This window comes from Ailuropoda melanoleuca, chromosome 13, assembly GCF_002007445.2.
Source record: "Ailuropoda melanoleuca isolate Jingjing chromosome 13, ASM200744v2, whole genome shotgun sequence".
Classification (NCBI taxonomy): domain Eukaryota; kingdom Metazoa; phylum Chordata; class Mammalia; order Carnivora; family Ursidae; genus Ailuropoda; species Ailuropoda melanoleuca.
The window spans coordinates 23,589,051-23,714,900 of record NC_048230.1 but is presented as its reverse complement, the minus strand read 5'-3'; the positions used below and the strand labels follow the sequence as shown (position 1 = coordinate 23,714,900).

General features: G+C 46.8%; 5 protein-coding genes and 5 non-coding genes across 14 annotated transcripts in view; 8 read left to right on the top strand and 2 right to left on the bottom strand.

The window, feature by feature from the left end:
* Window positions 1-13,816: 13,816 nt before the first annotated feature.
* Window positions 13,817-37,578, top strand: FBXO47 (F-box protein 47). 4 transcript variants are annotated; one of them, XM_034641319.1, is made up of 11 exons: window positions 13,817-13,992; window positions 16,417-16,626; window positions 17,135-17,227; window positions 19,880-19,956; window positions 21,758-21,835; window positions 23,798-23,906; window positions 27,971-28,147; window positions 29,692-29,838; window positions 30,502-30,644; window positions 33,768-33,927; window positions 34,595-37,578. In XM_034641319.1, the coding sequence occupies exons 2-11, from the start codon at window positions 16,443-16,445 to the stop codon at window positions 34,705-34,707; spliced, it is 1,281 nt and encodes a 426-aa protein (XP_034497210.1). In that variant the 5' UTR covers window positions 13,817-13,992; window positions 16,417-16,442; the 3' UTR covers window positions 34,708-37,578. The 4 variants fall into 4 exon arrangements, with proteins under 4 accessions (XP_034497210.1, XP_002916849.1, XP_034497211.1 ...); XM_002916803.4 differs by having other exon boundaries at window positions 17,057-17,227; XM_034641317.1 differs by lacking the exon at window positions 13,817-13,992 and adding an exon at window positions 14,009-14,350 and having other exon boundaries at window positions 17,057-17,227.
* Window positions 37,579-45,078: 7,500 nt separating this feature from the next.
* LASP1 (LIM and SH3 protein 1) lies at window positions 45,079-82,684 on the bottom strand. Of its 2 annotated transcripts, XM_002916804.4 has the most exons (7): window positions 82,448-82,684; window positions 75,663-75,757; window positions 66,464-66,548; window positions 59,219-59,326; window positions 50,934-51,054; window positions 50,481-50,584; window positions 45,079-47,994 (listed from the first exon to the last, which is right to left on the bottom strand). In XM_002916804.4, exons 1-7 carry the CDS (start codon window positions 82,514-82,516, stop codon window positions 47,821-47,823), a joined length of 756 nt encoding a protein of 251 aa, XP_002916850.1. In that variant the 5' UTR covers window positions 82,517-82,684; the 3' UTR covers window positions 45,079-47,820. The 2 variants fall into 2 exon arrangements, with proteins under 2 accessions (XP_002916850.1, XP_011220099.1); XM_011221797.2 differs by lacking the exons at window positions 66,464-66,548; window positions 82,448-82,684 and having other exon boundaries at window positions 75,663-75,743.
* A 705-nt stretch (window positions 82,685-83,389) lies between these two features.
* TRNAC-GCA lies at window positions 83,390-83,461 on the top strand. Its single transcript has one exon. It is a non-coding gene; the product is annotated as a tRNA-Cys (tRNA).
* Window positions 83,462-85,157: 1,696 nt separating this feature from the next.
* TRNAC-GCA lies at window positions 85,158-85,229 on the bottom strand. The gene has a single exon. It is a non-coding gene; the product is annotated as a tRNA-Cys (tRNA).
* A 3,721-nt stretch (window positions 85,230-88,950) lies between these two features.
* TRNAC-GCA lies at window positions 88,951-89,022 on the top strand. Its single transcript has one exon. It is a non-coding gene; the product is annotated as a tRNA-Cys (tRNA).
* Window positions 89,023-94,860: 5,838 nt separating this feature from the next.
* RPL23 (ribosomal protein L23) lies at window positions 94,861-99,887 on the top strand. The gene is given in 5 exon segments (NM_001304923.1): window positions 94,861-94,888; window positions 95,472-95,555; window positions 95,847-95,975; window positions 99,573-99,686; window positions 99,788-99,887. Coding segments are annotated over 5 exon segments (423 nt in total). The 5' UTR covers window positions 94,861-94,875; the 3' UTR covers window positions 99,871-99,887.
* Window positions 95,586-95,720, top strand: LOC117795836. The gene has a single exon (XR_004619990.1). It is a non-coding gene; the product is annotated as a small nucleolar RNA SNORA21 (small nucleolar RNA).
* A 2,636-nt stretch (window positions 99,888-102,523) lies between the features above and the next one.
* On the top strand, window positions 102,524-106,169 carry C13H17orf98 (chromosome 13 C17orf98 homolog). Its single transcript, XM_019797050.2, has 3 exons — window positions 102,524-103,245; window positions 104,947-105,046; window positions 105,916-106,169. The coding sequence occupies exons 1-3, from the start codon at window positions 103,039-103,041 to the stop codon at window positions 106,071-106,073; spliced, it is 465 nt and encodes a 154-aa protein (XP_019652609.1). The 5' UTR covers window positions 102,524-103,038; the 3' UTR covers window positions 106,074-106,169.
* Window positions 106,170-106,945: 776 nt separating this feature from the next.
* Window positions 106,946-107,017, top strand: TRNAC-GCA. Its single transcript has one exon. It is a non-coding gene; the product is annotated as a tRNA-Cys (tRNA).
* Window positions 107,018-117,878: 10,861 nt separating this feature from the next.
* Window positions 117,879-125,850, top strand: part of CWC25 (CWC25 spliceosome associated protein homolog) — a 22,756-nt gene continuing 14,784 nt past the window's right edge. Inside the window, exons 1-2 of the mRNA XM_002916807.4 lie at window positions 117,879-118,202; window positions 120,869-121,041. Of these exons, the coding sequence (XP_002916853.2) occupies window positions 118,185-118,202; window positions 120,869-121,041 (191 nt within the window). The 5' untranslated portion in view covers window positions 117,879-118,184. The remainder of the gene's footprint in view (window positions 118,203-120,868; window positions 121,042-125,850) is intronic.

Genomic DNA, 125,850 nt, shown 5'->3' with positions numbered 1-125,850 from the left:
TAAAAAAAAAAAAAAAAAAAAACCTTTCAAAAAGCTGTCAGAGTAGAGAAAAACCCTGCTCTATACAGTGTGTTAAAAAAACCCACCTAGACCATAAGGATACAGAAAGATTGAAATCAAAAGAATGGGAAAGACACACTAAGCAAATGCTAAATTTTAAAAAGCTGATATAACTATGTAAGTACCAGACAAAATGTACTTGAAAGCAAAAAAAAAAAAAACATCATTAGGTAAAAATATGATTAGATCACTATACATATCATGATAAAAAATACATTGCAAAAACTGACTAGACGTGGAGGCTGAAAATCTATCATGATAATGGGAATAATACCACCCTTCAGGGACCAATAAACCAAGCAGGCAAAAAAAAAAAAATCAGTAAAGTATTTATGAAATTTGAACAACACAATCACCAAGCTTAATTTAATGGACATATGGAGAACAATGCCAAAGCAACAGTGCCAAACCGTATAAGGACAGTGTGGGCAAAGAATATCATATACCAAGTTCACTCGCAAATATAGATGCAAATATGATAAGTAAACTATTAACAAACTGAATTCAGCAGTGTTTAAAAAGATAATAGGTTATCACCATTGGATTTATCCCAGGAATGCCTTACAGATTTAATATTAAGAAATCAGTTAATTATTCATTTTTTAGGTGTAATAATATATTGTGTTTTTTTTTAAAGATTTTATTTATGTGACAGAGAGACAGCCAGCGAGAGAGGGAACACAGCAGGGGAGTGGGAGAGGAAGAAGCAGGCTCCCAGGGGAGGAGCCCGATGTGGGACTCGATCCCAGAACGCCGGGATTACGCCCTGAGCTGAAGGCAGACGCTTAATGACTGTGCTACCCAGGTGCCCCTATATTGTGTTTTTGTAGGAAAATATCCTTACACATAGGAGCTGCATGCTGAAGTATTTCATGGGTGGTGTGTAATGATATCTGCAGGTTACTTTCAAATGGTTAAGGAAAAAAAAAAATATATATATATATAAACATATATAAAATTTATACATATGTATCTATATGGAGATAGGTATATATATTTTGCATAATTAAAGCAAAAATAATAAAATGTTAACAATTTTTGTACCTAAGTCATAGGTACGTGTGTGTTCATTGTACTATTCTGTCAACTTTTATGTACATAGGAAATTATTCATAATAAAAAATTATGAAAAAAGAAAAATAAGTAATGAAATTTACCGCATTAATTGAGTAAGGGAAAAAGTCTTTGACAAAATTGAACATCCATTAATGATTTTTAAAAAGAAAAAGTATTAGCAAACATAATGGTGGTATATAAAAATCATTTCCTTTAAGACTGGAAACAAGACAAAAATGGCTGATTTTCTGTATGGTACTGGAGACCAGCAGAGTAAAGGCAAGTATAAACATTGGAATGAAAGAAACAACACTGTCATTATTCATAGATAATAGAATTATTTACTTGACTATCTCAAAGAATTTACAGATACAGTTACAAGAATTAATAAGAGAATTTAGCAAGCAAGCATTAGATACAAAAATCCATAAATGAAAATCAAGTGCATTCTATATACCATCTACTGGTAGAAATCGTACTTTTATTTCTTTAAAAAGATTTATTTACTTATTTGAGAGAGAGAGAGGACGAGCACAGGGGTGGGGAGAAGGGGTAGAGGGAGACAACCTCAAGCAGACTCCCTGCTGAGCACTGAGCCCAATGCAGGGCTCTATCTCATGACCCTGAGATCATGACCTGAGACCAAGAGTCAGATGCTTAACCAACTGAGCCACCCAGGTGCCCCAAAATTATACTTTTAAAAGAGATATCATTTGGGGCACCTGAGTGGTTCAGATGGTTGGGCATCTGCCTTCAGCTCAGGTCATGATCTCAGGGTCCTGGGATCCAGCCCCAGGTCAGGCTCCCTGCTCGGCAGGGAGCCTGCTTCTCCCTCTGCCTGCCGCTCCCCCTGCTTGTGCTCTCTCTCTCTCTGCCAAATAAATAAAATCTTTTTAAAAAAAGAGAGATCATTTATAATAAAACAAATAATATGAAATACCTAGGAATAAATCTAACAAAAGATGTGCCAGACTTCTATGGAGGAAAACTATAAAATTGTATTAAGAGATATTAAAGAATACTAAAATAAATAAAACGCTATACGATGCTCATAGACTGTGAGACTCTCAATTGCAAAAATACCATCTCCTCAAATTGACCTATGAATTCCATGCAATCCCCCTTCGACAGATTAATTATTAAGTCTTTAAAAAGAAAGAAATTCTGACACATACTACAACGTGGATGAACCTTGGAGACTTTATGCTAAATTAAGTCAGTCAGTCACAAAAGGCCGAATATGATTCCACTTACGTGAGGAACCTATGGTGGTCAAGTTCATAGAGAAGGAAAGTAGAATGGTGGTTGCCAGGAGCTGAGGGGAGAAGGAAGTGGAGAATTAGTGTTTAATGGGGACAGAGTTTCAGTTGAGAAGGCGAAGCAGTTCTGGAGATGAGTAATGGTGAAGGTCGCACAACTGCGTGGATGTACTCAATGCAACATACACTTAGAAATGGTTAAAATAGTAAATGCTATGTATATTTTGCCACAAGAAAAATGGTTAATACAAAATTCCAGATAATATTCATCTTTGGGGTAAAAATAGGAGATATAGGGGCGCCTGGGTGGCACAGCGGTTAAGCGTCTGCCTTCAGCTCAGGGCGTGATCCCGGCGTTATGGGATCGAGCCCCACATCAGGCTCTTCTGCTATGAGCCTGCTTCTTCCTCTCCCACTCCCCCTGCTTGTGTTCTCTCTCTCGCTGGCTGTCTCTATCTCTCTGTTGAATAAATAAATAAAATCTTAAAAAAAAAAAAAAGTTTAAAAAAAAAAATAGGAGATACAGTTGGAGACGTACACACATGTCTTCTGGGACATGATAATGTTCTTTCTTGGCCTGGAAAGAGATTCCCCAGTATTCATTTTATTGTTGTTTTTAAAAGTAAACATATATTCCCATGCACGATTTTGTATGCACGCCACATTTCTTTTAAAATTTTAAGTACATATAAACCCACGCTAAAACAATAATGAAAAGCGAGGAGATATATAAGCACAAATTCAGGATGATGGTTACCTCTGAGGGGAGAGAGAAGGAAGGGGACCTAGAAGGGGATCCCAGAGAACTTTAGAGGTCATGCCGATTTTTTTCCTAAAACTGAGTGGTGGGATGGACACCGGAGTCCTTACATCGTGATTCTTTACTCCTTACATGTATTTTGCAAATATTCGTTTTTATTTATTCAATAGTTAATAAATGTAATTTTTAAAGAAAAACTTAACATATGTGTATATTTTTAAAGTTCAGCTTTATGGGGCACCTGGGTGGCTCAGTGGGTTAAGCATCTGCCTTCAGCTAGGGTCATGACCCCAGGGTCTTGGGATCGAGTCCCGCGTCAGGCTCCCTCTGCTTCTCCCCCTGCTTGTGCTCTCTCATTCTCTCTCTCTGTCAAATAAATGAATAAAATCTTAAAAATAAAATAAAGTTTGGCTTTATTTGTGAATCTGGCATGTGTTAAACACCGAGGCCAGCTACTTGTCTAGGCTACTTCTTCCCGAATACCTTTGTGATGCCATTGGATGACCGCCATGGTCTGAACAAGCACTTGTGATGTGATGAACGGACAATGTCAGAGCCGAACAAACAATCACTCTCCTTTCTGCAGCTGGTTAAAAGGAGAATGTGCCCTCCTTTGGGCTGTATTAAAGTTCGGCCGCAGCTCCTCCAGTTCCTTACAGGGTAGAAATCGGGCCACCATGTCCCTTGGCTGCATGCCGCCCATGAGCGTCCTCCTCTCCTTTTTCCCAACATCAACAAAGAAACAATACGGAAAATACCAGCGCATAACAGATCCTGTCACATATGACAAAGGAAACGTTTTTCTAGGATAAAGTACCAAGGATCTCTATTCTATCAGAGTCGAATATAAGACTAGAGTAGAATAGGGGCGCCTGGGTGGCACAGCGGTTAAGCGTCTGCCTTCGGCTCAGGGCGTGATCCCAGCGTTGTGGGATCGAGCCACATCAGGCTCTTCCGCTATGAGCCTGCTTCTTCCTCTCCCACTCCCCTGCTGTGTTCCCTCTCTCACTGGCTGTCTCTATCTCTGTCGAATGAATAAATAAATAAAATCTTTAAAAAAAAAAAAAAAAAAAAGACTAGAGTAGAATAATATATAATAGAGTAGGGCTTATCATGGGGGGCCGGCGGGCCCTTGGGCTGAGCCCTCGCAGTCACAAAAGACCTCAAACTTAGATCTTTGACCTCATCTCCAAATGAGATTACAATACAGTCACAAAGACGCACAGAAAAGATGAAAACATTTGTTATGCACTTTTCAGTGTATGTCTCCATACCAGGCCGCCCTTCCTGTAGGTGTCCTGAGAATTAATAGTGGTTACGAGTCCTATCTCTACCTTGCGACCAGAAGTTATAGGGCAAACTGGTTTTTGTTTGGAATTCTAATTTATTAAACGTAAGTATTGAAAAGTTGAGCCCAAATTTTATAACACTGCTTTAGCATTTCTCCATTTTGTAATAAATCAGGAGACTTTAAAACTTAGGGATGCCAGGGGCACCTGGGTGGCACAGCGGTTAAGCGCCTGCCTTCGGCTCAGGGCGTGATCCTGGCGTTATGGGATCGAGCCCCACATCAGGCTCCTCTGCTATGAGCCTGCTTCTTCCTCTCCCACTCCCCCTGCTTGTGTTCCCTCTCTCGCTGGCTGTCTCTATCTCTGTCGAATAAATAAATAAAATCTTTAAAAAAAAAAAAAGAAAACTTAGGGATGCCAGACTTAGCAAGGGAAAACACAGAACACCCAGTTAAAATTTAAGTTCAGATAAATAACAAGTAATGTTTTTAGTATGAGTATGTGGCATGCAAAATGAGGGACATACACTTTTTAAAAAAGTGTTTATTGTTTATCTGAAATTAGAATTTAATTGGGTGTCCTGTATTTTATCTGGCAGCCCTAGTAATGACGTACTCAGTCTTTCCATCTCTGTGTACCCTGGCGTGGGTGGAAAAAGCAAGTAACATTCATTGAGTGTCTGCTATGGATCAGCCAAGTACATTATAAGTGAGATCTCCTTTAAACCTTGCCACAGTCCTATGGCACAACCCTATATTGTCACTCCTCAGTCCTATGACACAGTCCTATCGTATTACTTCATTTTACAAGTAAACACAAAGCTTGAGTAATTTACTTGAGGTGAGACAGCAGACCTGGGATGGATGAAGAATCAAATTCAAGTTTGCTTCCCCAATCTGTCCTTTCTCCCTCTCGGTGCACTTTCTACCAGAAGGCTTTCACGTGGCTTTTTAAAAGATTTTAATCAAAAAGAGATAGAGTTCTCTTGCCATTCGCAACGACATGGATGGAGCTAGAGAGTATAAGGCTAAGCAAAATTAGTCAGACAGAGAAAGACAAATACCATATGATTTCACTCATATGTGGCATTTAAGAAACAAAACAAACAAAGGAAAAAAATGAGAGTCAAAGCAAGAAACAGACTTCTAATCACAGACAACAATCTGATGGTTACCAGAGGGGAGGTGGGGGGGGGACGGGTTAAATGGGTGACAGAAATTAAGGAATGTGCTTGGGATGAGCACAGGGTGATGTATAAAAGTGTTGATTTGCTATATTGTACACCTGAAACTAATATAACACTGTAAACTAACTGGAATTAAAATAAAAACTTAGAAAAAGAGAGAGAGTTCTGGAAATACTCCAAAGGCTTTTTGATCAAAACTTAATATTTTGTGTGAAATATTTTATTATATCTAATCAAATGTGCTTGCATGGCATGGAATGTAATTATAAATGAAACCTGCATAGCCTGGTATGTTTCAAGGAATTTTAATGAAGAGTTTTGCCTTAGGAAGGTCAGATAATCTCTCTGAAGCTCGCTTTCCTCATCTCTGAAAAGAAGGTGTTTTGTGACAACTAAAGTGCTTTCCAGTCCTCTACCTTTGGGATTTCCACACCTCATTGCCGGGAATTGGGCGGGAGGGGGATTAAAATCTTATACGGCTCTCTGCTGCCACCTGCTGGAAAAATTACAGCGCCCATTTCTGCTTGAAATGCGCTACGTTCAGAAACCAGCCAGTACCCTTGATCCTGAGGCTTGTTTACTTAGTAATTTCAGTCAATTAATGAGAATTATAGTTTTCTGAGTTTTCCCAGTTTCAGTGTTTTCAATTTGTAAAACATTCCAAGTGAGTCAAGCCTGAACGCTGACCATCTGGAAATTAATTTTTTAGCAGGTTTTCCCACAGGGATGTATTTTTTATACTTGTCCAGTGTTTTGCAATGACTGTCCTGCCAAATCTACTCACGTGGAATTTGTTTTAATACTTGCCGTTAGTAAAAACAAAACAAAAAATTGCTGTTAATGTTGCATTCATGAGGTCTCATCAAAAGCATTTAATAGAACAGAAAAAATATTTTTCTTAAATATCTTTTAAAGATTTCTGAAACATTTAATTTTCTGCTTCAGGAAGACAAAGATACAGTTCTCACCTACTTTCCCACAAGCACATACAACTCGGAATACATGTACATATTTTTTTAAAATCTGACTGTTTAATATCTGGAGTCTAGTTTGGGTTGTTTTTTTAAGACTTTATTTATTTGACAGAGAGAGCACAAGTAAGGGGATCATGAGAGGGAGAAGCAGGCTCCCCACTGAGCAGGAAGCCAGATGCGGGGCTTGATCCCAGGACCCTGAGCTCATGACCCAAGCAGAACGCAGATGGCTAACCAACTGAGCCACCCAGGCATCCCTGGAGTCTAGTTTTTTAAACTGGAAAAAAAATCCCTAAATTAAAGGCTGAGTTGTATGTTCACTATACCGGAATTAAAATAAAAAACTTAAAAAACTAAAGGCTCAGTGCTGGCCTTAAAATTTTTTTTTACACATAGACTATTTTTTAGAGCAGTTTTGGGTTCCCAGCAAAACTGAGAGGAAGTTACAGAAATTTTCCATATGCCCGTGCCCCGCCCCCCCACAGCACAGCCTCCCCCCCCACATCAGTGTCCCCCACCAGAGTGGTACGCTTGTTAAAACTGATGAACTTAACAGCTACATCATCGTCACCCAAAGTCCACAGTTCGCATGAGGGTTCACTCTTGGTGTTGTACCTTCCATGGGTTTTGACAAATGTATCGTGACATGCATCCACCATTACAGTATCATACCAAATATTTTCAGTACCCTAAAAATCCTCTGCATTCTACCTCTTCAATCCTCCCCCCTCCCCAGCCCTTGGCAATCCCTGGTCCTTTCACTGTCTCCATAGTTTTGCCTTTTCCACAGGTTACGTCATGGGAATCCTACAATACGCTGCCTTTTCAGACTGCCTTCTTTCACTTGGTAACATGCATTTAAGTTTCCTCCATGTCTTTTCATGGCTTGATAGCTCATTTCTTGTTAGCCCTGAAGAATATTGCATTGACTGGATGTACCGCAGTTCGTTCATCTGCTCACCTACTGAAAGACATCTCGGTTGCCTGCAAGTCTGGGCAGCTATGAATCAAGCTGCTATAAGCCTCCGTGTGCAGGTTCGTGTGTGACATAAGCTCTCAACTCCTTCGGGTAAATACCAAGGAGCATGATTCGGGGATCATCTGGTAAGAATATATTCAGTGTTGTAAGACATCACCAAACTACTTTCCAGAATGGCTGTACCATTTTGCATTCCCACCAGCAATAAATCACAGTTCCTGTTGCTCCACGCACACGCTCATCAGCATCTGGTGTTGTCAGAGTTTGGGGTTCGGACCATTCTACTAGGTGTGCCCTGGGAGGGTCGGTCAAGTCTGCAATTCCTTGATGGCAACGTGATGATGTGAAGCATCTTTTCATGTGCTTACTCGCTCTTTGTGTATCTTCTTCCATGAGGTATCTGTGTGGGTCTTTTCCTCATTGTTTAATTGGGTTGTTAATTTTCTTAGAGTGGCGATTTAGAAGTTCTTTGTATATTTGGGATAAAAGTCCCTGATAAGCTATGTCTTTTGCAAGTATTTGCTCCCCAGTCTGTGGTTCATTGGCCTTAATTTTTAAAACAAAACCACGTTCCAGAATTCCCATCATAACGCTAAAAGGGCAGTCCGAATAATTCAATCATAAAATATAAAATACAGGACTAAATATATTGCCAGTTGGGGTTGAGTCAGCTTCAGAGGGTGGGAGCCAACAGCCAGGCCCTTCATATCTGAATCCACATTATCTCAGGGCTTGGTTGTGTAACTGCCAGGAGCCTGATGCAATCTGAAGGGCAATAAAATCAGAATCCTACTCCTTTCTAAAAATGAACCTTGGGGAGGGCTTCTTTTGAAAGAAGATCAGGAAAAGATTTGGGGAAAAAGAGGTAAGGCCCACTAATGGCTGTGCTATGTGTTCCTTCTGCCTCGTGACTTCCCAGCAGAACTATCAACAGGCTTAGATATTTGAATACATTTATTTGTTACCATCTTTCAGTTTAGAATGATACTCATTAAAACATCCAAAACCGCTTTCCAACCCTTCCGTTGATGGTACTGTACTATACAACAGTGCGTATTGTTAATATTTTTTCTGATAAAACAAATAACCCTGGTTCCATACACAGCGCTGGGAGAACCCAGAAATGCACAAAAGAAACAAGAACTTAGCTAAATCTTTCATATCACCATGCAAAAATAACTACTGCCAACATATTAATGATGTCATTCCTTCCACTGTTTTATACACTTAGAGACACATTTTTCCTTCAAAAATAGTATTACGCGGTACATATGACTTTATAGTTGATTTGTTAACATATACTTTTCTAGGCAAAATTTGACATGACTCCAATGTGATTCCTCAAACTGTCTTCAGGCCAGGATGCTGAAGTTGAAAACCTTGGGAAAGACGTCTAATTCCTTGGACCTTGGTGTCCTTGTCTGAAAAGTGAAGAATTTCTTGCCGTTCTCCTGCCAAAGCCTATTTGGGATGATATTTTATCACTATGTCACATCCTGAGGACTCTATGTAACAGTCCCTAGCTCCACACACCCACAGTTTATACAGAGTTTTATTTTTTGTTAGTATATATTTTCAACTGCCCTATGCAAATCATTTGAATCTGCCTTATTATTTTTTGTTAGCAATTTCTGTGATTCAGCTGACTAGTCTTTAAAATTAAAAAGTAAAAATAAAATATCCATCTTTTTAGTAAAAAAAGGTGACAAAAGAGAAACTAAAGAGTCCATCATTGGGCTTTACTCTTGATGTGTAAAGAAATAAATGCACGAAAGTAGAGGATGAAAATCACTATATTTCAACTCAATTCAGACAATTATGATTTAGCAAGGAAAAAAAGGTAAGAAACTTAGGGACCAAAATAAAGCAACATCAACAGAACACAACAAATATCTCAGAAGGATGGAATAGGATTTGGAAACTCTAAGGAAATCCAACTAGAAAGGAAATGACTTTGTCTAAAGAAAGGAAGTTAGAGATGGCTTTAATTACATTCAATTATATAAAAGTCATAAGCCAATTGTGTGTCTTCTCTATCAAGAACCAACAGGAAATTGGTTTAGGCTGTTGTTAGATTAATTTATACATAACAAACTATTGATAAAGGGATGGAAAAGAAGGCAAAATGTACCAAAAATGGAAAATGTGCTAACCTTTTGTACAGGGACTGCTGTTACACCCTGATATCTGCTCTTTCCTTTTTTTTTTTCTTTTTTCCTTTAAGAGAGTTTTGGGGGGTAGAGGCAGAGGAAGAAGAGAGAGAAAATTTCCAGTAGATGCCATGCCCAGGGCCCTGAGATCATGACCTGAGTGGAAACCAAGAGTCCAACACATAACGGACTGACCCCTGCTCTTCCCTTCTTATATAGTAATAGAATCCCCTATTTTTCAGTTGGGCACAGGGCCCTATGAAATATTTTCCAGTTAAGAGTGACTATGTAATTAAGTTCTGGCTAAATCCATGTCAAGGAGAGTCTTTAAAGGTCAAAGAGAGGGCGCCTGGGTGGCTCAATCAGTTAAGCGTCTGACTGTTGGCTTCCGTTCAGGTCCTAAGCCCCGTGTCAGGCTCTGTGCTCAGTGGGGAGTCTGCTTCTCTCCCTCTCCCTCCACTCCTCTCCACACTTGTAGGTGCTCTCTCTCTCTCAAATAAATAAACTTTAAAAAATAACGAAAAAATAAAGGGTCAGAAAGAAGTCTCTTCTTCCCTTTTCTTCCTTCCTGCAGGCTGAAACGTGAATATGATACTTTGAGTTCAAACCGCCATCTTGGGCCATGAGGTGGCAGCCACAGGGTGAGGACGGAAAGCAGGAAGATAGAAAAAGCCTGGATTCCAGATGATTGCCAGGCTGCCACACCAGCCCTGATTGCTTACCTCTAGACCTTGTTCATGTGAGAAAAACAAATTTTATCTTGCTTAAGCTACAGTAATTGGGAGTTCTCTATCACTTGCAGCCTAACCTAATTTTAAGTGATATTACTCTTACAACCAGAAATTAACTTTAAAAACTTTATCCTCAGATGAATATACAAACTGCTCCTTGCAGCATTAAGTAGCAAAATATTGAAAACAATCTGATGATGTGGAACCAATTACACAAAGTTGTATGATATATCTTTATAGTGACATACTGTGTAACTAGTAAAAAGAACGATATAGATTTATATTTTTACCAGGAAAGATCCCATCAGGAAGGAAATGTACCAAAGTGTCATCAGTAGTTATCACCGGGTAGAAAGATTAGGTTGATTTTGGCGGTGGGGGGTGGGGTGGGGGAAGAGGTGGAACTTGACATTTTGCAGTGAACATTGATTTCTTGTAGGAATTCTGAATTAATATTTTTTTAAAAGATTTTATTTATTTATTCGACAGAGAGAGAGACAGCCAGCGAGAGAGGGAACACAAGCAGGGGGAGTGGGAGAGGAAGAAGCAGGCTCCCAGCGGAAGAGCCTGATGTGGGGCTCGATCCCATAACGCCGGGATCACGCCCTGAGCCAAAGGCAGACGCTCAACCGCTGTGCCACCCAGGCGCCCCCTGAATTAATATTTTTAAGAAGAAAACCAGCATATTGTTTTAACTTATAAAGATCTGTGGAATTTCCTTCCCTAAAGTCTTAACGGAATGTTACAGGTAACCAGCTGTTTTTGAATAATTTAGGCCAGCTTTCCCCCTACTCTGAAATTTAGGGATGAAGATATAATTTTATCACACAGTATCAGTCAAAGGTAAAGGGGATGATATTCAAGACTTTCGTGACATACTAGTGAGATGCTCATTTTCTTAAATAAAAATAATTGCAACAGATCTCCCTGCCCACACGTGGCACATCTGGGAGTCTCCTTGGGAAAGAACAGAATGCATGTTAGTCCAGGTCACGTGCTTGTGACCTGTAGCCACTAGAAGGCAGAAACCAGACCTACCCTGCAGTTATCACTGGGCTTGGCAGAAAGTAGGCTTGGATCAAATATAACAAATGAATGAACAAGTAGAGGGAAAGAGATAATACAGAACACTGAAGGAATGGCAGAGATATAAGTGTGGCTGGCAAGACAAAGTCACTGTATGTTCTTGAGATGGGAAATGACAACGTGGACCCAAAGTACTTCTCCCTCAACTGGACTGCCAATCCCGTGGACACCAGTAGTACTCATCTAAAACACACCCTGTGGAACTCAGTGGCACTCAGCCCTATTGACCATGCCTCATTCTTGAAGGACTCCATTTCCAGTCTCCATGACTCCATTCTCTCCTGGCTTTACTCTATCAGAGGTGCCTTTTCAAATTCCTCTAAGAACTTGTCCTACTTTTCCCAATCTTCGAATGTCCATAAATGTATATCTCCAGCCCAGAGTTTTTCTTCCAACCTCCAGATTTATAAATTCAACTACTTTCTTGATAGCTCTACTTGGACGTTTCCTAGACACATCAAATTTATCCTAGACACATCAAATTTACTATCTGCAAAATTAAACTCTTCACTTTCTGCTAGAAACACTCCTCCCCACTTGCATATCTCAGTAAATGCGATTAACATTCACCCACTCATTAAAATCAGAAGGCTGGGAATCATTCATATCTTCTTCCTTTCTCTCCCACCAATGTCTAATCTAGCAGCAAATTCTGTTACTTCTATGCCCAAAATATATCTCAAACCTATCTCTCCAGGGCCACTACTCTAGTCAAGCATCAACACCCTAACAGATCTCCCCTCTTCTATTTCTACCAGCCTCATTTATTTTCCACATAAAAGCCAGAGAAATCTTTCAATGATATAAATCAGTTTCTATCACTCTCTGCTTAAAACTCCTCCATGACTTTCCATGACACTCTGAATAAAATGTAAACTGCTCACCACTCAGAATCTTTGTATCCGTTAGGTACTCCTGGCCCACTGCGCAGGGGCTGAGATCTTCATGAACCATAGATCCTCGTGACTATAAAAAATGTTTGAGATGGGGAAAAAAAGAATATCTCCAAAAAACTACAAAGTCAAAATTAATCAATGTTTGTGACTACATAATATAACAATAGGTCAACTAATCCTAAATGTAAAGTTAATCATTATGTAGTCATTTATGTTTTTTATTTTAATGAAGGATGTGGGCTATAATGTGGAGTGGGTCCCCCAAAACAAGAGTATATGGCACCTACAAGGGTTCTAAAATGAGCCTCTTTTAAGGCCTTTATATAAGGTCCTGCATACCCCATCTGTACCTAACTCTCCATGGTCTCCATGATGCTACTCTCCTACTTATTCACTAAACTCAGCCAAGCAAGCCTTACAAATTCCTACAATGTACCAAAATCTTTCCTGCTGTTCCCTTTGCCCCAAGCCTTTTCCCTAACTGGTTCCTTCTCCTCCACTAGTTCTCAAATTAAGTGTAACCTCCTTAAAGGGACCTTCCCGATCAGTCCATTTAAAGTAGGCACCCCCCAATACCATCTTATTTTCTGTTGCCTTATGCCCTCCATAACACTGTTTATGCTATCTTTCCCATTAGACTAATAAGCTCCCATTAAGGCAGGAAAATATATGTGTCTTGTTGTCTGTTGTATCCTTAGGGCCTACTCCAGTAGCTGGCCCAGAGCAGGCTTTAATAAATAGCTACTGAATGAATGAATAAATGAATGAGAACTTCATCTTCAAGGGAAAAGGGCCAAGCTAGTTAAGCTCTCTCTTGGACTCCATCTTGGGAGGCTGGAGGCACAAATCCTCGTCTGATTCTAGGCACCCAGATAGGTTTAAAAAGGAATGTTCGGAGGTTTCCTCCATCAAGTTTTGATGAAAGCTCTTGTAACTTACCCTACTGGGGTGGGGGCAGGGGGAACAAAAATTGGGCTGAAAACTCGGTTGAAGAGAAAGGAAGTGGTTTGCAGCAGATGCCTGGCGCGCCAGGTTGGGGCTCTTCCTTTGCACCTCCCCTCCCCCAGACTCTAACGGCTCCACCCCTTCCTGTCTTCAGCTTGGAGCAAAGGGTCGAAGCTTTAGCCTCGGCTTGGGCTCCGAGGACCTCACTGTCGTTAATTATTCATGGTGTAGGAGGGCACTATGGGTGCCGAGGCTCTTACTATTCATGAGAAGGCGGGGTCTCCTTCCGGAGGGGGTTCCTGAAAGGGTTCTAAAATATTCATGAGGGAGGAGGGCACTATGGGAGCCGGGGGGCGGTGTCTTGCTATTCATGAGGGGGCGGGGCTTCCTTCCCGCTGGGGCTCCTGGGAGGATTCTAAAATATTCTTGAAGCCACGGGGGCGCCTGGGAGGCGGGAACGCCGCTTGGCAGCCGACCGGAGCTGGACCCGGCCTCTACCCGGCGGGAAAACCTTGAGGAGATATTTTCTTTTTTACATTAAGAAATTTGAGGATGGTGGGGCAGAACAACTAAATCCCATTTGCCTGTGATTTCTTAATCGGAAAACTGTCAAAATCTGTGGTAAAAAGACATTTTTTTCCCCAGTACTTTCTTGAGATAGTTTTATCTTTTTATGGACTGAAGGGGGTAAAAAATGCATCACCATGTGGTTTGATTCTTATATCGGCCAGTTTCTGCTTTATGGCCTCCCAAATTTACCTCTCTTGGAGGTGTTTGGCGCCAATACCCGAGCAGATGTGGTGGGTCTCTTCTAAGGATTTTCTTAGGTTAAAACAAAATAGAAATCGCGGTAAATTGCTGTTGGACGGTTTTCTCTGAAAGGGGGGGGAAAGTTCAGCCGAGAAGGCCCTCAAAGCCTTTCACCGTCAACGAGTGGGGTGGAACGGAGACATGGAAACATTTTATTACTATTATTTTGGTCAGTGATTCTCATTCTCTTGGGGGGGGGGGCGGGAGAAACCCGGGAATAGCTGGGGATTACACCGTCAGGATTTTCAGAAAAGCCGGCATTCCCCACCAAAGCCTCCAGGTCTGAGTGAGGAAAATAAGAAATTTTGAGAGGAGACCTCAGTGTTCAAAGAATGGGTCCGTTGCGTTTTAATCCTCAGAGGTTTAAATATACACACTCAGTGGTTGACAGGCTGAAGTCCCCTGGGTCCCAGGTGTCAGTGAGTCTCTGAAGAGCCCATAGGCCCCACCCGAGTCTCACGTCACACGTTCCTCAGAGACAGGACAAATCCTACGCCAGATTTATCGTTTTATTACAATGAAAATGCTTTAAAGTGCCTACCGTGAAAAGTTAAAAACAACCTCATGGATTAAATAAATCATTCTTCCATTTGGTGGATTTAAATGCAGCCTTTAAAATACATATACTTGTAGAAGTATCCATTGGCATGGAAAAAAACTAGTTTTAATTACCATTACAGTTGAAAAAAGCAGATTACAAAATAGTATGAACAGTGATCTTTTTTGTTAGAATATATATATTCTATATATAGTTATATATATTCTATATATAGTTATATGTGGTCAGAGAGAGAGAGAGAGTTCTCTAATGATCTAAACCGAAGTGTTTATAAGTGAATTTAATGGTTTTTTGTTTGTTTTGCTGCATTTTGTAAACTTTTTGACAGTGCAATATGTTACTTGTGTAATTTTATTGATTATTTTAAAATAGCTTCTAATTTAAGTGCTGGTGGAATGCTAAAGCAAAGTGCTATGGTATGGTTTTAAAGGAGGTTCACAGTGTGTTTTTCACATTTAGGAACTAAATTTCTTGGCCATGTTTTTGAATGTATAACTGATTTTAAGTTGATATGTAACCTTTTAGATGAATAAGCACCAATGTGATTTTAGCAAGTTTGTGACAAAAGGAGAAAATGCATTTGTGTCAGATGTGTTTGTAACTCTTTGATGAAATGTCTTAGTTGTAACTTCAGAAACAGGGAGCCTTAGATTGGAGTTGTAGTTATGTACGTGTACATGTATATACACAAAAGACAATGTTTTCTGAATTGGAGCCATAGTGACACAAAGTCACTACCTATTATGAATATTTTTTTTAAGAATTATTTTTTGGTGTAAGTAAATTATCAGTGATTTTAATAAGTTCTGTCTAAGGAATGTTCATTTCGAAATCAAGTTGTATAGCCCCTTCTTAAGACTTAGAAGTAACCAAAAGTGGAATTAGGAAGAAAATCATTGTTCATTTATTTATTCTAGTCTTATTAATTTTACAAGACTTTAATTTCAGTGTTTATTTGTGTTATACAGCCCATAACTGGTAATAGTAATGTAATCTTCTTAATCTGTTAGAACTAGTAAATTTTAAATGCTCTAAACTTAGAATTTCTATTTATCTCTTTATTTTTACTGTTTCCAGCAAAGAAAATGTCAGTACTCAGTTTTAAAGAAATAGAAAAACTTTACTACAAAATTTTAAAGCTACATTGATATTTTGATTTTTTTTCAGAATGTAAAGGTTGTAAAAGCATCATACTAATTGACAGATATTGAATGTTTTCAATTTGTTGTATTGTTTTTTTGTGTCAAATCTTTTACTTTTTAAAGATTTTGCCTATTTTCTTAGACTATATCTCATCCAAATACATGTCTCTTATTCTACTAAAATTATTTATCTAGAATATTTGGCTAAGAGGGAAAAGACTTTTAAACATTTTGTATCATGTGAAATGAATAAATACACTCTTATTGGTGGGAACTCCATAAATTGGACATTATATTAAAAGTTTTGTAAATAGAGGGGCGCCTGGTTGACTGAGTCACTAGAGCATGTGACTCTTGATCTTGGGGTCGTAAGTTTGAGCCCCATGATGAGGGGTAGAGATCACTTAAAAAAAAGTTTTGTAAATAGATAGACAGCTATTGCCCATCAAAGTATCAACTTACCTATTTTAAAAAACAGCTCTCTGTTGCTATAATTTCCTTTCTTTGTCTTTTGTATTTTAATTTTCTAACCAGGATAAATTCATGAGATAAGAAAAAGGATGGCATCTAGAGTAAATACCAGTTTCACTCTGATTCCCAACCAGAAATATAGACGTAGTAATCGTCGATCCAGCAGCTATTTTTCCAACACCCTTGGCTCAGATTCTCAGCCCTTATCAACGCTTGGAAATTTTAAAGCCTTGCCATTGGAAATATTCCAAATAATCTTAAGATATTTGTCAGGTGAGGCCTGGAAACTGTGAGTAGGCTATATAGACACTCGATTTTTTTTTTCCCCCACGAGAACTAGTTTGTTATCTTAGGCCCTGCTAGAATGTTAATGGTATTTACATTATGTTTATTTTCTAAAGTTTTGTCATTGTTAGGTAAGGGGTACAATGAAGAAAGTATGACATTCAAACTATTTAAAGCATGTCTCTAATTATAACAACATGATAACTTGACTGTTACATCCCTAAGTATTTCCAATTCATTGAGCAGGAGATTTAAAACAATTTTAAGATTTTCCCCCTTTTCCCCACTTTTGAATATATTTTATTATTTAGTCTTATCAAAAATGAACTAACTTATAAGCTAATAGATTGTACTAATAATGATGTTCTTGTAATTAGGCTATTTATATATATACATGTATATATATTTCTTTTGGTAGTGAAGGATATCAGCATGCTAAGCATGGTGTCCAAAACAGTCAGCCAGCACATTATTAATTACATCTCAACCTCTTCAGGAAGCAAAAGACTTTTACTACAGGATTTTCATAACCTTGAGCTGCCTAGCAAGAGACAAGACTCTGCCATACTGGAACATTACAGATCTCTAGGTAATTTATGTAATGAGAATTGTAACAAGTAAAGAACTACACTTAATTAAGGGGATTTTATTAAACAATTCTGTAAGGCCTGTGGGATATTTCTTAAAATATGCCTATTTCTATGATGCTTTTATTCTTCAGTGTGAGGACTTTCCCATAATAGTCCCTTATACTTTTCTTTAAAGATGAGAGAATGCACTTTAAAGTATCAGTCCTTGTGATTTCATGTGCATACAATGTTACCTTTGCTTATTGTCTAGGTGATTTACCAGTGAAATTGATGTATTTTCTATGCTTTACTTCCTGTGGATCTAATGAGTTTTATGTCTAAACTTCTTTTCTCTATTAACCATAATCTAGTCCTGAAAATAGAAAAGAAATGTAAACATATTATTGTGGAAGATCACTTATTCTCTTATTAGAAACACAATGTGTTTTTTTTAAGTACTCCACACATTTCCTAATAAATCATTATGCTATAATAAATTAACCTTATTAAAGGAAATTCCATATAATCTCTTCCCTTGGTTTATAATCATCTGTCTTTCACCCTATTCATTGATGTGCTGAAATAAAATTCTTATTCTGTGTGGAAATAAAATTCTAATTTTGACTTGACTAGTGATACCAGTTGGATTATGAAACTACCTTATAATTAACCAAAGGATGGCAATAAAACCAAAAATTAAGGTGTTTTCAATTTTTAAATAAAGACATAATAGTTAAGATAAATGATTATTATCTTTTAGTAGCCCAAGGATGCCTAGCTTTAAGATAATAAAATAAGACTATATACATGTGTAAATACATAAAAGTATATTTGATAAGTATATTTAATAAGATTAAATGAAAGGTATATAATCTGATTACAGTGTTATTAGTTTCAGTATTTGTGATTAGACTTAGTAAAGCCTGTAACAGAATATAGCAATGACTTTTTGCTATGTCATTGTAAATATCTTTTTTCAAACATCCTTAGTTGCAGAATAAGTGGTACAGTAAAAGAGCTTATTTTTTGGTTTTGATCTGAAAGAATTTTTTTTTCTCCCTGACCAAGACTCAGTTGCTTAAAGAGGCAAAAAAGCATTAAGATAATTATATGGATAATTCAGTGAAAAATACAAATATGTATTGATCTTAATAGCCAGTTTTTAAAAACAGTTTTATTCATGTAATGATTTCAGCCTTCCATTTAGTTTTGGTGCAGACGCCTGACTTATGACTGATTCTTTAGGTAAATGTTTGATGTACTTACCATCTTCCCATGTTGCCATTCCTATCTGATCTGTTCTTGTTTTCAGACATTAAAATAACATTTTCAGAATTCTGTGCTCTGAAGATTATAAATTTTAATTTGCTTCTTCATACAAGACAGAGCAGATGGCCAGTGTGAAAAGAACATTACATCTGACTCTATTTTAGTGGGAAGAAATTTTAAAAGTTGGTCTCTAAAGGGTATAGCAGAGCACCTGTGTTAAAAAAATAAATAAGTCAGCCAGTATTGGTTTTTATGGTAAATTGCAATCCTTAAAAATAGGAGTTTTACATTAGAAAAAGCAACCAGCATGCAATTATAGCTTACACTTCCCCAGCTATGATCTGCCATGGGACTGGATGCCAAAACATGAAAGGAAAGGAACTCAGCTTAAAAACCAAACACTGAAAATGTCTTTTTATGTACAAAAATAAGGAGGGTTTATATTTCAAACTCAGTTCTGGTCATGTGTTGTCCAAACATAGCAACTTCTAAAAATAAATTGGATTCCCATAGATTCTACAGAATTATATAAAGCAGCTCTCATATATGTTTAAATGCAGAGAAGATAAAAATGGAGAAATTCATGATATTCAGGTATTTATTTTCCTACCGTATATCTTATTTTTAGTATAAGGACAACATTGTCCTTATAGGAATGTTAATAATGTATTGCCATTTTAGGAAAACAGAACACATAAAGTTAGAGGGAATAAATCATACACTTCTGTCACTGTAGTTCAAGTTACATATCTCACTGGGAAACTGAAGGCTTTTTTTTCTTTTTTAAAATATCTGAACACAAAATTCTATACATTCTTAACATGTATGCCCCATAAAAGGATATCTTTGAAGGGAGAAATGGATATTTCATCCAAACTGGATACTTTCCGTGAGCGAAAATAACTTCTAACCTCTGAAATTTTAAGTACTTATGATTTTAAAAAATTTTTATATGGAGAAAGGAATACAAAATCTCTTTTCTCATTCTTTCCATGTTTGACATTAATAACTCTTAAAGCATTTTCCTTTGTGAACATGAGGTTAATTTCAAGAAATATTGGAATCTGTTTTCTATAGAATAAAGATACAATTGTGTTAGTGTATCTTTGTGTCTGTTGTATCTTTTTTAATCTTAATACTTTCTATATCTGTCTTATAATACCAATTTCATCATCCTTGTAAGATTTTATACCACTTAGTGGACATCACAGTTACTTGGTAAGCACCATATATTGTGTTTGGTACCCTTACTCCCAGACTTCCTCTTCAGAACTGTATCAGCTCACAGTCCACTGTGATTTACCATACTTGACTTTCAAGGAAATGTTATGCTGTGCTTTATAGGTACTCTTACATTAATTGTATTGTCGTCATTTTTTTCGTGCGTCTCTTTATGTTCTCAGGCTTGCTATTTAAAAGATGTACGTTGCTGCTACCCACAAGGGAAAGACTGAAGTACATTCACAAGATACTGGCAGAAGTAAGATAACACTTCTCAATTGGTTCACAATCTTGATTTCTAGTAAAGATATTTGTTATTAGTGTCTTATATTTATTTTAGATCCATCTTCAATTAGTAGAATTTCATGAATTAGTACTAATAATTGATTGCTGATAATCTAATACTATACCAAGTACCCAGAGATTATAAAATACCAAAATGTAGTAGTCTTTTACTTATCATAAAACAATTTTTATGTATAACTAAGAATATCATTCAAGTTTATTAGATTTATCAGAGTATAAAAGTATTTTTATCCTACATGAGAATCTTGAGACTGTTTTAAAGTGGTGATTTCGATATTTTATTAAAGTGAAATAATTTCTGAATTTTAATCTTACTGTTTATAAATGTATGAAAATATAGGAAAGTATTTTTAATATTAAAATAACAAAACTTTTGGGGGTGCCTGGGTGGCTCAGTTGGTTAAGCGTCCGACTCTTGGTTTCACCTCAGGTCGTGATCTCAGGGTCATGGGATTGAGCCCTGTATCAGGCTCAGCACTTAACAGGGAGTCTGCTTGAGATTCTCTCTCCCTCTCCTTCTGCCCCTAGGTCCCCATGCACACATAACTCTCTCTAAAATAAATAAGTAAATCTTTTAAAAAGTTTTTAAAATAGGGGCGCCTGGGTGGCACAGCGGTTAAGCGTCTGCCTTCGGCTCAGGGCGTAATCCCGGCGTTATGGGATCGAGCCCCACATCAGGCCTCTGCTATGAGCCTGCCTCTTCCTCTCCCACTCCCCCCTGCTTGTGTTCCCTCTCTCGCTGGCTGTCTCTATCTCTGCCGAATAAATAAATAAAATCTTTAAAAAAAAAAAGTTTTTAAAATAAAATAACAAAACTTTTATGATAATTTATGACCTAAATGTGTATCCATGTATTTCAGCATAATTTCTGTATAAGATTGGAGTTTCACTATATATAAACTCAAACATACATCCAGCACTGATGGTTCATTTCTGCACTCAGTGGTATGCAAACTGTTTCTGATGCATTAGCTTTTTTTCACGTCATTATTTGCACTGAGTTCAGGTCTATGTTATTACAGCAGCTTCTCAGATGATCTTTCTGCCATCTATTTCTTTACTTCCCAAGACATTCTGTATGCTGAATCAAGGTTATTCCTCAAGAATCCCTTCCATTGAGTTAATTTTCTCACTTAAAAATCTTTCAATGGCTACTCAGTTTCAGCAAGATAAGATCCAAAGTCCATAGCTGGTATTTTTTTTTTAGGGCTCTTCCTGACAATGCAACCTTACTCCCTACTACATTGAGCCCAGTTAAGCATGTCATATCTTTCTTCCCACATAAAGTTTTTTATTCCTAGCACTATACAATTTTGTCCTTATTGTTTCCCTCACCTATCTTTCCTATCTTCTCCATTCCTTATATTTGAATCCTACTTTAAGACAATGCTTCTTTCACATGCTTCAGAAGCTGTTTTGTTCATTCCCAAATTTATCTTGTTTTTGCTTTCACAGTGTCTGATATAATGTATATTTAGTCATTTTAACATTTATGTATATTCTAACCTGAATTATCAAAATAATTTCACGTGCATGTACTTTATTCTTCTAAATAAATTATGAACTTCTTGAAGACAGAGATTCTGTTTTATACTTCTTTGTGATCTCACCTATGTAACACAATGCTAATTAGTTATTTAGCATTTATTTTCAATTAATACTGAAAAATTCCTGCATATATCCATTAAATTTGAATGTCCAATCATTGTACAGTTCCATTGAAAAAGAGGAATTAATAGTTGTTCTCTTTACAGGTTTCCTGTTTTAAATTCAATGGCTGTGCAGCTCCTATCCAGTGTGTAGGATTACCATGTTATGGCATGTTTTTACAGGTACGTTTTTTTTTTTAATGAAAGAGGAAAAGGCATGTTTTTTGAAGTGTTAACAAGTAGAGCATGTAGTCTACCTTTCCATAAGTTAATAAAAATAATAGTAATCTAAAAGAGAACAAAATAAAATTACAAAGATTTGAGGAAGTGTTAATCTAATAGTGTGTTTGCCACCTCAGATTTTTTTCTTGAGTTTCTCAACAGGAAGAACATTTAACATTTATTTGCTCTATACCAATATTCTTGAAATATCCAGCCAATTGTAAAGACTAGAAATCTTGTGGGGTGCGGTGTGTGCATGTGTATGTGTGTGTGTGTGTAGTGAATTTTTAGTTTTGGCCTAGTTATTTAAAATGTGATTTTAGAAGTGAAGAAAAATCGTAACTTTGGGAGATGATAGATGTGTTAACTAACTTTATTGTGGTAAGTGTTTTGCAATATATACATATAGAAAATCACTACATTGTACACCTTTAAGTTACACAATATTACATGTCAATTATATCTCAATTACACTGATAAAGAAATCAACTACATGATTTTTTAAAGTTTTTGACTAATCTTTTATTATAAACAAAGAAGATAATACTATTGTTTAATGTTATTCAATATTAATGATACATATTAATCTATTACATTGTTCTAAGCAGTTTAAATGTACAGTTTACCCTTGAAGAACATGGGTTTGAACTGTCCAGGTCCACTTATACATAGATTTTTTCAATAAATACAGTACAGTACTGTAAATGTATTACCTCATCCTTATGATTTTCTTTTTTTATGATTTTATTAAAGCATTTTCTTTTCTCTCACTTTATTGTAAGCGTACAGTAGACAATACATATAACATACAAAATATATGTCAATTGACTATGTTATTGAAAGGCTTGCAGTCAACAGTAGGGTATTAATAGTTAAGTTTTGGGTAAGCCAAAAGCTATATGCAGATTTTTGACTGTGGGGGGGTGTGGGGGGGTGTCAGCGCCCCAACCCCTATCTTGTTCAAGGATCAACTGTAATAACTTATTTAAAACTTAACCTTACAAAGTTTACAACAATATTGCTCTATATGCCAGCCTGCCAGCCACCATCTGCATGCCCAGATTCCAGTAGCCTAGGCCCTCCTACCATCCCTCTTCTAAGACAGATTTTTGATTTTGGGGGAGGAAGGACAGGTAATAGAAACACATACATTTATATAAAATTCAAAAGGTACAAACAAGTTAAAAGTAAGTCTTCCATCAAGGCACCACCAAGTTGCCGTTAATAGAAGTAACCATTAACAATTTCTTCTATGTCCTTCCACAGAGAATGAGATTAATTCTTAAACTACTAAAATCCAGTTCAACTGTTTTAAGAAAAATTTATATGATTAATCAACCTTTTCAAAATCTAACTTTAGTGGCATACCATTTGAATTTCCTTTTCATATATGTTTAACTGTACATTCTGGTTGGCTCAAAGATAATTATTAAACTTTGTCCTAACAAAAATTTTTTCTCATTCACATCAGAATGTCATTAATAAATACTCATAATTGTCACATTAAAATGAGATCATTATCATTTGTAAGCAATATCATAAATGATAACTAGAGGAAGTCAAAGGGATTCTGTTGAAAACTAAACCACAGTATGGTGGTGAGTCAGATATCAAATGTTGTGTTCTAGGATTTTGGCCTTTGTTGCTTTACCCATACAGTCAGAGCTCAGGATTCAGTACCATTCGAGAGTTCTCTGAAAGGATACTCCTCCCTTTACAACCAGAAAAGAAACTGGATTTTGGAGCATTTTAGGATTTGTTTATGTAAATTCTCTTATTAATTTGAACATTCCATAATGGATAAAAATTGCACATTACCTCAATCATGTGCTACAGCAGTTATGCTCATAAGCTAGCAATGACTTACATTTTGATTTGATGGTCTGAATATCTGCAATGTTTCCTTTATTTTATTATTCTCAGACCTTAACAGCAGGTTGGGATGAACTCGAGTGCCATCGTGTATATAACTTCTTATGTGAGCTGACTAATCTCTCCCGCAAGATGCAGACTATTGTCTGCAGCAAACCAGGTAAAAAATCTATAATTCACAGATAATATTATACAGATATTAAAGTAGAAAAAAAAAGCAGAACTCAAAAGTATATTTAAAAGAAAATCATGACATCCATATGTAGTAAAAGGACAAAGAAATGTAAAGGGATGATAAATACTGAATTAGAGTGTGAGGCAAATATGGCATATGATTAGAGAAAGAAGTATTCAGAAGGCTCAACTATATTAATAATATTTTATTAATTAAGACTGGAAAGTGTTCATTATAGTGTTCTTTAAACCTTTATATATATATATGAAATATTTCATATTTTTAAAATCCTATAATCTAGCAGTTTCACCCTGAGATACTCCCACAGTGTGCGTAAGGAGACCTGTATAAGAATGAACATTACAGCGTGTAACCATGAAAAACCGCAAACCATCTAAATGCCCATCGTCAGGAGAATGGATAAATGAATTAAGTATCTATACAGTTAAAACCATTGTAGTTAAAGTAAATGAACTAAACCCACATGTGTTAATGTGGCTAAATCTCAAAATGTAAGTTGAGAAAAAAGTAACCAAAGGATATTTTCAATATGATACAATTTATATACAGATTAGATACATGTAAAATAATTCTATGTATTCTTTATGATAACATACATATATTAAAAAATATAAAAACATAGTTGGGAGATGTGATAGTTAAGTTTATATGTCAACTTGGCTGGGCCACAGTACCCAGATATTTGGTCAAACATTATTCTAGATGTTTCTCTGAAGTTATTTCTTAGATGAGATTAACATTTAAATCAGTAGACTTTAAGTAAAGCAGATTACCCTCCATAATGTGGGTAGGTCTCATCAATCACTTGAAGGCCTTAAAAAAGGCTGACCTCCCAAGCAAGAACAAATTCTACCAGAAGACTGCCTTTAGACTTGAACTGAAACTTCTCTGGTCTCTAGTCTACCGGCATAACCTGCAGATTTTGGGTTGCCAGACCTTCACAATCCCGTGAGCTAATTCCTCAAAATAAATTCTCCTCCATGTATATATACATATCATGTTTATTCTGTTTTTCCGGAGAACCCTGACTAGTACAAAAGGGCCAAAACCCAAACTCAGGATGGTGATTACCTCTGAGGATGAAGGGGGAGAGGATGGGGAGTGATACACAAGAAGCTGTTAACCGTACCTATGTTTTATTTATTTTTTAAAAATCTGAAGCAGGGGTGTCTGGGTGGTTCGGTCGGTTAAGCGTCTGCCTTCGGCTCAGCTCATGATCCCAGGGTCCTGGGATAGAGTCCCACACCCGGCTCCTTGCTCAGCGGGCAGTCTGCTTCTCCCGCTGCCTGCTCTGCCTGCCGTTCCCCCTGCTTGGGGCTCTCTTTCTCTCTGACAAATAAATAAATAAAAATCTTAAAGATAGATAGATAGATAGATAGATAGATAGATAGATAGATAGATAGATAGATAGATAGACAGATAGATAGATAGATAGATAACTGAAGCAAACATAGCAAAAAGTAAAGCTTTGACAAAGCTAAGTGACCGGTACATAGTATTTGCTGTAGCATCCCTGCTTTTCTGACAGCTTGAGATATTTCATTTTGAAATAAGTTACAGATGAAAAAGGCAGATTAGAAACCCAAGGAAACAATAACAAAATTAATTTATCGTGTCCTTGCCTGGATCAAAAACTTTTATTGGCTCCCCGACATCATCAAAATAAAATCCGAACTGTTTATACCGGCCTTCACATTCTAATCCCAATCTACTTTTTTAAATTTACTCCCCACTATTCTCTGTATCTGTTTGTCTTTGTCACTTTCCTCACTGTCTCACACATCTCTTACACATTTCTACCTCATATCTTTTATTCATTCTTTCGCTCTCTCTCTCTTTTTTTTTTCTCCTAAAGTATCATCTCTCCTTACAGACTTCCTCTGTAAAGCCTTTCCTAATCCTGTGTTACTTGGCTTAATACATCAGGGTGTACTTACTTCATATGGCCTTAGATTGTTGGTGGACTTTCTATTTACTCTTGTCTTATCTACAAGTAAGTAGAACATAAATGGTATAAAAATGTAAAATGGTGCCACCACTATGGAAAACAATTTGACCATTTCTCCAAAAGCTAAACATAGAATTATCATATGGCCAAGCAATTCCACTCCTAGGATTTCCTAAGGGAACTGAGAGCTGGGACTTGGAAAGATACTTATATGGCAATGTTCACCACAGCGTTATTCGCAATAGCCAAAAAGTAGGAAGAACCCAAGTGTTCATCAACAGAGGAACGGATAAACAAAATGTGGTCTCTTCACACAATGGAATATTTTTCAGCCATAAAAAGGAATGAAGTTTTGATGCATGCTAAAATGGATGAACTTGGAAAACATGCTAAGTGAAATAAGTCAGACACAAAAGGACAAATATTGTGATTCCACTTAACTGAGGTACCTCAAACAGGCAAATTCATAAAAACAGAAAGCAGAGTTGAGGATATCAGGAACTGGGGGCAAAAGGAAATGGGGAGTTATTGCTTAATGGTTATACAGTTTCTGTTTGAAGTGATAAAGAGTTTTGGAAATAAATAGTTGTGATGGTTGAACAGCATTGTGAATGTAAGTGATGCCACTGTACTGTACACTTTAAAAATGGTTAAGATGGCAAACTTTGTGTTATACATATATATATATATGTATGTATAAAATATAAATAAATATATTTTTACCACAAGTTTTAAAAATTAATACTATAGGGGCGCCTGGGTGGCACAACGGTTAAGCGTCTGCCTTCAGCTCAGGGCGTGATCCCGGCATTACAGGATCGAGCCCCACATCAGGCTCCTCTGCTGTGAGCCTGCTTCTTCCTCTCCCACTCCCCCTGCTTGTGTTCCCTCTCTTGCTGGCTGTCTCTATCTCTGTCGAATAAATAAATAAAATCTTTATTAAAAAAATATAAATAAATAAATAAAAATTAATACTATAATAGATTTTTTAAAGTTTATTTATTTGAGTAATCTCACACCTAACATGGGGCATGAACCCACAACTTCAACTTTAAGAGTGGCATCCTCTTCCAAAGGAGCCAGCCAGACACCCCAATAATATTATAGATTGTAAACTATTGAATTATACACTTTAAATGAGTGAATTATTTGGTATGTGAATTATATATATTTCAATAAGTCTGTTTAAACAAACAAACCCAAGATACCACTTCATACCCACTAGGACAACTAGAATAAAAAAGTCAGGTAACAAGCATTGGTGAGAATATGGAGAAATTGGAACCTTTGTACATTGCTGGTCAGGATGTAAGATGGTGTAGCCGCTTTGGAAAGCAGTCTGGCAGTTCCTCAAATGACTAAACTTAGAGTTACTATATGACCCAGAAATTCCACTCCTAGGTATATCTGCAAGAGAAATGAAAACATATGTCCACACAGAAACTGGCGCACAAATGTTAATAGCAGCATTATTTATGATAGTCAAAAGGTGTATACAACCCAAATGTCCCTCAGCGGGTGAACGGATAAACAAAATGAGGTTTATCTATGCAATGGAATATTATTTGGCCATGAAAATGAAGAAAGTACTGGTAGATGCCATAACATGGATGAAACTTGAAATAGTGCTAAGTCAAAAAAGCCAGTCACAAAAGACCACATGCTATATGATTTCATTCGTATGAAGTCCAGAAAAAGGAAATCTTTAGAGACAGAGGGTAGATTCTTGGTTGCTTAAGTCTAGGGGTGGTAAAGAATGGAGGGATGGGGAGTGATAGCTAAAAGAACAGGATTTCTTTTTGAGGTGATGAAAATGTTCTCAAATTGACTTGGTGCTGGCTGTACCTATCTGTGGATATACTCAAACCACAGAAATGTATGATATGTAAAGTACATCTCAATAAAATTATTTAAAGAATAGTCCCTTGATAATCTAAAATTTTTACAGAGAAAAATGAAATAAAACTTTCGGTACAAAGTATATTACGGATGTCTATCACTGACCAAATCCTCTGTGTGCACATCCAATATGCGCATCAGCCTTTCTAGGAAGATGCTTTACAATTCTTTTGTCTTTTAGGAAGTGCCCGAAAACTGGAGTTAAGGATCAGACTGTTCTGTAGGAATGTCCTGCTTGATCACTGGACACATCGAAGTGATTCTGCTTTTTGGTTGACACGTATATTAAAACCATGGCCAATGGTGAATCAGGCAAGATTATTGTATATCATCTTCGGACCCATATCTCCTCAAGATGGTGAGCATCCATTTTTTAGGGATGTATGTTACAAAACGTTAATTACTGCTACTTTCGGAAGCATACCTTTCTTTTTGTACCTGCTCAGTTTCCTCATTCCTAATGACTAAACTGTGTTTCATGATTTCATAGAGGTACCCTACATTAGCTTATGCATAACTTAAGCTCCAAGACTGCAGGCCATTACCAAATATATTCCCATCATCTCTGGTATACCTAAAAATCACTACTTTTCATTTCTAAACATTACCTTACCTCAAGATTATGTTTGCTGCTGGAAGGGAATAGTGTCTGTAAACCATAGTAGTAGTTGAAATTGATGTTTTACTTAATTTTGGGTGCATAATATGATGATTTGCATTTTTTTGCCTTTCTAATTAAGTTTTGCTTAGGTTAATGTTAAAATTAGCATGCAGTTCTTTGGTTCACATTGCCTATGTCAGGAGGTAACCAGTTTAAAGTAGCAGCAGGAAGCCGATCTGGGATTAAATTTTGTTGTGTGTAATTTACAAAGAGAATTGGTCATAGGTAAAGATTCAAAAATTGACTGGATTACTGTGTTTTGATATATTTAATGTTTGGAAGATACTCAAATATAGCGTGCTCTCTTTTTGGAAGGATATCAGTAGATTTCATATGATTTTAGTAAGATTACATTAATTGTTTATTATAATTTTTTTAAAGATTTTATTTATTTATTTGAGAAACAGAGAGACAGCTAGCGAAAGAGGGAACACAAGCAGGGGGAGTGGGAGAGGAAGAAGCAGGCTCCCAGAGGAAGAGCCCGACGTGGGGCTCGATCCCAGAACCCTGGGATCACGCCCCGAGCTGAAGGCAGACACTTAATGACTGAGCTACCCAGGTGCCCCTTATTATAATTTTTTAAAAGATTTTGTTTATTTATTTGACAGAGAGAAAGCACAAGCAGGGGGAGAGGGAGAGGGAGAAGGAGGCTCCCCACTGAGCAGAGAGTCTGATCATGACCTGACCCAAACGAAGGCAGCCACTTAACAGACTGAGCCACCCAGGCACCCCTATTATAATTTTTGTTACAGGGGTAGTATTATCTTTGAACTAGAAGCACTATTCTGCTTGGCGAAACTACTTTTTCTTTATCTCACATAGCAATTGTTGCTAAACTTCATCACATCAGTCAGAGACATTCATACTTATACTGTTATCAAAATTGACTTTTCATTATGAAAGTAGCATATATAAGCAATGGGATTCTTTTTTTTTTTTTTTAAGATTTTATTTATTTATTTGACAGAGATAGAGACAGCCAGCGAGAGAGGGAACAGAAGCAGGGGGAGTGGGAGAGGAAGAAGCAGGCTCATAGCGGAGGAGCCTGATGTGGGGCTCGATCCCATAACGCCGGGATCACGCCCTGAGCCGAAGGCAGACGCTTAACCGCTGTGCCACCCAGGCGCCCCCAGCAATGGGATTCTATAATGCAATCCAATTTCCTTTTTAAACAATCCATGAAGTCTTTATCACAAAGCCAACTATTCTGTCATAGCCTAGTTTCTGTTTCAATTATCCAGGACAGGTGGTTTGGCAGAAAATGATAGAAGGACCTACAGATGAATCCAGTCTGAGAGGTTTGGCTGATGCTATTAAATTACTGTATGACACAGGCACCAAAGAGTGGACAGCAGATGGTGTTATCAGTCTTGTAGATGAACTATCAGGTAAAAATACGTATTTGCCACACAGAGTAGTAGAAATGTATTCTTAGAATACAGTTATAAAATTGTTGTAAGGATATTCTACAGGTGACAAATGAATTGCCTATTCTAAATCACTAAATGTTCTAAAATATTTAAAGAGTTTGGCATTATGTTTGAAGAGAATGCATATAATCACCTTCCTTTCCTCCAGTTGCCGATAAATATATATTTATTATTATTATTATTTGAAAGTTTCATAATGTAATTAGCTCAGTTACTCCCATTGCAAATTCTCACAGCCCCTAGGTTGCATAAGAAGAAGGCCCTCTCCTGTTGGCACGGAAGGAAAACAGTTTTTTCTGTTCCTGAGGAATTCTTTAGATGCTAAAGTTTATAGGATTTCTTTCCTTACACAGAATTAGACCATCTTGCCTTTTGATCTATGTGTGGGAGAAATGCTTTGACTGTATTGCTAGGACATTTGTAAAAGCCACTATAACTTGGCAATAATCTCTGTCTCTGGTTGAATGCAGTAATTGCAAAACTAAAGCACTTTTTCTGTGCTTTTCCCTTGGCTCTAGTTGTATTTCCAATAAGGTAATATAATGTTGCGTGTATTTAATGATGTTTACTAGAGCTACTATGTAATTTCTCACTAAATAACTGTTCTTCCTCTAATAAAAGTGGTTCCCCGTGAGTGGCTTCTAGAGAATGTTGCACGTCTCCTAATCCTAAGTGGGAGCAACATCTGTTTCACTTTCATGGCTAGTAAAGCTGTGAATGGACGGGCCATTGAATTGGCAAAGCTGATAGTCTTTTTGGCTTTGGTAAGTAAAAAACAAGTTTTTCTCTAGCAAGTTGTTTAACATTATAGTTGACCTAGGGAGCTGCCCTGAAGGAACTGAAATATGTTCAAAACGTTTTGAAAGAAGTATTTAAACATTTTAGGTATACCTTAAAATTTTTAAATATATATAATATAATATCATATTTGGAATCATTCCCTATATTAACCTCTCCCCACTTAATGTCCATTTTTCATTATACAGCTCTGCCGAGTTATATCCTTTTTTAAAAATTCCATTTAAAAACAGTTTTTATCATTTGCTTCAAAATAATCTTTGGGCAGCAGGGAGAGGATGTGAAAGTAAATGGTAGTAGAGAGGAGACAAGATTGGTAATTGCTGAAACTAGGGAATGGATATTGGAGGCTCATTATTCTATTATCTCTACTTTTGTATACTTAAAATGTTTTTCAAAATAAAACATTAGGGGTGCCTTAGTGGCTGAGTCAGTTAAGAGGCTGCCTTCGGCTCAGGTCATGATCCTGGGGTCCTGGGATCGAGCCTTGCATTGGGCTCCCTGCTCAGCAGGGAGCCTGCTTCTCCCTCTCCCTCTGTCTCCCAGCTTGTGCTCTCACTCTCTCTCTGTCAAATAAATAAAATCTTTTAAAAAAAAATCATTAAAGGGGCCCCTGGGTGGCTCAGTCGGTTGTGTCCGACTCCTGATTTTGGCTCAGGTCAGGATCTCAGGGTCGTGAGACTGAGCCCGGCGTCAGGGTCTGCGCTGGATGTAGAGCCTGCTTAAGATTCTCTCTCTCCCTCTCCCTCTGCCCTGCCACTCCACTCTCTCTCTCTCAAAAAAAATAAATAATAAATAATAAATAAAACATTAAAATATATTTAATATTCATTCATTTAAAACAAATTGACTGTTTTACTATTGGCTATACACTGTGTGAGATTCCAAGACTATGGAAATTAGTAGAACAAATCTCCGACCAAAAGCTGCTTAAGGTCGTTTAAGATCTATCAAGGTATATATCAATAAATTCAGTGTGATAAGTACAAAAATATATGTACAAAAAGATACAAACAGAGGTAGCAGAGAGGAGCCAATATTGGCTGGATATAGCACAGACAGGGCTTCTCCAGCCCCAGTAGAAATAGGTTTTTAAAAATGAATAGGAGGAGTTTGCCAGGAGATGAGGGTGTGTGTGTGTGTGTGCGCAAATTATTCAAGCATGTACCTGCTTATGTTACATAGAAATCTCATTGATTTGGCTACCATCACAGATGCCACCCCAACCAGTGCCTCAAAAGCACTAGAACAGTCTTCCAGGTGACCGTTGTGAGGAATGGTTGATGTAATCCATTTCCTATGGAATGGAGACAAGACTCTACCAACTCAACTGCTTAAAACATGAATGAAACCTCTGTGTCTCTTCTTAAAATGTGAAACTGTGAAAAAGCTACTAAATTAACTATATTCTCAATGTAAATATTTATTTTAGTAATTAAGCAGATTGCCTCAGAGAGAGAGAGAGAGAGAGAGATGGAACCACATGGCTATATCCGCAGGACCGTAAGCAGCTCAGTATTGTTTCTGGAGTAGAAAGTGCCCAGGAGGAGGAGGTGAGGAAGGGAGATAGGAAGGGAGAGGCTGGGTAAGGAAGGGCTTTGTCAACCATTCTGTGGGGCTTGAGCGTATCTTCTAACAGGGAGCTGCTGAAAAGTTTTAGGAAGGTGAGAGACATGATCAGTTTTCAGTTTTTGGAAGGTTACTTTGGCAGCACTATGGCAAGTAGGATGAAGAGGAAGTCATCCTAGAAAGCCTCTGATAAACATCTCAATGCTGGATCATTAATTTTCTCTAAGTGGCCTCAGATTTGTCTTCTCTTTATCTTCATTTTCTACTAGTGTTCCTAAGCCATTTTATGTGTGGGGTAAATCATCTCCCGGAAGAGATTGAGAGGTCTTTGACATCCAGGGCTAGGTGACTTACTTCTTTCATAGTACCTGGAACAGTGCCTTACACATAATACATAGTCAACAAATCTTTCCTGTCAGTTTTACCTGATAACTAAATGTGACACTACCATATGCTTTCTTTTCTTTTCTTTTTTTTTTTTTTTAAAGATTTTATTTACTTATTTGACAGACAGCGAGAGAGGGAACACAACCAGGGGGAGTGGAAGGGGGAGAAGCAGGGTCCCACTGCACAGGGAGCCCAACACGGAGCTTGATCTCAGGACCCTGGGATCATGAACTGAGCCGAAGGCAGCCGCTTAACGACTGAGCCACCCAGGCGCCCCATATGGTTTATTTTCATGCTGTATATTATTTGGCTACGTGAATTAAGTTGGTCATTTAGAATGTTAGTAAAGAAACATTTTTTCCTTTTGGCCAGCTTTATTAACATGTAATCTTTAAATATTTTATCTTTTATTTTTTAAAGATTTTATTTATTTATTTGAGAGAGTGCGCAAGAGAGGAGAGAGAGCACGAGCGGGTGGGGGGTGGGAGGAGAGGGAGAGAGAGAGGGAGAAGCAGACTCCCTGCTGAGCAGAGACCCCAGACTCAGGGCTCGATCCCAGGGTCCTGGGATCATGACCCAGGCCAAAGGCAGATGCCCAACCGACTGAGCCACCTAGGCGTCCCTAAATATTTTATCTTTTAAATAATAGATAAATATTCCCCACAACTCTCAAGGTGGAGAATTGATAAGACCATAGTTCTCTTGCCTATTAAAATTGCCTGTTTGTCACCCTTATTGTATTACTGGAAAATAGAGGCCCTGTCTTTATGGCTTAACCATTGTATCTCCAGCTCTTAGCATCTGCTCAATAAATAATAACTGAATGAATGAGCAGAAGTCTTATTTATGATATGTTTAATAATCATTTGCAGTATTAGTTCTTATATTAATAATATGCTGTGATAATCTTGGACAAAGCTTTTATTTACATTACACTTTTTTTCCACTAAAATTGTACCTTTTGGAAGGAAAGGAGAATTAAATGTAAGAGCGTTTCTCACTAATAAACTCAAGATGATGTCATGTGTAATAAATTATGTAAAGTCATAAACCATCATTGTCAATACCATTTTCAAATTCTACAGTTTTCTTCACATGAAGCTTTACCGTTACTCTTTTTATATCTAAATCAGGTGTGTGAGAAAGAACTATACTGCATGGATTGGGCAGTTAAAATGATGCAAAAAGTCTGTAAAGTCTTTAGCAGTGCCATGGAAAGAAATAACTTCCTGCAGAATGTGGCAAATGCGTTTGCATGTGTTATAATGGAAATGCTTCAGTCAGTTATGTCCGGTGAGTGAGTGTGCGTGTAGACGGTGCACAGGTGTGACTAGCATGCGTTCTAGTCTCCACTTAAAACAGAGCTAATTCGCGTACACTTTTATTTCTAAACCAAGAATAGAAGAAGCAGACATTTTTTGTTTATTTTTCCACGAGATATATTTAGCTGTTGGTTTAGATACTTTTTAAATCTCATATGGATTTTCATGGAAAACCTAAAGTTGAAGAGTCTGCTCTGAAAGGAACTTATTTCAGTTTTGCACAGCAAAATGTTCACTTGCTCACTTACCAACTATCCTAATCATCGTAATAATGCCTATATCGTTTAGTTTCAACACATAGTATTGTATAGTTTTATTAGGTAGCCAACATGATAATCAGCCCTATTTTACAGATGAGAAAATTAAGGCTTAGAGAAATTACTTGACTTGCCCAAGGTCATAGAGTTAGAGGCAGTAAAGCATGGACCAGCATCCTTTTCTTCTGGCTTCTTATTCAGTGCTCTTATATAGTTCCCTGATTCGGCAGTTAATGTCTGACTTAGTAAAGATCACTAACTAGTCTTCTGTTACCTATTATTAGGGAAAATTGGAACATCTTATTCCAAATAAATCATATATTTAAAATTTTAACTGTCATTTTCTTTCCCCTACTGTCCATTCCTGTGTGTGGCATACAGGAGACCATGATGAAGACGACAGAAGCTTTTTGAATTTGTTCCATCTTGTGCACGCTCAGGCAAACTTCCATAAGGAGGTCTTGTATTTGACCATGAATACTCTTTCTACCTAAATACTCAGAAAGCCTTACATTTAGAGACTACCTCACTGAACAAACAATTGGAAGAGTGCGACTTTTCCAAACTCAAAGAATAGCTAGCATCCATGGGACTTTTTATCACCTCAGTACCCTAAGAATTCCACAGCTGCACAGAATTTTAGAAGCAACTGCTTGCACCATTATTAATATAAAAATTACTGGCATACCCAAGAGTGTATTGAGATTTCTCTGGAAAACAAGCTGTGCCTCTCCAGATTTTGGTAAACCTAACACCCAACTAAATAGAGCATTAGTGTCCAAGAATCAGGGGTCAACCTGTATATGTGGATGTTTGAAACAAGGGAAAATTCTGTTTTGTAGGTAGAGCCGACTCAAATTCACTAAATGGCTTGTATCTGTTCACTTTGCTTAGGCTGTGTAGACGTAACCTAGAATGCTTTATAAAGATCTGCAATATGATGCTTTAGAATGTGTGGATATAAATCACATTTTTTTACCACCTTTTTGGCATATGATTACAAAGAATGTTATATTTTGTTGATGTTTTACATGAACTAACATATCAAAAGCTAAAGGAAGTATGTGTATATACCTATTCATACATATATAAGTACGTCTGGATATCTATATACATACACACACACATACACATTTCCTCCTTTAAGACAAAAGTCTAGAAACAGAGGAAAGTATATGTTGTCTTAATACAATTAAGTCATCTTTTATTACTTCCTGGAGATTAGAGTAAAATGTCACAAATAAGGGAGAATATAAAATGAAAGAAAGTACCCATTCTGCTGCCAGAACAATCTTCACAAATAATTTGCACTTCTTCCTAAAGCTTTCATCCCTTTCTTAAAGAGTGGGGCTCCAAGGAACCTGGAAGCAGCGTGCATGGTGAGGGCAGCCCTGAGAGAGTGGGGTTTCCCTCCAGTAAATGGATTCCAAAAAGCTCCAGGACTATTCATTCTGACTAGCATTTACCCACCGCTTTTCCTATTAAAATAGAAATGAATAGTGTCTCACGGGGCTGAAATCATGCTGGGGCCCTCTTGGATCTCCCATTTTCTTTTCCTTGGGTTTGATCATTTTATTTCTGCTGAAGACATACCCACCCCCACTGGACTTCTCAGAGGCTGGCTTTCTTTTCCTAAGCTCTTGACTTCACTCACCTCTGCAGCTGAGGAAGGAAAGGAACACAAGAAAATATAGAAATCCCTCACAGAAGTGGGGTGTAAATTGTGGGAAATTCTCAAGTGTTTGGTAAGAGGGACTCAGAGGTTTAATAGGATTGAGGAAGAGTGCAAATTTTGGGAAAAAAATGTAAAGTGTGATAACAAGATTTTACTATATTTCAGTAACAAAAGCACTTACCTACATTTTTGAAATGTCAGAAATTAACTACCTTTCCCTGATGAATTGTCCAACTATAATTTCATTGGTTGCAGGAATTTTTTTCTCTAGAGTTTAGTATTTGTATTTTCATGCAGAAACAAAGTTCTTGCTTTTCTCCTGGTTTCATTTTCTTCCTCTCATTTTAAGAATTCACCCACAGTTAAATTATAAAGATTAAAAATTGGCAGATACCAGAATACAAAACAATACCTTGATTTTAGCCTTTTCTTCCCCCTCTCTCACTCTTTTTCCTGTACATGCTTTGGAGAGCCTAATCCATTTACTTATCAAAACACTGGTGATTCCAAGTTGACAGTATCCCCATTAGATTATATGGGAGCGGGAGAAAAGTAGAGGAAAAAGTAAAAATTTTAGTATAAACTGAATATTTTTAGTATTTAACTCAATAGATATTAAGTTTCATTCTCTTAGAGAAAGAAATTTGGCTTTGTGAAGTTTCCTTGAATTATCCAAGTCCCCACAGTGGTTTACAAAAGAAGCATGGTTTAACTTAACACATTTTTGACCCAGATTTTGAATCTCCTTATACACTTGAACTGACATGACTGCTACTATAAAATTTTTTAAACATATTGTTATATTATCCTAGATAATTGTGAGATTATTATCTTACCCTCCGCCAAAATTTGGAACATAAAAAAATCGAATTCATTCTTTGGGTGCAGTAGATAAATGATATCATCTTGCTACCAATAAAAAGTAAACTGACAAGTTCTTCATTCAGTTATCAATAGACAAAAATAACACTGAAACCAAACTTGCAATTTCCTCAGTTCAGCCGCTCGAGGTTTGTTTGGTTTTTTTTGCCAAATACATTTGTCATCAGGAATAAAGTGTGATTTCAAATGTTTAAGTGGGAGATTAACTTGCAAAAACACATATTGTTATTGCTGGTATCGATGTTTAAGTGACAGTATGGGCACTCATAGTACCACCAGAAAAGGAGTATTGGCAAAATGCATAGCCTAAAATTACTAGGAGATTGTCCACTTCTAACTGACTTTAGAACAGTCATAACATAACAACATGAGCTGCTAACAGGTCAAATAATTTATCCTATATCTTTTCCTAAATTAGAAGATTGACCTGGTGTAGCTCTTTTTTGCTTTTTGATAATGATTCCCTCGGTCTCCTTTGACTTTCATTTGAGGCTGATTTTTACTTCTACTAGGAAGCAAGCCCCATGACACATCATTATAGTTACCTTACCGCTGTTTCTAAACACACACACACACACCACACACACACAATACTAATAAACTAAGGACATTTCTTTGCTTAGAAACTAAAGTTTATATCTTGTGATGAATACTCTGTACCTTAAGAAACCATGGAACATCTATCCTTAACACTTTTTAAAATAATTCTTTCTCATGCCTTTTTTTTTTTTTAAAGATTTTATTTATTTATTTGACAGAGATAGAGACAGCCAGTGAGAGAGGGAACACAAGCGGGGAGTGGGAGAGGAAGAAGCAGGCTCATAGCGGAGGAGCCTGATGTGGGGCTCGATCCCACAACACTGGGATCAGGCCGAGCTGAAGGCAGACGCTTAACCGCTGTGTCACCCAGGCGCTCCTCTCATGCCTTTCTGATCCCTCAACTTCTTTATCAGATTCCCAATGCAGGCAGTAAATTACAATATTCAGGAAGTGGTTTAATCATTCCAGAAGTTGAAGTGGTTGCTTATCAGGCTGCTCTCCATGGTGTGAACAATAGACACATTATTTCACATTTTTCCCATCCTTTGATGTCTTAGTTCATGCTTCCAGTTCTTCCGATAAGAACAAAGATTTTATTGCCAGGCTAGTCATCAACCGTAAGTGGAGATTAGAGCAGGCATGAGGTGTGCGGGAAAAGATGCCACGGGAAGAACCATCTTATGGTAATTAAAAACAAACCTTTACCTCTTTGTGTGATTATTACTCGAGAGTTCATCTCTTTAAGTGAATAGTACTCGATTCTATGATTACAGATTTCTTTTCAACTCCACTAGCAGGTAGCAGTGAAACCTGTAAGAAATCAGGTTATGGACATATGCTCCTTGGTTTGTTGAAACATCACTCAGATAGGAAAGATGACCTGAAAGACAGCTGTATTGGATAGTCTTCTCTAGGTTAAAATAAAAAGTGCTGAAGTACCAAAAACACTATTTTTTTTCATCAAGAGAACAAATATAATTCCAGAAAATTCTTCAAATAACCAGAGACTTAAAAAAAAAAAATTTAGTTGAGCCCTCAAAAGGCTCTCTTATAGATGTGTACAAAACTGAAAAATATGCATTGTTATTTTTAAAGTATTGTATTTATGGTAAAATGTCCTTGATACCTAAATATTTGCTAAATTTTATTTAATTTGTTATTTATTCATATTAATAAAAGTTAAATTAGAAACATTCTAACTTGTATAGAGTTTGTTATTATGTAAGCCATAGAGCATAATTCCTTTATTTCTTATGGTGGAACTTATTTTTATTTAAGCTGTTAGTTATAGCTCTAACATGATCAAAACACAAAGCATCTTAATATAATATTGCCATTAACTACATATCTATATATATATTTATGCTTAGTATTACAGTATATAAGCTAATTACTTAGATAATTTCATTTACTAGCAACAGCTCATAAATTGAACAATAACCTATAAGTAGAACAGTGTTCTATACTATCCTGCTATTTAATTCAGAGACCGGATTCCCAAGCAATTAATGTTCCAAATACTACAATTATCATAGTTTAACATCAGTTTCAAAAAACAAAATATGTAATTAAGTATTGTGGATTACCTGCAATTTCCCATGACCACAAGATCTGTTTTTCTAAGAACAAAGAAGTTCTTAAATATGTCTAAATGTATCTGCCTTAGCATGTTTGAGTTCATAATGGAAGTTGTGTCAATGGCTTTTTCTGTTTCCTCTTTTATATATGACTTTGGTTTTTTATTTAAAGTAGATGGGAGCAAAACTAACTTAGAAGAGGTCATTCTAGGTTTAGCAAATATCTGGAGTGTGGTAAAAGCCAAAGCATGTAATTTACAAAGATAGTCTTCCATTCCACCTATGCTTAATCTTTTATTAAGGGAAATTCACTTTTTTTGAGTAATTTAAAATTAAAATGATACTTTTAAGGGATTTGAACTCTGAATAATGCTAATTTTAAGCCTTTTAAAAGCAAACACATTTTCCAAAATTTAATAAATCATGTCATGTCAAGTTGCAAACTCAGAAAGTTTGGATTTGATTCTGTATACCCAGAACAATGAGTCTTAGGTGGCTCAAAATTTAGTAACATTTATCTTTCCATTATTTAACCGTTTCCCAAAATATATCCTCTTTCTCCTGAAATAAAATATATCGCTTTCCCATACAAATCTCTATTTTTGTCAAGAAAGCAGGAATTAGTGTAATGCCACATTAATTTTTTCTAAGCAACCTACAATTATTTAGAGATGTTTTTACTGCATTGATGTGGGCCAAGTATAATACTCACTCTATAGGACAGGATTGCCTTATGACAGATTTGTAAAACTTATACAAAACTTCATATTACAGAAGTGACTTTTTTCAGTGTTTTATTATGTATGAGGATGGCAATATATGCCAGTATACAAATAGTTTAAATGTGAAATTTTGAAAATGTATCTAAATGATGAACACCGTAAAACTCTATTATAAACTGGCATATTATAGCATGAATATAGGTGCAAAGTCCAAAATTTCTTCTAAAACTTAATCACTTATTTTTTTAAAACCATAATATTTCACAAGTAATATGGACACTCTTCTATGTCCTTCCACCTTCCATCGCACCCAATACCAGTGATATGTATCAAAGGGGTAAGACTGAAACTGGCTGCTTGTTTTCACTGGATTGTTTAGTGGTTTCAGCTACGCGTGTATACAGGCTAAAGAGCCTTGACCTCATAAAAGACTTCAGAGCGAGCTTGGTTAGGGACTAAAACTTGAAGATCCATACCACTCTAATTAACTGGGTAACTTGGACCCCTTCAAAACACTGACCCTCGCCTTGAAGTAGAAGAAATTTCAGTTTGAAACACGAAGTTATGCCAAAGAGTCAGAGGAATGTTTTAGTGGGAACTGTCATGTCTAGGACTCCCCAGATAACTGAAGATCATCCCCAAATAGTACTAATGTTCAGACCCATGCCTCTACATTAGCGTATCTGTCAGATCACCTCTTTCCGTTACATACCCCCACGTAGTATTGCTCACGTTAATATTCCCCAAACAGCTTAGCAAATTGTCACTGCTACATGTTTGGAGTAAATAAATAGTGTCATTTTCTCCTCACAGTGTGGTTGGTGGTGCCAAAAAAAAAAGTTTTGCAGTTGAGTTTTCATTATAAAATGTCACGTGGAGAGAGCAAAAAAGCAAATTACCAGTAAATGCATCCTAGAATTGTAGAATTTTAAAATGGAAAGGGGAATTTTAAAATTAAAACCAATTTAAAATTTCATAAATAATAACATAATTAATAAGTAACAATTTTCTAGTCCAGCCCCTTTGTTTGTCAGAATAAACAGACGACCTGCAGGTTAAATGACTTATTGAAGGTCATTCATTTGTTGCCAAGACAATGCTTTTAGAGCAGGGTTTTTTCATGGCCAGAATTTTAAAATGCAAGTTTTCCATTTTAATTGGATCATATATTGTAGTGCCTTCATTTTACTTCTTTTTAAGACATGGAAATTGAAAACAATATTATAAATAAAAACTATAAGTTAATCTTTCTCCTTGTTTACTTTAAAGCGAGAAAGGAAAATCAAATGTAGAACAATTATGATGGACTTTTCAAAGGAATAGGTACCACAGACTTGGGACCCACGTCTACTCTGGATTCCACAATATATGCTTTGGGAGTAGGAGATTTTTTCCCCCCAAACAACAAGTAAGATGAGGTATAGCTACCCTCTTTCAATAATTTATAATTCAACCAGTCACAAAGAATGAGGACTATATAACCATTTCTCTCTTGAACTGAGAAGCTGGGGCACAAGTGGTATGGAGTGGGGAAAAAAAGATGATAAATCTTAAAAATTCAAACGACAAGTTCCTTCTGGCTGGGGAGCGAAACAAGGGCTACCACATGAGCTCACACCGCGGTCTGTAGAGACAGTGATAAAGTGACCACTTCGTAGATAGACCATGTGCCCTTGAACTTACACGGGCCCCCTGCGTGTGAGAGGGAAAGGAAAGAACATAGCTGAGCATCCTATGTTGCATTTACACCTAAAGAAAGGCTGTCAAGACGAGTATCTGAGCAGCTCTCCATGGTAACTCTAAGGAGCCTGCGTTCCGGCCCTGTGTGCTCAGCACCGTGTCTCGACAGCTCGAGCGCGCACAGCATCGGCCAGCCTTGCCCACGCACTCCCGAGGTCCCAGCGGACGGCCTCCGCCTCGGAGCTCCAAAAGCCCCTTGCCCGACGGTGGTTAACCATATCCGGAAGGCTCTGGAAGAGGTCTGCTGGGCAGCAGGACTGTCGCTGCTGATAAGAGGCCTCTGGTTGGACTGCAGACCGGGAGCTGTGGGAAACCCAGAAACAAGGCTCAGACGGGACTCGCGGGGACGCTATCAGCAACCCCGTGTTGGCCGCGGACTGACGAATTCGTTCCTCTCTCCACGCCACCAAACCCCGCAGCAGGGAAAGGACGGACGGCTCCCCCAGACCCCGCTCCCCAGTCCATTTCATTAGCTACTTCGTCTTCAAGTGAAAACGAGTCACTCATTAATTAATGCAGCTATGGAAGCATCATTGCAAACCACTCTGCTGACATATAAAGACATGTTTCACCTTTAATTACCAGGGCGGGGGGGGGGGGAGAACAACTTGGGGCCGGGGCACCTAACNCTAACTTGAAGGAAAAAAACTAGGAAAGAATAGCCCCTCCCCCCAAGCACACCACTCCCCCCCCCATTCTATCTAAAAATCCTTGGCACTGTGGGTTTTATGTTTCATCGTAAAAAATCGTTATTTTTAAATTAGGTCTCCAAGAAAGAAGCTGGCCTTTCTTATTCTTTGCAGAGTGGTCTGAGAAAGGCTATAGGAATGCCTCTGAGGGGAAAAAAAATAGGATAACAAGATCTCTTGCAGTTTTGTTTTTGAATCAATACCCGAAATAATGACCAGAAGCAAATATCCACCGGTGCGTCCACAAAGCAGGAATCTCGGCCCGTCACCTTCATCCTGAGCTGTCCCGAGGGCTCCCCGCCGCAGCCGCAGCCACTAGAGCAGGTAGATAATGTAGGACAGAATGACCAGGCCTATGATGGCAAAGAACATCAGGATGAAAATATCCAGCATTATGGAGTCCTTAGCTGAGGAAGCCTCCGGATGCCGGGCGGACGGGAGCTGCGAGCGCACCGGTTGCAGCCAGCGGAAGCAATGGCTCCCTCTTCCCTCCACGGCTCGGTCCTTTCCCTTCCCCCTCCCGGGCCCGAGACTAAGGGATGCTGCGGCTCCATCAGCAGCCTACTCCCCCCCACTCCCCCCCGGCCAACCAATCACGAAGCCCGGGAGCTGGTAACCAAGGCACGGCTCGATTTAGACCCGGCAGAAGTAATGAGGCTCCATTTCTCCCCAGGAACCCCATCCCATCCCTTTGTAGCTAAATGGAGCCTGCGTGATAGGGACGTAGGAGGAATCCGAGCTCTATCCCGATGCCTGAGGCATGAATCCTCCTGACTGCCTGCCTTCTGCCTTTGTCCTTTGACGCAACGGTGGCAAATGATCTCAGAAAAATAACGGTTGGGAGTTGGCTGGGCCATGGGCGGTTGTAAAGGTCATATTACGGAGGGACAGAGACGGAGGTCTCATGGGAGTCCCCACTGGCCTCTCTGGGGTTGGAGCGAACCCTGGTGGGCTTCCTGTCCTGGGCCAGAACTGCACACTGGCTGTAATGTCAACTTCCCTGCAAGTCTTTTCTAGATGAGGCTCCGAGCTGGTCAGGAACCTGCCTGATGTTTCGTTGGAAGTGGGGGAGACCAAGATAGAGCACTAGGCTTACACACTCTGGAGCCCGTATTCTTCTCTCGCCCCCCGACTGGCCCACCTTTTTGTCTGAAAGGGCCCTCGGCCCTCCCTGCACTGCTCGAGTCCCTCCATGTACAGTGGGAATGCCAGAGTCTCTCCTCCAGAGAGTCCCTTGTCTCTGTGGTCATGACCCGCATTCTTGCTCTCTTCTGTGTCCTCTTCAGAGAACCCAGGACAGTGTTCTATCCAGAGAGGGCACTATCGAACTCCCAGGCCCGTCCCTGTGCAGGGACAGTGTCCAGATATACAAATTCAAGGGACGCCTTCTGAGGGGAAAGGAGAATTAATGTTTTATTTTTTAAACTGGGTGATGGCTACTCAGTTGTCTTGAGTTGCTTTTATGCCTTTTTATGTCTTCATTACTCAATGTTCAATTAAAAATACTCCCTGTGACATCTCTGAGGCCTCGTGTCCTCCGTTCCACCCTCAGTAGTTCTTTTGAACGCCCTGGGGGAGGAGGTGTGAGGGCACGAGTGACCCCCTTCCACAGGCTAGGCGGCGGGAACTGAGGCCCCTTCTAGAAGGGGGTCTAGAAACTGCTCCCATTGGCCCATGCCCCGAGGTTTCTGTGAGCGGGGAGTGGAGTCGCAGCCCGGCTTCCCTCCCAAGCAGACTGCCCCCTCCAATTGCCTCCGGTGAATGAAGCCTCCTGGGGGGGTATGGCTGCCGCTCAGCAGACAAAAGGGGGCAGGCCAACAGGAGGCAAGATTTGCCAACTCATTCCCTTCTGCTGGGAAAATATTAGGCGGCCTGCTCCTTTGGAGAGGAAGTGGGTGTCCATCCGGACTGTCTTTAATGATCCCACCCCAGCCTCCCACGCTCCCTACACCGCTCAGACCCTGCAGGCCCGCCTCTTTCCTTCTCCACATTACCCAGGCTCTGGGAGGGCCCCTTTCCTCTCCCCCGCAATCAGAGTGCCTCCCCCCTGCTGAGCCCCCAGTGGGCAAGGCCGCTCTCCACAAAGCGGGTGGATGGGAGACTGACAGGTGGCACTGACCTGGGAGGGAAGGCTCCAGATTCCTTCCCTACCACTGTCCCCTTCCCAACCCCGCAGAAGAGGGGAGGCCACCCGGCCTTTGAATGGAGGTCAGACCCAGGGCTCCTGGAGCAAAGGACAGAGCAGGGGGGCAGATACAAAGATGTGAAGTGCAAAGGGCAGGGGCGCAGGGCCCACCATGGCAAGGCAGCACGGCGTGAGGTGTGACCGTCACACGGCGGGTCCTGAGACCTCGGGCCCTGCCACTGGCTGTGCAACTTCTATCAAATCACGGCCTCCCTGGGTCTCAGAACCCCGTTCGTGAGATACCCGAGGCGGTAGTGACTCGGCTGAGTACTGCTTTGGGCTGATAAGATGGCTTCATTCCCCCTCTTATCCCACCCAGACTGTCCATCATTTCATTCCTCACACAGCGCCAAGCTCTTCCTGGGCGCCAGGCAGCGGCGGAGGGCTGAACGTGCCCCCTGGGCCGAGCTCCCGCATCAGTGCAAGACGATCTGTTGAGCAGCGACGTGCCCGGCCCAGGACAGGCACTGGGGATTTAGAGGACCTGCACCCACTACCTGCCCTGCGAGGGCCCTGGCTAACGGGACAACAGGTGCCTCACTAAGCAAGTCAGACAGAAGAGGGAAATACAGGAGCTCAGGGAAGTTTCTGGGAGTGTCACCAAGCTGGGCAGCGAGGGGCAGCCAGGAGCAGACCCGCAGGAAGAATTCTCCATGAGAAGTAGGTGCCAAGTCCCCATCGCACTGCCGCTCCAGGCTGACAGCTTTCAAACTGGTCATTCTCTCCCTGAAGGGCAGCAAGGGTCTCGGAAGGGGGCTGGGCTAATGCCCCCCAAACCCGTGGCGCGTGAACACAGACACACACGTGTGAGCGCACACACACACAGAGCACTTCAGAGCCAGAGAGAAAACCAAGTCCACAGGTAAAAATTATACTTTTATTATTTGAGTCACCTGGAGAAAGAATCACTTGTGGTCCAAGTCAAACGTTGAGAATCCTAACAGGCCAGAAAGAGTTGATCTCAAGCACAAGCCCACGAGGGAGGGACCGGAACAGACCAAGAAAAGACAACCACCCCATATAAAAAGATGAATGGACGGCTTCACACACACACACACACACGGATGAAATGTTTGGACAGAGGCAAATTTCACATGGTCATTTGTTTCTTTTTAAATACAGGTTCGCGGGGTGGAATTTTTTTTTCCCAGCTATTAAAAAAAAAAAAAAAAAGGCCCAAAGTGCATATGTGAGAGGAAAAAGGCAGAAATGAAGCAATAAAGTCGTTTTCCCTGGAGGGACATGAGGAAGAAAATAGGAAGCAGTGTGACAGAATTCACTTTTCTCACCATTGGGCTTCTTGCATTTTCTTATTGGTCCGCTAACGTTATATTCACATTCTAGCTTTGATGCATCTTCTTTCCTGGGATTAGATTGGCCAAAGACCTTTGTGAACTGTACGAAAAGGCCAGGGACTTGGCCCAGCCCTCGGTTCTGTGCTCTTGTAGGGATGGTTGGTTCTGGAAAGGAGCAAGGACTCCTAGCAGCCCCCTGGGTCCCTCAGCACCAGTGTGACACAGTCCCTCTCTCTGGGGGTGTGTAAGAAAAGATCCCCTATTTTTAGGACGGGAGGAGCAGAGGGGCTGGCAGCAAGATTCCAGTGGCTGGCCTGCCTTGTTTTGGAAAGAAAACGAAGCGAAGGGAAAACAGGCCGCTTCTTGCTCCTGTAGGCTTTCCTGCCACCTCTCCCCATGCTCCCAGCACAGGTCCTCCAACAGGATGCGTCTCTGACCGTTGGTCCCCAAATCCAAGTTGTGCTTTGAGATCAAGAGGGAAGGTAATGGACTACTGCCTCCCCCAAAGCTCCCCAAACTGCTTCCTCTCTTCCTCCCTCATCCCCCAAATCGTCCAACATAAAAACCCTCCACCTGCCTTCACCTCGGCAGGGGCCAGAGGAAGAGAGACAGGTCGGGCAAGGCTCTCCCCACTCCAACAGTCATTTCTTCAACCTTCTGATCTGGGGGAAATATTCCGAGGTCAACCCCCAAGCAGTGACAACCTGATTGTTGAAATTTGCCTGCAGGGCCCTCCCTCCCCTGAAGGGACAAGGAGGCAAAGATGTCAACCCTGGAGCCTGAGGTGAAGACAAGATGGAGAGGCCCAGAGGGGTGTTGAGAGAGCCCGGAGATGAATAAAGCCAAGCAAGGGTCGTCACAGCCGCCAGTGAGCAAGAGAAGGGACTTGGAAATAGCACCATCTTTCCCTTCCTCGTCCCGGGGTCTGTGCTTCCAGTTTTGAAGCTCTGGAACCTTCTCCTGCTTCAAGAGGGCCTAAGGTTAGCGAGGGGGAGGTCAGGGGACAGGGGCCGGGAAGGCACCCCCTCCTCTGCAGCCCAGGACACAGACTTGGGGGGAAAGAAGAGGCCTAGAGCCACGACGCCTGCCCCCCCCTCACCCCAGCAAGCTGCGGGCCCCATCAGCCCCACTGACCCCACAACCACCCCCCTCACCTTGGCACGGCACACTAGAAAGGAGGTGGGTGGGCTTCTGCCATTTGGCAATTGAAGGAAAGGAGGAATTTTCACACCAAAGAAACCACAAGGAAACTTCTCTCCCCTGGGGGCCCCCCCCAGAGACTCCCGCGGGCCTGGACTCTGACTTCCCCGCCGCTGGCCTCTCACAGATCCAGACGCGCTCTTCCCCCACATGCGGAGTTCTGGAGACACAGAAGGTCCTGTGGCTCTGCACAGTTCCAGTCCACTTGGCTTTGGGCCAAGGAGGGGCGGCCGTGGGAGGCCCAAGACATCTTCCCATGGGAAGGAGGGGGGTGTGGCCCACCTAGCCCAGAGCTTGGGGGGGGCGGCTGGCTCCCGGTGCAGGAGCCAGCCAGGGCGCCCGGAGACTGCGGGGAGGAAGAAGGAAAAGGGCTGCCGGAGAGAACACCCCGTTCCCCTCCTTCCTGCAGCTGTCCCTAAAAGTGAGAGAGGCGAGCACTTGACCCAAGCCGAGCTTCCTGGGGAGCTCCTCGCCCACCACCGCTCTGCGTGGGCAGGAGAGCGAAATCACAGTGTGAGAAGGAACACATGTGGGGAGGGACGAATGAATCCCAAAGCGGGGACTCTACCCTCCTCTGTGGTCCTTGAGAGTGGGAGAGGGTGGCGAGGGGACCCCTCCAAGGGCCAGGAGCCCCGTCTTTGAGAAGCAGAGGCAAAGCCCAGCCCAGGGGCCAGGCTGGTGGGGTCCCACTCCGGGAATGTACGGAGCCCCTCCCCTGGGAGTCCTGGAAAGTTTGGGTGTGTGAGGAGGGCAGGAAGGTCTGAGGGGGCAGAAAAGAGAGAAGGCAGAGGCCTGGGAGCCAAAGGGTCTCCAATTCCAGACCAGCTCCCCGGGGCCTCAGCCTCCCCCAGAGAGGTCCACACCTATTCCGTCCAGAGAGAAAACCAAGAAGTTGGTCAAGGGAAAACCTGCCAGAGAAGAGCCCGCGAAAGTGGCAGAACAAGGCTTCAGTTGGCAAAAGAAGCTGGAGGAGGGTGGGAATAAACAAGCTGTCGCGGATTGAAAAGAACAGAGACACGGAAGGGTGGACGGGTCCGCCCAGGACAGATGCGATGCGGTGGAATGCACTGAAGACGGACGGGGGCGGGGCAGGGCCGGGGGCTCAGATGGCCTCCACGTAGTTGGCCGGCAGCATCCCCGTGTCGCCGGTGCGCTCCACGGTCCCGTACATCCAGCCGTCATCGATCTGCTGCACGTTGACAATGGTGTCCCCGTCCTGGAAGGAGACTTCGTCCTCGTCCGCGGCGCTGTAGTCATACACAGCGCGGTACCGCTTCTGCAGGGGTGGGGACGCCGTCAGCCCGGGGCTGGCCCGTCTATCAACCCTACAGGACCGGGGGCCAGAGCCCGGACCAGCACAGAACCCAGGCCGGGAGACTGGGAAGGCTCCGCCGTGAATTTTCTCACCTCCGGGTCTCACTGTCTGAGACCCATCACCCTATCCCCCATTATCTGGCATCTGGGAAGAGCCAGGCCCAGGACAGGACGGAGATTGCCACAGCTCTGCCCCACCTCCTGCAACAGGAATGCAGCAGGTCCGTGAATACGAGGCTCGGTGGTGTTTTAAAGACGTCTTCTGGGGAGAAAAATCTCCAGGGGACACAAGAGGTTCCACCCTCCAACCTCAGCCAAAATCGTAAGCTTAAGCCCCTGGCCTGGGAAAGGCCCAGTGAAAGCAGCTGCAGTCCAGCTGCGGTCTTGGAAGTGGGCGAGATTCTAACGTCCTTGCTGCCCTTTACATGCACCTGACTCTGGGGGTCAGCTGAGCCTTCATGGCCCCCCAGCCCGGGCCCTGGGATCTGTGTGCCGATGGGTCCAGGACTGGAGGGGCCTCTCAGGGACCTCCCAGACCTGCCCCCGTGTTTCCAGTCTGCTGGGACCCCTGCTCAGCCCTGCCGTTTCTGTCCTCCCATCTGTTCATCGACTGTGATCTCAGGGGGAAGTTGCCAAACTGCAGATCTGGTCATGTTACTCCCTGGCTTTAAATCCTTCAGCAGTGTCCCACCTTCTCTAGCACCAAACTTTTTTTTTTTTTTTTAAGATTTTATTTTTAAGTAATCTCTATAATCTCTAACACAGACCCCGAAATCAGGAGTCATGTGCTCCACTGACCGAGCCAGCCAGCACCAACTTGCAAACTTTCTTCCAAGCAGCAGAAACCAGCTCTATCAGCCCCAAAGCTCTGTGTGGGATAAGAGGTCACACCCGGCCCCCAGAAGTGACCTTGTCTCTTATCACCAACTCTACCTCTATCTCTTCCGCTGAATTGCCGCCAGCATTCTGCAGCAGCCCCTCCCTCGTCTCCCTGCTTCCGCCCTCAACCTTCTGCTGCCTCTTCTCACAGAGCCGCCAGAGCCTTTAAAAACAGAAATCAAAACCTCTCACTCTGCATAGCTCGCCAATCACAAAGGCCTTCCTGTGGCCTACAAGTCCCTGCATGATCTGACCTTATCTCCTACCCTCTTCCCCTCTCACCGCCTTGGCCTTCCTGCTGGCCCCAGGGCCTTTGCAGTTGCTCCGCTCCCTGAACCACACTGAGGACTTTGCTGCTCTCCCTCCCATCACCCTGCTGTCTTTTTCTCTCCAGCCTGTGCCACTATCCGACCTTACATTATACACCTTCTTATGTACTGCCTTCTTATTGGTCTCCCTGACTGAAATATAAGCTCCAAGATGGCAGGAAGGTGGTCTTTTATTCAGAGCCAAACCCCTCATGTCCAAAACAGGTTTAGTGAGTATTTGAAGGACTGGCTGGTCCATCTGGAATTTTATCCTACAGATGACTTCCCGGTCCTGCCCAGCACCCCACACGGCACCGACACTCCCTTGTTTACTCCCTTGTGCCCACAGCATGAGGCTCGAGGAGGACACGTATGCCAGGCTACTTTACTTCTCTAAGTATTGGCTCTCCAGTTCCTCCACAAGCTACTTCTGATTCCCAGGAACCGGACACAGAGGAGCTGAGCACGGCCAGGAGCTCAGGCTGGGTGGCTCAGCAGGATTTATAGACCGGGGACTTCCACTCTAAGGACGGCAAGCCTGATCCTGCCCCATTTCCAACTCTGCTCATCGCCGACCTGGCAGCATCGATGACTGCCCGCTCTGTGACTGGCTCAGAGCCGCTGAACCAGGAAGACACTGCCCTGCCCGCACAGAGCTTCAAATCCACAGGGGACACAGACAGAAGTTAACACACAGAACAGTTCTGAGTTGGGAAAAGTGCTCTGAAGGGAACCCGTGGGGAGGAGCGACAGAGATGTCAGGGGAGACCCCCCTGACATGGGGGCAGGGGTTGGGGAAGGACTGCTCAGAGGCAGGGGCAATCGGAGATCTGAAGGACATGGGAGGCGGGGGTCATCTCATGAAGAGTGGGGAGCGGGGCCAAGGTCTGGAAGGCCCCAGGCAGGAAGGTGCTTCCTGTGCTCCTGGGGAGCTGGAGTCAGGAAATTGAGCAGAGGGAGGTGACTTGTGCAAAGTCCATGGGAGCTGGAACGTGGGGCCCCAACCCCAGCCCGGGCCTCAGTGCGCTAACCACACTGCCTCTGCTCAGAGGCTGAGGTCCCTATCACCTGCAGAGAACAACAGAAGCTGGGGTCAAAGGTCAGGGGAAGCCAAGCCTCCTGGCTGGGTTTCTAAGGAGAATCTAGGAGCTGCGACCACGAGGCCTTCCCTCGGCCCATCCACCTAGGCCTCCTCAGGCTTCCAGACCCCCCATCCTACCTCCCGGCTCCAGGACCTCTCCCTCTGGCCAGAGCTACTCACCCCGCCCCCGCCCGGGGCACTGCGCGGTATGGAGACCGGGGCCGCAGGTTCCTTGCAGCCACCATAGGACTGTGCCACCTGCTGCTGCTGGGGCTGCTGGTAAACTGCAAGAGGGGGAGACGGCTCAGAAACTGTCTTGCCAAACCCAATCCCTCCCGGAGCCCCCGACCGTCCCGCATGGAGCCCTTATCAGGCGTTTCCACCCCCCAACCTTGCTCAGGCCCCACTTCTCAAAGGCTCATCTGTCCATGCGTGCACATCTGCTGGTGTTGCATACTCTCCAACAGGGGCTGTCTCTCCGCCAGCATGCTGGGAGCCGGCACCGACCCTGACCGCGCTGCTCATGCCCCCGCCGGGCTGGGGCGTGTGCACACAAAGGTTCTCTCCAACCGCCTCCCCATCCCACCACCGGCCCGCTCCCCGGCCCTCCACCCCCACAGGCCTCACGCTCACCCGGGGCGCTGGTCGGGATGTGGTGGGGCGGCTGCTCCTGGGCATCTCGGCGCTCGGGCTCCATGCCCTCGCCCCCGCTGGAGCCCATGCGGCTCTTCTCAAACTCCTCATGGTATTTTATCTGCAGCGGCAGAAAGTGCTGGGTGAAGGACTCACAGCAAAGCAACCAATGATCCCTTCCTGGGGCCACTTACGGTCTCCCAGGAGAGGAGAGACTCCGTGAGGGCTACAGGCTAAGGGGACCAGATTGGGGGAGGCACACCAGCTGTGTACCCTTGGATTAACCTTGCTGGGCCTCAGGTTCCACCTCTGTAAAATGGGACAGCAGTGTCCACCTCCAGGACTGCCGGAGGATGATGAGAACGCCTGCTCCCGGAGTAGCTGCTGTGCACCAGGCGCTGTGCTGGGCTTTCTACCTCACAGGCTCATGTTCGCCTGTCGGCACCTGGGGGGTAGGACAGTCCCCATCTAACAGACAAGAAGGAAACGAAGGCACTGACCAGCGAAGCGAGCTGCCCCGGGTCATGCAGATTCCAGGGCCCATGCACTTAAGTTAGTCATGAGGCAGTTCGGCCTCGGTGGGCATGACCTCACAGAGCTCTGCTGAGGAGCCCAGGCTGGAGGACAAGAAATGCAAGGTCCTTCCTCCTCATCGAGGCAGGGAGGCGAGCAAAGCCCACCCTGTTCTCTGGAGCAGAAGGAACCAGGGATTCTGTGCCCCAAGGCCCAACGGGAGCTGTCGCAAGCCCAGGGCAGTCCCTTTTGGCCATCCCCTCCCACTTTCTCGGCTGCCTTCTCTCCCACTCCTTGGTGTTTGCTTTGCAAGGAGGGCAAGAGTTAACACTTGTCCAGGCAGGGCTTACACTGAGCAGCTGGGCTAAAGGTCTGCGGGTGTGGCCGATGAGAACACAGGGCTCGCTTCCACTGGCGAAATGACACTCACTGCAGCCTGGGCTGGGAGGACAGGCAGGGCGGCGGCAATGCCTCACTTAGGGGTCTGGCTCAGCACCAGCCCCTCCCTTCCTTGCCCCTTCCCTTCAGGCCCCAGCAGGGATCCACCCCCAAATGGCAAGACGGGCTGAGCGCCATTCCTCAGGCGGAGGCAGCCAGCCCTGGCCAGGCTGAGAATCTACGGGATCCCTCAACTCCTACCCAGAAAGGCATCTAGGAGTGAAGTTTTCAGACAGGGGCCAGTGCCCTGCTCTGAGATTCCAAAGACAAGAGCAAAAGGCGAGTGTCCCCGAACCCCACTCCCTCAGTGACCCCTGTCCACTGGTGGTGGGGGGGTGGTAAGGACAGGGGCCACCCCTCCTGAGGCCTTCAGGCTCACAAGGCAACTACCCTTCCGACTTTTGTCCTGGAGGTTAGAAATTTCACCTTCCTGTGTTTACTTTCTGTGGAAGAAAAGAGCCCTGACCCCGGGAGCCAGTGACCGGGGAGGGGGGGGAGTGTACGTGTAGAAGTGGACAGAGGCCTGCGCTGGGCGGCGGGGGGGGGGGGGAAGGACAAGTGTCCCTGATGCTGGGTGCCCAGCTTCCCTGCGTGACAGCCGCCTTCTCTGGGTGTGAAGAGGTGACAGAGAGCCCTGGGGAAGAGGGTACGTCGGTCCCAGCTCCTTCTCCGGACCAAGGAGCCAATGCCTAGAGCTATCCCCCGTCAGTGCCCTAACAGACTCAGTCCCTCATCATGGACGCAGTGGCCCTCCCACGCCTCATCCCTGCAAGATCATCAGCTTTTTTTGCTTACTCAGGTGACCCTGAGAGAGTCCTTACTCCTCTGGGCCTCAGTTTCCCGATCTGTAAACAAGGCCTGGTACCATCTGTTCCCAGGAGGTCCTGAGGCTCCCGACTGGGTCCAGGAAACTAACCAGACTCTAGAACTGAAAGCAAGTATGGACATGCGTGCGTCTCCACAAGGGCTGGCAGAATCCTCCTGGTCCTTACAAAGCCACTGCACAGGAGTATATGTTTATAAAATTAGGGCCAGCTGCCCCAGGTGGATGGAGTCGTGGCAGCTGGAACACAGAAAAACCCTCCCCGCCACCACCGATGTACGTACCACCTGTTACTGTTAATATTAATAACCTTCCCACTGGCTCAGCGACTCACACTGAGTGCATGAAGGCTCTTGGCGCATTATCTCCCCCCGGCCCTGGTGATAATCACCCTAGAACAAGAAGCTGGACAGGTGCACTTTAATTCCCATTTTACAGAAGAGGAAAATGCGCTCAGCAGTTCAATGACTTCCCAAGACAGAACTTTCATTACCCAGGAAGGGCTGAGGCTCGTGACACAGGGACAGAGTCACAGCTAGATGGGCCCTCTCCTGGGGGCAGGCGTGGAGCAGGGTGACCACATGCCCAAGGCTGCCCCTCGTCCCACTTCATGTCTTTTTTTTTTTTTTTTAAGATTTTATTTATTTGACAGTGAGAGACACAGCGAGAGAGGGAACACAAGCAGGGGGAGTGGGAGAGGGAGAAGCAGGCTCCCAGCAAAGCAGGGACCTGGACCTGGGATCATGACCTGAACCGAAGGCAGACGCTTAACAGCTGAGCCACCCAGGCGCCCCCCACTTCATGTCTTCTGTTCTGGAATAAACACGAGTAGTGTGCCTCTCACTCGCAACAGGGATGGTGACCACAAGGTCACCCTCGCTTTGAGGGAAGAGAAGAGGCAGCACGACAGGGTAAGAGGGGTGCAGCCCCTCCGCCTGGGCCGACTGGGAGAAGACACCGCCACTCCCCGCTGCCTCCCCCTCCCTGCCCCAACGAATGAGAAATCTGCGTTATTTCTTTGCCGACCTACTGAATGGTGTGAGAAGCAAAGAGGTGCACTAAAGGGAATTAGCGTATGGGAAAGGGAAAGAGACATCTTCCAGACTCCAGGGGTCTGGCTGGCCCCTGCTCCACAGTCGGCAGTCCAATCGCCCTGAACGGGGGTCACCATAAGCCCACAGTGTCAGCAGGGCCTCAGCTTAAGAACTATCGTGGGCGCCGGGGTGGTTCAGTCGGCTAAGTGTCCGACTCTTGGTTTCAGCTCAGGTCGCGATCTCATGGGTCGTGGGATGGAGCCCCACGTTGGCTCTGCACTCAGCGTGTAGACTGCTTGAAAGATTCTCTCCCTCTGCCCCTCCCCCCAAAATAAATAAATAAATCTTAAAAAAAAAAAAATAAAGAATTGTCGTGGGCCCCCTGAGCACCCTGTTCTAGGCCCAGAAGATCCAAGTGCACGGATGGGGGTTGAGAGGCCCAAGCCCCTGCTCGCTGGGACTCCGGGATGACGAGTGGAGGGTCCGTGCCACAGCTAAATAAAGAAACCCGTTTTCTCTGCCTGCCGACGTTCTGTTTTCTGAACCCCTGCTCTCCTGACTGTGCTGGAAAACAGATGCTGCACGACGCTCCCACGTGATTCGACATCATGCTCCACAAGGGCTCCGAGGCTCTGAACAGAACCATCCACTCACCAGCCAGACTCTATTTTTTGTAACAATGTCCCCACTCGCTGAGGGCCGATTTTGGGCCCTTACATGGATTACTCATTTCCTCTTCCCAGCCAGCCCTACGACGATGTATCACCATCACCCCCCCTGTTTTATAGATGGGGACACCCACGCTCGGAGGCGGGTAACTGATGAGTTAGCAGAATCCAGCACGAACATCGCATCCTTACTTCTCGACTGCCACGCGATACCACTCCCGATGACAGACGGACAATATTTTGTTTTTAAAACAAACGTGAATCTGTGTTCACCTTCAGTAGTCATCACAGAAATGCAAGTTAAAACCACAATAAGATACCACTACACACAATCAAAACGGCTAAAGTGCATCTGTCTAAGGGTGTAGGGCAATGGAAACTCTCATCACTGCTGGCAGGAGGGGACATCAGCACGGCCACTTGAAAAATAGATCAGCATTATCCGGTAAGGTGGAAGGGTCAAAAACTCTAAGACCCAGCAAGTCCGCTCCAGGCGAACACCCAGAAATACACATGGGGACATCCAAAGCGCGTGGAAGCAATCTCACGTCCAACACCAGAATCGGTAAAACGTGGTATAAGCATTAAATGGAATACTATATGGCAATGAAAAAGAATGACCTATACAGCTACGTGTAAATATGTAGATGATTCTTTAAACCCAGTATTGACCAAGGTTAGACAGACACAAAAAGAATACCTAGTGTATGTTCAAAGTCAGGAAGATGAACTATGGCGTTTAGTAAAAATAATTACATATTAAAATTAGAAAAAAGAGGGGCGCCTGGATGGCTCAGTTGGTTAAGTGTCTGCCTTCTGCTCAGGGCATGATTCCAGGGTCTGGGGATCGAGCCCCGCATCGGGCTCCCTGCTCAGTGGGGAGTCTGCCTCTCCCCCTGCCCCTCACCCTGCTTGTGCTCGCCCACTCTCTCACTCTCCCTCAAATAAATTAATAAAATCTTAAAAATAAAGTAAAATAAAACTAGAAAAAAGAAAGCACAGCACACACTGTCAAAAACTACACTGGGGGGGCACCTGGGTGGCACAGCGGTTAGGCATCTGCCTTCGGCTCAGGGCGTGATCCCGGCGTTGTGGGATCGAGCCCCACATCAGGCTCCTCCGCTGTGAGCCTGCTTCTTCCTCTCCCACTCCCCCTGCTTGTGTTCCCTCTCTCTCGCTGGCTGTCTCTATCTCTGTCAAATAAATAAATAAAATCTTTAAAAAAAAAAAAAAAAAAAAAACTACACTGGGGTTGCTCCACGAGCCTGCGTCCAGGTCATCTGACCCTGGGCATGGAATTTTTGTTTGGCGTTAGTACTGGTGAGGCCCAGCCTCTAAAGGCTGAAACTAACTTACAGAATATGTGCTCCGAATTATTTTTTCACTGATGGAAATGCAAAGCATTTCTGCCTGTGGCAAAGTTTATGGTTTTATGGCCCTGCAGAACATTGCCCACTCCTGCAGATAATGGCAGGGCACTAACCAGTTCTGGGTCTCATTGTACCCAGCACTTTCTTTCACTGACTAGGCAGTACGTCTGCCTGTCCTGACCTCCACCAAAATTAAGTGCAATATATGACAGGTGCTCACCGTACGAGAGCTAGGTTTTTAGCACTTTAAAACCTCTATTTTAAGAGGAGTTTGGCAATGTTTCTTGACTTGCACAGTGAACACAGGTGTTTACTGTATGTGTTACCGGGTGTTACATTTCACAGAAAAAGACACAGAATTGTACACAGAAAATCAATATGTAAGTAGACATGTAGATAAACAAATGCAGAGCTTCTCTACTGGGAGGCAGGGGCTCCCATAAAAGGGTCTCAGCCATGAAAATTTCCCGATGCATTATAGCCGTTGGAGCTCAGGACCAAAGGGCATTCCAGAAGGATACACTGCATTCCAGAGCACAAGGCCCTGGCCTCTCGATCCTTTCCACGCCCTTCACAAAGACACGGTTACTCCAGGAATATAACTTACTAGGACCCTGCCCCAAGAGTTTTCACACATTCTCAGTACCAGACAACGGCTCCACTTTTCAACCAAGCTTTACTCCCTGCCTTTTTTAGCCACAGTGCGGAAAGCAGACAGGTCTGCCTTTAGAGAAGTGGTAATTATATTGACAACACTGATCTGACAGATGACAGACCGCACACACCCAAAGCCTTTAAACACAACCTGGGGAGACCAGACACTTTTTCAAAATGTTCTCGCTTGTGAATTCTCTAACCTGGAGCATATCCTCAGGGGAGGTAAATCTCCTCTCTTTGCAAGATGGTCTGGCCTTTCTGGAAACAGCTAGGGCTCGTTGGGTGCTCACCTGGGAAGTGAGTGAAAAACTACACAGAGGACATTATTTTGGATACTAAACAAAAGGTGTGGCTCTCTAAACACTATCTTTGCCGAAAACTCTCCTGGAGGTTAGGACAACTTCACAACGGCTCTAAGCGTGGTTTCAAGGTCCCTTAGGGTTCGGGGATGTGGCTGGGCCTGGCACTCTCTGACTTAGGGCTTGGTGAAGCTTTTTCAGGCTTTTAAGTAATGGTTCTCAAACTTCACTGAGCACCACAGAAACCCAGCGAATGTGCTTAAAATGCTGGTTCCTTGATTTCAGCTCAGGTCATGCTCTCAGAGTCATGGGATGGAGCCCCGTGTTGGGCTCCCCACTCAGCGAGGAGTCTGCTTCTCCCTCTCCCTCTGCCCCTCCCCCACACTCGCTCACTTTCTCTCTCTCAAATAAATAAATAAAATCTTTACAACCTTTCCCATATGATTCTAGTATGGTTGCTTAGAGAGGCCCACATTTGACAGACTCTAATTGCGTTCACTAAAACCAAGAGTCTTCCAGTTTTGCGGTCACACCTCAGATGTCCCAGCTAAGGCTGCAAAAGCAGAACCCCGTCAGGTTCAAGCCACCTCCCCCAGTGCCTTGGCCACAGTGAGTTTGTTACCAGAGCTCCTCAGATAGTACCACCTCCAATAACTGGGTATGGAATATTCTGGAAGCCTTCCAGAAAGGGAGGCAGGGATGACTGGACTTGCTTGTCTTCTGCCTCTAAAACCCACAGGATGGAAGCAATGAGTGAATGTTTTGGGGAGTTGGGGTGCAGATGAGAGCACTGTCCTCACAATGAAAATACCACAGAGGCCCAGGGAGTCGGAGACTCCAGCTTTGTGAGCCATTGCAGGTTTTCACCGTTGCCCGAGGCTTCCCCCTCCCTCCCACTTTTCGTGTGGAGAGCTGGAAGACACAGACCTTCTTCAACCCTCTGTACCCTTCAGAGGGTCTGGCAGCACGGGTGGGGAAGCTCTAGGGTGTGAGGCCAGGCTCTGGCTTCTAAACAAGCAAATGAAACAGGCTTTATTTGTGCGTCTGTGTGTGTGTGGGGGGGTGGATCAGCGCCCTCATAGCCCAAGGGAAGCTCTCCATTTCCTCAAGTCACAGATTTCAAACGGTAGGTCAACGGCCTTGTTGCAAAACCCACTTAGTTACCCCTTTAGTTAAGTCTGCAACAAGCATCTTTACAAAATAAAATAGAACAGAAAATGTCTGAATGCTCTCCAAGTAGTAAGAACTCTTTGATTTGGTTTTCTCTCTAAATAAATAAGCAGCCTGTTTGGTGGGTCACTATGTGAAACGTACGTCGTTAAGTTGCAAAGTCTAAAAGCCAAGGCCTTGGGCCTGACTGGTTCTGCTGGCCTCGGCCCTGGCTCTGAAATCCACCTGATCCACTATGGAGCCCACTCTAAGCACAGCGCCACCAAGAAGCCTGGGGGGAGGCATGGGGAAGGCTGTAGAGGCTGGGGACGGAGTCGGGTGGCCCACCCAAATCCCAGACCCTCCGGCCAGAGTGACATCAGACAACCCGCCAACTCCTCTCTGTTCTAGACAGAGAAGATAACTATTTGCCCAGACGGGGCTGGCTGGGCACACACTGCAACTCTGTGCCCCAGGACCCTGTGCCACGGGGTCCCGCAGTCCAGGTCCCGTGCCTGTGGCTCACAGCAGTGCTCCAACCCCCACGTGCCCCTAACCCCCCAGGCAGCTTCCCCACAAACCCAGATACCAGGCGGCTGGTCTGAGGCTCTGCCAAGCAGGAAACCAAGGCCCATTCCCTGGCCACAGGTGCCACGGGCCCCTCGATCTACCACCCACTCTCTCTGCCCAGTGCTGCCCCAGCCAGACACGGCTGACCAGCCCCAGCCCGGGGAAGGCCAGGCCAGGGGGTACGGGGCCGGCCAGCCAAGCCGGCTGGGGTTTTTACACAGGAAGGAAGAGCAAGCCGAGGTGGGGGTGGAGGCCGAGCGAGGGCGGAAATACTGCAATATCAGCACCCAGAGACAGACAAGAGGGGGGCCGGCCCCTCCCTACCCCGCCACCCAGTTATGACCTTTGTGCTTCGATAAAACAGTCTGGACCCTGACACCCACCAGAGAGACACGTGGGGGGAGGAAAAACTTCAGAGAGGGTGGGGAGTAACTGAGTACGTGGACCCTCCCTGTACAGCCCCCCCCAAAAGTTGAGTGCTTTAATGGTAGAAATGCCATGTGGGCACAGGGTGGAACAGGGGAAGATGGGGGTGCACAGAAAAAAGGCGTCTGGGAACCCCGGACCCTTCCTTCCCTCTGCTCAAAAAGCTGCCACCCAGGCCTGCCCAGAAGAGCAGGGGTAGCAGAGAGCCGGCCTCATTCGTGCCTGCCACACCGGCAGGGAGGGGGCAAGANGCAGCGCGGGTCCCACGGCCGGCAGGGAGGGGGCAAGATGGGGGGGAGGGTGGCAGCATGGGTCCCACGGCCGGCAGGGGCACGTACGTTACTGATCTGGTCCTGGGTCTTCTTGATTCTCTGGAGCTCAGGCGTGTCTGCCACCACGCTGAAGCCCTTGCCCTTGTTCTTCTCGAACTCCTCCTTGTAGCGCACCTGAAGGACCGAGTGGGGGAGAGGGGTTAGTATCAAGGCAGGGGCGGCAGAGAGAGCCCCAGACTGCGGCCACCTCCGAAACGACCACCAGCCAGGAGGGAGACCCTGACCAGAAAGCCCCCTGCAGTAACACCCACCGCCCACCACAACACCAGAACTCAAAGCACGAGCCTGAGCCAAAAAGTAAGTGTTCGACTACTAACAATAACCCATGGAGACGTATGCAGCGCATTCTGAGTGCCAAGGGCTTTACATGAATTATCTCATTTAAGTCTTACTGTATTCTATTCTTAGCTCCATTTTGCAGATAAAGAAACAGAGCCAGAGAGAGGCAAAGCCCCCTGCCAAGGTCATATAGCTTGGGAATAAATGTCCAGAGCCATCAGGGTGCAAATTCTCATCTCCCTGACTCCTGACTTCACTGCGGACCTATCCTGCATGAAAGCTACAGGAAGAAGGTTCTTTCCAGAGCCCCAAAGGCTGCCCCAGCCCTCACCCTAGCCAGGATGTGGCCTGACCCACCAAGAACCCGGAGGAGTCTTTAAGCGCCCAGCTGAGTGAAGGCTGTGCCAAGGGACAAAGCTGGCACCCAGAAAGGAGGGTGGTGAGACAGCCACTCGGAAGGACTCCATCAATGAGCCTTTGACAGGTTCGGCGGCTTCCTGGAGCCTGCCAGGCCCACTTCTAAGGTCAATGCCACATGAGGGGATAACATCGGCAGGGGCACAAACAGGACTTCAAAACAGGGTTCCAACCTCCAGGGAAGAACCCTACGCTCCACCACGGCCCTCCTCTCCTGAGAAATTCACGGAAACTCAAGTACCAGAGGGACTCAAGTCAGACATAAGAAAGGACTTCCCGAACCCTAATGGAATTGAAATACGAAAAATATCTTGTTCTCCCCTGAGGGTTTTAAAGAACGGAATGGAGGCTAGAAATGCCCATGGGACAGAGAACTGTTCCCTGGTTTCCAGAGACTTCACCGACGCACTCAGCAGCCAGCTGTTCCAGCCCCACCAGCTGCCTGGATTTCCTCTGGGGGGAGCGGTGCTGCACTAGAAGCAGGTCAGCCCAGGACATGAGGCCCGGGGCCTTGGGAGTTTCCAGGACGGGATGCCCAGGCAGCTCGCAGGCGTGGTGTCAGGAGTCACCTGGCCACAGGGCTAAGCTGCACCCTGACCCTACCGACAACACCCACATATGCATCCGTGGCCAACCCTGTCAGTTCCACTGCACATCGCCCAGGGGTCAGAGGTCCTTGTTCACCCTCTGGGGCCCAGGTTACCCACCCATCGGGTTCTAGAATCTAAAAGATTTCAGAAACTTGTTTGTTTGTTCGTTCATTCATTCATTCATTCATTTATTTAAAGAAGCTCATTCATTCTGATCCAGACTGAAAACAAAGGCCTGGATGTGCTAGTTCCCATCAGACTGGAAGTTAATGCAGTAAATACAAGGACTGATCCACCCCAAGAGCCCAGGACTGCCCCCAGCATCAGCTCTTCCAGAAAGCCCTGGAACAGCATGGAGACCTTTAGTGCTGGGCGAAGGCAGACCCTTTGGTAAAGGGGCATCAGGGAAAGGAAGGCATTAGAGTCAGAAAATATGTAGGTCCCGGTGCAGAAGCCCCAAATCCAAGGCCTCTGGCCTCGATTTCCCCATCTGTAAAAGGGTTGTCATGGGAATCAGTTAAAATATGGGGAGGGGGCTTCCCATCGCCAAGCATGGGCAAAGAGCCAGAGGGAGCTGGTCTTAACACGTGCTCAGTCTCCCACATGCCAAGTGATCTCGGGCAAATGACTTCACCTCTCTAGCCTCCATTTCCAATCTGTAAAATGGGTATAGTACCACCCATTCCAGTCAACGGCGTGAACTACAGACAGTGGCTCGAACACAGCAAATGAATCACGGAGCATCCTGAAGCAAGACAGGGCTCAACACCTGCTGATGAGGGCAAGTGTGGAAGTGCTCTGTCAACAGTAAAGTGCTGAACGAGTGCCAGACCCCCACTCTTTCCTCCAATTCCTGGCCTTGCAAGGGTCAGGCCCCTAATCCAGGGGAATAATTGTCATGGCGACACTACAATGACATCAGCTAGTTCCCAGGCTCAGGAACTGCCTCTCCCTCCCTGCTGGGGAAGGAGAATTCATTTCACTCCTGGCACCGGCAGCCAGAGAGGGCGGGGCTGGGGTGGAACAGGGACTGAGAAGGGATGGAGGGAAGTCTGGGCTCAGCACCTCTTTGCTGTGTGTCACTAGGCAAGTCAGTCCCCCTCTCTGGATCCCGAGTGGGGGGCTGGCCAGCTGATCTCTACAAACCCACCCAGCTCTGGAGTACCTGCAGGCCTTAACTATGAAGAGTCAAGGTGAGGAAGCTTGTCTGAGAGGCCTTTTGGTTCTGGAGTGGGTGGCAGAGGTGAAAGAAAGAGAGAAAGGAGGGTGGAGAGGGCCCTGTCTAGAGCTCCTCGCTCAGGGTGCTCTTGTCACCCAAGCAGGAATGTTTGCCCTCACCTGGGAGGGCTCAGCAGGGTATGACGGTGGTCTCCGAGGGAAGGGAACCGCCCAAGGTCACTCAACCCAGTTGTGGGTAGGGGCAGGGTCCAACTCTGCACTGGGGAGCGGAGGACTCCATGCCTGGGAGCTGCCTGGAACTCCCAGCCTGAAAATTATGCCACGGGAGGGCATGCCCAAGGCTCCTCCCACCCCACGAACACTGCCCACGAGGCTCTACTTTCTCTACACACGTTTATTAATAATTCCCTGGGTCTATCTTGTTCATTATTTATCCCAGCGAAGGAGGTAAAAGTGTTTGTGGCGTGAATGATGAGTGAATCGAATAGACACAAAATATCAAACAGACAGCATAATTTAGAAAGTCACTGCTTTGCTGACCTAATGTAAGAGGAAAGATCAAGACTTTAAAAAAATTTTTCTAAGTAAACCAATATGAAATAAAACAGAAACAAAAAAAAACTTGTTTTTTGAAAAAAAAAATTACAATACCAACCATTTCCACTTACTCTGCACCTGCTATGTGTTGAGCCTACATACTATGTAACTTACCCCCTTCTAACAAAAAAGAAATTGGGTTGAAGATTGGACAGACACAGATGGGGAGGAGAGTGAATGAAAAAGGTCAGCGCTGGAAGCAATCGTCAAAAGGTCACCATGTCTGTTCCCCAGCTTCATTGTGCCCAAGCTCCATTTCCTCTCCTTTCCAAGAGAATAGTTAATAGTGAACATTTATTGAGTGCTGACTCTACGCCAGGAACTGTTCTAAACACCTAATATCTACTAATATCCTCTATAACATGGGATGTTATATATATGACATAATACATATTATATCCTCACAATCACCTTTGGAGAAAGGTAACCCCCATTTTACAGATAAAGGCACTGAGGCTCAGGAAGGTGAACTATCTCGCCCAAGGTCACACAGCTAGCGATGGCAGATCCAGGATCTGACCTTCAGCCGGCTTAGGTCCGAGGGACACCAAGCATGCTGCCTGCAGTGCTGGGGACAGACCACACTGTCCTGTGCCTGGGATGGCACAGTGTCACGGGGTGTGACAGTGGGGGACAGAACGAAAGAGGCATTCTCTTTGCACTTCTGCCTGGGTTCCGGGGGCCACACACACACCCCCCAGCTCAGTGCCACAAAAGTTATTGCCTCTCCTCAGCCTGGAGCCGGGGGAGAGAGAGCTGCTGTGGGAACGGGGTGCAGCTGGGCCCTAGCCTCCGGTTCCCTGCCTCAGCCAGGCCTGGGCAGGACCACCCAGGGGGTCATTTCTGGTCAGTTTTGTGGTTACCTCCCCCGCAGGGGAGGCTCCAGGTGTCCCAGACACCCAAAGTACCACTTTGGGAACCCATCTAGACACAGGAAAACAAATAAAGTTGAAATAGCACTGGCAGTTTCCAGAGACGGAGGAGGGCTGAGACACACGCATGCAGGCCAGGAAGGGGCCCTGGAAAGAGACCAAGTGACATCCTGGTGGGGTGGGGCACGGTAGGCCGAGGAGGCTCCCACTTCCCTTCCTGCCAGCCACAGGCAGCGCTAGCCGGCCCTGCCCCCACAGCAGCCACAGGAACCAGAACCTATCACCACCCCCGGCCAGGCACACTCAGCCCTTCCAAACCTCAGCGCCATCAGCCCAGCCCCCAACCTCTAGGCAACTGGGCTTTGCTGTCCCCATTTTACCAGGGAGGAAAAAAAGCTATGAGAGAAGAGCGGCCAGGCTCAGACCACAGAGCTGGGGGCGAGGTAGAAGGAAGACAGACCCAGGCTTACAAAGGCAGGGCCCTGGCCTCCACCCTCTGCCTACCCCAGCTGCCAGGCCCCAGGAGCCCAACTGTAGGTTAGAGCCATGTCCTCGGTGCAGAGCCCTGACTCCATGAGGGCCCCCCCCCCCCCCCCCCNGGGGGCCCCCCCCCCCCCCCCGCCTCAGAGCAGAAGCAAGGTGAGCTCAGGTCAGTCCCACCCAGCTTCCTGCTGGCTCCCCCGCCAAAGCCCGGCTCTAAGTCTCTCAAAGTCAGTCCAAAAGGCTCATGAGAACCACCAGGCAGTCAAAATGCAGATTCCTGGGCACTGCCCACAATTGCCAACTGGAAACCCCCTGGGTTGCGGCCTAGGAATCTGCATTCCAACACACACACACACACACACACACACACACACACACACACACACTCCCCCCCCCAATTTGGTAACTGTGCATCCCGTGGGTTGAGAGCGTAAGGCTGGCTGCAGGCCACATCAGGCTATGGAACTTGCAAGAACAAGGGCTTGAACTCTGCCTCTGTCACTGGGCTCTGGGCAAGTGGCATGGCCCCTCTAAACCTATGTCCCATCTGTAGAATGGGGACTAAAAAATCTCTCCATCGGGTGGTTGTAAGGATTCGATGAGGTCAGGGCCTGGCCCTCAGTGAGGACCTAATGGAGAACGACTGCCTGAGACAGGGGCCGGGGACCAGGAGCCCGGGAGGCAAGCAGCAGGCCAGCCCCGGGGCCCACAGGGAGCAGAGGTGAGGCCCCGCTTCCTCCCGCAGGCCCCGCCCCTCGGGGATCTGGTTCCAGGGGCAGAAAGGGCTACAACCGCGCTTTTGTGCGCTGACAAAAGCTAAGGGAATTAACAGGGTTTGAATTTCTCCGCCTGAGAGTAGGGGTGTGGGGGTGTGGGGGTGTGTGTGTGAGTGTGTGTGTGTCTGCCCCTGCCTCTGCCTGAGTGTGCACACTCACACCTCTGGGAGCTGCACCTTTCCAACGACCTCACGTCCCCTCCCCACACCTCTTCTTCCCGGTCCCCCTGATGGGGCCCCCACCGCTCAGGGTTCTGACTGCCCCTCTCAAGCTGTGCGGTGAGTACAGGTCGCCCCGGATGCTGCGGCCCGCACACCCCTCAAAGCCGCCTCCATCTCCGGCAGCAGGGGGCCCTCTCCAGGATGGGGAGTCCCCGGCAGCAGTCAGCAGCTGCCTAGGGCCTGGCCAAAATCTTCCCCATGCAGACCAGGCCCCGGGCCCCCCAGAGCTGCCTCAGCCCCTCTCCCTGCCAGTGGGACCACCCTGCCCTCCTCATGCTGGCTCCCCCTAACCGCGGGTTTCAGGCCAGGCGGGGTCAGCATCCAGGCTGGCAGCTGTGAGCTGCCACTGAGGGAAACTCCAGCTTCCCCTACTCGCTCCGGGCTGCTGTGGGACACCCAGGAGTCCTCACCGGGGCTGTACACAGTCCAGGTCACTGTACTTGGGAGTGGAAAAACCAGAGTCCTGATCTTGGAACTTCGCTCACCATGCGTGCCCACAGGCAAAGCCTCAGTTCCCTCATCTGATGGCCCCCAGAGCGGGTCAAGGGTGCATGAGGCCAAGTAACTAAGAGCATTCGCTAAGCTATAAAAGTTCTCACCAGCACCGTGTTGATTATCAAGGTGGAGATAAGTTCTCCTGAGGGAGCTGGGTGGCAAACTGGAAAGAACTCAAGTCTCGGAATTAGACAAACCGCCCTTCAAAGTCAGCAGTACCCCCTCCCTCCTCCTTCAAGCGGGAGCGATCCTGCCAACTGCACAGACTCGTGAGAACCGAGGGCACCTAGATGCCCAGGCCCTCAGGCGCTCAAGGCGAGAGCGGTTACCAGTGTTCCCGCCCCTACTGCTACCCCACGTGATCTTAGCAAGTCCCCTCGTGTCTCTGGGCCTGTTTCCTCATCGGCACCACGGGGCAAACAGCACGCTCACAGCTGCCAGGAGTCGTCCGTAAAACCCTAGAGAGCCCAGGGCTGATTCTCCTTCACAGGACCTCCTGGGAGACAGAGACCCAGAGAGGTCATGTTCACATCAGACAGCAGGAACCCCACTCCAGAGGGATCAAGAGAGATTCCCCCTCTGTGGCCTGGCTGGATCGTCGGCAACATTTTCCTGGCCCTGTCCACCCTGCCCACGCGGCTAAGTCCCTCAAGGGGTCTTGGCAGAAGCCCCGCCCCCCACCACACCCCCAGTCCAGGCCAGGCTGGTCCCAGAAGCCCTCCCAGACCTCCAGGCAGAGTGACCTGTTCGGGGCTCAGGGCTCTGGATTCTTTGCTTATTCCTCACTGTCCCCTAAAGACCGAGTACTGCCTGGGGCAGGAACCCATCTCCTCGATACACCACTCCCCGCAAAGCAAGAGCTCCAGAAAATCAGGCCCAAGGAGACAAAGGCAGGACAGGCCCCCAGGGCGAGGCCCCCTTGGCAGCCTGCCTTCTGAGGGGTGGAGGAGCTTCGGAGGCATGGCCATAAAGGGTGGGCTGACCTCAGACTGGCATGAGCTTGGAGAGGTGAGTCCCCTCCTTTGAGGGTGGGTGTGAGTGGAGAGAAGGGAACAGCTTCCTGGAGGTGGGCTTCAGAGGCCCTGCAAGAAATTCCTGGAGCAGAATCAGATACCCATACCTCTCGAACCCACTTCCTCCATTCCTTTGATAAAGTCAGGAAATATGAAGTAACCAGACACAGGGGTGGGTGGGGGCAGGGAGAAAAGGCAAATGCCAGGATTGCAGCACCTTGGCCTCGCTGAGTAACCACAGAGGGGAGGGGGAAGGAGCCCTTGCCAAATCCAGGGCTTACAACAGCCCTCCCTCCCTGCCAGGCCACAGGGCCGCCCCGCCCCCTCACCTGACTCTGGAGCTCACTCTGTTGCTTGAGGCGGAGGTTTTCCGGGGTGTCAGCCACCATGGTGAAGGACTGCTTGGGGTAGTGTCTGCGGGACGGAAAAAAAGAGTGGAGGTCACTTGGAAAGGGGTGGGAACCTCTGGGCTTCTCACAGGCCTGACTCTCCTGGAAACTTCCTCTTATCCGTGGGCAGCCCCTGCCCTGCCCAGCAGCAGGACCTTGATGTGCACCAGCCTTGGCTGAGGGGAGGCAAGCATGTCTCAGACTTGGCCAGGGCCAGGGGCTGGCCCGCCATGGAGAACTGCCCTGAGTCAACGGGAGGCCCTGGGGACAGTGTCTGAGGGTTTCAGATGACCCTTGTTTGGAGACAATCCATGCCTTAGAATGCAGGGGGGTTGAGAGGTCTGGGCCACCCAGGCCAGTGCCACCAGACTGGGAAGAAAGAAAATGGGCATGGGCCAGAACAAAGTGTTCAGCTCAAGGCAGAAATGGAGACCAAACCCAGCAGCGGAAGGGCAGGAGGGATGCGGAGACAGAAGTAAAGGGGAATGGAAACAAAACAGACAAGCAAAGGGAAAAAAAGAGAGAGACAAACCAAGAAACAGATTTTTAACTCTAGAGAACAAACTGATGGTTACCAAGGGGGAGGTGGGTGAGGGGATGGGTGAAAAGGTGATGGGGACTAAGGAGCGCACTTGGCGTGATGAGCACCAGGTGATTAAAATAAAAACTTAAGGAAAAAAAAGTAGTAAAGGGGAATGGGACATGCATATGGGGGGGGGGTCTTCCTGGAGGAGTTAGTGAGAGAGAAAATTCACACATCCAGAGTGGTGTTTCAAAGGGCTGACAAGGTCTAACTTAACTGGAAGTTAGGTGAAAGATCAGCTTGACATCAGAAAATCAGCTTGAGCCCTCAAGTGACAGATAACACTCTAACAAAGGCTGATGTTTGTCCAGTGTCTTAGTTCATCAAATCCCCACAAATGTCCTATCTTCCTGCTTTGACAGAAGGGAGAACTAAGGCTCGGACAGGTTGAACAATGTGGCCAAGGCACAGGGCCAGTAAGTCGTGGCATCTAAATTTGCACCCCAGGGCCCAGCATCCTGAACCAAACCCTCCCATCTCCAGACACAGGTCAGACAAGGAGCCTGTTCCCCAGAAAGAGGGCCGGCCTGGAGGTAGCAGGAGCCAGGGCAGCCCTTGGAACGAAGCCCACAGGGACCTCCAGGATCACGCGGTCATGTCCCCTCATTTCCCAGAGGAGGAAACGTCTTGGTGCCAGGCACTTAGCACTTAGCTGAGTTCATAATTAACTTATCTATCACATTGGTTTGTCCTCTCTCTACTTCCCCATGAGGTGAGGGGTTTCTGGTCTCTTTTGTCCATTTGCTTTATCCCAAACTCCTTAGAACAGTACCTGGTGTTCAATAAACAGGTGTTGGACAAACGAATGTCCCACCAGGCACTGGAGCTGGGCCAAGACTAGAATTCGGGTCTTCTACAACCCATGGGGTCATCCCAAAGGCCCCCAGCAAACCAGCTAGAGGAGAGGCAGCCCTGAGCCACTGGTTTGTGGGAATGTGCTGGAATGTGAAATGGTTGCGGGTCCACATGGGCTCCAAATATTCCAGGGGCTGGCGAGTGGCTTCTCTGAGCAGGAGCTGAGGTCTGGCCATTTGCAGCCCTGGGTGACCACACCTCACCACAACCGTGACCACCTGCAGATTCCCGAGTCACAGGCTGTCCTCAGGTTAAGAGATGGAGCGCCTCCTTCCAGGCTCGTTCCATCCCGGCTGGCCTGGCCAACAGGCCCTAGAGCCAGAAATGAGCTGCCCTCCTACTGTGCGCTCACCAAAGCTGGGAGGTTCTTGCGGTCATCACCCCGAGCCAGAGCCACCTGTGAACATGTGACTTCCCCCTCCCCAGCCACCACTTGTGAAGGGTAGGACTTGGGGTTTGCAGCACTAAACCAAGGTGGGGGAGGGGTGGCTAGAATGGACACAGTGTTGGGCTCTGGCCCTGGCACTGACTCGCTGGCGGACTTTAGCAAATCCTTTTTCCTTCTGGGCTGGTTTCACTGTCCTGGACTGTGCCCCTCCCCCAGCCTCTGCTGCCCCACCTGGGTCCTGCCTCCCAGCTCAGCCCGCAGAGGGAGGGAGGCAGAGGACAGAAAAGTAAACACAGGTGCCTACAGCTGGCAACAGAAATGGCCTGGGGACGAATGTGGGGCTAAGGCTACAGGGTCCAGGCCCCAGACTTGGCCCCGCTGCGGGAAGCGAGGGCCACCCACAGCTGAGGTGCTCCATTCAAAATTCCTCCGCAGTTCCAGAAAAAGGGAGGGTTCCCTGGGAGTCTGTTTCTGGAGATTAGAAAGAAAGGCAGGAGGGATCCAAGTTAAGATCTCTAGCAGAACTGGCTGGCCCTGAGGTCCTGGGAGGGCAGGCTTCAGAGATTACCATCACACCAAATCAGGGCCCTTCCGAAGGCGTCAGGGGCTAGAGGGGGTGTGGTGAGGAGAACATCTGTAAGTAGAGACTCCTGTGGCAGAGGAGCCACAGGGGAAGCAGGGGGACCCAGGGGAAGACCTCCTGGGAGAATGAGCTGCTTAGCATTTGCTGGGGAAGGCTGGCGGGCAAACCTGGGCTTTTGCATCTGCCTGAATGCACGAGCTGAAAATGGAGCACCCGTTTTGCGGGCAGCTGACACGAGCCCCCACCCCACACTTCTGAGGCTCCTACAATGGACCCACACCGCGTTGTTCCCCACACACGTGGAATAGCCATGGGCCCTTCGCAGCGATGCGCGCCTCCCAGCCACGGCCACGGGACCAGCCGGTCCACACCCCGCAGCGCGCTGCAGCCCCGGTCACACGTCTCTGCCGCTGCATCAGGAAGGTATCGGGAGACCACCCCAACATGCAGCGAGTGCCCCTGGATGGGACTGTCGGGTGTTTCACCTTCTCTTTGGGGCCACCATGACCCCCAGATCTCAGCCCCCCACGGCCCAAACACCAATCCCATCAGAAGGGAAGGGGAGACCAGCCTAGATGTTCACACAGCTTCATCTGGTGGGAAGGGTTTGGAAAAGGGGGGAGATTTTAATCCTGCCTCAGATTAACTAGATGAAAGAGGGGCACCAGAACCTTCGATCTCTTAGCCCGCTGCCTGGACCCCAACCCTAGACCACAGGAAGGCAGGCGGACCAGCTATTCCTGCTGCTGGGTCAAACCTGTCCCCTCCCCACAGCCCCGGCTCAGGCTCTGGGGAGGGGAGACAAGCCTGCCTCTCCCTCCCCTGCTCACTCCGCTTCAGGTTCCCATAGCAACCCCATCCTCCGCTCCAGGCAGGAGAGCGGAAGAGCAGGCAGACACAGTCTGTGGGGGTGGGGGGAGCGGCGCAGACAGCCCCTGTGTCCTCAGCCGCAGAGGAGCCCAGGAGGGCAAAACCAAGAGGCTGTGAATGCGGGATCCCTATAGACAGTGTCAGTGAGGAAGACAGGTGCCACAGGCGTGTTTCAGGAAAGAGGACACACAAGCGTGGGTGCTATGCCCTTCCCCCACCAACCCGACTGCTGCAACTGACGCAACCTCCTTCTAGAGACAATTGCTGGGAATTCTACCTTTTCCCTCCTTCTCAGTCCTCAGGCTGAAGCTCTCCCCACCCAGTACCCTCAGCTCGGGATGAATGGAGGTGTGAGTACCCCGGTGCGGGCGCTGAGGCCCAAACAAGGGGTTACCACCCCAGCTAGTGACCCTGCTGGGACCCCAGCCCAACAGCCTCAGCCACGGTGGGAAGAACTGGGTGTCCCAAACCTGCCTGGAGCTGGGTGTAGAGCACAGCTGCTCTTTTTTTTTTTTTTAAGATTTTATTTATTTGACAGAGAGACAGACAGCCAGCAAGAGAGGGAACACAAGCAGGGGGAGTGGGAGAGGAAGCAGCAGGCTCCCAGCAGATCAGGGAGTCCGAAGCGGGGCTCGATCCCAGGACTCCGAGATCATGCCCTGGGCGAAAGGCAGACACTTAACGACTGAGCCACCCAGGCGCCCCAAGAGAACAACCGCTCTTTGCCCCTTCCGTGGGCCAGGCTGCACCGGCCCCTTGCTCATCACTCCCAGCAGTGGGCCCTCTACTGATGCCCCTCCCGACCTCCGACTGCAGTATCAGCTGCTCTGGGGAAGAGACAGGCACAGAGACAGTCCAAGTCCACTAGGACAGGAAGCATGGCAGGGAAGGAATGTAGCAGCCATGATGGCAAGAACAGGGACCACAAGCAGGGCCATCAGGCAAAGGCTGGCAGCAGCCGAGGCCTCCGGGAGAATTTACAGGCACGCCAAGTGACTTCTTGATAGACTGTATCCTGTGCCCATTCTCTCCTGAAATCTGCCACAAGGCTTTGCGTTAGAAAAGGCAAGTATTATCATTGTGCCCATTTTACAGATAAAGAAACTGATGCTCAGTGTCAAGGACAAAGACCTGGCACAGTGCACTCACCCTCCCAAGTGCCCGGCCATCTAGGGGCAGGCTGGCATCTCTCTCAGATGGACCCCGGTCCACCCCTAGCTCTCAGAGCTCTGGGGAAAGATGTACTTGGTGGGGTGGGTGGAGAACAAAGTACTTTTATCTCTCAACCCCAACCAGTTCCCAAGCTTGGTCATTATGAGAAACCCTCTGGGGGGTCAGAAGGCAGGCAGACAGTCAGAAGCCACCTACTCCTTAAAACTTTTCTAAAGCAGGTGTCTCAAGAGTGTAGATGCAGAAGAAGGGTCCTCTGTCGCTCAGGGGTTTGCCCTAAGGACCTCTGAGTGACCTTCCTGTTCAGAAGGACCAGGGGGACAGGGTGGATGCTGAGAACCCTCCAGGCTCCTGCCACAGACACCCTGGTGACAGGGACAGCTTACAGGGCACAGCCCCGCTCCCACCTCTGCCCTTAGCTGCATTCCAGAGGCAGAGCCAGAACCAGAATAGACCAGCGCTCCTGAAACCCCAACTCCCCCTTTCCACAAGCAACCTTGTCCCTTCCAGCCTTGAACCCCTGCAAAAACCACAGCTTTTTGTTCAGGGAGGAACAAAAATACATCAACAAAAGCAACAAGGAGCCTTTGGTTTTACCAAAAGAAAAAAAAAAATAGCCCCTACATCCTGCCTCTGGAAGGAGCTGCTGATTCCCCTGCTGGGAACACTGCCCATGTTGGGGGGGGAGTTCCATTCTAACCCAGTTTCTCACCCGTCCCCCAGGCCTGAGGGGCTGAAATGGTGGGGATAGGAAGCAACAAGGAATCATTGTTTGACCAGATTAAAAAAAAATGAGCAACCAGAAAGATCAAGGCCAGACATGAAGAAGAACTTACCAGCCCTCAGGCATTAGAGACAAGATGAAAAACCAAAGCTGGTACCCATCCCTGATGGCAGGAGGTAAAGAGAAATGATTCTGCCAAGCTGGGTAAGGCATGCAAACACTGGGCCTCAGTTTCCTCATCTCTAAGGGGGAAGAGACCTCATCTAAAATGGGGTGTTAGGAAACGAAGTGATCTCTGAGGTTCCTTGAGGCCCCGACATCTCTGAGTGAATGTTGGCGGGGAGGGCCTGCATCTGGCCACTGTGGATGCCCTGTTGAGCCCGCCTCCTCCATCCCAAACACACGGCTCCCACGCCCCTCTCATTCCCACTCCCAGTGCTACACCCGCTCCCTGGGACATCTGATCCCACCTTTCCCAATCAGAGGCAGGAAAGGGGGAAGTGGGAAAGCTCCAGGCCCCAGTCCTGTATTTACCCACCAATGCCCCATCCCTAAGAGAAGCTGGGATTTGAGACAGTTTGCTAGAATCCAGAGACACTTGGAGCCCCCAATCCCACCTGCATAGGCCCCACCCCACACTCTGGGACCTGACGGAAGGAGCAAGACCATCTCCTCTCTCCTCACCCCTCACCACACAGCTCAAGGAAACTGAAGGACAGATCTGGAACTCTGTAGTCAGTGAAGAGGGGGAAGGTGCATCCGAGTGTCCCCCCTTCCTTCCCCAGCCCATGTCCCCCCCACACTTGACACCCCCAGAAGCTAGTTCTCCTGGCCTGAATCTCTAACGGGTGTGCAGCCTCCATTAACTCCTGGTCTCTAAGGGGGAGGGGAACAGGCCCATTCCTCCCCACCCTCACCTCACCCCTGACCTTCACAGCCTAGACTATTTGCATGGAGACAAAGGGGCAGGTTTGTGCATGTGGACACATCAGCCCCACTTTCACAAAATGTAGTTAACAAAACAAATAATCGAGGGCATAAATGGTCCTCTAACCAAGGGAGCAAGCAGGCTCACCCCACCTACCTAGAAATTTCACGAAAGAATTCGACGGTAGTTCTCGTACCACCAGCCATTGTGCAAAAGCGGAAAGGCACACCTCTCCCTTGCCACAGCAATGCCTGGGTGGCTGTGCCTGGGGACTGTGAACACACACGCTGCCCATTCAGTCTGACTCCTGGGCATGTCTCCCCGGCCCCACATCCAAGTGTGTGTGTCTGGATACGCACCAGGCGCTTGTTTAAGGGCATGTCTGTGAGGGCCCATGACCGCCCAACAGGCTGGCTGTGAGCTCTAGCTTGCATTCTCTCTGCTGTCTAACCCCAAACAAGTCTGGTGCAAGGAGAGAAACAAAAGAGGCCTTTTTGCTGCTTACAGTCACTTTCTAGAACATTCTAAAATCTCAGTCTTGAGAAGCCACCGGGGAATGAGAGACAGCCTTCTTCCCTCTTGACCACCCCCCTGCCAGATCCTGCCTCAGGGACTGGCCAGAAATAGGCACACCACAGAAACCTCCCTGCACACCAAACTCACACCCTCACCCACCGAGGGGGTCCAACTCCCTGGCAAAGTGCCGGGAAAGATCACCGATCCCTCTGGGTCCTGAGCAGGAGGTAAATGCTGAGAAGGAAGGAAGCCAGGCCTGAGGTCTACAAGCCAAGGCCAGGATGGGAGTGGGGGGCACAGCTACACCCTGGGAAACCCCAAGATTCAGGAACCTGAATGCCACTAGAGGATGGGGCCAGAGGCAGAAAGGAAAACAGGAGGGAATGAGAGGGGACATCAGCACAGGGCCTGGCACGTGACGGGGCTCCTACTCTTTGGTCTAGGGGCCGGCATCCCTGGGTTGGAATTTGTAACCCTGGAGAATATGAAACTCAAGACAGGTCCAGAGGGAACTCCCTGCAGGCCAGGCCTACTACATCTGGCTTCTTCTGGACTCCTGATGTCAGGTTTGCCGAGGGAAGGTGAATGACTCTGGCAACCTGCAACTCTGCTCGCTCCCAGCTGGGCCACTGTCTTCAGAGTCCTCCCTAGATAACATCCCAGCTGGGCCAAAGGTCAACTGGGTCGGGCAGATGCTGGGGGAATGCAGGGGGGCCTACCTGCTTCTTTGGCTGGGGAGGGGGGCAGGGGAGAGACAGGAACCTCTCTGCCTGGGCAGCTGGGAAGAGCTGCTTCATCTTCTGCCTCCCCGGAGACCCCAACACCTGCAGGAGTCCCCACCCCCATTTGCGGCAACCTCTCCAGAAGAGGGCTGAACAGCTAAGCTGGGACTCTGGCACTAGGCGGAGAGAATGCAGAGGAAACAAGGACAAGCCTCTGACTTCTTTCACCAACTCCCAGTGCTCACAGAATTCTAGGCTACCAGAGTCTGAGTAAGCATCAGTCCCTGCCACCCACACCAGGCCCGGGCGTGGCCACACTTCTGCCTGGAGGGCCAAAGGCTCAGCAGCCGCCCCCCAAGGAGCCTCGGTGCCCAGAATCCAGCTTCACGGGGTCCAGCCACAAAGGGGTTAAACTGCCCCTGGCCTCTGGCTTTACCGAACCCCACCCCACTCCCCAACACAGGGAGGAAGTGGCAGAGAATCAGGGTTTGTGTGAGCCCTTAAGAATTCTAAGAATGTCCCATTTCCCTTGGGGGGGTGGGAGGGGTTGGTCCGGGGAAGAGGATCCAGTGGAAGCTAATAGAAGAGCAGAGGCAGCTGTAGGAGGAGCCAGGATAGAGCTGTGACCCTCCTTCTACCCCCAGGGCAACCATCCCAGTGCCCCCATTCCTCCCAGAAGGGACCATGTCCAAGCTGCTCTTTGGGCTTGAGACTTTTGTCAGAAATCTCTTTTTCCCAGCACCTGGCAGGCAATAATTATGCCCGATGGGCGTCCAAAGTCCCAGGGAGATGGTGCACTGGGTTAAGAGGGGCGCGGGGGTGCCGTAAGGGAGAGACAGTCTTTCAAAGGGGTTTAAGCCCCACTGGCCCTTTTAGCCAAGTCCCAGTGTTGCCCTCCTTGGTGAACTTCAGCTGCAAAGAGCCTCCTGACTGGGAAAAAGCCTGGACTCAAGTCAGACCCTGGATTTTTCTGAATTTTTATTTTGCCACTAACTTAGTGACTTGACCTTCTGAAGCCCTCACCTGGCAGGGGGGCTGTGAAGTCCTCATGGGGGCCCCTTGGAGTTTACACTTGTGACACAGGAGGTCAACAAAGGTTTCAGAATGTGGTGCATTCTCTGGAACCGCCCAGGATGGAAAGGGGGTGTTCTTCTGGATGGTGTCCTACCCCACCTCTCCCTACCTCCCCACAGCAGGCCAGGCCACAGGTCCCAGTGCGGAAGGAACAGAAACCCCACCCCACCCCCACGCCACTGGGAAAGACAGAAGGAATCCACAGCCTCCCTCACCAGGCAGGGAGGGAAGAAATCTGCCCCCAGGCCAGGCGCCCCCTGCATGTTGCCTCCAGTTCTCAAGGGACAAACACCAGGAAGGGCTGGAGCCAGAAGCCCCCAAAGCCTAGGGCCCAGACCCTCTGGCAGGGGGCAGAGAAGAGAGAGAAAGGCGGGAAGGCAAACCAGAGCACTGTCTCCTGCAGGGCCACGCTGGGCCCCTCTCTCGAGTCAGGGCGCAGTGGAGGGGACAGGCTTGCCTGGCAGAGAGCAGCATGTTTACTGGGTTCGCCTGCTTTACTGGGTCTGAACCAGCCTCTCACTAGCCATGTCATCTGGGGCGAGTCTGTGCCCTTGCCCAGCCTCAGTTTCCCTCCCTGTAAAATGGGCCTACTAGCAGCCACTACTTCATCGGGCCGGGGTGAGGGCTAAAGGTGATGACCGCTTGTCAGGTATTGTGCGGAAGTGCTGGGCAACATCCTGGAACAGGAGGAGGGAGAAGGGAGGAGGAGGAGGAGGGAGAACTCACGCATTGCAGTAGGGGGTCTTCTCGTAGCCCTTGTAGTTCTTCATGTTGAGTGTCATCTTGCAGGTCTCGCAGTGGAAGCATGCTTTGTGCCAGAACTGGGGACAGAGGCAGAGGACAGCCATCAGACACCAGGACTTGGGCCAGGGGGACTCAGGCCCTAGGGAGGAGCACTCTGTCCCAGGCACTGGAACACAGCATCACCCTGGGCGAGCCGGGCCATCTCGAGCAGCTGGCCTCCCCTTCCCCATCCCCAGCACCCGCCTGCCGGAGCGTCAGGAGCGGGAGAAGGGCAGATATGCCGGTGAGTGGGGAAAAGGCCAGCTGCCCCCAGAAGGTGGGTTCCACCTCCCCCAGACCACTCCTGCTGCCTCCCCACCCCACGCCCTCCCACCCCCCACCCCTAACTGGAGAAGCCTCATTGCCTATGCAAAGCTGCACCAGGGTTGCTAAAAAGCCTCTGCTGCTGAACTGGGAGGGGCAGCTTCTCAGCCTTGACAAGGTCTAGAAGCGGAGGAGGGCCCAGCCGCCATGCACTGGGCGGGCAGTGCACTGGGCCGGAAGCCTGGGGCGCCTACTCCCACTCCAGGGCACCCCCCCCACCCCGGGGCTGTTCCAGCTCTCACCTCCCACCTCCTGGGGGCCCGTGAACCACCGTGGGGGGTAGGTGCCCCAAACTCTGGTCACCACACCCATGCCCTTTCTCCCTTCCCTCGCCCTTCTCCCAGCCCCAGCCAGGTAACTGGTAGGAGAGCCCCCCACAGCGGCTCTCCCTCTGAGTCCCTACAGAGCCCGGCTTGGAGGTGTGTGCCCCCCCCCGGTGGACATCCAAGCTCCACCCCATGAGCTGTGTGACCTGGGTCGGGGCCCATGCCTCTGAGCCACTTCACGTCTGTAAAATGAAAATAATAATAATAACGAGGATTAAGTAGGAAATCACCTGTAAAGCACTCAGCACAGCGCTTGGCCCCTCTTGGCCCCTCGAAGTACTGGAATGTTAGGTGCTGGGCACTGCGACAGGTACAAACCCAGCCGAGGGGGCTCAGCAGCTCACAGTGGGGGTTTGCGTGTGCTGGGGAGCATGGCGGCTCCACTGTGCCCAACCACAGCTACAGTGCATGTTCGAATCAGCGGCAGGTAAGACTCCAGCAAAACCCACGGACCAAACCATGGGGCGGGGCAATCGGGGGAAACAGAGTCAAAGACCAGGAGGGAAGGGGGACCCGTGCAACAGAAGTGCCCGCATCCTGAGAAACGGCAGACCCATGCCAGAGAGAAATCGCCCCTCTGGCAGCCCAGGAAGAGGCCCCAGGATCAACACCGACCCGGAGTCCAGCTTCCAGGACCCCAGAATCTGGGCTGTCTGGTGACCTGGCTGGCCTGTCTCTGCCCTATTTCCTAGCGGTCAGAGGAAGACACTCCTGACCCCTCAAAGGAGGAGGCCAGAAGCCAGGGAAGGGCCCAGGCAGAGACTTCCGAAGATGCCCAGCACAGAGCTGGTTCTCAGCCAATCTTTAAGGAATTCCCCCGAGTCAGTGTTGCCCAGCCAAGGGGCGCTGCTGGGACACCTGGGAGGATGGGGCAGAAAACAGGAGGCTGAGAGGCTGGGATACCACCTCCTCAACCCTGGTCCACCACAACCAGAGACCAGGGGATAATCTGGGGGTAACTGCCTTCTAATAGCGTACTTTCCCTATCAAGGAGACTCGCCAAAGGTGGAATAGTAAATGAAGTGACAGGAGAACCACTCTTTTGGGACGAAGGCCAGCTGGAAGTCTGGAAGCAAAGGGATGGCTGGTGTAAGCTTGGCCCTCACCGCCACCTGGGCCTATCCCAAAGCCCACAGCCCAGACTCCTCCCAGCACAAAACCCCAGCACACACACCACCTGGCTAGAAAACTACAACAGGGTCGTCCCTGCCCCTCATTGGCCCCCCGAAGTGACAGCCCCTAGCTCTCCCCCAGTGCCTGGGAGGTGCTGGCAGAGTGCCCCAGCCCTGTCACCACCCAGTCGGCTGGCCTCTGCCTGCGTAGCTGTACAGGCCCCTGCCTGGGCCTCCACCTCCCCCCACCCCCTCAGGGGCCTGCCAGGAAAAACATTCTCTGGAATCCGGACTATGACCCATTTTCACACACACATATGCAGGAATATGCACTGTCCTAGGGCTGGGGACCTCCAAAGCTGCCTCCTGATTGGCTTGGGGGAGACACAGGGAAAGAGGGAGATGGCCAGGTCCCCACCCTGGAGCCGAACCCCTCAGGAAGGGGGGCAGAGCATACCCGCCAGGCTGGGGGTACAGGAGTGCCACAAGAAGCCTCCGAGCTGCCTTTTGGAAGAAGGGGAGCCTCCAGGAGGGGAAGGTGCCCATTTCCACCAGCAGTTCTTCTCCCCTCACCCCCCAGCGACACCATGCTCTCGGCTGGGCACATTAAGGGGCCGCGGCAGCAGTCCGCTGCTCCCCGACAGGGGGCTCAGAAGCAGGATAACAGGAACGAGAATGGACTGACTGCCTCAGCGTCACTACTGGACCCAAGCTCCGCGTCTGCAGAGTGGTCTCCCAGAGGTGCGGGGCGGGGGGCGTGGGGCGTGGGAGGGCCGAGATGACCCAGATGTAGGCGCCCGGCCCAGCACGGAGAGCTGCTTCTTGGCACTTCCCTCCTCCCTCTAGAGGAGGGTTCCAAGGTTAAAGAAAACCCAGTAGCTCCAGCTACCGTGTCCTCTCTGGACAAGGGCAGGGGAGCAGTGGAAGGGGGAGCAGAAGATGGCAAGTTCCCCAACAGCCCCTGTGGACCAAGCCTGGGCTGGGGACCCCGAGGGGATCCCAAGATGAAGGACACCCCATCCCCATTTCCATCGGGTCTGGCGAAGGACACAGGGAAGTAAGTCAGGACAGTCCCACAATGACCTGTCTGCTTCCCTCCTTTGCCCCACAGGCCTTGTCCCAGAGCAAGAGTCCCACCCCTCCCCTTTCCTGGAGGCCTCAGGTAAGATTTCAGAGATGCATTCCCGAGACTCTAGCCTCAGGGAGCAAAGTCCACCTCTGGGCGTGCCACTCTAACCCGTCCTGCTGCCTAGAAGTCCACGGTTTCCCTCCTCACCAAAACCAGACTTCGGGGGCTAGCGAGAAGCTTCTCAGCCCATCTCCAGGCTCCGACGGTGCCCACAACGCTCCCCACGTGCAGCTCCAAAGCTGCCAACCGCTCCGTTGAAGGCCCACTCCCCAGAAAGGCACATGGGGGCTGATGGGGCAGCAGCTGGATCCCCCACACTTGGTCGAGGCTGGGGCCAGCCTCTCTCTCTGGATCACTGTGCAGGTGGGGGAAGCGGCTGCTCACAGCTCTCGGGGAGGGGGATATGGTGAACCTCAGGGCACTGTGCCTCTGTGCCCAGGCTGCCTGGGGTGGTCATGACTCAGGGTTGGAGGCTGAAGCCCTCCCCTCCCTTCCTGTTGCCAAGGGTTACAGTGCCTCCCTCTTCCAAGAGCAACACCAGCTGTACCCTGGCAGGGCTGGGGTCACCATCCTGGTTCAGCAGGCCACCTGGGCTGCTGGCTTAAAGGCACAGACCTTGGCTGCACCTCCCCAATTTTCCAGGGGGAGACTATTATTCCTAGTGCCCCAGCTCCACACAGGAGCCCAGGCCCAGAACATTCCTCGGGCCAGGGTCAGGACCACTACGGACACGAGGAGACAGGACCTTTTGCAAACACGGAACAGACAGAAAAGCTGAGCACAAAGAACTTGAGGTTTGAATTCCAGCTCCGGCCGCGCAGGGAACGAGCCACATGATCCGTCTGAGCCTCCACGTATGGGGTCCATGATTTACGGGGCAATCACATCTGTTTTGTGAAGACCCATGTCGCCATCAGTAGTAGCTACTGTGAACGGATGATCACGAAGCGACCGTGGGGTGCGCTCAGCTTCGGCGGGAAAGTGGGGCACCATGGCTACGTGGACTTGTCCTCTCTCTCTCTCTCTTTCTCTCCCCCCTCTAGCCCAGCCGCCTTCTACCTTGCTGCCCCCTGGGGGGGTGGCTCAGACCACCAGAGGCAGAGAGCCCTCCCAACGAGAGGGGAGCTAGCAGCCTACCAATCCCCCACCCTTCCCGAATGTCTCCACCTGTTTTCAGGGGCCCGGGAAAGTAAGTCAGGGGAAGAGTACTCTTGACAGTACAGATCCCTGGATACAAATGCTTCCCCAACAGGGGCCGGGACAAAACTCCACCCTTCTCCAAATGTGGAGGACGTTCTGAGACACAAGACTCCCTTCCTCCCCAAAGGCCCTGCCGCAGCCATTCAGAGAGCCGGGCACAGAGCAAGCGCTCAATAAATATTTGTTGAATGAATGAGTGGATGAGGTCACCCCATGTCTCCCCCAACTCTAAGCCCAGAAGTCCTCTGGGGAAGGACACTTGACCTCCCTCCTCAAACGCCGTCATCAGCAATACGTATTTATCCAGTATGCCCAGCACGCTGGGTGCTGCAGGCTGGGGGCAGGGTGGCCATGAGAGGTGACACGGCCTTCACCCACCTGAGCCTTTGCGAGATAAGGCTCAGGAAGGAGAAAAAGCGAACAGCAAGGGTGTAGCGCATGCTCTGGGTCACACCATGAACTCTGTACCACAGGGAAATCGTAGTGAAATGAGTCTAATTTGACTCTCTCCTACAGTACGTGGGAGGCCTTGGGAAGCTGGTTAGCAACCGCACCTATGAGACTGAATGTTCCCTCCTCCCGGGTCTTGGTCCTCTGGGCACCAGGTCCCAAGTCCAGGTGCCTGTCCTTACTGCCCGGAGAGGGTTAGGAGGAACAGGTCTGACATGTGAATATTCTAGGCCTCTTGTTTAGTGGAGACCGGGGGAGGTCTCCCCAGGGCCACCTCCTGTAAGGAGAGCTCTAAAAAGAGGGAGGAATCACCAACTCCCACTTCCCAGGGCAACCCCACCTGAATGTCCTCTTCCAGCTAGGGCAAGAGAACCCCTGCGAAAGCACCTTGCAGGCCCCCTACCCCTCACCTCTGGCACACAGCACCAAAAGACTTCACAAGGGAGCTGGATGTGGGGCTAGACCGAGTATCCCAGAAAGATAGGGAGGACACAGCCTATAACACATCCCCTTCCAGGCACTTTGGCAGGCACTTTAGTACGCTGCCCCACCTCCAAGGAAATGACATCATTCATACCCATCGGACAGACGGTGAATATTGAGGCCTAAAGCTGGTGGGAGCAGACCTGGACTAAGTCTCCCAACTCCTGGCCTAGCAATCGCTCCACCCTATATTGCTTCTGCCTTCTAAAAGTGAAAGAGCCCACAGCCTCTTCCCAGTTCATGACTATGGAGAATAAGTGGGGGGAAGGGGGGGCACATGGAATGCGGAGGCCAAAACGCAAGATGCAGACGCCAAAATCCCTCCCATCGAGGAAAGGCAAAAAGCCCAGTGTGCGAGGACAGTAAGTTCTTCAGCTAGTGCCTCCAAGCTCAAGGACTGTCCTCCAGAAGCTAGCATGGTCATTGGGAAGGTCAGCACCCCCACTGCTTGTGCCCACAATAGGGCCCTCCTCTCCTCCTGCCCAGCCAAGCCCAGGAGAGACAACGAAACAGCAGCAGCCCCATATATCTCCTTCCTCCAAAAGCAAGTTCAAATCTATTTCAGGACCTGAGAACGCTATCCCACTGCCCTGACTCAGAGGCTAAAGATCACTGAGGAAGCTCCAATCCCAAGGGGGAGGGAAGAGACAAAAAGTACCCAATGAACTGTCCCTTCCCAAACAAGAACTGGCTCTAGGAGCGCAATGAAGTTGGCCCCAGGGCTATGCACCCCTCTTCCATCCCCTACCCCCCAACCCCTACCGGTTCAGACAGGGTCAGAGGGGATATTTGGATCTGGAGTCAGCTTTGGGAGGTGGGTGAAAGGCATGGCAAGGATGGAGACAAAACCACAGAGGCTTCTCATCCACAGTGGGGAGAAGACGCAGAGGGGCCGCATCGCCTTAGGATCTGAGGGGGCTTAAAAGACCGGACCCTACCCCGAACTGCTGGAAACACCCAGTTCTACACTTCGCCCCCCTCCAAAAGTATAATAGCAACCAGATGAACAAGTCCAGCATGGATTGGGGGGGGACGACGCGTAAGGGCCCCCAGGGGACCGTGAATTTCCAGAAGGCCACCTTCCCCTCTCCCAAACACATCCCCCTTTTCTTGGCTTCCCCTGAACTCAGCCAACCCCACCCTCCATTGGTGAAACCTGCTCTGAAAAGTTAGCTCTTTGTTCTACAAGCCGGTCTCAGGCTCTGAGCACAATTTCAGGAGATCTCTGCAAAGCACCCCCCACCCACCCTACTCCAGCACCCGACCCCGCCTGGGTCTGGCCGGGCGGCCCAGCCCCCGGAGTTGGCTTCTAATTTGAGGTGGGGGCTGGGAAGCTATGGAGGAGGTCTGCTAGTTCATTAAGCGCGGAACCACCGAGGTGGGTGCAGGTCGTCCAAAAAAAGGGGTCTTGCAGTGGGGCTTGGGTNGGCCTGGCCTCCCTACTCCTCTTCCGTCCTCCCAGCCCCAGGGCACAGAGCCCACTGTTCTCCAGTAGTGGCTGCCGCCACGCGTGGACTCCTTGCCGCGCCGCAGATCTCCCAGCTTCCAGATTGGGGTCTGTCCCCACACCCCATGACACCGCCCTCCGTCCCTCCTCCCGGGATCGCGGGGATGAGGCGGCACAGACCCGGCCCTTCTCTCCTCCCCTAATCCGGAGCACTGCTCGGGGATTGCAACGACGCGCCTGCGGATCCCGGGGCTTACCTTATCCAGACAGTTCACCTTCTCCGTGGGGTACACGATCTTGCCGCACCGGGCGCAGTTGGGATTCATGGCTCCGGGAAGGGCTGGGGCGGGGACGCCCGAGCTCGCGCGCGTTCTCTTTTCCCGGAGCGAGCTGGCGGGAGGCGGCCGCGGCTGCCACTACACAAGCAGCGGCGACGGCGGCTGGAGCTAGGGAACTGGCCTCCGCCTCCGCCCTCCTTCCCCTAATAAACACAGCGGGGAGGAGGGGCTGCACCGGGGCGGGGACGCGCCGCGGGCGCGGGCAGGGGCGCGCGCGGGCGGCGCGCTTCCCGGGCGACGTGGGGCTGCGCGGGGGCGGATTCCGGGGAGGGCGGGGGGGCTGGGGCGCGCGCCTAGGTGCGTTCCGAGGGTACCGGGTACCCGGGCGCTCTCCAGCTGAAGGTGCCCACGAGAAGCGCGCCCGGACGCCAGGGACCCCTTGCGCTGGAGGCGGCGCGGACCCGGTCTGGCTGCACATCTGGGGCTCCCGGGTTGCGGGAAGCGGGCAAGCCCCTCGCACCCGTCGAGGGTGGGGCTGGAACCCTCCTGAACGCCGGATTGGATTCACCAGATTCGGGGACTTTCCTTTGTGCCGGTCGATACCTGGCGTGAACCTGCTGACGGAACGGGAAGCCCCTGCCCCGCCCCTCAGTTAGCCTCCCTTCCCCCACATCCTTTCCCACATTTGTAGGGCGGAACTGTCCCTACAGCCTGGACAAGGCGCCTTGTAGTCCCGGCTAGTTCTTCCTTCCCCGCGCACTGTCTTGCAGCTTTCCCGGGGTTCTCCGGGTCCGGACACCTTCTGCTTTCCGTTTGGCCCCCTTTCTTCCTTCATTCCTTTCTCCTTACTCTCACTCCCTACCCTCAGTGTAGCAGTGTTTTAGCACCCAAAAGAGCCATGTCCAGACGCAGCAGCCGCGTGGGGGTATAGCTCAGTGGTAGAGCATTTGACTGCAGATCAAGAGGTCCCTGGTTCAAATCCGGGTGCCCCCTTCGTGGTTTTTCCCTCAGTCTGAAAAACCCAACAAATTGGGTTTACTATTGAACAGCGGATCCTAGGTTGAAAGAAAACCGAAAGCCGAATTTTTATAAATGCCTTCCTCATTTTCCAACCTTGGCAGAAAGCTTTCGATTTTTACTTTGGACCCAGTAGAAGGAAGAGGAGTGGGTGCGCGCACAAATCAAGTTCAAAAGCTGCAGGTCCCTATTATCCGCGCCAGAATCGTAGGGATTTCCGCGGTCGCTGCAAGCAGCCTCAAGTGTGTCAGGCAGTTCGAGGCGCCCGGGTCAGAGGACAAGATTACTCCCCCAATTTGGGTTTCCGTTTCCGATGAGGAGATGGATGGTCAAGAGAGGGAAACCCACAAATACAACCTTTCCCCAACTTCAACTTTCTTTATTAAGTAAGGTGTCATGGACCTGCTGTGTTCACCCTTACCTATTGCTCATGACACAGGCAGACCGAAAGCACTTCGAGAATGTTAAAATGGCGAATGCGCACCCATAGGCTCATTTTCATTTACAAAAATAAAGTTACATCCGGATGCAAACTGATACATACTGATGCAGTGACTCTCAAACTTGAGCGAGCATCAGAATTTGCCAGAAGAGCTGGTTTAGACACCCCCAGTTTCCAATTCTGTAGGCCTGGCATGGAACTTCAAGCATTTTCATTTGTGACCAGTTCCTGGGTGCTGCTGCTGCTGGTGGTGGTCAGGGGGCCACACTTTGAAAACCACTAACTAGTAATAGGAGACAATTGAGTTTCACAACCTGAAAGTAGGACAGATATGTGTTGGCTTCCTGACTGACAGTTATCATTGTTGGGCCACACGGAAACGCTGTGTGAAAGCAGCAGGGGCATCCCCCTCGACTAGATTTTGCCCAAAAAAAGGAAAAATAAAGGAGAAAGGGAGAGACATGCTGCCTGGGTCAGCGGCAGCTGTGATATTTTAAACCCGGAATCTGGTTGTGTCATCCTTCGGAGCCCCTGGGGAATACTCGAGTGCATTTTTCCCCATGGCTCTCATAACTGTGAGAGGCGTCAAAAGCCTGGACATGGAGACTGAGCAGAGCTGCTGTCGGGGTGCAAAGCCCAATCCCAAGGAAGGAATAGCCAGCTTTTCACCCCTTTTCTGAACACCAGGTCTCAGACTGACCACCTGCACTCTTATCAGGCCAAAGCCCTCCCTTTGAGCTAATATAAAGGAGAAAGCCGTCTACTTTTGACCTATCTTCTATCTGGCTGGGTCTTCAACTTCTCAACCACGTAGATAAACCTTCTAAACTTGGATTCTGTTCTCCTAGTCTTCTCAGTCAGAGTATGAACTAGGCTAAATGATATTGCCTCCCCCTCTGGGCACTCCATTGTTACCCAAAAAAGAAAGCTATAACTAACATTAAACCAATAGGTTTCAAACAGTCTCATAGATGAAAATAATTTGGTGCCCTCTTTTTACCCACAAGTGGGCTTCTTGCCAAAGTTGGGGTATAGCCTCAGACTGGACAGTGTAATCATCACTGTTCCACCTCTGGGGTGTTCCTCTTTGTTTCTCAGGTACAAGGAACAAGAACCTGCTGGGGGAAAGCAGCCAAGTGAAAGAGTCTGGGATTCCAAAGAGTTTCGGATTCAGAACCTACGGACGGGCGGGTTATACCTGAACAAATGTGAAAAACGGAAAAGTAGCCAAGGGGGCACCCGGATTTGAACCGGGGACCTCTTGATCTGCAGTCAAATGCTCTACCACTGAGCTATACCCCCTCTGCTGGCAGAGGCTTGGTAAATCCTCTTTACCACAATCCTCGATTTTTCATCCTGAACATTATTTGTTCAGTTAGTTTCTCCTTGCTGGGTGACACTGAATTTTCTAGGAAGGAGGAACAGAACTAATATACCAATTGAAGACATGGCATTTTGAAAACACGTGAAGTCAGGTACCAAACTGCCTTTTCAAAATAGGCTCCATTCTCTATCCCCAACCCCACCCATCTCTTTACCCAAAGAAGTTAGAAAACAGTCTTTGGCAAAACTGGATAGGGAATCCTTTTCCCTGGTCTCTCTAAAAAGAATACAAACACCAGCTAACAAGACACCACGGGGAGACATCCCCTGGCTATACTCTCTAGCAGTCGCTCTCTCTTTGCACGGAGCAGCTACTCTACTTTGGTGGAGAACGAACTTTCTGTTCTCACTCACACCGAGTCTAAAATCTAGTGAACGCAAACCAGAAACTAGAAAGATCGCATCTGAAAGACAAGAAGGGGACAGTTGGCTATCTAGGAGGGCAGGCATTCTAGGTAGTAGAACGACTCCCGCCGAGTGCCTAGAGCCAGAGGCTGGAGAGGTGGACAAGGGGAGGGCGATTAAAAAGAGCCGGACAGGTAGCCAGGGCCATTGAGAGCTTTGTAATCCAAGGTAAGGAATCTGGATTTTATTCCAAATGGATGAAAAACCAGCCATGGGATGGTTTTGAGCGGGGATTTGAAATCATCTCCCACACTGCTGTAGGGAAGATGTATAGGGACTCAAAGATGGACATAGAGAATATACACAGTGGAATATGACTCAGCCTTTAAAAAGCAGGAAATTTTGCAATATTTGACAACATGGGATATTATGCTGAGTGAAATAAGCCAATCGCAGAAGGACAAACACTGAGTAATTCCGCTTGTATGAGGGATCTAAAACAGTCAAACTCACAGAAGCAGGGAATAGAATGGTGGTGGCCAGGGATGAGGAAAGAGATAGAGGGAGTTGCTAACCAACGGGCATACAGTTTCAGGTATACACGATGACTAAGTTCTAGATCTGCTATATAATATTGTGCCTATAGTTAACAATATTGTACTCAACACTTAAAAATCTGTGAAGGGACGTCTGGGTGGCTCAGTCGGTTGAGCATCTGACTCTTGGTTTCATTTCTGCTCAGGTCATGATCTCAGGGTCATGAGATTGAGCCCCACATCAGGCTCCACGCTCAGCCGAGAGCCTGCTCGGGATTCTCTGCCTTTCCCTCTCCATCTCCCCCTGCTCATGCACTCTCCCTCTCTCTGTGTCAAATTAATTAATTAATTAATTAAATCTTTAAGAATCTGTGAAGAGGGCAGATCTCATGTTAAGTGTTCTTACCACAATAAAGGGAGAGAAAAAGATGGGCACAGAGAGACAGGTTAGGATTCTACTGCAGCAGTGCTGGTGAGAGATGGTGGTGGGGTCTTGGATCACAACAGTGTACTTATTTCCTACTCCTGCTATAACAAACCACCACGAACTTATTTCCTTAAAACAACACAAATATATTATCTTACACTTCTGGAGGTCAAAATTCCAAAACCAAATTCACTGGGCTAAACTCCAGATGTTGACACGCCTGTGCTCCTTCGGAGGCTTTAGGAGAAAATCCGTTTCCTTGGCTTTTGTAGCTTCCAGAGGCCACCTGCATTTCTGGGCTCATGGCCCCATCCTTCATCTTCAAAGCCAGGATAGGATCTTCTCACCCTCTGATCTCTGCATCTATCCTTACATCTTCTCTCTGTCTCTGACGCTCCCGCTTCTCTCTTACAAGGACCGTTGTGATTCAACTGAGCTTCTCCGCGTAATCCAGGATAACCTCCCCGATTCAGTATTCTTAATTGCAACCACATATGCCTTTTATCTTATAAGCTAACATATTCACAAGGGGATTGGGACACAGACATATCTGGAGGACCATTATTTAGCCTACTACAATGGGAACAACAGAGCCAGAGAGGAGTGGAGGGCTCCAGATTGGCCACGGAAGAGGAGATACATGCTTCCTGTGCTTTGGATGGAGGAAGAGGAGCAAAACAGAAGAATCAAGAGTGACTCTTTTTGTCTTTTTTTGTCTTCACTATCTGGGTGGGTGGTGGTGTGGTTTCCTGAGTTAAAGAACACCGGGAAAGGAGTGAGTTTAGAGGGGAAAAAATTAAGTTTCTTTTTAAATCTCTTACACAGAAAGTAAAACAGTATAGCCCCCATCCTCATGGACTTTATATGCTAATATGGGTCAACGTGTTAAGAGTGAGGTGCCCATAGATATTGAAGAGGGGATGTTAAGTATGCGGTTGAAGATCCAGTTACTTCTGGGGACCAGGGAGAGGTCTGGGTTGGAAATGTAATTCTGGGAGTCATCAGTGTACAGTGGGGAGTTGATGCAGGAGGTAGTCAATCCCAGAAGTGTGCTAGATTTGGCTTATACTGCTTGTGAGAACCGATGATTGAATTTTCAGGCATTTTAAAAGCCAGTTGACTTCATTGCGGTAGCCTGAAATTGACAGGTGGGAGTATTTGCACCGTGGGAATTAGCAAATGCTATAAACCAGGTCCTTTGAAGCCCCTTGTTAGCCATTTACCAGCACGCCACGGCTCTGACCAATGCTGATTTTCTCCGAAAAGGAAGAAAGAGTCCAGCTCTTCAGCTAAGAGAGTGAGGAGAGATAAGATATGGAAGGTCTGAGACAGGAGAAAGTGTGTGAAATAGACATTTAGGAGAGTAAGGACGTGGACCTAGCCAGCCAGTGGAGTAAGCATACAAGACAAGGACGCTAGCCTGTTTTAGATCGAAGAGGTGATGCAGGACGTGTGAGCTCTTCTCCAATAAAATTCAGCTGCCTGGGTGCTAGCTTGGTGTCATGTGGTAGTTGAGTTGAACCAGGGTTGTGGCTTGGCTGGCAAGTACAAACCAGGGCGTGTAGCGAACCAGGCGCTGTGCCATCTCCTATGGGGAGTACAAGGAGAAATGCAAAGTGATGCCTGCCCTCAAGGAACTCACAATCCAGTTGGAAAACCAAGACACATTCTCCAGCGGGGAAAATTACTGACAGTCAGGAGGGCAAATGCAGGGTAGCCGAACTGCAGAGACAGGTCACTGAGAATGAGAGAAATGAAGTCACTGGCTTTCTTAACAATGGGTAGCGAGAAAGAAGAAATGTGCAGGCGACCACAGCTGTACAAAGCAATGGAAGGGCTTTCCGATCTAGGGGAAACCTGTTGATGTTTGAAGCAGCCAGGGGAGAGGAAGTGACTGAAGATGCTGAGAAAGGAGACAATAGAAGCTTGTCTGGTACAGGAGCAGAGAGGGTCTGAAGAAGGACAGGGGAAGTATTTCCTCTCTTGCACAGAGCCCTGGGCTGGGGATTCAGTGCAGCTCTGGTTGCAGGCAGGGAGCCTGGCAATGCAAGGAAGGATTCCCAGATGCCTGAGGTAGAAAAGCCTGTAATTGATGGAGAGAGGGAATCCCATCCACACCCCCCACAGGACCTTCAAGCCTGGGTCAGAGTGGACCTCGCATTCCTCGCCCACCATTTGTGTCCAGATTGCTTCTGTAATTTCCTCTTGGTTCTTTGTATCACCCTGGGAAACCTTAGACAGTCAATCACAGGTGCTAAACTATTATTAATCACCAGAGAGGTCTGGTCATTGAACACTACAATAAAGGTATAATCCTTCTTCCTCCAGCAGAGGGGGTATAGCTCAGGGGTAGAGCATTTGACTGCAGATCAAGAGGTCCCCGGTTCAAATCCGGGTGCCCCCTGTAGTGTTCACTTTTAAGCTTTACCACTCTCGGGATGATAGAAAAGGGATACAATACTAACGAAGCATGCATCCTCCTGTCCGTTCTACAGAGTGTTCTGGGAATACAGAAAGTCAGAAACTACAGTAGCAAGGATTTCAGGTTCTATTCTAATACCTGTGTGAACATGAAAACAAAGGAATTACTGTATAAGGTGAGAATGTCTGCAACCATTCCAGGGTCCTCCATCCAGGTCAGTGGTTCCGAAACAATGGCCTGGGGAATTCCTGGGAAAAGCTAATTTTACCTCATTATTTATCTGTTTCTTGTTCTTTCATGAGTGTACAGTAGAGCTTTCCAGAGGCTACCACGATGTGTGCTATCACAACAGCTTAAGTGTGGGAACATGAAAATCCAGTTGTCTTCCATTAAGCCAGACATTAAAGAGATCTCCAAAAGAAACAGAGCAAAATCACTCTTCTCATTAAATTATTTTTGTTTGGAAACATGTATTTTTTATTTTAAGATGTTATGCATTTTTAATAGGCAGTGGACTTATTATTCTCTTAATTGAATTAACAAACACTTAAACATTTCACAGTTTTAATGTCTAGTCTGGCCAATGTCAATAGATATAACCTACGTAAACAAAAACTCTTGGGGTCCTCGATAACTTAAGAATGTTAAGGGGTCTTCAGATGAAAATTTGAGAACTACTACTCTTAAGTAAAGAGGTGGCTCAGGGGAGAGCATCCTGGGGTTGGGAAATGGCACAGGGAAGAGATGACATTTGAGCACAATTTTGAAGAAGATGAGAATAAAGCAAAAGTCCTGAAATCCTAAGCAGTTTGGTGTTGCTGGAGAATGAAGTGTAAGAGGAAAGGTGATTGGAGATGAGGCCAGAGAGAAGGTAAGCCATTTCAGGAGGAGACTCCAGTGCTGTGCTAAGGTGCTTGGACTTTATTCTATAAGCACTAGAAGGCCAGCAAGGGGTTTTAAGCAATGGAATGTTATGGTCAGACATAACTGCACCATCAGTTGGAAGTACCAACTAAGAAGACAAATAGAGGGGAACCTGGCTGGCTCAGTCAGTAGAGAATGCAATCATTGATCTTGGGGTTGTGAGTTCAAGCCCCTTGTTGGGCTTGGAGTTTACTTTAAAAAGTAAAAAAAAAAAAAAAAAAAAAAAAAAAAAAAAAANGAAGAGAAAATGAATACAGGCAGAAGAGCAGATTTCCTGAGAAAATGATGATTTCTGTTTTGGACATGCCAGGTTTGAAGTGCCTGTGGGTTGGAGGTATCCCAATCATTTCCATATATTGGCAAGCGCTAAGCAGAAATGTCTGGGCTGGAGATATAGACCGAGGAGGGACTGGCATATAGACATCAACGGAAGCTGTCAGGGTGGACGTGATCACCCAGGGAAATACAGGAGGAAAGAGCATAGCGGCTTAGAAACTGTGCTTTGGAATCAGCCAGATTTGGGGTGGCATTCCAGCTCTGCTTTTCACAAGCTGTGTGATCCTGGACACATGACTTTACCTTTTTATTTCTTAGTTTTCTCATTGGTAAAATGAGAATAATAATGATACCTACATCACAGTGTTGTTGGGAGAATCCGAGAAGTCACATTCCAGTAAAATGCTTAACTCAATGACTAAGACTCAGCAACATTCCATAAATAGTAACTTCTATTATTAGCAGTGTCATGGAAAACATGGGTGAAGAGTGTTAAGAAGGTGGGAATGGTCCCAGTGTGAAATGCTGTGGAGGTCAAGTAAGACACTGAGGAGTGTCCATGGATTTTGAAAATGAGTAGGTCGCGGTGACCTTTCTAATATAAATTTTCAATATATATCATTTCTAGTATAATTTCAGTCATGTAGTGAGGACATAAGCTACAGGGTTCAAAGAATGTGTGCATGCAGGAAATAAGGAAGTAGAACTGATCACTTCCTATGCATTTGGTTTTCATGCACCATTGAAATGACCAAAAAAACAACAGCATTGGGAGGGTGGAAAGCTGATTGAGGGTTGTAAGGAACATTTTTGACACCAAAAAAGATGAAAGAAGATAATTCCAGAATAATAGGCAGTCCTTTAAATTGAGCAAATGTAACTTTATAAGAAACACTATTATTTTCCAATTATTTCTATTTTCCCATAAGTGAATGAAAGGTTCTTCGTGCAAGGATCCTGCTATATGGAGATGATCGAGATTGACTTCTTCATTTGTTCAGCAACCATTTAACATGTATTTATTGAGTGAGGCCCCACGCTGAGTGCTAGGGATATGAACACAAAGGACACGGACCCAGGCTTTATGGAGCTTATAGATTAGTTATAGACTATTTGGGGGGGTGTGATTCAACAGAAAATCTTCAAATATATATTTATGAATTGTAATTAAGTAGTATGAAAGATCCGAAAGAAAAATACAGTACGTTAAGACAGCTTATGACCTAGAAAGAGGGTCAGGACAGATTTCCCTATGAGACATTTAAGCTGAAATCTGAAAAATCAGTAGACATGGTGTACATGAAGCGGGTAGGCAGGGTAGAGTACTCCCAGCATGTGTGAGGTCTATGGGGATTCAGGAGCCTGGGCAGTATCTGGGACTAAAAACTCAACTCATCAGAACAAGAGCACGTGTGGGGCAAGGCGAGGTTGACCAGGCAGGGCGATGCCAGATCAGGGCCTAGTAGGCTGTGATATGGATTCTAACTTTGATTCTAAGAGCGCTAGAAACCACTGGAGGATTTCAAGGAGGGTGACATTGTAATATTTGTATTTCTGAAAAATTATTCCTGGTCATTGTATGAAAAGTGAGTGGGTGGAGGGAGAAACAGAGGTCAGGAGGTATGCTAGGAAGCTTCAGAAATAGTTTAGGTAAGACATGGACCAGGGCAGCTCACAGCCCAAGTGCACCAGATCTTTTTGCCCACGGGTCCTGCCCCGGTGCTTTAATAAAACCACCTTTTTGCACACACACACACAAAAAGACATGGACCAGGGCAATACTAGAGAAGATGGAAAAAACTGGGTAGATATGACAGACTTTGTTTGAAATTTTCTTATTTTTTTTTAAAGATTTTATTTATTTATTTTGACAGAGATAGAGACAGCCAGCGAGAGAGGGAACACAAGCAGGGGGAGTGGGAGAGGAAGAAGCAGGCTCATAGCAGAGGAGCCTGATGTGGGGCTCGATCCCACAACGCCAGGATCACGCCCTGAGCCGAAGGCAGACGCTTAACCGCTGTGCCACACAGGCGCCCCTGAAATTTTCTTATTTTTAAAGTAATCTCCATGCCCAACATGGGACTCAAACTCACAACCCTGAGATTGGGAGTCACATCGCTCCCCTCTGAGCCAGCCAGGCAGCACTGTAACAGACTTTTAGAAGACAAACTGAGAAGAACTTGGACAAGAGTCTCAGATGGGACACCTGGATGGATGGCGGTTCCATTTATCAAGAGAGACTAATTTGGTAAGAAGTCATATATTGAGAAACACGTGGAATTTGGTTGAGAAGTGAAGGAGAGCAAAAAATTGGTAGCTAGAGAGCTGGCAAGATCAAGTGAAGGCATTTTAAGAGTGAGAAGAGAGATTTATAAATGTACAGATTTATAGAATTCTTAATGTTGAAGTGCCCCAGAGCTTAGCTCATGGTCTTTATTTGATCTTACTTCTTTTTTAGATTTTTTGTTTTTAATTAATCCCTACACCCAACATTGGGTTCAAACCCACAACCCTGAGATTAAGAGTCCCACCCTCCACATACTGGTCCAGCCAGGCACCCCTACCCTTACTTCTTTATGATCTCATCCACTGTCATGGTTTTAAACACGGTTGACCCTTGAACGACATGGGTTTGAACTGCAATCCCATTTTTTTTTAAATGCAGTGCAGTAATGTAAATGTATTTTTTCTTCCTTTTGATTTTCTTAATAACATTTTCTTTTCTCTCTTATTTATATTGTAAGAATACAGTATTAATACATATGACATATAAAATATGTTGACTGTTTTATTGGTAAGGCTTCTAGTCAAAGTAGCCTATTAATAGTTAGGTTTTAGGGGAATCAAAGGTTATACATGGATTTTTACATGCACAGAGAGTCACTGCCCCTAACCCCAGGATTGTTCAAGGGTCAACTGTATACCTATATGCTGATATCTCCCAAATTTATAGCTCTTTCTCTCCAGAACTCCAGGCTAATATGTCCAACTTGTTATTTGAATCCTGTTTGGTTGTCTAATAGACATTTAACTTTACTTATGTCCTATTCTTAACCCCAAATTTGTTCTTTCCGTAGTTTTCCCTATCCCAGCTGATGGCAATGCCATCTTCAACTTGCTCAGACCTAAAGCCCTGGAGACATTTTGACTCCTTCCTTTCTTTCACACCCTACATTTCGTTGGCTCTATCTCCGAAACACATCCAGAATCTGACCACATCACATTACCTCAACTGCTACCACTGTAGTCCAAATCACATATTACAAGAGGTCTCTAACACATCTCCTTACTTGTAACTTTGCATCCTCTCCCACGGTCTAGCCTCAATTAGAGTGATCCTTCTGATATATTAGTCAGCTCATGTCCCTCCTCTGCTTAAGATGGGGCAATGGTTCTCCATTCCAGTCCAAAAATGCCGAAGTCCATAGTGGTGTACAAAGCCCTACACAATCTTGTTCCATTACTTCTGACCTTCTCTCCTGCTACTCTTCCCTTCACTTACTCTGTCCAGTCACATCCAGCTTCCTTGCTGGTCCTCATATTGTTCGGACACACTTCCGCTTTGGGGCCGTTCATTGGCGGACAACTATCTCCCCTGTTCTTCCCAGAATTCATATTGCTAATGCCTTCACCTAAAGTCTTTGCTCTAATATCAAACTTTGTCCATGGAGCCCACACTGAACCTATTGTTTCAAATTGCAATTTGCCCCTATTCCCACTACAGGATCCCTCTTAACTTGTTCTTTTACTTTTCCATAGTACACATCATCTTACATATGATACACTGCAATTATTGTATCTATTTAGTGTCGAATATCCACTATCATTGCCACCCCAGCAGAATCCTTAAGGGCAAGAATGTTGATCTGGCTTTTTTCCCTGACTATAGTCCAATGAATGCCCATGACAGTACCTGGCATAAAGTAGGTGCTCAATAAATATTTGAATGAACAGATCGACAAAAGCAAAGAAGCCAGAAGAAGGGGAGGTTGAAGCTGTGAAAATGGTAACTAATAAACCAAGATATCTAAAATACAAACTGGTATGGGACCGAACACACATATATGGAATTATCTGTAGTGCTAGAATGGCTCTTACTCAAAACCAACATCCTTTTGGGGGGGGGGTGTTGATTTTTAGTCGCAATCTCTTTTCAACACAATTTTTTTTTCAATACCACATCCTAACGACACCATTTAGAGCTCTTCTTCGCTTGGTCCCCCATTCTCTGTGTTCTTTGGGGGCCCCTACACAGCACAGGCCCTTTCAATCATTTCTGAACCTCCAGTGCCCGGCGAAATTCCTGACACATACTACGTGCTCAGAAGAGGTTTCTGGGTAAGTTAACCAATGTTTCTGTAACCCCAACTACTTTAGAGCTCGTAAAGAGGGACTCCGGGTGTCATTCCCTCCAGCAGCCCTCAACACCCACACCTCCCACTTCGCAACGAGAGCTCAAACCGACGCCCAGGACTTATCACGTAATAAGACAGCGCCCTTGCGGAGGGCGGAAGGTGGGGGAAGAGGCGGATTGAGCAGGCTCCGGGCCACGTGACGAGACTGGGCGGGGCATCAAAGTTCATATCCCAGAGTCCTTTGTACCTACTTCCTTTCTGTCCCTTTCCGGCGTTCAAGATGTCGAAGCGAGGTAAGGTTTTGACTCTTGAGTATCCTTCGCCATCTGTCGCGAGGTGGCTGCTGGCCTCCCCCGGAGCGGCGGCCATGGGCAGCTGGGACGCTTTGCTCTCCTCCGGGGCGGAGACGGAGAGGAGGGCGCTGTGAGAGAGGTAGAAGGGCCCCCGAAAGCGGCGGGGGGGGCCTGGAGAGTTGAGTTGGCAGGATCCGGACAGGAGTTTAGAGCAAACCCCGCGGGGTCCCTCTGCGCGTGGCGCTGCAGGAGTGATATTGAAGTGGGACTGGCTTAGGCCCCAGAGTGGACGACGCGTGCGATCTCCCGTCCTGCACGGAGAACTACGTGGTGCAAAAATTGGAGCGAGGATTGAGTGGCTCAGGCCCCTTAATCGTAACGTAAGGGCGGTAATAGTGAGGAATTGGCTGTTTGCTGTGGGAACCGGGTGGTGCGTGAGGAGGGGTAGACGGTGTCCGGGGGGGGTGTTGAGTATACCGTTGCCCAAAGCGTGTGCGAGTGAATGTATACCGTGAGAGTGTGAGGGAAACTCGGAACCGTGACCAGTCAGTGACCCCTATCCTGTTTTCCTTCCTCCCCGCAGGACGTGGTGGGTCCTCCGGTGCGAAATTCCGCATTTCCCTGGGTCTTCCGGTAGGAGCCGTGATCAACTGTGCTGACAACACAGGTAAGACCTTCAGCTGCACTCCGCCAAACTCCCCTTTTAAAAGCACTCGGTGGGCCTTTACTAATGACCTGCTGAGCCGTCAAGGAAGGGGAGAGTAAAAACACTGCTTTTGGGTGAAGCAGCAGCATGTTGTGTTGTTTTGCTTCAATCGGTGGTGTGACAACGTGTTCGCCTTGGTTGGGGGGAACTAACTGCTTAGGAGTATGAACGGAGGGAGAGGCTTAAAGTGCTGGGAGAGGTTACACCATCCGCAAAAAAAAAAAAAATCACTTTTGTTTACATTCTCACTAGGAGCCAAAAATCTGTATATCATCTCTGTGAAGGGCATCAAGGGACGATTGAACAGACTTCCTGCTGCTGGTGTGGGTGACATGGTGATGGCCACAGTGAAGAAAGGCAAACCAGAGCTCAGAAAGAAGGGTGAGTCTTAGACACACTGAATCCTCTTCATTGCTTGGACAGTTGAAGGACTTTTCCCTTTATTGGAAAAACGGAATAATTTTGCCATTGTGAAGGCTTCTCAAAGCTTGATTTCCTTTGAGACGCAGTGTGAGATAAACATCTGTAACTGAAGTTCTGCTTTTGCTGTCCTAGAGACTCTTCTCTCCCCTACCTGGTCTTGCTGTATTTGTTTCCTTTTTGTTTTTTTAAGTAATCTCTGTGCCCAACCAGGGACTTGAACTCATTACCCTGAGATCAAGAGTCGCACGCTCTACTGACTGAGACAGGTGCCCCAGTAAATGCATATTTTTTGGTAGGCATTCAGAGCTTGACCAGGTGTCAGGCAAGTTTTCTTTTCTGGAACTACTCATTTGAAGGGGAAGAGTGATACTTGCATACTTTCTCAAGTGGTTGTGAGATTCAGGTAATAAGCTGAGCGTGTAGAGCGTTTGGCCTGTGACCTAACACTTAGCAAGTACAGAATGACATAGTCATCCTGATTTAAGATTGAGTTTGTTTGTTCATAGAAGAGATTCACTCAAAATGGTGACCTGTCAAAAGTTAAGCATAGTTGCTTCTAAATCTTTTCTGGTAGAAACTAAAATAGGAAGCTATCCATTGCTTAGTCCCACTAGGTGTATGAGTTGGGGGGAAGGATTTCAGAGCACTTCTGACCTGTAATGTCTTGTCTGGCCTTAGAGCTCCTCGTACTCCATGCACTTCAGCTCCTGAACTTCCCTTTTGTACCTGCTTAGTCTGTCTCTGCCCTGGGATATCTGGCTCTTCTGGAGAAATCTGAGCCGTCTCTTGATGTACAGTACAAATGTGGTCTTGGCCACATACTGCAGTTACTCCTCGTAGGCCTGTACAAGCGCCCCTCCCACCCCCTGGTGTTTCTGGGGTCAGAAATCTTTGTTTACATTTAAGACTCACTTGAGGGCTTGGAGTATCAAACAGTGTGGTTAGGCATTGATTAATCAATGTGTAGATGGGGATCTGCGTGAAACTGCACAGGCTTTCCTCTTAGAACACTTGCTGGGTCTGATCTGTGGCCTGGGAAGCCGTCAGAGAAGGGCAGAGCAATCCATTAGCACTGTTGGTGAGATGGCAGCTGGATGTGTTGTTGGTCTCAATCAGGTTGTCGTGGGGACAGACCAGAGAACACTTTATGGTTTTAAAAACAGTGAATTGACAACTGTTAATGTATCTTAGTTGTCCTCATTTCTGCTGAATGAATATATCCCCTCACCTTAGACTTCCATATAACAGAAATGTGGAAAGGGGCAGTTCTGGAAGTCCAGAGTCCTGGGTTTGTGTGTGCCCTTATTCATCTGCTAGATTGGTCATTTGTGAGAATTTAAATGGTTATGAGTAGGGGTGTCTGACTGGCTCAGTTGGTAGATAAATCATGTGACTCTTGATCTCTGGGTCATGAGTTCAAGCCCCGCATTGAGCGTAGAGTATACATTTAAAAAAGATTTCTTTTTAATTAAAAAAAAAATGGTTATGAGTAGACGAGGGTCCAACAGAGAAGGCTCTCGGTAAATAATAGTTACTCCTCAGTGTGCATCTCGTTGTTAAAAACCTGATCAGAGATAGAGGCGCCTGGCTGGCTCAGTCAGTGGAGCATGCGACTTGATCTCAGGGTTGTGACTTCGAGCCCCACGGTGGGTGTGGAGATTTCTTTTAAGTGGGGGGAAAACCCCCTGATCAGAGGCCATCTTATGTATAGAGATAGTATTAGCCTCAGGATAGCCAGGATCCCTATCCTTACCAAAAAAAATCCTGTATTTGCAGTGTCTGATCTTGAACGAAGAAATGTAACTGTTAATCCCTGTTTTACAAGAGGAAAATTTGAACGTCAGAAGGTTAAGTAACTTGTTCAAGGTCTCTAAGCTGGTGACGGTCAAGGTTTGCAGGTGATCTCTGACTTCAGTTCTTTCAAGTGCAGTAGATGAAAGGTCTGGGAAAGGGTTTACTTTAGTGCAGGTAGGTTTTTTAAAGTTACTTAAGACGCTGGAAAACAGTTCCACAAAAAGTTAAAACACAGTTAATTACATAGGAAATAAGATATTAAACTTTACTTACCCAACTTTCAGACTTCTAAGAGATGGTCACTGTTAATGTTTTGTTGCGTCCTTTTTTTTTTTTTTTTAAAGATTTTTATCTCTTTATTAGAGAACAAGTAGGGGACTGAGAGAGGGAGAAGCTGGCTCCCAGCTAAGCAGGGAGCCATGCACGGGGCTCAAACCCAGGACCCTGGGATCATGACCCAAGCGGAACGCAGATGCGTTACAGACTGAGCCACCCAGGCAACGTCCCCCCCCTTTTTAAGATTTTATTTTATTTATTTGAGAGAGAGAGAGCACACATGCTGGGGGAAGGGGCAGAGGGAGAAGTAGACTCCCCGCTGAGCAAGGATCCCGAAGCGGGGCTTGATCCCAGGACCCTGAGATCATGACCTGAGTCGAAGACAGATGCTTAACCAACTGAGCCACCCAGGCGCCCTGTCCTTTCTTTCTGACTTAAGTGCAAAAAATTAGCTTGTAAGCTTTACTTCTTAAATGGGACCACGGCCTTCCATAACTCGTTCTTCACAGATGATTGTCCTACATATGAAAAGTTACCGATAGACATAATCATTTTTTTTTAAAGATTTTATTTATTTGACAGAGACACAGCGAGAGGGAACACAGCAGGGGAGTGGGAGAGGAAGAAGCAGGCTCCCAGCGGAGGAGCCGGATGTGGGGCTCGATCCCGGAACGCCGGGATCACGCCCTGAGCCGAAGGCAGACGCTTAACGACTGCGCTATCCAGGCGCCCCTAGACATAATCATTTTTAAATGATTCTGTTTTTGTGTATCTGCCATGAGATACTTAGGTTAATTCCAAGTTTTTGCTCTAATAAAACGACATGTGTCCGCACTTAGGCATTTGATAAAATGTGTAGAGTGTGTGGTCAAGATCCTGGACGTACTCCTGAGGTTCACAGAGTGTGTATACATACACGCACATCTTTAGTTCTAGGATTTCTTTGGTTAAATTGGTGTGTAAATGAGCTTCTATTCGTAAAATCTAACATGGTACATATTTGATCCCAACAAACTCTTGAAAGCAGTGAATTTTAGATCAAGGTATGTACTTTCTTAGAGGTTTTGATTCATACTGGGATGGAATATTGCCTAATGAGTTAATAGCTTGGTCTCTACTTACTCAGTCCAAAAGGGGGTCCCATTTTGTGATACTAGGCAGCCACCTGTTGGGTGAAATGGGAACAAGCATAGAACGTGCTTAGCAAGTTTCCTGCTAGAGTGTTGCTGATTGTTGTAAAGAGAGTACAGATTTACACTTGAAGGAAGTGCAGGCAGTTTTGACTTGGAGTAAGGTCTTTCCTTAAGGGGTGATTGGTATTTGCACTGTCTCTCACACTTGGCTTTTAGGAAATGAAAAGCAAACGGTGAGTCCACATTATGTTCAAGTGGGAAATGTTGGGGAACTAGGTGAGATGTAAACTGCTTTTTCTTGTGGCACTGGAACTTGACAGGTTAGTGACTGCTGTCCTGTTTTCTCTCTCAGTACATCCAGCAGTGGTAATTCGACAACGAAAGTCATACCGGAGAAAAGATGGTGTGTTTCTCTATTTTGAAGATAACGCGGGGGTCATAGTAAACAATAAAGGTGAAATGAAAGGTAAGAAAGAAACCGCAGTTGTTGCCCAGGTCTTTGAGACGGGATGACTTAACCTCTGGGTGGATCGATCTTATCTGTCCCCTCATTCTTTTTTTATGTAGGTTCTGCCATCACAGGACCAGTGGCAAAGGAGTGTGCAGACTTGTGGCCCAGGATTGCATCCAATGCCGGCAGCATTGCATGATTCTTTGGTGTGTTTGTTTAAAAAAATTAAAAATTATTTGCTCCCAATGTTTGCCTTCCTGTTCTTTTCTGTCACTCTTTTTGACATCCCCTAACCGTTGGTAAAATGAAATTGCTCAGTGCAGTTCTTGGGCTTTGTGATTCTACAGAAACTTTCAGATTTTCCCATTTGTGTTTGGAGTCCCTAAAGTAATTTGCAGATAGCGGATCCTGGTCGATGATAGTTACCCCACGTAACTGCAGTGCACTTAATTTGAGATAAGATAGCATGAACAGGGGCGCCTGGGTGGCACAGCGGTTAAGCGTCTGCCTTCGGCTCAGGGCGTGATCCCGGCGTTCTGGGATCGACCCATATCAGGCTCCTCCACTATGAGCCTGCTTCTTCCTCTCCCACTCCCCCTGCTTTGTGTTTCCTCTCTCGCTGGCTGTCTCTTATCTCTGTCGAATAAATAAATAAAATCGTTTAAAAAAAAAAAAGATAGCATGAACAGTCCGATGGTGGACACGTGGCGTTCACAGAGTGGTGTGAGGAAGGACCAGGTGCGTGTGTACGTGTGCACACTTGCAGTTACGGGTTTTCTTTGAATAAACCAGCACATAAAGGGCTATCTTTGTGAAGCCTAACACATGATTGCTATGTGAATTTGCTCTTGTGGAAGGTAATGAAGTCACTAAAAGTATCTGCATGGTTTTTGCTATCTTTTAAAATGTTTTGACAGGATAGCTGTACCTGCCAAACCCTAGTTCATGAATAAAAGGGGATGTAATTAACACAGTGGGCGTAAACCTTGGCAAATTCCGCTTGAAAGCATCGGACATTGTGTTTTTCTTTCTAAACCATGAATATTATGTGACATTTGGGGCCTGAGGAAAAAATGGGCATTCTGCAGGTTTGGGTCAACAGTGTGGCCTAAAGATGTTGAATAGGGTTTTAAGATAGGTGTTTTTTGTTTTTTTTTTGGTTCCTTCTTCCAAAGATTTTATGTATTTATCTGACAGAGAGACAGCCAGCGAGAGAGGGAACACAAGCAGGGGGAGTGGGAGAGGGAGAAGCTGGCTCCCAGCAGAGCAGGGAGCCCGATGCGGGGCTCGACCCCAGGACCCTGAGATCACACCCTGAGCCGAAGGCAGGCGCCCAACGACTGAGCCACCCAGGCGCCGCAAGATAGGTGTTCTTTGTAAGGCTGAAGATTAAGAGTATGTGTAGACACTAGGCATACTCACATGATACAATGACTACCCTTTTGTCCTTCAAGATTCAGAATGGAATCTTGACCTTATCAGTGGTTCTCAACCAGAAGAGATAAGAAACATGTCCAGGCAATATCCCAGACCCAATTAAGTCAGATTGTGGAGGTAGGACCCACGCATCAGTACTTTTCAGAGATCCCCAGGAGATTCCAAGGTGCAGCCAAGATTGAGAACCAAGGCTGAGCCTATCTTGGTTTAAGGAATATTAAATCCAGAAGTCTCTCAAACAGATCTGTCTTCCTACTCTATCCTCCACCCTGGTGAATTTGAAGCCTTTAATATGACACGAAGCCTCCAGGTCCTCCATTTACGATTAATCCTTTTTGGGGTGCCTGGGTGGCTCAGTGAGTTAAGTGCCTTCAGGTCATGATCCCAGGACCCTGGGCCGACTCCGACACCTGGGCTCCCTGTTCTCTCCCCCGCCCCCCTTCACCATTTGTGCTTGCTCTCAGTATCTTTAAAATTTTTTTAAATTAAAAATCCTTTTATCCCCTTATATGAGCTCTCTATATGAAATTTCTCACCGTCCTGCTTCAAATAAGAGGTGTGAGGGCTGGGCCTCTTTCCCTGCCTTTTCTGTCTTCCAGGTTCTTTCCAAATTTTAATAGAATGGACTCAAACTATAGACTTAATTTTCTATAATATCAGATTTCTAGGAATTCACCTGTCATGGTATAGAAATGTTAAGTATCCTGAGCGTTAAATAGCTAGAATGGCTGGGGTTTGTGTATAGACACAAAGCAACCTTTTTCTAATTAATACATGTGCCCTTGGGGCATCTGGGTGGCTCCGTTGGTTAAGCGTCTGCCTTTCTTCAGGTCATGATCTCAGGGTCCTGGGATGGAGCCCCACAGCGGGCTCCCTGTTTGTGGAAAGTCTGCTTCTCCCTCTCCTTCTCCCCTCTGCTCCTGTTCTCTTTCTCACTCAAGGTCTCAAATCTTTTTAAAAAAATACATGTTCCTTCATATAATAATGAATATACAAGATTTCCCGGATCCTGTTGTCTTGTGTTAGGATGATAATAGCACCTCAGAGTTGGTGTGAGGAGCACTGAATAAGGCACCTTGATGTGTAAAGCATCTGCATAAGGGTTTAATATTCAAAGGGAAAATTTTGGAAATAAAAAGTAAAATCACCTGTAATCACAGCAACTAGAGGAAATGATTGTTCGTGGTTTGCAGTATCCTGTCATTTGTACATAAAATTAGCCAGAGGGAAAAATACGGTTACGTGTCAACCTGCTGGGCTTTTTTAAAGATTTTATTTATTAGAACATGAGTGGTGGGAGGGGCAGAGGGAGAAGCAGACCCCCCTGAACAGGGAGCCCCATTCAGTTTCTGTTCTGGTTTAAAAATTTTTTTTAACAGGAGGAGGAATACTGGCTGATGAAAATAATTCGGTGGGGAGAAGCGCTTTACGCGGACTTAGTGGAAGTCAGGAGACCTGAATTCTGGCCCTGGATCTAAATGGATTTAGGGAATATCTCAATGTGTTTGACCTTCAATTTAACAATTAGGGAAAATGAGAGTTGGAAGTAGATGGTATCTGAACTCATTGAGCCATTCTGGGTACAAGCTTTTCAACGGAACCGAGTTTGGGAAATGTATACAGTAAGGTGGGGGAGGAGGAGAAGGAGGCTGGGTCCGACTGCGTTCACACCGCCTAAATTCAGTAATACCCCTTCCAATCTCCAATTCCTCTTGCATGGTCTCCTCTTAGTCACCCTTCACCTCAGGGCCTTGCAAGCAACTTAACCCCACAGCCCTAAGAGCCTACCCTGCTGGAGGGGACAATACGGTTTGTGTCACAGCAGTCTTGTGACACCGCACCACGTAACAATCCGACTAATGCGCAGGGGAGCCCCTACCTAGGGCCCTCCACTCCCGCCAGAAAGCCCTTGGAGGCTGCAGTGGCTGGGATGTCGCACTTCTGCAAGCGTCCTCTGCGGCTGGAGAAGGGCTTCATCTTGGACGGTGTGGTGGTGAGCACCGTGGCCCGCACCCACGAGCGCCTGCGGCCCAAGCTCTGGTCGGCGATTCCGCCCTACAACGCGCAGCAGGACTACCACGCCCGCCGCTACTTCCAGAGCCACGTGGTTCCGCCCATTCTGCGCAAAACCGAGCAGGTTGTTAGAAGAGCGCCCCGGACGAACACCGGCCCCGCAGAGCTTAACCGGGATGGCGGGGCCCCGACTTCCCAAATCCGGGCATCTTACCACTAGGGAGGGCTCCCCACTCCCACCCCCCTCGGCTTCCTCCATGAAAGCCGGGAGCTGGCGCAGGCAGGGGACAGGGATTGAGCTTCCTGAGCTCCCGGGATCACTCCCCCCGCCCCCCCGATTTCGAGAACGATCTCATTGTGGGTTTCAGCCAGCCTTAGGGAACGGGGCTTCACGCCCGCCCCTGCCAATCCAATCGGTTTCATTGTCCTTTTCGACGTCACGGACCACCCTTTGGGGTGATCGCGCGCCGCAGATTCTCTCAAAGCGCGAAAATGCTTGTGACGTCAGCGAACGAGACAAAGCAACGCCTAGACCCGCCGGACGGGGCGCCCTCCTTTGGTGATGTCACAATTACAGAAGGGCACCCTCGAGGGGACTTTCTGTGAGCAGGTGGGAAGGAAACTTCCCGAACTTCTGCGGACCTGGCTGCTCCCCCGGCCTTTCCCCCTTCCCTCGTGGGTGCCGCCTCTCCTCCGCGGAGTCCTACCCGGGATCGAAGATCCTGAGGCTGTTTGCTGATGGCTGCAACTGTTTCCAACACTTCTACCTCCAGTATTTGTGTACATGTGTCACAGCGGTTTGTGTACATGTGTCACAGCGGTATGGGGAGGGGACAGGTGGGGTTAATGGGGGTTATTCTGCGAACAGATCTTGGGTTTTGTGTGTGTGTTTGGGTGTGTGCCTGGGTGTGCATTGCATGTGTATGGACACATCTCTATGTCCCATGCTGGAGTATGTACGGGTTCTCTACTTGCCTAACTTTTACGACCGAAGGAACCAGAGACTGGGAGGAAAAAAGAGAAAAACTTAAGTGTTTTAACTGCTTGAAAATAATATGATGTGCGCGCTTTTGAAACTTACTGTATTCCATTTTATAAGGGTTTAATCCCAACCGTTTGTAGTAGGTATTGTTTTCATTTACATAAAGATAACGGGTTTTTCTGTTTTGTTTTAAGTAAACTCCACCACCAGCGCAGGGCTTGAGCTCAGGACCCCAAGATCCAGAGCGGCATGCTCTGCGGACTGAGTCAGCCAGGCGCCCCATGATATTGTTTATTTTTAAAGTAAATTAGGGGCGCCTGGGTGGCTCAGTAGGTGAAGCGGCTGCCTTCAGGTCCTGATCCCACCTGGGGCTCCCTGCTCAGCGGGAGTCTGCTTCTCCCTCGACACCCCCCCCCGCCCCGCTCATTCTTTCTCTCTCTCGAATAAATTAAATCTTAAAAAAAAAAATTAAAGAACCTTTACTATGCCCGGCCCTTTACTTGAATTATCTCACTTAAATCTTACAGCAAACCTCCTTTCACTGATGAGGACATTGAGGTCCAGAAAAGCTGTCGTTGACCCAGGGTCACTCAGCTTGTTAGTACTAGGCAGAGCTGGGATTGTAACCAGTCTGTCCGGCAGCAGACACTGAGCCTTTAATGCCCTGCCCCTCCCTGAGAGATGATAGGTCAATAGGTATATTTTTATTTAATCTGTCTGGCCTGGTGGCCCCAGGCTGGGACCTTGTCTCTCTCCCCCTGCAACAAGCCCAAAGGGAGTTTTGTTGGCGCCCCTCTCAACACCGTGGCTGACAGTCTTCTGTGTTCTCTCCCTCACTCTCAGGATCACGGTGGCACAGGAAGAGACGGCTGGATAGTGGATTATTTCCACATCTTTGGGGAAGGACAGAGATACCTGAACAGGAGAAACTGGGCAGGGGCAGGCAAGTGCCACCTGGCTTTCCAGCCTCGGTGTGGACCCCCCTGGAAGAGTGGTGTGCGTTCCAGTTCAGAGAGAGAAATTGGGCCACAGAGAGCCCTAGTTTGGGGGAGTGGGGGAGAGGCCTTGGGACTGTGTCCCCAGCTTTTCTTCTCAGACGGGAGCCGATGGTGTCGTGTGCTCCTTCTATTTGGTGACAAAGCAGCTGCTATAGGTCGGGTGGTTTTCACTCTCACACTCCCCCTGCGCTCCAGCTGGGCAAACTGAAGTGGACGGAGGGGAAGTGACTGGCCAAGGAGGGCTTAGCTGGGATTGGAATTCCACTCTTTCCAATTCAAAAACCCATGTATGTTCCCCTCCCTGCTCCCTGAACAGGCTGTGTCCTGCTCCTTTTCCAGGCCCAATCGAGCAACAGGAAAGGAAGGGTTGAGAGAGGTTTTTCTGACAGTGTGAACCCTCCTCCCACCCCTACCCCATCACCCTTTGGCCACACTCTAGTCACATGACCCTTGGCACCATTTGCCCAAATTGAGCTCATCCATTTTCTCCACGTGGGTCCGAAGCAAGGGTGAAATGTTTTCAGACCTCCTGGGAGCAAGGCAAGTTGAGCCAAGCCCAGAAGTTTCTGGCCCCTTAGCACATAGCATTCACGCTCCTCCTGTGTGCTACTCCTGGTATGCGGTCTCGTTTCTAGAAAGCTATCTGTCTGCTTGACTTCATCAACTCTCGGCTTTTCATCAAGAGGCTTGAGACGTTTGAGGATGGAAGGTTCAGCTGGGACATGGGGAGCACATTCTATACCAGCCGCGTGGGAGCAGGGGAAAAGCAAGAGGGGGCTGAATGGGGGCTCAGACCTCTCTCTCCGCCCCCAAGGGCATTCCCTCCAGCAGGTGACCGGGCATGATCACTACAATGCTGAACTGAAAACGATCAAGGGATTCAATGGTCGGTTTGGCTATCGCCGGAACACCCCATCCCTCCGCCAGCGCCCGTCTGTCTTTGGAGAGGTCACCCAATTCCCTCTCTTCTAACAGCATCTCTTCCCTTCCCACGCCTGGACCTGAATAGAAGACATGTTTAGATGAACTCTTAATGCTATTTTTAAATAAACAATGATGTTATTTGTGCCTCCGAGTGTGCTGTTTCTTTGCTGAGGTGGGAGGGGGGCAGTTTCTCCACCTTCAGCTTCTCTAGCCTTCGGAGAGCAGGTGGGAGGAGAGAGGGCATCCTCAGGCCTGCTCCCTTATGCTCCATGCCCACGAGTGCCAGGCTAGAAAGGAGGTGGCCGTTCTCCCCTGCCCATGGCAGGAGAAGGAACGGCACTAGCACCTCAGCCTCCACAGAGCTCTGCCCCAGGCGGCAGCGNAGCACTGAGCACCTCAGCCTCCACAGAGCTCTGCCCCAGGCGGCAGCAGTGTCCCAGGCTAGAGGCTGGCTACTGTTTGCCCATCGAGAATGGAGCAGGTGGTCTGTCCAAACAGCTTGTGCTTGGTGGCCCTGAGAAGGATTTCCTGATTTTCCTGAGACTCATCCCACCCAAAAGAACAGACATCGTCCTTCTCCTTTCCACCCTCAGTCCATCGAGAGTCAGGGCGTGAGCAAGGACATATCTGGGGTTGCTTGTTAGCTTCTGGATTCTGACATAGTAATTCTGACACCATGCCTGTGGCCGTTTTCTCCACTGGTGCTCTGTCAATTTCCTTTAAAGCTAGTTTCCAGGATGTCATTTTTCAAGTGTCCCCACCCAGTTTATTGGCTTCCAAGAGAAAAGCCAAAGCAGATGATGGATACAAAAGAAGGTGGGGCTTGTGAACACAAAGCTCGCCAGAACTCCAGTGTGGGTGGAACCTGATTGGTACTGAGTCACCTTAAGTGGACAAGGAAGAGGAGGCCACCAGGCCTTGGGGGTATAGCTCAGGGGTAGAGCATTTGACTGCAGATCAAGAGGTCCCCGGTTCAAATCCGGGTGCCCCCTTCCATGTCCCTTTTTTACTTCCATTAAATGGAAGAAAGGAAATGCACTGTACCTCTTAACTCCCAGCCAGAGTTACTAGAGAGGACAAGGAACTCTCATTCTTGTACCGAAACACCCCTAGTTTCCCCGACATTCCAAGTGACACTTAGCTGAGACCCCTGGAGGACCCCTTGGGCTTCAATTAAGTCAAAGTACCTAAGGAAATTCTAAATCTAAAATTAATTGTGGGAGGGGCACCTGGGTGGCTCAGTCGGTCAAGCGTCTGCCTTCGGCTCAGGTCATGATCCCGGAGTCCTGGGATCGAGTCCCACCTTAGGCTCCCTTCTTAGCCAGGAGGCTGCTTTTCCCTCTCCTTCTGTCCCTCCTCCCCGCTTGTGCTCTCTCAAATAAATAAATGAAACTCCTTAATAAAAAAACAAAAATTAGGTGTGAGAGCTACACAAATTTAGCAATCTGATGTGTGAGAGTACAGATAAAGAGGTATTTTTGAGAGCTTAGTATAGTAAATGCAAGGCAGTTGTGAATGAGAACGTGAAACAGGGCCCCTGTCCTCAGGGAGTTCTGTGTCTGCTGGAAGTTGACATGTTCACGCACAGGGGTCAGGAGGAGATGTTTGTTTGTAGCTTAAGGAAGAGATATCTTTTAAAAATACCTACACACCTTTTCTAGACTAACTTGCTAACTGAAACTTTCCTACAATTTGAAGGGACAAGTCTCCTTGGTCTGAAGAGTTTATTATTAACACATTTCTGACACTGTGCAATTAAAATTCCCTTTCTTGAAGGCTAGGGGCACTTTCCTCTTAGTAGTTTTTTTGTGTTTTTTTTAAGTTTTTTTTAAAAATTATTTTTACAGATTTTATTTATTTGAGAGAGAGAACTCGAGCAGGGGCGGGGACAGAGGGAGAAGCAGACTCCCCACTGAGCAGGGAGCCCAATGTGGGGCTCAGTCCCAGGACCCCAGGATCATGACCAGAGCCGAAGGCAGGTGCTTAACCAACTGAGCCACCCAGGCGTCCCTCGTCTTAGTAGTTTTTTGTGCCAGTCAGAGTTCTTGGAATGGAACAGATATCCACTCTGGCCACGTAAAGCAGGAGAGGAGGCACAGTGGGAACTCACAGAGCTGATGGAAGGTTGGAGAGGCTAACTCACAAAGCCGTTAACTATGAAGGATGGCAGAGGAAGGAAATCCAGCTCAGGTCTCATCTCAGGCGCCACCAGCTCAGGGCACTTGCCGTTATGTGGGGCTGCACCTGCCTCTCCAGCACAATTGCCCCGCTTTCACACCGCCAGGTGGAAGCATCCGATTGGCTGAGTCGTGTTCTGGCGCCAGTGCAGTTTTCCGCCAACAAAGGAGGGTTGCCTCACCGCGTTTGACAACGTGAAGTACTCCCCCAGAACTGGAGGGGTGTTTGGGTGCAAAAATTTCCAATTCTAGCTGTCGAGGATTTGCCCTCTCCCACCCCTTGACTTCCCATTTGCTAAAATTCGTTAGATCAAAATGTTGTCTCAAATCAGTTATGTCCGCATTATCATGATCATATAAATACTAATTAATATTAAGTCTATATATACTACAATAGCATTGGTTTCTTGAAAACTTTTTTACTCTTGAAGGTCATGATCTCATTTTTTCACTTGTACGTTTTTCTTTCTGTTCAATCCTTCCACAGCCTCACAGTACAATTATTTCCCTGGTCCAAACCTTCCCAATTAATTTTTTCAAGGCAATCTTCCCGGCACCCTCCCTGCTTCTGCTTCAGGCAGGCTCTTGAGACCTGTCACCCACCTAGTGCCTTGGGAATTCGCCTTCCCCGTCCTCTGTGTGGGATTCTCGGTTTCCTGGGCAACATCTTCCTTTCTCTTAGTTTCCTCCTTCATATGGTGGAGAATAACTCTGAGCCGCTTCCCGAAAAAAAAATATAGGCCAGGTAAGATGCTTGAGTTCTGGCAGCTCTGAATATATATTTTGTCTGAACACCTGAGAGGTAGTTTGAGAACATCATTTTTGCTGATAATTTTGTCTTCGGAAGCTTGAAAATCATGGTCTTCTAGTTTCTCTTGGTAAGCTTGATGTCATTCTAATTCCTGTGTGTGATCTGTTTCTTTCTGTAAAATCTTAAGTTCTTTGTTCTTGATGTTCTGTTTTTTCCATGATCTACTCAGTGATCTCTTCCAATCTAGAGATTCACATCCTTCCTTAAGTGTATTGTGTCTAGTAATTTCTTCTCCATCATTTGCTCACGTGAGGACTTATCTTTTCCCTCCTCCTGTTCATTTGTCTTTCTGTTGTACTTTCGAGATTTCTTCATGCTATATTTCTACTCTTCAGGTGGCTTTTGGATTTCAGCTTTCTCATGTGCCCCAATTGCTTTTTTTTTGTCGTTACATCCTGTTCTAGTGGATACCCTTTTTATGGATACCATTTTCTTCTCTTGTTTCTTTAAGATTGTGGTTGTTTCTGAAGTGTTCTTCTCCAAGTGTTGCCTTTTCCCCCTTCTTTTTGCTGCTGTTTCCTTTGGTTTTGGACTCTGGTGTTGAGGGCATTCACCAAATAACTGGCCCTCCAATAGGTTAAAGGCCATTGGAAGCTCTGTTCTTGGGTAGGGCTTGTTGACTGGTGAACTTCCTTGTGGGTTTTCCAACAGTGAGCCAGCCTTTTCATTTGGGAACTTCCAAATATCTATGTCTGTGAGTCACCATCCTCCCTGAATCCTTGGGCCATTTAGTTTCTCCATAGAAAAATTCTGAGATCTCCTGCCTAGGATATCTCCTTGATGCGGGCATCTTGGGAGCAGGACAAGGAGGAGGAAAGGATTTGGTGACCCCACTTTTCAACATGTAGGCTTTTGTTTAATCCCCACTGCTCTTCTGAAAGCCCTTGGCCACCCACTTGGAAGTGGAGGGGCCTCACAGATCCAGTTTCTCCAACAAATCTTTCACCTATGCGACTGGAGATAGAAATTAAGAATCTTAACTGCTACGTATACAGACTTTCACCAAAATTCCCTATTTGCTTCCCACTCCTCAGTCCTTCCTGGTGATGCCAAATTTTCTTCTCAGGAAGCCCACTTCCCCAGAGTTCCTCACGCATTAATCAGTTCTCTTCTGTGTCCCTCTCCACAGCTCTCACTGTTGGAAACCACCATTCCACTTTCTACGAATTTGACTACTCTAGGTAGTTCATGTAAGTGGAATCTTACAATATTTGGTTTTTGTGTCTGGCTTATTTTACTTAGCATAAAGTTTTCCAAGTCCCCCGGTGGGGAAGCATGTCAGAATTTCCTTCTTTGTTAAGGCTGAATAATGTTCCATTGTATGGATATATCCCATTTTGTTTATTCATCCACTAATGGACCCTTGGGTTGCTTCCACCTTTTGGCTATTGTGAATAATGCTGCTAGGAGCACAGATACACAAATGACTGTTTGTGTCTCCACTTTCTTTTCTTTTTGTGTGTGAGTTTCTACTTTAAATTTTTTGGAGTATATACCCAGAACTGGAATTGTTGGATCATATGGTAATGCTATGTTTAATTTTTTGAGGGCTGCCATATACCTGGAGAGTTTTTTTTATTTTTTTATTTTTAAAAATTTTTTAAAAAGATTTTATTTATTAATTTGACAGAGATAGAGACAGCCAGCGATAGAGGGAACACAAGCAGGGGGAGTGGGAGAGGAAGAAGCAGGCTCATAGCGGAGGAGCCTGATGTGGGGCTCGATCCCCATAACGCCGGGATCACGCCCTGAGCTGAAGGCAGACGCTTAACCGCTGTGCCACCCAGGCGCCCCTGGAGAGTTTTTTTAAAAGATTTATTTATTTATTTTGGGGGGAGGGGCAAAGGGAGAGGGAGAGAGATCCTCAAGCAGACACTGAGGCAGGGAGCCTGACATGAGGTTTGATCCCAGGACATCATGACCTGAGGCAAAATACCCGGAGAGATTTTTCAACTGTTGATTCCTCGTGAGACCTAGGCCTTCAGACTTGTTTCTCTCCAGATTCGCACATTAATGTGTGCCCAAGATTGCAAACCACTGCCTCAGCTAACCCTCGGGTTTCAGCTTCCACTGCTGCGCTGAAGTCAACCCCACCATCTCTGAAAGCTGTTTGGCATGGTTCTTCTGTTTCCTCTTCAATTTTCTCTTTGTCTTTTAACAGTCATACGTATTAAGAGTTTGGCGAGGGAGTGGAGATCAATACATAATGGTCCATAGAAACTTGTTGCTCTGTGAGAAGTATTTATATATGAATTTTCAAATGTGTATACATGTGGCCTATCTCTTGGGTTGAAATTTCTTAGCAACGAGCACTTTGGCATGTTTGCTCTCTCTTTGCAGTGGCCAGGAAAGAATTTTCTTGCATTCTTGTATTCATTCACTCATTCGTCCACAGGAGCCAAAATGCAGAATGCTGCTATGTGCAGGACGCACAGCGGGTACTCTACATAGGACAGCAGTTGTCGGGGCGCCTGGGTGGCTCAGTCGGTTAAGTTAAGCATCTGACTCTTGATTTCCACTCAGGTCATGATCTCAGGGTCTTTAGATCAAGCCCGGCATTGGGCTCTGTGCTCAGTGGGGGGTCTGCTGGAGATTCTCTCCCTCTGTCCCTCCCTAGTACTTTCTCTCTCTCAAATAATAAGTATATAATTTTTTTTAAAAAGGGTGGCAGTTGTCAGGGACACAGTACACTTAATTCGACCAATGCACACATTTGGTCAAATGAAAGCTGTTTTCAGTCTCTTGCCCTTTTTACGGTGTCTATGATTGGACAGACACATGCCCGGGCAATATTGGAAGCTGCTTGCAACACACCTCGCCGCCTCCACCTTCTCACCCTGGTAATTAAAAGGCCACCTTTTATGGTATCGTGACAGTGAACACAAGGTGGCCTTGTTACAGCAGGAGTAGACCCTTTCATCACACAGCAGATAACTACAGCTAAGTCTACGATTTCAGTGACATCGCGAAGTGTGTGTTATTTCAGGCTCTTTGGAATACAGGAAGACGCACTTCTTAGTAACTAGGGAACCAGCCAGATGCTCCGGGCTAATGGCCCAGATGCAGAAAATGCAGATCAGGGAATTGGAGACTTGCATAACTCCCTCTGTAACTCCCTCATTGTCTCCTAAGCGTTTTGACGTTTTGATGGGCACGACCCCCTCTTCCTGGTTGTATGTGGCCTGGAGTCGAGTTGTTGTGAATATCGATGCCTGTGACACCAAGCTACCCACCCTTTTTAAATGACCTTGCCCTGTCCAATACTTAAATGATTGTCTCAAAAAAATTCAAGAAGGATCACGGACAAGCTATTAAAGGAAAACGTAGGAAAATAGCTTTCTGTCTTGAGGGTTGGCAAAGGTTTCTCAGTGAGCGACCAGGAGATTCTCTCCAAGATCAAACTTTGGTTCGGGCTCTTCTGAGCTCTTTTTCAGCTAGGCCCTGACTTTAGGACTTCTGAGTCCTTGTCTGCCTTGCCCAGTTTTGTTTCCTTCAGCGAAGACAGCAGAAGAGACGGTTTATTACATGTGCTACATTCAGCCACAAATGAAAACAATTAGTCCTTAAAGTCACAGGTCCAGGGCAAAAGACCAAAAGGGACTGTTCTGGTTGCAATCTTAGTTGACGTGCGGTAGAAGCCAGCACAAAAGGGATTGTTCTGATAGGAGCAAGGTGGGTCTCTCAAAGGTGGTGGTTGCGATCAGATGGTGATGGATATCCTACAGCCATTGGCTCACGCTCTAGAAAGTGGGCATGCAGCCCAACCATTGGTACCAGGTCCCGACCTTTGGCTGTCCTTATTTCTGCTCCTGTGGCCCCATGGGTGCGCAAGCTAGTGGCTGACTGGACCTCTGTCTCATCTTCTCTCATACATTGGCGCCTTTGCTTCTTCCTCCACTTGGCTCTCATGGCGCAGAGGTTTCCAAGAGGGTGCTAAGGCCAAGGGCTGCCTTGCCCAATTTTCGCAAGAATCTTGCTAAGTCAGTTTAGCCGGGGTCCGAATCCCCCATTCTCCATATCTGATCACTTTCAGTATCTGATCCCGTTTCTCATCCCCCACCGTCCTGTAGGCAAAGTCTGATCATCCTGGCCCGCCGTCAGCCACTATCCTGTAAAGTCAGCTTAGCCAGAAATCCCCCCTTGCCCCTGATGTTTCCTCTGAGTAATTTTCCATCCCTTCCCTGCCCTGCTGCTTGGTTATACACTGCCATGCTGTTCTCAGAGTTGAGGTCCGTCTCCCTCCCCCTTTGCAAGGCCCCATTGGTATTTCCTGCAATAGTCCCGCCTTAAATAAAGTCTTCCTTGCCCTTTTTCTTTAACTAGTGTTGTGTGTAGTTTTTTCTTTATCAAGAGGATACAAAAAGCATAAAAGAAAATACTAATGAATGAGACTTCACCGTGTGTGCTTATCAAAAGACCCTGTTGAGAACAGGCAAGCCACAGCCTAGGAGAAATGATTTGCAAAATACGGATCTGACCTAGAACTGGTGTCCAGAATATAAAAAGAACTCTTACAACTCAAAAGTGAAAGGACTGTAAAGAAGCCAATTAAGACACGGAGTAAAGGCCCTGGGGTCAGAGGTGGTGGAGCGGCCCTTCCTGGTCTCCCCCGCAGTTGGGCTCTGTGGCCTGGCGTCCCTGCCACCATGGATCACATGCCGAGGCCCGCAAGGGTTCCCCGCAGAGGTTGCCACGAGTCCACAAGCCACAGCATGGCAGCCACCCCCTCCAGCGGCTCGCGTGCCGCCAGGGCTCCACTTCCAGGAACAGGACCTGCGCGAGTGCGGGTGATCCTGGGGGAGCCATCCCCCCACCACGCGGGTCTCCCCAAGGCGCACCCGGGGCACTGGGGCGCAGGCTTCCTTTGCAGGAAGTCCACTCTCCTGACCACGGCCACGGTGTTGGAACGGTGGGTCCACGCGCCTGGGGGGCCAGCGTGGGAGATGGGAGCAGGTGGAAGCAGCCTCTGACCACAAGCTCACCCGCAGCGGGGAATCTCCCCAGGCCTCCAGCGACTTGGCTCAGGAAGCCATGAGGAAGCAGCCTGGTGGCCAGCCTGGCAAAGCCAACAGCGGGCCCCAGTCCTGAGCTGCCACCCCCAGGCTGCAGGAGGCACCGGACTCATCAGAGACCCACCCCTCCCACAGACTCCAGGCTGCAGCAAGCAGAAAAATATGGGTTCTTTTATATCAAGACAGCAAAACACCGAAAAGAAAGTTGAGAGAACCCTCCTCCTTTACTATCCAAGCCATACACAAGCCTTCCTGACACTCTGTAAGGGGCAGCCTTGCACCACGTGGAAAATAAACTCCAAGCAGCCAATTGAAAAGAAAGAAAGAAAGAAAGAAAGAAAGAAAGAAAGAAAGAAAGAAAGAAAGAAAGAAAGAAAGAAAGAAGAAAATGGAGTAAAGATGTGAGGAGACATTTTATAAAGGAAGAGATACAAATGGTGGATAAACCCATGAAAAGTATTTGACATCATTAGTCATCAAAGAAATGCAAACTGAAATCACATTGTTACACCACACATACATCAGAATGACTAAAATTATAAAGGCTGACAACACCAGACACCAACTCTTAATTGGTGGGAATGTAAAACGGTATACCATTTTGGGAAAAGATCTGGCAGTTTGTACAAAACTAAACTAGACTGACCTGCCACCCAGCAATTCCATTCCTAGGATTTTACTCAGGTCAATGAAAACACATGCTTACAAAAAGACGTATACAGAAATGTTCATAAAGTCTTAATTCATAATAGGCAACACCAGAAACAGACTAGGGCCCACCAATAGGAAAATGATTTTTTAGATCTGTGGTCTATTCATACAGTGAATACTACTCATCCATAACAAGGAATGTATTACTGATACAAGATGAATGAATGTCACAAACATTATGCTGATAAAAATCTTATAGAAAAGAGTGTAGGGGCGCCTGGGTGGCTTAGTCAGTTGAATGTCTGCCTTCGGCTCAGGTCATGATCTCAGGGTTCTGGGATTGAACCCAGCATCCCTGCTCAGTGGGGAGCCTGCTTCTCCCTCTCCCTCTGCCTACCTCTCCTCCTGCTTGTGCTCTCTCTCTTTTTTATCCAATAAATAAATAAAATCTTTTAAAAAAAGAAAAAAGAGAGTGTATGTGTATTATTCCAGTTATATGAGATCCTAGAACAGGCAAAAGTAATCTATGGCAAAAAAAAAAAATTACAAGAGTGGTTGCCTCTGGGGTGGGGTTGAGACAGAGATTATCCACGAAGGGGAATGAGGTAATTTTATGGGGATGATGGTAATGTTCCATTTCTTTTTTTTTAAGACTTTATTTATTTATTTATCTATTTATTTGACAGAGAGAGAGAGAGAGCATGAGCAGGGGGAGCAGCAGAGGGAAAGGTAGAAGCAGGCTCCCCGCTGAGCAAGCATCGGGCTCCATGTGGGGCTCCATCCCAGGACCCTGGGATCATGACCTGAGCTGAAGGCAGATGCTTAACCGACTGAGCCACCCAGGCACCCTTGTAATGTTCCATTTCTTGATGGGGGTTTGGATTACGCTGGTGTATGCATGTGTCAGAATTAGTAAATGGATTTACACATTTCATTTTATGTAACTAACATAAAATTAAAAACACTATAAACAAGTATGAACTCCAGTTAATGATGTGCATGTTGAAGCGTGCCTGGGTGGCTCAGTTGGTTAAGCATCTGACTCTGGATTTTGGCTCAGGTCATGATACCAGGGTCGCGAGACCAAGCCTCGCCTTGGGCTCTGTGCTGAGAATGGAGCCTGCTTAAGATTCTCTCTCCTCCTCTGCCCCTTCCCCACCATTTGTGTGTGTGTGTGTTTATGTGTGTGTGTGTGAGTGTGTGCACAGGTGCACACGCGCACAGGGGCAACAAGCAACGCTTGTGCCCCAGAATCTGTGCCAGGCATAAGGGACACAAAGGTGAACTCCAGTCTCTAGATTTATGGAACTCATATGAATATAGACAAGTACACAGGGAATTTATAAAACAGTGATAAGTGCTATCATATAATTTTCCAAATTAATGTAAAAATTTGATATGTCCTTCAATAAAACCACAAACAGGACTATTTCTGGAACGGACACGCTGACTTTAAAGTTTACTTGGAAAAATAAAAGTGCAAGAAGAGCCAGGAAATTCTAGAAAAAGAAGAGTAGTGAGGGAGAAGTAGGCTTACCAGTCATTAAAAGAAAATTACAACAATAAGGACAGTTTGGTAACAGCATATGAATAGAGGGACTAATGAAATGGAATAGAGAATCCAGAAACAAACTCAGATACAAATGGGAATACACTACATAATAAAGGGATATTTCCTGCCATTGGGGGAAATATAAGATTATTCTGTGAAGTGTTGAGGCAAATGTGTAGCCAACTGGAAAGACAATACACAAAAATAAATTCCAAATGGATCAAAGACTCAAATATAAACATTTAATATAAAATTATAAAGGACACATGAAATAAAAGAACTCTGAGGAGGGTATAGGGTTGGTGGGTGAGTTTTGTATTGCATTGCCTTTTGCCATCTTTTACAGCATATTTACAATGTATTACCTATTTTAAAAATGTTTGGCCAGGGAAATAAAAGTTTGCCTGCTCTAGGATGGGTAGGAAGTCTCATGAGGCTGGAGAGGTAAGAAGGGGTCAGGTCATGAAAGGCCTAGATATGTTAAAAATGCGGTCTTTGTACAGTATGAATAATGTTCTAAAATATTAAGGGTTTTAGAACATGGGGATGGATACATCAGAGGGGAGTGTGGTCCTCAATACCTTCAAAGGCTAGGGGAGGTCAAATGAGGATGCAATGTGGCTTTTGTGTGTGGGGGGGGATTGCTGAAGCTCATGTGGGAAAAATAGCTGAGTGGAGGACTAAGGTTTAGCAGAAGATGAAATGGAGGCATCTTGTCTCCTGAGTGGAGACAGCCCATTTAGAGTTTGGTTAAGACAAAGTGGAGCAGCTGGAAGAAAGACATGGTTGTTTCCCCCATGGTTTTTTTAAAGGGTCAGTTGAGCCCATCTAAAATGCTGAAAACAGGGACTCCTGGGTGGCTCAGTGGGTTGAGGATCGCACTCTTGGTTTCAGCTCAGGTCATGATCTCAGCGTCCAGACATCCAGCCCCACCTTGAGCAGCGCAGGGTCTCTGCTTGTCCCTCTCCCTCTGCTCCTCCCCCTGCTCGAGCACACTCTCTCTAAAAAATAAGTAAAATCTTTTAAAAAGTGCTGATGACAAAGGGCCAATACTGAGGGCGCTACAGGATAGAGGAAGGTATCTGTAATACCAGATGTGAGGGGTCGAATGCAGAGCTGATGAACCGTGAGGGCTTAGACAGGAAGGATGCCTCTTCCAACATGAATGCAGGGAAAGGAAATGGAGAAGCTGGCAGATTCTAAAGGTTTGGTGCAGGAGGGAGCGCCTGGCTCGCTCGGTAGGTAGAGCAGGCTCTTGATCTCAGGGTCGTGAGTTCGAGCCCCACCTTTTAGGTAGAGATCCTAAGGTGGGTGGGCCTCCGCCAATAAAAAAAATAATAAAGGTTTGGTGCAGGGAAGCCGATGGAATTTCGGCTGGATGCTTTCTACTTCCCTCAATAAACTAGGCCCGGAGTAAAAGCTGAGCTTGCGTAGAAGCTGGAGAGGAGCGCGGGTTTGAAAAGCTTTTCTAAACGGTGGATGTTGGGGGCGGGGAGTGCCGGGTAGAGGCTAACGAGGCGAACTGGCACTTGAGCGGGGCGGGGGAGGCCTGGCTGTAGGGGGCGGGGTGAACGTCGTGGCGCGCTGCCATGGCAACAGGCCGGCGGGGCGGGGCGGAGCTCCCGGCCGACTGTAAGTGGACCGAGCAGCGCCGTTTCAACACGGCGTTTCTGAGACCGGGTGCGGTGCCAACAGAGGTGTCCAAAACCGGACCGCAGGCGCCGCGTGATCTGGGCCCCAAGCCGTGAGACTTCCCGGGACGCTGACACGGCACTGCGCGACAGCGTACCAAACGTCATCGTCCCGCGACGCCGACGCAGTAATAGGACGCCCTCCCGGAAGTGGGCTCTAGATCGGGCAGTAAAAGTGGCAGCCAGGTAGCCGCTGAACTATTTCTCTGCGTTTCCTCTCGATCGCCTCCTGAGTCCTCCGTAAAGAGGAAACTTCTCCGCTGTCATGGGGGGCGGAGATCTGGTAAGTGAGGAAGGCCTGGGCGGGGGGAGGACGGAGCCGGAGACCGACCCCGGCCAGGGACGGAAATTGAAGGTTGTGGGAGTGGGTGACCATGGCTACACAGCTGTGCTTTCGCAAGAAGGGAGCCGTAGCCTTGGAGAGGGGACCGACCACTGGGGCCACGGAGGGACCGGGCAGAGACCTGGGAAGGTGTGTGAAATGTGTCGCCAACGGTGGCGGCTGGTGTTTGTGTGTTTGTAGGCGGGGACCCTCCCTGCTGGAAGTTCTGGGAAGGGCCGGGAGGGGGTGGTGGTGGTGGTGAACCACGCCTAGGAAAAGAGGCAGATACCAAGTCACGCAGGCTTTATTTTGTATACCTTGTCTTGGGACACTTCTGTCTTCCTTAGCTGGGAGTTCAGTCATGTTTTGGGCTATAGTAGGAGTGGTCGTGGCCCATTCTCTTCGCCTTTGAGCCATACCTCTTTTTTTTTTTTAAGATTTTATTTATTTATTTGACAGAGATAGAGACAGCCAGCGAGAGAGGGAACACAAGCAGGGGGAGTGGGAGAGGAAGAAGCAGGCTCCCAGCAGAGGAGCCTGATGTGGGGCTCGATCCCATAACGCCGGGATCACGCCCTGAGCCGAAGGCAGACGCTTAACTGCTGTGCCACCCAGGCGCCCCCATACCTCTTTTAAACCTGAAGTTATCTTCCCCACGTCCACCTTTATGAGTTCCACTCCTCCTTCAGTGCTGCATTCTGATCTGTAGTGACAGAGCTTTCTTCTGAATGTATAGCAATTAATATAAGTTATGTGGCATTTTCTTTTAAACTGTATAGTTCATTTGTAGTGTGCTGAGCTCCGGATGGGGCAAAGGACCCGCAAGAGCATAGTGCAAGATCAGAAAGATGCTCACCTCTTTAAAGTGTAGCTGATTGAATCAGCAAATAGATCCATTTTGCCACCTGTCCAGTATCTGTATTAGAGTTTGTCAGGTGTTGATTAGAATGCTTTCCAGGACTCCAAGATTCATACAATTTAGTGTATTCTTTTTTCAAAATATTTATTTATGAGAGAGACAGAGCGCGAGCAAACACGAGCCGGGGGGGGCAAAAGGAGAGGGTGAAGTAGACTCCCCACTGAGCAGGGAGCCCGAGTGCTCCATCCCAGGACTCTGAGATCATGACCTGAGACGCAGGCAGACGCTTAACCGGCTGAGCCACCCAGGCGCCCCAATTTAGGTATTTTTCAGGTAACTGCATTTAGGGACAGGAAAGCTCTAATTCAGGGTTTCTCAGCCTTGGTGCTATTGACATTTTGGGTTGGATAGTTCTTTGTTTTGCTTGTGTGTGTGTGTGTGTGTGTGTGTGTGTGTGTGTGTGTGTGTAGGTGGTGGTCCTATGCCTTGTAGGATGTTTAGCAACGTCCTTGGCCTGTAGCCCCTGGATGCCAGTAGCACTCTTCTCCTCCAATTGGGGCAACCAAAAATGTCTCTGGGCATTGCCAAATGTTCCCTGGGGGGCAAAATCACCCATGTTGAAGGAGGGGGAGGAAGACCAGTAGGACAAGGCCTGGGACGGGTGGGGAGGGGGTAGGGGACTGAGCAACCTGATGAAGGGAAAAGAAGGACAAGGTGGAAAAGAGAAAAAGAAAAGAGAGCCCTCATTGACTGAATACCTTCTACATGCCAGGTACCTTGTGTCAGTTTTCTCATTTAGGCTTCTTAGCTGGTCTCCTGGTCCTTGATCTCTGCTTTCTCCAGTGCATTCTGAACATGGTAGCTAGTCATGCCTGTCACCTGCATATGACTGTTCAGTGTTTCCTACTGTCCACCGGATAAAGCCCACTCCCTTCACATGGTTTATAAGGCCCTTACTCTATTCCACTCTTAGTTGGCTTAGTTGGCTTCATCTTGGACCCCTCCCCCCCATCGGCTTGCATACCATCTTTAGCCCCACGGAATCACTTGTGCTCTGTGTTTTCTTTCTCACCACTGGGCCTGCAGCTGTGTGTGCTGTTCCCTCTGGAAATCTACCCCTGCTCCGTCCTGCTACCTACATCACTGGGCTAAATTGTAATTGTCATTAGATGTCAGTTCTTCCAGGAAACCTTCCCTGGTTGCACCTGAATCAAAAAACAATGGCTGATGGGGAAGAGGGAGAGGAGAAGCATTCCTGAGGTGCTTCAAGGTGCAGCGTGAAGGGGAGATCAGAACCGAGGGGAGATTCCTGGGCAGGAAGGTTGGAAGAGGTACTTGGTGGGGTTGTAAATCACACAAGGTTAAGGCAGGTTAACTGGAATCAAGGAGAAGAAGATTGTGTTCATAAAAATGAATGTCCCCTGCCAAACGTAGTGTTCTGTTGCCTTTCAGCGTTTACCTCTCTGCCTGTTCCCCCTGTACTGTCACCACCACCCCTTAGTTCAGGCCTGGCCAATGGAAGTCTGATCCATAAGCATTTCAAGCTAAAAGTGTTCAAGGGGAATCCAGAAAAGGCCTGTTCTATCCTGGAGCTTTACGTACCTGAACGAAACCCCCAGATGTGTGAGAGATCATTGGGTGCCAACCTGGCCGTCGTGAAGGACGTCTTGCCCTTAGATGCCTGCTTTGGCATGAATATGGACTGGGGGGGCCCGTACCCACCCACCCACCCCCTGCATCGTTTTCTCCCTTCTTTCGTTCACCACAGAATCTGAAGAAGAGCTGGCACCCACAGACGCTCCGCAATGTGGAGAAGGTGTGGAAGGCCGAGCAGAAGCATGAGGCTGAGCGCAAAAAGATCGAGGAGCTGCAGCGGGAGCTGCGGGAGGAGAGGGCCCGGGAAGAGATGCAGCGCTACGCTGAGGATGTCGGGGCTGTCAAGTGAGTGAGAGGCCGAGGCCACAGCCGCAGCAGGGGCTGGGGCTGTCCTGGTGCCTAGGGCACCTCGGGGCTGGCCTGCGGCTGCATCCACTTGTTTAGAACCCTTGGCTAAGAGCATGGGTTTTGGAGTCAGTCCGACCTGGGCTCTCAGGCTGGCTTTGCCTGTACTAGCCCAGCCGTGTCATTGGGAGCAAGGTTGGGGGCCTCAGTTACCTCAGGAGAACCAGGGGAGTGAGAGACCCAATTCCCAAGGTTGGTGGCGGATCACATGAGATGGAGCGAGTGTAAAGGGCTTGGTGGAGACCTCGCTCATGGTTGGTGATTAGCAAGCATGGCTGAGGACAAGTGCCTCCACCCCGCCACTCCGTGAGCGTCTGGGCCTCAGTCCTGCTTTTGTTCGTTTTTGTACCTCAGACTCATGTTAGGGGGGCAGTGAGGTCTCATGGAAGCAGGTGGGTGGTGTCTGTCAGGAAAAGTTGTGTGACTGTGGGCAGTCCCACTCTGCTTCACTCTGCTTCACCCTACTTCAGTTTCCTCGCATGTAATAGAGGACGGGAGCAGCAGATGGTCAGTAACCTACCCATCTCGTCAAATGAGCTGGGAGCAGATGTATTCTGAGAAAAATAAAAAGCATAAAATGTACAGTGCATTTTTTTTTTTAAAGATTTTGTGTATTTATTTGACAAAGAGAACCCGAGCAGGGGGAAGGGACAGAGGGAGAAGAAGGCTCCCTATTGAGCAGGGAGCCTGAGATCATGACCTGAGCCAAAGGCAGACACTTAACCGACTGAGCCACCCAGGTGCTCCATACAGTGCATTCTTAAGTTTAGTGAAAACAACACATAGGCTAAAATCAGAGTAATCTGTACTGTCATTCTCTTTGTTCATGTCCTTATGGGGAAGTCTCGGGTGGTGTGTGCGGCATACTCTCCCCATTGGGTATCTAGGGCTTTTCCTTAATATTTCATGATAAGAGGATCCGTGACATTCAGGGTGGTGTGTGTATGTGAAACTTACATGTGGAAATGGCATTATGGAACTTAGGCATGGTGACATTCACATTTTTGCAGGATACTGGATTGGGGAGAAGGCCATTCTGACTCAGGTGTGAAACTTGGAATGTTTTAAAATAGTTTTAGAATTTTTAAATAGAACAAAATATAGTTATGACATTAATACTGCAGATGAGATAAGGGAATGAAATTTATGTTTTTAGTACCATAGACATACGTTAAATTATTTTACTTTATATGCTTTATGTAAATTATATACTTTACGTTTTAAAAAAATGTGTGTTTTTTTTTAAAGTAAACTCTGTCCCCAACGTGGGACTCAAACTCACAACTCCGAGATCAGGAATTGCATGCTCTGGCCAGGTGCCTGCATTATAATTTAATGTCAATAAATTTCACACATTCAGATAAATTCCTGGGCAGTTTATAAGGTGAACCCACATTGTTCTGTGTGAAACTAGACTTTGTGAACCCTTGTTTTTAAAAGAGACACCAATTTTAGATTCAGTACTTTCTAGTCATAAGAGTTTGCTTTCCCACTAACCGAAGATAAAAAATCATTTTGAAAAAAAAAATTTTTTAAGATTTTATTTTAAAGTAATCTCTACACCCCACGTGGGGCTCGAACTCACAATCCCGAGATCCGGAGTCACATGCTCTTCTGACTACCAGCCAGGCGCCCCTTGAAATTCTTATGCAGCAAAGCATTACACATCATATGCCTGATGTATCAGAAATGTGGGCTTTGCAGAGTCTAGTTAATGAGTGGGAGTACAGATGAACAGCTGCAGAGCTGGGAGTTAAACGTTTGTCCTTTGCTGACCCTCATGCTTTTATGTTGTGAATAGGAGGAAGTTGATTTTATATTCTTTTGATTTTTTTTTTTTAATTTTTTTTTTTTAAGATTTTATTTATTCATTTGACAGAGAGAGAGACAGCCAGCGAGAGAGGGAACACAAGCAGGGGGAGTGGGAGAGGAAGAAGCAGGCTCCCAGCGGAAGAGCCTGACGTGGGGCTCGATCCCAGAACACCGGGATCACGCCCTGAGCTGAAGGCAGACGCTTAACGACTGAGCCACCCAGGCGCCCCTTGATTTTTTTTTTTTTACCCCCTCATATATCCTCCAACATTTTAAAACACAAAGGTCAGCTTGTATGTCCTTTTTTTGGGTCTTGCCAGAGGTATTTAATCATCTGCTTGTCCATCTCACTGCTTTGTATAGCTCTTTGCACGGTGGCGTGCTTTTAATTTATCCTGTAAAATGCCAGTAGAATCCTTTTATGTAATGATTCACTTCCATGGGTCAGATAATCCTTTCTGTGTTTGTAATGCATCTCCCAGAACAAATGGAAACCTTAATACATGTATTATCCTGAATTTCCAGATCCCTCTTGCAATAGAGTGTTGCTTTAGTATTTACTGATAATGCTAGAAAATTATGTATTCTCAGTGGTAGTCCATACCAGTGTTTCTCAACCTTTGCACTTTAGGGTGTTCTTGGAAGATTGAAGATGGGAGTGGTTCCCTAAGAATAGCAGGGGTATGTAGGGCAATGGCATCTGGAGCTTTTAAGAGCTCTCTGTGATCCTAATGGGCAGCCTCGGTTGAGAACCTGGGCTATATCTTTAATGATAACAACACCAAAAATCTATAGATCATCTGGCTTTTTTTTTTAAAGATTTTATTTATTTATTTTAGAGGGAGAGAGACCTCACGAGTGGGAGGCGCAGAGGGAGAAAGAGAGAATCTCAAGCAGACTCATGCTGAGCATGGAGCCCAAGGTGGGGTTCGATCTCAGGACCTGGAGAGTGTGACCTGAGCCGAAACCAAGAGTCGGTTGCTCAACTGACTGCCACCCAGACATCCCAAGATCATTTTGAGTTTACACGGCTTTTCCTCCAAGTATCTTCTCATCTAAAAACTCAAGAGTTAACAGTGAGAGATGGTGGTTACTAGCTCTATTTTAGACATGGGGATATAGAAGTAACTTGCAGGCACGAAGTAACCACCCAGCTGGGTAGTGGTGGAACCAGGCCAAGTCTCGTGGCCTTGGGTCTCGGCTATTCAGTGTGTTCTCTTACTAGAGGGCCTGAGTAGGACTGATACTTGTTGAATCCCTTCAAGACTTGACAGAGCCATGAAAATACTACTTTACAGAAGTATCTGTCTTGGTTTTTGGTTTTTGGTTTTGGTTGTGTGTAAGATTTTATTTATTTATTTATTGAAGAGAGAGAGAGTGTGCATGCACGAATGAGGGGAGCAGCAGAGGGATAGAATCTCGAGCAGACTCCAGCGCGGAGCCTGACGTCAGGCTTGATCCCACGGCCCTGAGATCAGGACCTGAGCCGAAATCAAGAGTCAGGTGCTCAACCTACTGAGCCACCCAGGCGCCCCTGTTTTCATTTTTTATATCCTTTCTTGTCTATTTGACCCAATTGCTGTTCCCCAGAGATGTTTTTCTCCTTGGCCTACAGGTTGCTCGTCCTCCTACCTCTTCCTGTCACGTCCTCGCTTTCCTTCGCTTACTTAGTTCTCCCTCGTCTCCTAGCTGCTTTCTTCCCTTTATTCTGTCAGATTGTCTTTGTTCCTGCAGTGCCACTTGTCACCTTCATGCTGATGACTCCCTGAGTCCCCTCAGCACATGCTTAGCTCTTGTCAGCACCTCTTGGTAATTTGTGGGCCTCTGTGCCTCAGCCAGTAGCTTATGAGCGACCTGGCTGCCTGAATCTTTTTCATCTTCTGGCCTTCCTCATCTGTCTGGCTCCTAGGAAGTCGCAGAGTAAATATTTACAAATGGATAAATAAATCTTTTATTCTCAGCTGCCCCATCCCTGTTAGTGGCAGGCATGCACAGGCATGATCCTTCCAGTCGTCTCTGACACGGCCTTTGAAAGTTCCCCTGACCCAATCACCAGGACCTCCTTTTCTTTCAAAAAGTACTGCCTCGCTCAAGATCCATTGACCATAAAATGGCAAACACTGAACAGGTGATCATTAGGCAATTGTCTGGGATTCACAGGTGAGTAAACTGTGGTCCCAGCTACCTAGGAGTTTAAGAAATCCTGGTGGGAGAGAGAAGCACATGACAGCTAACGAAAAGACCAGCTAGTATTTATTTAGTATTTACTTTGTGCCATGCACTCTTCTGAATGCCTTGGTCTTCCCAAATCCTTCTCAAACTTACTCTGTTAAAGAAATCCTCAGAAAGAAGTCCTGTTGGCGTTGTCCATAGTGTCCAATGGTGAGGCTGGTAACTGGGTCGAAGGCAACTGGGAGGGGTCTTCAGCAAACTAAGGACCATTGGGAAACTGCACAAAGAGAAATCTTGTCCGTCAGATACCTGCTCCTCCAGTTAAACCTTGGATCACCCATCACAGCTGACCCAACAACCGTGGCCTCTGGTCCATTCTTGCTGCCAGTGTGGCTCCTATTAAGGCAGCACCTGTGACAGAGTTCCAGCGATCTTCTTTCCCCCTAGTTTGAACTTTCAACAGTCAGTAGTGGAAAACAGACCTCCCCAAACTATAAAGCTACCTCCCAGCTGTGGAGGCCTGGTTTTAATAGCTGTCAAACTCCCTTGAAGCCTCTGGTTTATTCCAACTTGAGAATGGTGAGAGCCTTTAATTGCTTGAAAGACACCAGTATCTATGGTACTCATCATAAAGCACCCTCCCTCCGCCAGGCATGACCCTCGCTGTACTCCTCCATCTTGACTCCAGTGGTGTGAGTGAGGCTGGCCAAGCTGGGTGGAGCCCAACCCCAGTGGCCCACAATCAGTTCTTTTATTTATTTATTT

Bases quoted from the DNA above. Each gene is read 5' to 3' on its own strand.
- FBXO47 (XM_002916803.4), top strand. From the start codon at position 16,443: ATGGCATCTAGAGTAAATACCAGTTTCACTCTGATTCCCAACCAGAAA. The intron at 19,957-21,757 runs GTAAGATAACAC...TTCTCTTTACAG, and splicing joins TTCACAAGATACTGGCAGAA to GTTTCCTGTTTTAAATTCAA. The intron at 30,645-33,767 runs GTAAGTAAAAAA...TATCTAAATCAG, and splicing joins TGATAGTCTTTTTGGCTTTG to GTGTGTGAGAAAGAACTATA.
- LASP1 (XM_002916804.4), bottom strand. From the start codon at position 82,516: ATGAATCCCAACTGCGCCCGGTGCGGCAAGATCGTGTACCCCACGGAG. The intron at 50,585-50,933 runs GTGAGCGTGAGG...CCCCTCTTGCAG, and splicing joins CATCCCGACCAGCGCCCCGG to TTTACCAGCAGCCCCAGCAG. The intron at 47,995-50,480 runs GTGAGTAGCTCT...CCACCCCTGCAG, and splicing joins GTGCCCCGGGCGGGGGCGGG to AAGCGGTACCGCGCTGTGTA.
- C13H17orf98 (XM_019797050.2), top strand. From the start codon at position 103,039: ATGTCGCACTTCTGCAAGCGTCCTCTGCGGCTGGAGAAGGGCTTCATC. The intron at 103,246-104,946 runs GTTGTTAGAAGA...CCTCACTCTCAG, and splicing joins TTCTGCGCAAAACCGAGCAG to GATCACGGTGGCACAGGAAG. The intron at 105,047-105,915 runs GCAAGTGCCACC...TCCGCCCCCAAG, and splicing joins GAGAAACTGGGCAGGGGCAG to GGCATTCCCTCCAGCAGGTG.